The following is a 144,179-nucleotide window of genomic DNA, read 5'->3' as shown; positions in this document are numbered from 1 at the left end:
CGACTCAAGACATCAGCCACCACATTGGCCTTTTCGGGATGATAGAGAATGGTGATATCATAAACCTTAAGCAACTCTAACCACATTCGCTGCCGCAAATTAAGATCCTTCTGTTTAAACAGATGTTGTAGACTCCGGTGATCAGTATAAACCTCACAATGGACACCGTACAAGTAATGCTGCCAAATTTTCAAGGCATGAAAAATAGCTGCTAACTCAAGGTCGTGGACTGGATAATTCTTCTCATGTACCTTTAACTGTCTGGATACATAGGCAATTACCCTACAGTCCTGCATCAGTAATGCGCCGAGACCAATACGCGACGTGTCACAATACACAGTATAAGACCATGAACTGATATGCAACACCAATACTGTAGTTGTAGTCAAATCCATCTAGAGCTTCTGAAAGCTCTCTTCACATTCATCCGTCCACCTGAACGGAGCACCTTTCTGGGTCAATTTAGTCATAGGCGATGCAATAGACGAGAAACCCTCCACGAAGCAACGATAATAACCAACCAAGTCGAGAAAACTCCGAATCTCAGTAACTAAAGATGGTTTGTGCCAACTCTGAACTGCCTCTATTTTCTTCGGATCCATCTTAATCCCTTCACTGGACACTATGTGTCCCAAGAATGCCACTGAACTAAGCCAGAACTCACACTTAGAGAATTTGGCATAAAGTTTCTCTTCCCTCAGCCTCTGTAATACAATACTCAAATGTTGTACATGTTCCTCCTGGTTACGTGAGTACACCAGGATATCATTAATAAATACCACGACAAATAAGTTAAGATACGGCTGGAATACGCTATTCATCAAGTGCATAAAGGCTGCTGGGGCATTAGTTAGCCCAAATGACATCACAAGAAATTTGTAGTGACCATAACGAGTCCTGAATGCCGTCTTTAGAATATCCGAATTCCGAATTTTCAACTGGTGATACCCTGATCTCAAATCAATTTTGGAGAACACCCTCACTCCTTGAAGTTGGTCAAATAAATTATCAATACGCGGCAAAGGATATTTATTCTTGATTGTAACTTTGTTCAGTTGTCTGAAATCAATGCACGGATGCATAGTACCATCTTTCTTTTTCACAAACAAAATCGGTGCACCCCAAGGTGACACACTAGGCCTAATAAACCCCTTTTCAAGGAGTTCTTGAAGTTTCTCTTTCAATTCTTTCAATTCAGCTGGTGCCATACGATATGGAGGAATAGAAATGGGCTGTGTGCCTGACACCAAGTCAATACCAAAATCAATATCCCTGTCGGGTGGCATACCCGGCAGGTCTGCAGGAAATACATCCGAAAAGTCTCGCACTACCGGTACTGAATCAATAGTAGGGGTATCTGCATCAACATTTCTCACAAAGGCCAAATATGACAAACACCCATTCCCCACCATACGTTGGGCCTTCAAATAAGAAATTACCCTACTAGAAACATAATCTAGAGACCCTCTCCATTTGACCTTTGGCAACCCCTGCATTGCCTATGTCACGGTTTTTGCGTGACAGTCCAGAATAGCATGACATGTGGACAACCAATCCATACCCAGGATTACATCGAAATCAACCATACTAAGCAATAAGATATCAACTCTAGTCTCCAGTCCCCCAATAGTTACCACACATGGCCGATACACACGGTCTACAGTAATAGTATCTTCCACCGACGTAGATACACAAACAGGTGAAACTAAGGACTCACGGGGCATATCTATATAATGAGTAAAGTACGATGATATATACGAATAAGTAGAACCAGGGTCAAATAATATAGAAGCTTCCTTGTGGCACACTGAGACAATATATGTGATCACTGCATCTGAGGCAGCGGCATCTGGCCTGGCAGTCAAAGCATAGAATCGGGCCTGACCGCCACCTAATCGGCCTCCCCCTCTTAGGCGACCCCTAGTTGACTGACCCCCACCCCATGCTGGCTGGGCGGGTGGTAAAGCAACTGGTGCTGAAGTCGTAGTCTGACTCCTCTACTGCACTGGACCACCCGAGCAACGAGGGCACTATCTCCATATATTCCCAAATTCCCCGCACTCAAAGAAGCTTTCCGATACTGTGGTGGTGCGGACTGAATCGGGCCCCGAGAACCAGAATAATTGCTACAAACACCCGGTGCAAATGAACTCTGAACTGAAGGGGCACGGGACGAACTCTGGGCTAGCAGGGCACTAAGAGATGATTGACCCTGATGAGAACTATATGAACCCTGGCCGGATGATGCACCACGGTGAACTGGATGACTCGTCTGAGCATGTATGTAAAGACGACCCCTACCGCGGTAAAACTGACCCCCTGAGGGAACATCGCTGAAATCACCTGGTCCACGAGGCCTCTTGGCCTCCCTCTCTCCACGTTCCTGACTACGGACCATCTCTATCTACCTAGCAATGTCAACTGCCTCATCAAAAGTAGCACCAAATACTCTCTCCCGAGTCATAAGTAACCGCAGTTGATATGTGAGGCCATTAATGAACCTCCTGATCCTCTCCCTATTGGTGGGAACTAACCAAACTATATGACGAGCCAACTCAGAAAATCTCATCTCGTACTGCGTCACAGACATGCCATCCTGACGTAACTGCTCAAACTATCTGCGCAGCTCCTCTCAGCGAGACTGCGGCACGAACTTCTCCAAAAAGAGAATAGAGAATTCCTACCATGTAAGTGGTGTTGCACCAATTGTCCTACGCCTCTCGTATGCCTCCCACCATCTGAAGGCAGCCCCAGAAAACTGAAAAGTAGTGAACGAGAGTCCATTGGTCTCCAGAATGCCTGCGGTCCGAAGCATCCACTAGCACTTATCCAGAAAACCATGAGCATCCTCTGACTCAGCACCGCTAAATGATGGAGGTCGAAGCCTCCCAAACCTCTCAAGTCTCCTCTGCTCATCATCTGCCATAACGGGGACTACCGGGGCCTGAGCAGCTGCAGCCGGCTGGGCTGGTAGTGCCCCCGGTATCTGAAGTCCCTACACTACCTGCTATGGATCAGAGGCAACAGAGGTATGAGTACCTTCCCCGGCTTGAGAAGTGGCTGGTGCGGCCTGAGCCAAAACTACCTAAGCAATGCCAGTGCAACCTGTCAATATCTGAGTCAAAGCCTCCTGTAGACGTGGAATCTCAATGGGCACAGCTGGTGCCTGAGCGGGTCCCGCCCGTTCAAATACATCCGGAATCTGCTCCTGAGATGGAGCAACTAGTGGTGCAACAGGTGCTCCTCCAACTGTTGTACGAGCGACACCTCAACCTCTACCTCAACCCCGGCCTCTCGTGGCCCTAACTGGTGGCATTGGTGGTTGATCGTCCGATCCGGTAGTATGTGTCCTCACCATCTGTGAGAGAATATAATAACAAAATGTTTTGTTTTCCGGAATCAACAAGTTCACACGATAGAATACAAGAAAGTGAATTTTTCCTAAGGGTTCGGCATTCTCTCGATGACAAGTACAAACGTCTCCGTACTGATCCGCTAGACTCTACTAAACCTGCTCATGACTCGTGAGATCTATGTAACCTAGGCTCTGATACCAACTTGTCACGCCCCAAAATCTCACCCGTCGTGATGGCGCCTATCTCGATACTAGGCAAGCCGACAACATCAATAACCCGCAATTTCCTTTAAATACTTAAAACATAATAATTAAGTTTAAGAGTGATTTCCACAAACATTAGAAATAAACACAATCCCAAAACCCAGTGTCACTGAGTACATGAGCATCTATACATTACAAGTCTGGAAAAAATGGTCTATAATAGTATAAGACCAAATACAGTAAACAAGGAGATAGGGAAGGAGAGACAAGGTCTGCGAGACATGGAAGCTACTTCTGAATCTCCAAAAAATCAACTGTGTGAAAGAATAAACACCCGCTATGTCCGGGATCATCTGGATCTGCACACGAAGTGCAGGGTGTAGTATAAGTACAAACAACTCAGTAAGTAACAATAATAAATAAGAACTGAAAGTAGTACTGAGCTTCACAGGTAAGTCCAAATACAGTAATTTTCAACATAAAAGGGTAGGAATGCTCTCAGGTTCAACATTTAAAATTTCACAATAATTTCATATCAACTTTGACTAAAACAGCAGAAAATGTCTTTTAGAATTTTTTCCAAAACAGTCATATATGACAGCTGAAATGGAGCAACAATGAAATCAATGAATCCTCTCAGAGTAACAGTCACTCAGTCCTCCCATTCACTCCAACCTCACAGTCACTCTTTCCTTACAGTCATTCATTCCCCAATGTCACTCATTAGTCATAATCACTCAACACTCGACACTCGCACTCAGTAGGTACCTGCGCTCACTAGGGGTGTGTACAGACTCCGGAGGGGCTCCTTCAGCCCAAGTGCTATATCAAGCCAATCATGGCATAAATCAATAAAAACATGCTGCGGCGTGCAGCCCGATCCATAAATATCCTCACAATTAGGCCCTCAGCCTCACTCATTCATTAACCTCTACAGTCTCTCGGGCTCTCAAAAATTATGATAAGCAGCCCAACAACAATGATATGATGCATCAATAATGAACAAGAGAGACTGAGATGTAATATGCAATTAAAACTGTGACTGAGTAAAAAATAGTAATTTAACAGATAATTCAATATGTACACGACCTCTGTGGGTCCCAACAGTCTCAACAAATGGTTTAAACATTATTTATAGTTCAATTTCCCTAATACGTGGAAAAATATACGGGTAGCAACAATTTATTCAACAACACAGATCCATAGAATTGACCAAGTCACAATTCCTATGGTGCACGCCCACACGCCCGTCACCTAGCATGTGCATCACCTCAAAACCAATCACATAACACATAATCCGGGGTTTCATATCCTCAGGATCAAATTTAGAACTGTTACTTACCTCAAACCATGTAATTCTTTATTCTGTTATGCCCTTTCCACGAGAATTGGTCTCTGAAAGCCTCGTATCTAGCCACAATTAATTCGATTCAATCAATACCAATTATTGTAATTAATTCCATAAAGAAATACTAATTTTCCAATAAAAATCCGAAATTAACACAAAAATTGTTCGTGGGGCCCACATTTCAGAATCCGACAAAAGTTACAAAATATGAACGCCCATCCAACCACGAGTCCAACCGTATAAATTTCACCAAATTCCGACATCAACTCGGCCCTCAAATCTTTAATTAAAGCCTTTGAAGATTTTTACCATTTTCAACCCAATCTTTACCCATTTGAACTCAACAATCTTTCCATAAACCTTATTGATACGTATAAATAATACTCTTACACCCAATAATTATACTATTAATCACTCATCTTTACCAAACCCGAAATTGAAGACTAGAGGTTAGAACCTTACCTCTTGGGTGAAGATCTTTTGATATTTTCTTGTTGGATTTCGAAGCTTGAACAAGATCTTGATGAACAAAGTACTTGAGCTTCTTCTTCTCTCTAGAACACTCTTCCTTCTCTCTTAAAATGTTAAATTTTTTCTCCAAAATGAGTTTCAAGGGCTATAAATCAAAGTTGGGTCGGGTCAAAAATTAGAAAGAATGGAAGCCCCGGCGCAGTTATGCGATCGCATAACATGTATGCGGTCCGCATATCGGCCGCATTATTTGGCCTCTGAAACTGGGAGTGACTGACCCGGTCTGCGGTCATTATGCAACTCGCAGACCTGTTCTGCGATCGCATAATGCACCGCAAAACGAGTCTGCGGTCGCATAATGCACCGCAGATTTTCCTCAAAACTTGACTCACAACTGCTTTACTCTATAGCCATTATGCGGTCCGGAGAGTGATTCTGCGGTCGCAATGGACCGCAAAAACATATTTTTCTTCCACAAATTTCCTTTACTCTCCAGTGTATTGTTCAACCCAAAAGGTCCGAGCCGCGAGAAATTTCAATAATCTTTGTACTAATTGATCTACCTCGGCACCATAAAACCTTAATTTCCTTAGCAAAATTCTCTGGGGTCATTACACATAAGTCAATATCTGGTCAACCTTTTAACTTAAATTCTAAACCTTGGAACTAAGTGTTCCAAATCATTCCAAAACCTCACCGGACCCGAACCAATTACCCCAGCAAGTCAAATAACAATCGTAAATCATAATTTGAGAAGTAAATGGGGGAACGTAATTGTAATACTCAAAACGACCAGCCAGGTCGTTACACAGTAAGTCCTAGGTTGCCTTTAGGTGAGGTTCCCTAAGGTCTTGCATGTATTGGCTCAAGTGTTTCACTCCAAAGGCTAAATCAAGTTTTGTGTTAGTAAGGAAGTTTAATTTGCCTATCAACTTTCTGTAGGAGGTGGGATCCTCTAATGGTTTGCCTTCATTGACCTTTAACTTTTCATTAGGATCAAGTGGAGAACTCAAAGCACTATACTCCAAATAGTTGTACTCTTTTAGTAAATCTAAAACAAACTTCCTTTGAGAGATAATCACACCATCATGCTTGTATAGGACTTCCAAACCTAAGAAGCAATGCAAGTTGCCTAAGTCCTTTATCTTCAACTTATCATGAATGAAAGCTTTCAAATGACTTATTCTTCCTGATCTGTCCTTATGACTAAGACATCATCTACATACACTGCCACATAAACCACTGAATCTCGTTGTTGCTTGTAAAATAATGAATAGTCATTCATGGAGTGGTTGAAACCTTTGGAGCATAAAGCCTCAGTTAACTTCTCATACCACTACCTACTTGCTTGTTTCAAACCATTTATGAATTTGTTTAACTTGCAAACTAGAGATTGGTCTTTCACTATGAGACCTGATGGAATCTTTCTATAGTACCATCACACTTGTGCTTTACTTTATAGACATATCTACAACCTATTACCTTCTTATCATGAGTGAGTGGTACTAGATTCCAGGTGTTGTTAGCATAGAGTGCCTCAAATTCCTGGACCGTGGATGCTTGCCAAGCAGGGCTAATAGCAGCTTCCTCAAAAGAAGATGGTTTACTATCATTACAAATACTACTTAACAAAGCCTGACTGTTAGGAGTTATTGATCCAGGGGCTATGTGGTGATGATTAGAAAACAAAGTGTTAAGAGAGAATGGGTGCTTATCAGGATTGCTAACATTATCTACATAGTCTTTTAGATAGGTAGGAGTTTGTTCCCTTTGTGATCTTCTTAAAGTTTCTGAAGAGTGATGTACTGGAGGAGAGCTAAGAGAGAGAGATGAGCATGGAGGAGAAGGTGCAGAAGTATCAAGAGGGAAAGTTGGAAAATGAGGTACAGAAGGTGAAGAGGGAGAAGAAGATACAGGATCAACATGATAAGATGATCTTATATATGAAGAGTTAGGTGATGAGTCATTAGTGGACACACTGGTAACACTATCATTACTAGCAATCACAAGTTCATCAGAAAAGACAGTATCAAAGAATGTAGGGAACAACACAGACACAGACTTAGAGCAGATGTCAAATAGAAATATAATCATAGAACATTATGTCTCTGGTAATGGGAATTCTCCTTATTGACAAATCCAGAACTTTGTAGCCTTTCACCCCCAAAAGGATAGCCCAAAAAGACATGTGGAACTGTTCTTGGCTCAAATTTGTTTATGTGAATCTTAGGTGTTGTAGGAAAACATAAACAACCAAATCTTCTTAGCTATGTATAGTTTGGTTTCTTACCATATAGGACTTCAAAGGGAAACTTGTTTTTGAGATATGTTGTAGGTAATCTGTTTATAATGTGGGTATCTGTTAGAACACATTCCCCCTAATAATTTAAGGGTAGTTTAGACTAAAAAAGTAGGGGCCTGGATGTTCAAGAAGATATGTGTATTTCCTCTCCACCACTCCATTTTGTTGTGGTGTGTAAGGATAAGTTCTTTGGTGAACAATTCCTTTTGACTAAAAGAAAACAGTTTCTTAAAGATTTTTAAATTCCAATCCATTATCAGATCTAATGGACTTGATATTGGTTTTGAACTGGTTTTCAACTAAGGAGATGAAGGCCTTGATTGCCTATAGTACACTGATTTTGCATGCCAGCAACTAAGTCCAAGTATTTCTACTATAGTCATCTACCATGGTGATGAAGTATCTATATTTGACATGTGTGTGTTCATGATAAGGTCCCCACAAGTCTACATAGAGTAATTCAAAAAATTTGGAAGAGGTACTGACTCTTTAGGGAAAGGGCAGTCTGGTTTGTCTGGCCATGGGGAAGATTGTGAATATAAAAGGTTGTTTGGAGGAGAATTCAGTAGTGGAGATACCTTTTATCTTTACAAATGGCACATGTCCAAGCCTATTGTACCATAAAAGGTTCACATCATTGTCATTAGAAACACAAAAATTAGAACCAGGACAAGAAATATCAACATTCAAAGATGAAGTATTAACAGTTGAAAGGGAAAGGTTCTGCATTTGATTCAGAGGTGACTTATTTACAAGTAATGACATTGCAGATTATTCAAAAAGGAACTATTTATATCACTGCAGTGAGAGAATTTTTGTTTCTCAAATACTTGAAGCAAAGAAGGTACAAGTCATCTCTTACACTACCTCTCCAGAGGCCTCTTCACTAAAGGGGCCTGCAGAAGACAAGTATCATCAGTAAAGGATGCCATGCCTTTAAGATGTTTGGTAACCAATAGACTAACACAAGATTGAATTTGAAAGAGGGAACCAAAAGAACTTTATACAAGACTATTTTTGATGTGATAACAACATCACCAATCTCAGATACTTTGATTTTGTAGCCATTAGGCAGGACTGCTAGGAGAGGGTAAGGTAAGATCTTGATGTTAGACAGTAAGGACCTATTAAAAGTCATATAATTGGAAGCCCTTGTATCTAGTATCCATGTATCAGTTTTGGATTCAAAGCATTTGCATGAAAGTTTGCCAAAATCAATGGAGGATGTACATACTATCCTACCTGCAAAGTTAACAGCATTGGCCTTAGAGGAATTTGAACTTCCTAGGGATCTCCCAGCATCTCCATTTCCCCCATGAAACTGTTGAAGTAGGCTCACAAGTTGTCTGTACTGTTCTTCAGTCAAGTTCACATTCCTTACATCATCATAGGCTTTGTTTTCATTTTCCTTAGTGATCAAAGTTTCATTAGAGGCTCCTTGTACACTTGCAACTACTCTTTTGCCTTTATTGTATCTAGAGTTTTGGCCATGGTTCTGGCCATTTGGAAAATGCCTGGGAGTGAAGCTTTGGCCAGAATTCTGACTATTCTGTGGGTAACCATATAACTTGTAACATCTCTCCTTACCATGCTCTGGCTTCTTGCAGAAATCACATATGAGTCGAGCTTTAGGAATGCTATTGTAATTGTTATTTGCCGAGAAACTTGTCTTGAATGAACCCTGTCCTGATGCATTCACATTCAGTGAGGTTGGCTCAGTGGACAATTGGTTGGTTGGCCTAATCTCTCTTTGTTTCTCATCGTGAACCAGGAGTGAAAGGCAGTTGAATCGAGCATAGCTCCGGAATTGTTAGATAGATGAAGATACAGAGGATCACTTGGATCAATCCATGTACTTGGCATAGTAACAGTGGAAGTAGTTTCCACTCCAGACAAATTCTCTTTGTCGGCAACAGCCATGATTAAGTGAAATTAATGAAGAAAAACAAAGGAATTTCGAAATCTAACATATAAACGAAAAAACCCAAAATTAGGGCAAAGTTCGAAATCTAACAGAATCGACCATACTTGCAATGGTTGTAAGATGAAGCTTCTAGAACTCAGCGTGAGAAGGGAAGAAGAGAGAGTGAAATTGGTGAAATGAATCTTAAGCTTTCATTGATATCAGTACACAGTATATATACATGCGCTGCTAGTTAGCACTAAAATTATTACACTAACTACTAACTAACCGACATAACCAACTATAACAGTGCCTAACTAATTATTAAATAATATATCTCAATACTAAATAAAGGTTGTCGAGCAAATAATTGCAGTGAAATTGAAGGATTTTCCTTTAGTCTACTAACTAACTTCATATTTTGATGTGATTTTTTTTCTTTTGAACTAACTTTTCGCTTTTAATTTATATATTTTCCCCCGTTACTAATTATATAATTCACTACAAGAAAATCAGGTATTACATGGGGATTTTCCTGGGGATTATCAAGGAAAATCCGTAGGAAGTTTTCTGTGGATTTTCCTTCTAAAAATATTCGATGGAAAAACCTTCGTAGGTAATTATTACCTGAAATTTTAAATCCGCATATAAATTACTTGCAGATTGTTTTGTTGGAAATTCTAAAAATTCGCATGAAATTTTGGTAAAAAATTTATAAAAGTTAAGAGTTTCTTTTAGACAAAAAATTAAAATTACTTGCCATTATATTTTTTATTAAGAAAAATCCCTGCCATTATTATATTTTTTTATTTGGATATGCTCCCCACACATACTGATATTATGAAACCAGAACATTATTTTTCTTTTAGTAATTACTAATTAATTAGTATTATTATTCTAACCTCTCCATATTTTATATATTTGTAACTTTCTTTAAGTTAAGAAGCTTACTAACATGGGAGAAGATGTCCTCACTGTTTTCTCTCCCAACTTAGTACTATATTAATGTTTTCCTCTTATTATTTCTTTTTTTTTTTCTTTTGGTTTTATTTTGAAAAAGAATACATTAATTAAGGATTTCATAAATTAGATGAAAAATTCTTTTTAGAAGTAAAAGAAAGTGAATTAAATTACAATTATATTACTTTTAATTTAATAATATTCTTAGTTATTTTTTCAAAGTTTCATTTATATTCCTGGTATACCACATAAATTTCTTTTTATACAAATAAATATATTAATTAAAAAGAATTATTGTACATCATAATTGGTAAGAATTATTTCGTTAATCCTAACATCATATACAAGATAAATTTATTTTAATATGCTAGAAGTTAATGAAGATATAATGTTAGAAAGTAAAATCATATGATCACTTGAAATTAAGTTTCAATACTAACATTTACAAACTAATATCATTTTATACATATGACAATTAAACTTTATCATTTTAAATACATGTGAAAAAATAACATACATAAGATAAAAAGTTAATAAAAGTTAGTTACATTTTTATAAATGTAACATAATTTTTCTTTGCTTAGAAATTAAACTTAAATTGTACACCTATGCACAATTTAGAATATGTTCTGACGATACTAACTGAAATGTGCTAGATGTAGTCGTACCTTAGTTTTGTTATATCCTTTTATAACAACCATATTTAAATTTTAGTTCTTAAAATAACTAGATTTATGATAATTATTTTGTTATTGAATTTGTTCAAAAAAAGTAATGACTGACTATATTATACTTAATGGCTTGTAATGTTAAATCCGAATATATATACATCATTAAGTTTATATAGAGTCGGCATTTTAACTATATTTACCTACACAATCGATAAAATATATAAAAGATAAAATTAACACAGAAGGATGTGTTTGACATATCAAGTTTTTGTAGCTTTTAGAAAATATACTTTTTAAATTAAAACTAATATTTTCTTAAAATGTTAAATAATATTTATTAAGTATTTATAGAAATTCAAACTTAAATATTGTCACGACACAAAACTAGCATGTCGTGATGGCGCCTAACGTGGTGCTAGGCAAGCCTATACTTTAAAAATACCTCCAATGTTGTTAAATGAAATAAGTAACACAGGTTTTAAGCATCAAAACTCTAAAAAAAAAAAAAAATTCCCAACACCAGGGTGTCACTGAGTACATAAACATCTATACAATACAAGTCTAGAAATACTGTCTATGAAAGACTAAAACTAAATACATGAAGCTGAAAGATAGGGAGGGAGAGACAAGGTCTGCGAACGCCAGACATCTACCTTGGAATCTCCAAACGATCAAGCTGTGCAAAGAAATTAACACCACCGTGTCTGAAAATACCTGGATATACACACGAAGTGCAGGGTGTAGCGTGAGTACAACCAACTCAGTAAGTAAAAATACTAAATAATGGACTGAAAGTAGTGACGAGCTTCACGGATATAGTTCAATTACATAAACTACAACATAGAGAGATAGGCATACTTTCAAATTCGAATATTAAGGCCAAAACAGTTAATCATGTCAAGTTTAATTGAAAGGGGATATAATATCTCTCAGAAATTACATGACAATGATATATGCCAGCGGAAGTACAACAGTAATGAAATCAAGTGCAAAATCTTAAAGCAGTTGTCACTCGGTCCTCCTATGCACTCCAATATCATAGTCACTAATTCCTCCCAGTCTCTTATTCCTCTCAATCGCTCGTCACTCGGCACTCGGCACTCGCACTCGGTAGGTACCTGTGCTAATTGGGGTGTGTACATACTCCAGAGGGGCTCCTTCAGCCCAAGCGCTATAACAAGAAAATCATAGCATAAATCAATAAAACTTATTGCGGCATGCAGCCTGATCCCATAAATATTTTCAGAATCAGGCCCTCGGCCTCACTCAGTCATAAACCTCTCCAGTCTCTCGGGCTCTCAGTAATGATGATAATCATCCCAAACAACAATGATATAATGTATCAATAATGAACAATAGAGACTGAGATATAATATGCAAGTAAAACTGTGATTGAGTGCAAAATAATAATTTAGGAGATAATTCAACATGTACATGACCTATGTGGGTCCCTACAGTGCCAACACATAGTCTAAACATGATTTCTAACATGATTTGCAGTTTAATTTCTTCAACACATGGAGAATATACGGATAACAACAGATTATTTAACTATACAGTTCGTAGGAATTGACCAAGTCACAATTCCTACGGTGCACACCCACACACCCGTCACCTAGCATGTGCGTCACCACAAAACCAATCACATGACACATAATACGGGGTTTTATACCCTCGGGATCATATTTAGGACTGTTACCTATCTCAAGCCGTGCAAATCCCTACTCCAACACATCCTTGTCTCGCGAACCGGCCTCCAAATGCCTCGAATCTAGCCACAAACAGTTCGATACAATTAACACGGGCTAAAGAAATCATATCCATAAGAAAATACTAAGTTATTAATCAAAAGTCAAAAGTCGACTCAAAAGATAGCCCACCGGGTTAACGTCTCGAAATCTGACAAAAGTCACAAAACCCGAAATCCCATCCAACCACGAGTCCAACCATACCAAATTTACCAAAATCTGACAGCAAATCGCCACCAAAAACCCCCAAATCAAACTCTCCAAATCCCTAGCCTAAAATTCCCAAATTTTATCTTAAATAAACACAAACTAGATGAAAAAGTTAATGGGGAAACAAGATTATTGATTGAAAATGAACACAAGTGACATACCTCAAGAAACCCCCCGAAAATCCTCTCAAAAATCACCTAATCCCGAGTTTGAAATATTCAAAATGAAGAAAAATCGTGAACCCTTGAATTTAAATGTTCTGCCCAGCCTTTTCGCTTCTGCGGTTCATTTAGCCACTTCTGCGGCACCGATTATACGGTCAACCATTCGCATCTATGGAAGTCACTAATGCCGACCAACCGCTTCTGCGGATGCAAATCCCACTTCTGCGGACCAGCCTCCCAAGCTCTCTTCCGCTTCTGCGATCGTCCATTCACAGGTGTGAGTCCGTACCTATGGAATTATTTCCGCATTTGCGATACACCCAAGGCCATACCAAATCTTGCTTCTGCGCCACTCCATCCGCACATGCGGCATCGCACATGTGGCCAACACCTCGCAGGTGCGATCACACCAGAGAACTCCCAGTTTCAGCAATGGACTAAGTCCTATTTAATGCGTTAATAATCCAAAATCAACCCGAGGCAGGCCCCCGAGACCTCAACCAAACATACGATCAAGTCCTAAAATATGATACGAACTTAGTCGAGCCCTCAAATCATCGCAAACAACATCAAAAATACTAATCGCGCCCCAATTCAAGCCTATTGAAACTAAGGAAATTTCAACTTCTACAAACGACATCGAAACCTATCAAATCACGCCCGATTGACCCCAAATTTTGCACACAAGTCGAAATTGACACCACGTACCTACTCCAACTCCCAAAACCCCAATCCGAGCCCGGTAACCACAAAGTCCACTCTCGATCAAACTTTTAAATTTCTAACTTTCGCCATTTTAAGCCTAATTCAACTATATACCTCCAAATCATAATCCGGACACGCTCCTAAGTTCAAAATCACCCAACGGAGCTAAAAAGCCATTAAAACTCCATTCCGGAGTTGTTTACATACAAGTCAATATCCAGTCAACCTATCCAACTTAAGCTTTCAACCTTGAGACTAAGTGACTCAATTCATTCTGAAATCCCCCCCCCCCCAGACCCGAACCTACTACCCCGGCAAGTTATGTAGCAATAGTAAAACATAAAATGAGCATTAAATGGTGGAACGGGGCTACATCTCTCAAAATGACCGGTCGGGCCCTTACATCATCCCCCTCTTAAATAAACGTTCGTCCTCGAACGGGATCTAGAAATGTTACAAAACAAATTCGCGTACCTTAGATCACACTGTAAGTTAGTCAACATAAATTCGAGAAGATATTATCTTTGAGATAATAAGAAGTTAATCCTTTTGGTCTTAAACGATACAAGGGGGTATAAGAGTGGTTAACAAGTATTAAAATTTAACCGAATCAAGGATGTTGTAACCCGTATTTTCAGATACAACTAGAGGTGCTTAATTGTCCCAAGAGGTCATGTTTTAATGTATTTGAATCATATAATATCCATATCATAAGTCTTGAAGTCAAGCGAGTTATGAAACAAAAGTCGACAAAAGTTGTAGCAACTAACGTTTATAATTTTACTTAAACTTTAGGTCAAATATTACTACTTTTTTTTCCTAATGTACTTGTAATTACGGGTTATCTACCCATAAATTTGAAGATCTATGAGTCTAGTTTCCAACACATTAAACCGTTCATCGATACGATCTCGAAATACTCTCTCAAGGTTCTCTTATAACCCTAAAAATACACTCTCAGTATATTCAGACCTTATAACCCTAAAAATACTCTCTCAAGGTTCTCTCATGATCCAAGACCCAAACAAAGGGCAAACAACACAAATCAAGTATCGGGAATCCCGTGGCGCTAGTAAGTTTCTTGTTCTTCTTGTTGTTGCTGATTTTTGTGTTGTTCCAGCTTGTGTGGGAGGTTGTTTTTAGTGTTTTATGTTCTGTAAATACTCCCTCAAATTTTTAATATCAACCCTAGGTGATTTCAAGTCTTCTAAAGTAATTCTAGTGCTGAAAACCCCAAATTGATTGCTAGTTTCGCTTCCTTGTTCTTGTGGCAGTATTGTAGGGATATTTCGTGGACAATTAATATCAAATTGGAGTTTTTGTTTCTGTTTAAAGGTAATTAACCTCTTGCTCTACATGTATTTAAGATTATCCAATTTGCGGATAAGTCGTTGAAGCTAGAACTTGTGAAATATATATCGAAAGGCTTAGTAGTAATGTTGTTGGTTGGTGGACTATTTTTGGAGGATCAATATGATTATTGTTGATATTGTTTGGGCTGTTTGGTGATTGTTTTGACTTGTGGGAATTCATATAAATAGGGGAGGTGCTATCCGTTTCATTGTAAAATAGGTTGCGATCGATACATAATAGTTACGACGCTTAAACGACAACGATAGTGTCATGTCTCTTATTGTAAACTAAGGAGTCGTGACATTTGCATAGATTGAGGTTGGGAAGTATATACAAGGTATGTGAGGCTATCCCCTTCATTCTTTAGCATGACTCCGGTTGTACATAATGTAATGAATGAGCTTCCAAAGATACTCTACTCTTAGAAGCTAGCAGTACTTACATTGTTGCCCTTCTTATGAAACGATTGATGTTACTTCTCTTATTCTTATGTTATCAATGTTGTTGGTACTTCCTGATTCTTATAAGATTCTAGATGAAAGGTTAATCCTAATAACGTGTACGGAGGATACCAGCCTTACATCACTCCGAAAGGTTCAAAATGTGATTCCAATGAGTCCAGCACGCATCATATATATGTATCTATTTTACTCTACCGAGCCACGCTATAGTCGGCTGGGTACGGCACATATTGTGCAACCACTAATCAGTTGGGTTTTACCGAGCTCCACGTGGCTGGGTACGATTCTACCGAGCCTTATGATGGTCGGGTACGTTTTATCGAGCCTATTACAGCTGGGTACGATATGATGATGATGATGATGATACCCACAGAGGCGTATGTTTTAAAAGTTTATGTATATATATATATGTATGTATCATGCATTTCATGTCAGTAGCCCTCAGAGGTACCCAGATATCATAGGTTGTATATTCTCTATCCCTGTTTACATTACTGTTCTTACTTATGCTTTCTTGCCTTACATACTCAGTACTTTATTCGTAATGACGTCCTTTTTATTTGTGGATACTGCATGTAGTGCTGCAGGGCCTGATAGACGGGTAGACGCGGCTCCCCCACCACAGTAGGCTACTTAGTTCAGCAGTTATTGGCGAGATCACTTCTCCGGACTTGCCGTGGTCTTGGTATGCATTTTTGTTATAGACATTATGGGTATGTCGGAGCCATGTTCCGGCAATGTTACAGCACTTATGTTCCTTTAGAGACTCATAGACAGGTGTCGACTCATGTATGGTTTGGAATGCCTTATCGGCTGATTTTTATTGTATAGTCTTTCATGGCAGCGTGATTGCTCGTACCTTATATATAGTGTCTTGATAGTCTTGTCATCCCATGTTATGTATGTTCATGCCATTATCTTTCATTGTTGGCTGTTCATGATCCATGTCTACCATTTATATTGTTCTTGTCGACCCTTAAAGATAATAAGGAAGGTTAGATAAAATGTATGTTGGTGCTCCAAAAGTATGGCCCGGGTGCTAGTCATGACCCTCCAGTTGGGTCATAACAAACTAGGTATCAGAGCATGTCTGTCCTAGGGGTTGTCTATGAGTCGTGTCTAGTAGAGTCTTGATTATGGATGTGTAGCGCGCCACATTTTTAATCAGGAGGCTATATGACATCTAGGGTTGTTACCTTCTTCCTTAATCTAGATTGTGCGCAGAGTTGAGTCGTAAGTATTCATATCTAATATTCACCTTGTTTTCTTTCATCGATGCCTTCGACTAGAAAGCAAGTAATTAGTAAACGGCTTGATACAGCTGCGGGAGAGGGTACCAGTCAGGTGCCTCCAACCAGAGCAGGCGAAAGTAAGGCTCAGAGTGAGATTCCATCTCATACCTCTTCGTCTCCTCCAGAGGATATTAGGAGGCACCCAGTACCTCCAGTTCCTCCGTCTGGCACTACAGGCCATGATATGTGCAGTGCGGTGCAGTTGTTGACTAGCTTGGTAGCTGCTCAAGCTCAAGGGCAGAATACCGGTGCTGCTGATAAACCGGTTAGTGCGAGAGTTCGTGATTTTATTAATCTAAACCCTCTAATGTTTAGCAAATCAGACCCAAGGAGGACCCGCAGACTTTTATTGATCAGGTTCATCATACATTACGGGTTATGCACCCTAGTGATACGGATGCAGTAGAGTTGGATTTTTATCGGTTACAGGATTTAGCAGTTTTCTAGTATGATAGTTGGGAGAGATCTAGAGGTCCGAACGCTCCTCCAACTGTGTGGAAGGAATTTTTTGAGGCCTCTCTTCATCACTACTTGCTAGTTAAGATACAACGAGCTAGAGCTGATAAGTTCTTGAACCTTCGACAGGGTAATATGAGTGTACGAGAGTATAGTATGCAATTTGATTCTTTAGGAAGGTATGCTCCCCATATGGTGGCCGAGATGAGCGATAGGGTGCACATGTTCGTGAACGGGTTGGGATCACATCTGATAAATGAGTGCACGACAACCTCCTTGGTAGAGGGCATGGATATTTACCGTATTCAGGCTTATGCCCAGACCCTAGAGGATCATAAGGGCCAGCAAAGGGCAGATAGGGAGCAGGATAGGGGCCAGCATAAGAGGGCAAGATTTGTAGGGTATTCTGATGACTTAAGAGGAAGTATCAGGCCCCAGTCTTCAAGGAGTTCGGCGCCACTTGTAGCTAGTGCTCCTCCACAGTTTTAGAGGCCTCGGTATGATCGATTTACCTATTCTAGTACAGGTCAGAGTTCAAGGGCATCAGGCTCATAATATCATAGGGATACTAGTCAGACGAGACCCCCAACACCTCGTTGTGATCAGTGCGGCAAGGCCCACTTTGGACTGTGCCGTCGAGGCTCCGATGCATGCTATTCTTGTGGACAGCCTGGCCATATGATGTGGTATTGTCCTAACTATTGAGTTGGTGGTATGGCTCAGCCGACTGTTTCTATGTCTGGTTCTTCCTCATCAGTTTGACCTCCAGCACAGGGTTTTCAATAGTCGACAGGTCATGGTAGAGGTAGAGGTGCAGTGTCGAGTTCGAGTGGTGCTCAAAATCGAACCTATGCTCTTGTAGGTCGACAAGATCTCAAGTTGTCTCCGAATGTTATTACAGGTATATTGTCTGTGTTTTCTTATGATGTATATGCATTGATTGATCTGGGATCTCCATTATCATATGTTACACCTTTTGTGGATTATAAGTTTGGCATTGAACCTGAATTGATAAGTAAACCACTTGCGGTATCCACTCCGACAGGAGATTCTGTGATTTCTAGAAGGGTATATAGAGGTTGCACTATGATGATTTGTAGTCGTCAGACCTCGGCAAATTTATTTGAGTTAGAAATAGTTGATTTCGATATGATAATGGGAATGGACTGGTTAGTCTCATGCTATGCAAATGTTGACCGTCGTACGAAGATAGTTAGGTTTCAGTTTCCTGGTGAACCATCATTGAATGGAAGGGGAGCATTGCTACGCCAAAAGGTAGGTTTATTTCCAATCTTAAGGCAAGGAAGATGATCTCAAAAGGTTACATTTATCATCTTGTTCGCGTTAGGGATATGGAGGCGAAGCCGCCTACTCTACAATCAATCCCTGTGGTCAATGAATTTTTAGATGTTTTCCTAAATGAACTCCCAGGACTTCCTCCTGAAAGGGAGATTGAGTTTAGCATTGATGCGTTGCGTGACACTCAACCGATCTCTATCCCTCCATATATGATGTCCCCGCCAGAGTTGCGAGAGTTAAAGGCGCAGTTGAAGGACTTGCTGGATAAGGGTTTCATTAGGCCTGGAACTTCACCTTGGGGTGCGCCAGTCTTGTTCGTGAGGAAGAAAGATGGGTCGTTAAGGATGTGTATCGATTAGCGATAGTTGAATAAGTTTACTATAAAGAACAAGTATCCACTTCCAAGGATTGACGGCCTGTTTGACCAACTCTAGGGTGCCAAGTATTTCTCCAAGATTGACTTACGTTCAAGGTATCATCAGGTGTGGGTTAAGGAGAAGGATATTCCAAACATGGCCTTCCGGACAAGATATGGGCACTTTGAGTTCTTGGTGATGTCGTTTGGGCTAACAAATGCCCCAGTAGCTTTTATGGATCTCATGAATAGTGTATTCAGGCTCTATCTTGATGTGTTCATGATTGTATTCATTGATGACATTCTTGAGCATTCTCGTTCGGAGGCGGAACATGCGAGCCACTTGCGGTTAGTATTACAGACCCTTCAGGATCATAAGTTATATGCTAAACTCTCCAGATGTGAATTCTGGATGAACTCAATAGCGTTCCTTGGCCATGTGATATCTGATGAGGGTATTAATGTCGACACTCAGAAGATCGATGCAGTGAAGAATTGGTCGAGACCTACAACACTGTTAGAAGTCCGCAGCTTCCTAGGGCTAGCAGGATATTATAAGCTGTTTGTAGAAGGGATTTCCTCTATATCAGCACCATTGACTAAGTTAACACAGAAAGCTACCAAGTTCCAGTAGTCTGACGCTTGTGAACGTTATTTTCAGGAGCTAAAGAATAGATTGACATCCGCGCCAGTGCTCACTCTCCCAAAAGGAACAGAAGGTTATGTGGTATATTGTGATGCCTCGGGTATAGGTTTGGGGTGTGTATTGATGCAACGTGGGAAGGTGATTTCTTATGCATCAAGACAATTGAAGAAGCATGAAAAGAATTACCCGACTCATGATTTGGAATTGGCTGTAGTAATAGATGCTTTAAAGATATGGCGGCACTACTTATACGGCATCCATGTTGACATCTACACAGATCACAAGAGTTTACAATACATCTTCAAGAAGAAGGAGTTGAATTTGAGGCAGCGTAGGTGGCTTGAATTACTGAAAGACTACGACGTCGAGATATTGTACCATCCCGGTAAAGCCAATGTTGTGGCAGACACTCTCATCCGTAAGTCAATGGGAAGCTTAATACACATTGAGGCAGATAGACAAGGGTTGACCAAAGAGCTTCTCCAGCTAGCCAATATGAGAATCAGATTGTTAGACTCTGATGACGGAGGTGTTACTATACAGAATACAGCAGAATCATCTTTGGTAGCTGAGGTAAAAGCACGGCAATATGAAAATCCTACCTTGGTAAAAATGAGAGAGGGAATTCAGCAGTGTAAGATTACAGCTTTCGAGATCAGAGGAGATGGGGCACTGAGATACCAGGGCCGATTATGTGTGCCTAGTGTGGCAGGGTTGTGAGAGAAGATTATGATTGAGATTCATCAGTCCCAATATTCTATCCATCCCACCTCGACAAAGATGTATCATGACGTTAAGGAGCAGTATTGGTGGGATAACATGAAGAAGTCTATTGCGGAATTTGTAGCCCAGTGTCCTAATTGTCAACAAGCAAAGATCAAGCATCAGAAACCAGATAGATTGATTCGGAATATAGAGATTCCGACCGGGAAATGGGAGGTGATTATTATGGACTTCATTATTGGATTACCTCGCTCTTATCATAAGTTTGACTCCATCTAGGTGATAGTTGATCGACTTACAAAATCTGCCCATTTTCTGCCAGTTAAAACAACTTACACGACTGAAGATTATGCGAAGTTGTATATCAAGGAGATTGTTAGGCTTCATGGTGTGCTGGTATCTATTATATCAGACCGAGGAGTTCAATTTACGGCTAACTTTTGGAGGTCTTTTCAGAAGGGTTTAAGCACACAAGTGAATCTCAGCACCGCATTCCATCTGCAGACTGACGAACAGGCTAAACGTACCATTCAGACGCTTGAAGATATGCTACGAGCATGTGTTCTAGATTTCAAGGGGAATTGGGATGACCATCTAGAACTCATAGAATTTGCGTACAATAATAGCTACCATTCCAGTATTAAAATGGCCCCGTACGAGGCACTGTACGGGAGGAGATGTAGATCACCAGTTGGATGGTTCGAAGTCGGTGAGATAGAATTATATGAGCCAGATTTGATTCACCAAGCCATTGAGAAGGTGAAAGTGATACAAGAGCGACTGAAGACGGCACAAAGAAGGCAAAAGTCTTATTCCGATGTCCGACGTTGTGATCTGGAATTTGAGGTTGGTGATTAGGTTTTTCTGAGGATCTCGCCGATGAAGGGTGTTATGCGTTTTGGGAAGAAGGGTAAGCTGAGTCCGCGGTATATTGGGTCGTACAAAATTCTTCGACGAATTGGACAGGTTGCTTATGAGTTAGAATTGCCATCCGAATTGGAATTTGTCCACCCGGTATTCCATGTATCTATGTTGAGGAAAAGTATTGGAGACCCTTCTCGGGTCATCCCTATCAAAGATGTACAAGTTACAGAGGATCTATAATATGAAGAAGTGCCAGTGTCTATATTATATCGACAAGTCCGCAAGCTGAGAACAAAGGATATAGCTTCCATCAAAGTATTGTAAAGGAATAAGAATACAGAAGAAATGAAATGGGAAGCAGAAGAGGAGATGAAGTCTAAATACCCTTACCTATTCTAGATTGAAGATAACGATGATGTCGGGGGAAAGCAGGACACATTAGAAGGTGAAACGGCTTTATGAGGTAAGCAATAGCTTGTGCATACTCTTTTTTAATACAAAATGGTGATATGAAGATAATGTACATATCCATAATTCTTTGTATAGTCTTGTAAGGCCATATGTTGGGTTTAACTGCTTGCAAGTTTGGCTAGTGTCCATTTTATAGAGGAAACTCAGCCGGAAATTTCCGTCGGAATCTACGATGAGTTAGACTCCCCATAAACCCTTACATTCGAGGACGAATGTTCCTGGGGGGAGGGTGTTACAACCCAAATTTACATACCTTAGATCACGCTGTAAGTTAGTCGACGTAAATCCGAGAAGCTATTATCTTTGAGATGATAAGAAGTTAATCCTATTGGTCTTAAACGCTACAAGGGGGTATAAGAGTGGTTAACAAGTATTAGAAGTTAAACGAATCAAGGATGTTGTAACCTGTATTTTCGGGTAAAACTAGAGGTGCTTTATTGTCTCAAGAGGTCATGTTTTAATGTATTTGAATCATATAATATCCATATCATAAGTCTTGAAGTCAAGCGAGTTATGAAACAAAAGTTGACAAAAGCTGTAGCAACTTACGTTTATAATTTTACTTAAACTTTAGGTCAAATGTTACTATATTTTTATCCTAATGTACTTAGAATTACGGGGTCATCTACCCACCAAATTAAATATCTATGAGTCTAGTTTTCAATGCATTAAACCGTTCGTTGATACGATCTCGGAATAGAGAGATATTCGCGTTTATGCGAGGCTGCGTCAAGCAACTCTCTATGGGGTCCACATAGGCGGTTTAAGAAATAAAGATATATATAAGATGCCTCAACCCCGTTTTAAGTCATTCATTTTCAGTATATTCAGACCTTAGAACCCTAAAAATACTCTCTCAATGTTCTCTCATGATCCAAGACCCAAACAAAGGGCAAACAACACAATTCAAGTGTTGGGAATCCCGTGGCGCTAGTAAGTTTCTTGTTCTTCTTGTTGTTGCTGATTTTTGTGTTGTTCCAGCTCGTGTGGGAGGTTGTTTTAAGTGTTTTATGTTCTGTAAATACTCCCTCAAGTTTTTAATATCAACCCTAGGTGATTTCAAGTCTTCTAAAGTAATTCTAATGCTAAAAAATCCAAATTGATTGCTAGTTTCGCTTCCTTGTTCTTGTGGCAGAATTGGAGGGATATTTCGGGACAATTAAGGTAAAATTGGAGTTTTTCTTTCTGTTTAAAGGTAATTAACCTCTTAATCTACATGTATTTAAGATTATCTAAGTTGCGGCTAAGTCGTTGAAGCTAGAACTTGTGAAATATATATCGAAAGGCTTGGTAGTAATGTTGTTGGTTGGTGGACTATTTTGGGAGGCTCAATATGATTACTGTTGATATTGTTTGGTCTGTTTGGTGATTGTTTTGACTTGTGGGAATTCATATAAATAGGGGAGGTGCTGTCCGTTTCATCGTAAAATAGGTTGCGGTCGATACATAATAGTTACGACGCTTAAACGATAATGATAGTGTCATGTCTCTTATTGTAGACTAAGGAGTCGTGACATTTGCATAGATTGAGGTTGGGAAGTATATACAAGGTATGTGGGGCTATCCCCTTCATTCTTTTGCACGACTCCGATTGTACATAATGTAATGAATGAGCTTCCAAAGATACTCTACTCTTAGAAGCTAGCAGTACTTACATTGTTGCCCTTCTTATGGAACGATTGATGTTACTTCTCTTATTCTTATGTTATCAATGTTGTTGGTACTTCTTGATTCTTATAAGATTCTTGATGAAGAGTTAATCCTAATAACGTGTACGGAGGATACCGACCTTACGTCACTCCAAAAGGTTCAAAATATGATTCGAATGAGTCCAGCACGCATCATATATATGTATCTATTTTACTCTGTCGAGCCACACTATAGTCGGCCGGGTACGGCACTTATTGTGCAACCACTAATTAGTTGGGTTTTACAGAGCTCCACGTGGCCGGGTACGATTTTACAGAGCCTTATGATGGCCGGGTATGTTTTATCGAGCCTATTACAGTTGGGTATGATATGATGATGATGATGCCCACAGAGGCGTATGTTTTAAAAGTTTATGTATATATATGTATGTATCATGTATTTCATGTCAGTAGCCCTCAGAGGTACCCAGATGTTATAAGTTGTATATTCTCTATCCCTGTTTACATTACTGTTCTTACTTATGCTTTCCTGTCTTACATACTCAGTACTTTATTCATAATGACGTCCTTTTTATTTGTGGACGCTGCATGTCGTGCTGCAGGTCCTGATAGATGGGTAGACGCGGCTCCCCCACCATAGTAGGCTGCCCAGTTCAGCGGTTATTGGCGAGATCCCTTCTCCGGACTTGCCATGGTCTTGGTATGCATTTTTGTTATAGACATTATGGGTATGTCGAGGACCTGTTCCGGCAATGTTGCAGCACTTATGTTCCTTTAGAGGCTCATAGATAAGTGTGGACTCATGTATGGTTTGGAATGCCTTGTCTTCTGATTTTTATTGTATAGTCTTTCATGGCAACGTGGTAGCTCATACTATATATATAGTTTCTTGACAGTCTTATCATCCCATGTTATGTATGTTCATGCCATTATCTTTCATTGTTGGTTGTTCATGATCCATGTCTACCATTTATATTGATCTCATCAGCTCTTAAAGATAATAAGGAAGGTTAGATAAAATGTACATTGGTGCTCGGCAAGTATGGCCTGGGTGCTAGTCATGACCCTCCAGTTGGGTCGTGACAAGAAACATACCTTGAGTCTCAAATATGTGTGGATAACTACTCTGCATCTCCCGCTCATTCTCCCAAGTAGCCTCCTCAACTGGCTGACCTCTCCATTGCACCTTCACTGAAGCTATGTTCATTGACCTTAACTTTTGAACCTGTCAATCCAAAATGGCCACCGGCTCCACATCATAAGTCAAATCACCATCCAACTGAATCGTACTGAAATCCAACACATGAGACGGATAGCCGACATACTTCCGGAACATAGAAACATGAAACACTGGATGCACATTCGACAAACTAGGTGGAAAGGTAAGCTTGTAAGCCACCTCTCCAATACTCAGAAGTACCTCAAACGGCTCAACGTACTGAGGGATCAACTTGCCCGTCTTTCTGAATCTCATAACACCATTCATGGGTGAAATCTTGAGCAATACCTTCTCCCCAACCATGAAAGCAACATCATGAACCTTCCTATCGATGTAACTCTTCTGTCTAGACTGCACTGACCGAAGCCGATCCTGAATTAATTTAACCTTGTCCAAAGCATCTTGAACCAAGTCAGTACCCAATAGTCTAGCCTCTCCCGGCTCAAACCAACCCACTGGAGATCGACACCGTCTCTCATACAAAGCCTTATATGGAGCCATCTGAATGCTCGACTGGTAGTTGTTGTTATACGCAAACTCCGCGACCAGTAGAAACTGATCCCATGAACCCCCGAAATCAATGACACAAGCGCGTAACATGTCCTCCAATATCTGAATAGTGCGCTCGGACTGTCCGTCCGTCTGGGGGTGAAATGTTGTACTCAACTCAACCTAGGTGCCCAACTCTCGTTGTAATGCTCTTCAAAATTATGATGTAAATTGCGTGCCCCGATCTGAAATGATGGGCACTGGCACACCGTGAAGGTGAACAATTTCGCGGATGTAAATCTCAGCCAACCGCTCTGAAGAATAAGTAGTCCCAACTGAAATGAAATGCGCGAACTTGGTCAGCCGATCCACAATCACCCAAATGGCATCAAACTTCCTCGAAGTACGTGGGAGCCCAACTATAAAATCCATGGTGATCCGCTCCCATTTCCACTCTGGAATCTCTAGCCTCTAAAGCAATCCACCCGGTCTCTGATTCTCATACTTTACATGCTGACAGTTAAGGCACCGAGCTACAAACCACACTATATCCTTATTCATTCTTCTCCACCAATAGTGTTGCCTCAAGTCTTGGTACATCTTCGCGGCACATAGAATACCGCGAACTGTGGGCCTCCTCAAGAATCAACTCACGTAGCCCATCTACATCAGGCACACAAATCCGACCCTGCATCCTCAACACCCCATCATCCCAAATAGTAACATCTCTGGCATCACCGTGCTGAACCGTGTCTTTAAGGACAAGAAAATGAGGATCATCATACTGGCACTCTCTGATGCGATCATATAAGGAAGATCGAGAAACCACACAAGCCAGAACCCGATTGGGCTCCAGAATATCTAATCTCATGAACTGGTTGGCCAATGCCTGAACATCAACTGTAAGAGGTCTCTCACCAACCGGAATGAATGCAAGGCTACCTATACTCAACGCCTTTTTACTCAAGGCATCGGCCACCACATTGTCCTTCCCGAGATGATACAGAATAGTAATATCATAGTCCTTTAGCAGCTCCAACCATCTCCGTTGCCTCAAATTTAGATCCTTTTGTTTGAACAAGTGTTGGAGACTCCGGTGATTCGTAAATACCTCACAAGACACATCGTAGAGATAATGCCTCCAAATCATCAATGCATGAATGATGGCAGCCAACTCCAAATCATAAACATGATAGTTCCTCTCATGGGGCTTCAACTGGCGCGAAGCATAAGCAATTACTCTACCCTCCTGCATCAATACACACCCAATACCAATCTGAGAAGCATCACAATACACTGTATAAGAGCTCGATATTGAAGGCAAAACTAGAACTGGAGTTGTGGTCAAGGCAGTTTTGAGCTTCTGAAAGCCCTCCTCAGACTTATCCGACCACCTGAAAATAGCACCCTTTTGGGTCAATTTGGTCAAAGGCGACGCAATAGACGAGAAACCCTCCACGAAGCGACGATAATAACCGGCTAAGCTGAGAAAGCTCCGAATCTCCATAGTTGAGGACGGTCTGGGCACACTCTGAACCGCCTCTATCTTCTTTGGATCCACTTGAATCCCCTCACTAGACACCATGTGCCCCAAGAACGCCACTAAGCAAATCCAAAACTCACATTTTGAGAACTTGTCATAAATCTTCTCCTCCCTCAACCGCTTCAACACAATCCTCAAATGCTAGGAATGCTCCTCTTGGCTACGAGAGTACACCAAGATATCATCAATGAATACTATGACAAACGAATCGAGATAAGGTAGAAATACATTGTCCATCAGATGCATGAATGTTGCTGGGGCGTTGGTCAGCCCAAAAGACATTACAAGGAGCTCATAATGACCATAATGGGTCATGAATGTTGTCTTTAGAATATCTGAGTCCCGAATCTTCAACTGGTGATACCCAGACCTCAAGTCAATCTTAGAGAACACCTTCGCTCCCTGAAGCTGGTCAAATAGATCATCAATGCGTGGCAAAGGATACTTGTTCTTGATCGTAACTTTGTTCAACTACTTATAATCGATGCACATCCGTATAGTACCATCCTTCTTCTTCACAAATAGGACTGGTGCACCCTAGGGTGACACACTTGGTCTAATAAACCCCTTATCAAGAAGTTTCCGAATCTGCTCCTTCAATTCCTTCAACTCAGTTGGTGCCATACGATACGGTGGAATAGAAATGGGCTGAGTGCCCGACACCAAGTCAATACCAAAGTCAATATCCCTGTCGGGCAGCATGCCCGGCAGGTCTATAGGAAACACACCCGAAAAATCTCGCACCACCAGAACAGAACCAATAGTAGGAGTATCAGCATCAACATCCCTCACAAAGGCCAAATAAGATAAACAACTCTTCCTAACCATCCGCTGGGCCTTTAAATATGAAATCACTCTATTGGGAACATAGTCTAGAGAACCTCTCCACTCGATCCTTGGCAACCCCGACATCGCCAATATCACGGTCTTAGCATGACAATCCACAACAACATAACATGAAGATAACCAATCCATACCCAAGATCACGTCGAAATCAACCATACAAATCAATAAGAGATCAACTCTAGTCTCCAATCCCCCAATAATCACTACACATGACCAATATACACGGTCCACAATAATAATATCGCCCACTGGCAAAGATACATGAACAGATGAAACTAAGGACTCACGGGGCATATCCAGATAATGAGAAAAATACGATGATACATATGAATAAGTAGAACCAGGGTCAAATAATACAGAAGCATCCCTGTGACATACTGAGACGATACATGTGATCATTGTATCTGAAGTAACAGCATCTGGCCTGGCAGGAATAGCATAGAATCAGGCCTGACCGCCACCTTATCGGCCTCCCCCTCTAGGGCGACCTCTAGCTGCCTGGGGCCCACCCCGAGCTGGCTGGGCGGGTGGTGAAGTAACTGGTGCGGAAATTGCAGCCTAACTCCTCTGCTGCACTGGACCTCCCGGGCGACGAGGACACTGCCTCCACATATGACCAAACTCCCCGCACTCGAAGCAACTCCCCGGTGCTGGGGGTGGGGACTCAAGGGGGCCCCGAGTATTGGGATAACTGCTAGAAGGACCTGGCATAGATGAACCCTGAACCGATGGAGCATGGGATAAACTCTGAGTCGGAAGGGCATTAAGGGATGACTGACCCTGGCGAGCATTGTATGAACCATGATTGGATGATATTCTACGGTGAACTGGACGAGCCATCTGAGTGGGCCTATAAGGACACCCCTGTTGTGGTAGGACTACCCCCAGAAAAAACACCTCTGAAACCACCTGAACCTTGAGGCCTCTTGGCCTCCCTCTTCTCACACTCCTGACTATGGACCATCTCTATCTGCCGAGAAATATCAACCACCTCGTCAAAAGTAGTACCAGATACCCTCTCCCGAGTCATAAGCAACCGCAACTGATATATGAGGCCATCAATGAACCTCCTAATCCTCTCCCTATCAATGTGAATCAACCAAACTGTGTGATGAGGCAACTCTAAAAACCTCATCTCGTACTGGGTCACAGACATGCCCTCCTGATATAGCTACTCAAACTATTTGTGCAGATCCTCCCTGCGAGACTGCGGCATTAACTTCTCCAAGAAGAGAACGGTGAACTTCTGCCATGAAATTCGTGTTGCACCGACCGACTTGCACCTCTCATAAGCCTCCCACCATCTGAAGGCAGTCCCAGTAAATTGAAAAGTAGTGAACGATACCGACTGGTCTCTAAAATACCCGTCGTGCAAAGAATCTATTGGCATTTATCCAAGAAGCCCTGGGCATCCTCTGACTCATCCCTTCTGAATGATGGAGTCTGAAGCCTCCCAAATCTCTCTAGCCTCCTCTGCTCATCATCAGTAATAACGGGACCCACCTAGACCTGAGCAGTTGCAACCGGCTGGGCTGGTGGTACCCCCGATGTCTGGAGTCCCTACATCACCTGCTCTGGAGTACGGGCGGCGGGAGTCTAAGTACCTCCCCCGGCCTGAGAAGTGGTTGTTGCGGCCGAAACAGAGACCACCTGAGCAAGGCTGGTGCACACTGTCAAAATCTGAGCCAAGGCCTCCTGAAGGCCTGAAATCATAATGGGCACACCTGGTGCCTGTGCTGGCCCCACTGGCTCACCTATATCTGGTACCTACTCCTGAGCTGGAGCAACTGGTGGACCTATAGGTGCTACTCTAGCTATTGTACGAGATGCACCTATGCCCCTACCACGATCCCTACCATGACCTCGGCCTCTCACGGCCCTAGCCGGTGGTACTGGTGGTTGTCTATCTTGTCCAGTAGCACGTGTCATCGCCATCTGTGAGAGAATAGAACAATAAAAATTTAGTTCCCAAAAACAACAAATCTGCACGACAAGAATACAAGAATATGAAATTTTCTAAGGGTTCGGTAGCCTCTCAAAGATAAGTACAGACGTCTTCGTACCGATCCGCAAGACCCTACTAAACTTGTTCATGACTCGTGAGACCTATGTAACCTAGGCTCTGATACCAACTTGTCACGACCCAAAACTAACCTATCGTAATGGCGCCTAACGTGGTACTAGGCAAGCTGACACATTTAAAATGCCTCCAACACTTTTAAATGAAATAAGTAACACAAGCTTTAAGCATCAAAACTCTCCCAAAAAAAAAAAATAATTCCCAACATCGGGGTGTCACTAAGTACTTGAGCGTCTATACAACGCAAGTCTAGAAATACTATTAATGAAAGACTAAAACTAAATACATAAAGTTGAAAGATAGGGAAGGAGAGACAAGGTGTGCGAATGCCAGGCAGCTACCTTGAAATCTCAAAACGATCAAGCTGTGCAAAGAAATCAACACCCACTGTATCCAAAAATACTTGGATCTGCACACGAAGTGCAAGGTGTAGTGTGAGTACAACCAAATCAGTAAGTAACAAGACTAAATAATGGACTGAAAGTAGTGACGAGCTTCACGGATATAGTTCAATTACAGAAATTACAATATCTGATCAACCTATCCAACTTAAGCTTTCAACCTTGAGACTAAGTATCTCAATTCATTCTGAAACCCCTCCGGACCCGAACCTACTACCCCGGCAAGTCATATAGCAACAGTAAAGTATAAAATGAATAGTAAATGAGGGAACGGAGCTACAACTCTTAAAATGACCGATCGGGTCGTTACAAATATGTAGCAATAAAATTCTCTTTCAATATTTTATATTCAACTAAAGCAGCAATAGTATCTAAATCCGTAGATCAAATCCCTAACCAAAATTTCAGATAAATTTTCAGGTAAGAAAAATTCTAGCTATATCATCAAGAACAAGTTTCTAGCAAAATTTATAATAATCCCCAAATAAGCAAATCCCCGAGAATTGTTTTTAATTAAATTTAGAACAACGAAATCTTTAGGTAATTTTTCAAGTAAGAAAATTTTCAAGAAAATATTCTCAGCTTCATCCGTAGTGACAACATCCATAGGTAGTTCCCCAGCTAAGAAAATTCCCAAGTAAATCCCCCAGAAAAAATTTCAAGTTAAATCCGCAGCAACAATATCCCCAGGTAATTTTTCAAATAAGCAAATCCCTGGGTAAATCCCCAAAAGAATATCCGCAAGTAAATTCGCATGTAGCACTACTTGGGGATTTTTCTACGGAATATCATATGATTTTTTTTTTCATTTTTTTCTTTAAATTACCTGCAAATTTTTCTGGAAAAATATACTTGCCGATTAGTTTCCCCAGGTAATTTTGTAGAAAATATGTTGGCACTTATTGGCGCCAAAGTTACCTATAGATTTTCCTAGGAAAATATTTTTCGCAGGTAAAATATTCTAAATTTTTCCGATGTAGTAGTTATTCAAACTTTGTACTAAGGGGGACGAAGTCTTATATACTTGGATAGCTGGAGGATGTGGAATATAGGGTTGTGCATAATTTGGTAAATATCGAATTACTGTACCGAAATCGAAAATTTTGGTATTTGGCATTCGATATTTTGATATTCGATATGGTATTTGGTTTACGTTTTAAAAAGAATTAGTATTAGGTATGGTATTTGATATTTTAAAATAAAATATCGAAACATCGATACCGTACCGAAATGTATATTATATTATACAATACACATATTATTAATTATAATATAAATATAAAAAATCTAAAATTTTACTTTTCGTTATTCTCCAAGTTCATCAATTAACTCTAAGCAAGTAACAAGACATTTCTATTGATCAAATGTATTCCTTTATGTACAATTTTATCTCTCTGGGTTGATATTTGCTGGTTTTGGACAAAACTTTTGTCAACAAACGTTTTTACTTTTGTACTTTTGAGTACTTTAATTAAGAATATTACAGTCTATGACTCTATGCGCTAATTAATATTCAAACCGAAGTTACCGAACCGAATAAACCGAAACCGAAAGGAGAAAAATCGAACCATACCGAATTTAATTAGGTACGGTATTGATATAGTATTTTAAGAAATCGAATACCAAAAATACTGAACCGAAAATTTAAATACTGTACCGTACCAACCGACGAACAGCCCTGGTGGAATACATCATTTGGTATGTGAAATTGTGAACTTGTGAAAGTTGACTTAGCAGTCTTAGCAAATGGAACCAAAATTGTTGAAATGACATCTAAAAAAGACAAAATGCACATAATAGAATAGCCGTAACGTAACTATCGTAGCTAACTTGGTGGATCTAACTAATTTCTTCATTTGTATGATGCAACTTTTTATATTAATCAGCTCATTAGAACAGAATTGGTAGAAGTTGGTTATAGAAAGGTCGTTAGACCTACTTGTTTGGATCGGGATCTCGAGTAATGCGAAATTTAGCCAAACAATGTTATAATGACAATAACAAAGACAATACAAATTGATAACAACGACACTTAAAGCATATAAAGAAGACATCAATTTAACGTGGTTCGGTCAGTGTGACCTACGTCCACAAACGGAGAGAAGCAAATTCACTATAGCAACAAGGGTACAAAAGAGCATACAAAATTAGAGTAAATACTCTAATTAATCTCAAATACCCCCGAGACAATAACCTCACAAGATCACTCCAAAGAAAGGGGATTACACAAATATTTCCCAACACTCAACTCTCTTGCAAAATACTTTCAATTACTAAAGGATGAGAAAAAACAAGAAATGAAGATTCAAGTTTTGTTGGTGTGTTTAAAATGAACTAATGTCCTTTCCTTTTATAGGCAAAAAAATCTTGGCCTCTTAGTTGTAAAAGAAAAGATACAACTTGTGCAAATGATATCCACCACACAATGCAATATTTTTGGGTCCCAAAGAATATTACCAATAAAGTCTACTTTGCAAATAGGCTTATGCTTATGTGAGATGGACTTCACTAGCCAAAATATTGGTCATAATTACAATCTCCATATTGGCCTAATTTTGGCTGATATAGTAAATTTATTTCACCTTCTCCGCAAAAGCCCCAATGGGTATATGTCAAAATTTAATGCCATCAAAATCAGACAAGTTGTCTGATACCAAAACTATAGTAGGGCCTATAATAGTGGATCCCAATAAAGTATACAACGAACCAGATCTGTGTGCTTTCATGATCACAAGAGCACCTTGAAAAATTGTTAGAACTCCACCTTCACCGGTGAATTTGCACCCAAGTGATTCTAAAGTGCCCAAAGAGATGAGATTTTTCTTCAACTCGGGAACATATCTAATATCGGTGAGAGTTTTCACCATACCATCGTGCATTCTGATCCGAATTGTACCTTTACCAATAACGTTATAAGTAACATTGTTACCCACTTGAACAACTCCACCTTCAACTGAATCATATGTATAAAACAAGTCCCTGCTAGGACACATATGATATGAACAACCGGAATCTAAAATCCGCTCATTGTCTGATCTGAAACTAGTTTCAGTTGCTAAAAATATAGTTCCCTCAATCTCATCAGTTACTACACTAGCTTCGGCGGTGTCAGTATTTTTGTGCTCATTTTTTCTTTCTTTATGCTTTTCTTTATTTTTCAGTTTATACATTCAAAGTTAATGTGACATTTTTTATAACAATAGCGATACTATAAATTATTGTATCTGAATATGGAGTCGGATTTTCCCCTAACAAACAAGCCAACTTCCGCTTAAGTTACATTAGTTTCCCTAGTAATATCACTGTCACCATCCAATTTCTCCTATAGGCCGTGATGGCGCCCAACGTCGCTGCTAGGCAAGCCAACAGTGAACTAAATATGTGACTACTCTTTTACTAAGTTTTCAAGTAATTAAATTCAATTTATTAAGAGATTAAGGAGTAGAAACTTTAATAAAATAAAACGAAGGCAACTGAGTGGGTAAATATAATGACATAAATACTCCAAAACCATAAAGTCTAATAGTATGTGTGTCAAGACCTGGTATCACAAGTGTATGAGCAACTAGTAGAATATACAAAACTCTAACTACTGTATGAAATAAAGTAGACAGAAAATAGATACAAAAGAGAGACTCTAGGTGCTACAGAACGGCTCAGGAAGCAGCTCACCACTAGGTCTCGGGATAAAGGGGGTATGCGCTGATATGATCGCCAAATGCACCTGCCTCAGATCCTGCGCGATTAGTGCAGAAGTGGAGCGTGAGTACATAAACAACATATACCAGTAAGTATCTAGTCTAACCTCGAAAAAGTAGTGATGGGGGGTCGACTTCGACACTTACTATGGGCTAACAATAAAATACATAAATTCTAAATTAGCATGGGTTATATAAACAGTAATAATAACTCAATAACAAGCAGTAAATACATATTCTTTTCACTAATCATAAATTCCAGGTCAAATTCTGTCATTAATAATTACAACCTCTCAAGCCATAAAATAATATCAAGTATAATTAGGCTCCGAGTATTATTACGCACGATATATGCCGAGGTCGTACGGCCCGATCCAGAATAATGTATACACTGCCGAGGGTCGAGTGGAACGAACCATAGATGCATCTATCTACTGCCAAGGCATTCGGACCGCTCCACAAGAAGAGAGGATACTTTATGAACAACCGATTTAGAAGCTAATACAAGGCTAATGCACAAGGAAGCACAATTTCTATTAACGGTCAAGTAACCCGCCAAAAATTCACGTAAGTGAAATTAGGTCCTTACAAATTTCTTAACAAGTTTCAATATAATTCAAGCACTTTAATTAACAAGTAAGGTACAAATATTACAAGTATTTCATAATTTGGGTCCTAAGTCACCCGGACAATTAGTATCTACGCACGGACTCTCATCACCTCGTGCGTACGTTATCCCCACAATTAGCAGCAAATAGTAATTTAAATCACATATGGGGTAAATTTTCTCTTACAAGGTTAGGCAAGAGACTTACCTCGTCTCGAAGCTCACTTTTCGGCCCATAAATTCATTCTAAAGCCTCAACTCGGTGCCGAATAATCCGAAATTAATCAAATATTATATAAATTAATCAATACATATTCAAAAGTTCATAATTTAACTATTAGAGTAATTACCCAACCCAAATTGGAAGATTCCTAAAATTCACTCCCAGGCCCACGTGCCCGGATTCCAAAAATGTTCAAAGATAAATGTTACCCATAACCTCACGAACTCAAATACATAATTTTTACCCAATTCCATAACCATTTTCATGGCAAAATCCCATTTTATCCAAAACCTAGGTTTTTCAACTAAACCTATAATTTTGATAAATTTTACATGTTAAAATCTACCCATACTCTATATTTTAAACTCATATTACATAGAAATCACTTACCTCAAAGTGCTAGGTGAAAATCCCTCCTCAAAGAGCTCTATATTCGACCAACAAGTGAGAGAAATGAAGAAATGAGCCTAAGTCTCGACTTAAATGCAACCCTTCTACCCAACGGTTTTTCCGCACATGCGGAAGGGTTTCCGCTTCTGCGGTCAACTATCCACATCTGTGGAACACGCACGACCCCTGACACCTCGCACCTATGTCCAAGTCACGCATCTGCGAGCCCGCTTCTGCGGCTCGCCTCGCGCACCTATGACCATGGCCATGCTGCCTCTCTCCGCATCTGTAGACCCATTCATTGCAGAAGCGAGTTCGCTTCTGCAGAGTTCGCTGACCCCTCCTCTTTCCGCTTCTACGAGAGAGGCGACGCATCTGCGGTGCTGCTTCTGTGTCCATTCCACCACAGGTGCGAACGCACCAGATGACAAGCACCAACAGCTCTTCTCCAAAGAGCAAACAAGCTCCGACGACCCTCCAAACCCTATACAGTGGCCCCGAGGCCTCGACCAAACATACTAACAAGTTCGTGAACATAAAACGGACTCGCTCACACTCTCAGAATACGAAAAACAACATTAAAACTAAGAATCATAACCCAAAACCAAATAGAATCGACTTATGAACTTCAAGTTCTTCCAACTTACTCCAAACGCGCTGAATTATACTTAAACTACTCGGAATGACACCAAATTTTGCGTACAAGTCTTAAATCACCATACGGAGCTATTACCAGGCTCGGAATTTCAAACGGACCTCGATAACTCCAAATCAAATTTAAAGAACTTTAAAACCTTCAATGTGCCAACTTTTAACTTTATGCGCCAAAACGCACCTGGGTCATCCAAAACCCGATTCGAACATACGCCCAAGTCCAAAATCGTCATACGAACCCATTGGGATCGTCAAATATCAGTTCCGAGGTTGTTTACTAGAAATATTGACCCAAGTCAAACTTAAACTTTTAAAGTCAATATTAAGGAACTAAGTGTTCTGATTTCAACCCGAACCCTTACAAACCCGAACTAACCATCCCCGCGAGTCATAAAATGGTAAAAGCACGTACGGTAAGTCTTATTTAGGAGAATTGGAATCTAGAAAGAAAAACGACCGGTCGGGTCGTTACATTCATTATCTATCTGTTCTTTTGATTTTAAGATAAATTTAATATCCTTATAAGAGATATTATCCATTGCATAAATATAATATCTCTTATATGCTTAAAAGATGGGGGTAGAGAACAAAGCAATAACACGGCTTGATCCTCATCTTTAATTTCAACATCTATATTACTCAAATTCATAAGAATGGAATCAAAGATGTCAAGATGAGAGAAAATAGAGGTACCTTCCCCCATACGAATTGTATAAAGCTTCTGCTTCAGGTAAAGTCTATTTTCCACAGTCCTCTTCATATATAAGCTTTTCAATTTTTTCCACATGCCTTTGGCTGTGGTTTCTACAGAAACTTCACGTAAAACCTCATTCGAGAGATTTAAGATGATACATGATTTTGTCTTTTTATCTATGATGGCAAATTCCTCGTCCGTCATTTTATCCGGCTTTTTCTCCTTTCTTGCAATGCCAAGTCTAAGCCATCCTGAATTAGGATAGCTTCCATCTTTAATTGCCACATTTCGAAGTTTGCACTTCAGTCAAATTTCTCAAGATAGGTCTTTGTTAGAGTCATATTGGCTATTGAAACTAACCCGGTTAGATCCGGCTCTGATACCAATTTGTTAGGATCGAAAATTCGGATAGTGCAAAATTTAGCCAAACAATGTTATAATGACAATAACAAAGACAATGCAAGTTGATAACAATGACACTTAAAGCATATAAAAAAGACACTAATTTAACGTGGTTCGGTCAGTGTGACCTACGTCCACAAGGGGAGAAGAGCAAATTCACTATAGCAATAAGAGTACAAAAGAGCGTACAAAATTAGAGTAAATACTCTAATTAATCCCAAATACCCCCGAGAGAATAACCTCACAATATCACTTCAAAGAAAGAGGATCACACAAGTATTTTCCGACACTCAATTCTCTTACAAAATACTCTCAATTACTAAAGGAGGACAAGAAACAAGAAATGAAGACTCAAGTCTTGTTGGTGTATTTAAAATAAACTAATGGCCTTTTTCTTTTATAGGCACAAAAGTCTTGGCCTCTTAGTTGTAAAAGAAAAGATACAACTTGTGCAAATGATATCCACCACATAATGCAATATTTTTGGGTCCCAAAAAATATTACCAACAAAGTCTACTTAACAAATAGGCTTATGCTTATATGAGATAGATTCCACTAGCCAAAATATTGGCCATAATTACACTACTTCTACCAACCATGATTTCGATAGTTATTCATAGCAAGTTGAGCTTGTTAAAGTTAAGATATTTCGTAGTGCTTCTTTTATTATTGTATTTTCTTTGGAAAATCTTGTTAACTCATAAATATATATTAATCTCTTTAAAGCTAAACAACACAAAATCCTATGCAGAGGTAGAGCCAGAATTTAAAGTTTATGGATTCTGAACTTGTCACTGAACTCATAATTAGTTTTAATTACTGGGTTCGCAATTAAAAATTTATACATATTTTGTGAACTTTCTAATACAAATATAAAAATCCAAATAAAAAAGTTACTGAATTCATCCTAACCCACATACTTAAGAGTTCTAGAGAGCAAAATAGGGTAGCGAAAGAAATGTACTGCTAGAACGAAGCTTTTGCTACAAAAAACACACACACACAAAAAAAAAATAACGTACTAATGATCTCTATATTATTCTAATATATTGAACATACCACTTGAAATGGGTGATATCAGAGGCTAAGTGTAATAGGGAATGGGCAGGGAGTTGAGTAGATATATGTCAACATGTGCTATTACTCATTCCCAAAATTGATTGCACAGTTATTAAATGGCATAAATCTCCTCAATATTGGTTTAAGATTAATACCGATCATTACTAGAAAACTGTCTAAAATCGTCCACAAATACCGACCGAAATCGGTCGAAAATATGGAAAAACCAACCGATTTCCAACTTACTTTAATCAGTCAAAAATATATTGGTCGGTAAAAAATAGCGACCGAAGTCAGTCGCAATTTCCGACCAATTTCGGTCGGTAAATTAATTTTCACAAACAACCCAAAAAGAAAAAATCTGCCGAAAAAACCGACCGATGTCGATCGGTATTTTGAATTATGCAATTAAAAAATGTACCGTCTTGGACTCGAACCAGGATCTGTACTGTGGCATGATACTATTCTACCCCTAGACTATTAGTACTATTGGTACATTTTGGTTTAAGACTTTCTTTTAATTTATTTGTATTCCTTAATTTTATTTTCCCGCGAAAATAACCGACCGATTTCCGTCAGTTTTTTTAATATTAATTTTAATTTATTTTATATGAAAAATAAACCGATTTCGGTTGGTTTCTTAAAAAATAAATTGTCGCGAGATTCTAAAATAGTTTTTCGCATTTTTACGCCCAAAAAAACTGACCGAAGTCGGTCGGTTTCGTAAAAAAAAGTTTAAAAAAATATTTTGGAAAATCGACCGACTTCGGTCGGTATTTTGATCGACCGAAGTCGGTCGATTGGTCGCGATCTGTTTTGGTTGAATTTCTAGTAGTGGATGGCAGCAAATTACAAAGATGCAGAAGAAAATTCGGATGTTGGTGGCAATGTGGCATATGCAGAGATCATAGGGGTAAGCTAACTATGGTGTTTGCTTCTTCAATTGGCTGAACAAATAGCAACCTGGCTGAAGCTAGAGCAGCGTTAGCGGGTGTAGTCGCAATGGTTACAACAAACATTATACTGGAGTGTGATTCCCAGCTTGTGATTGATGCAGGGCATTATAAGACATATTCAATACATTGCCAGTCAACTCAATTGTGTTATTCGCCATTGCTATATTGAAGCTAATCAAGTTGCGGATACATTAGCAAAATGGAACATTGACATTAAAAAACTTCTTATTTTCTTCCATCATACTCTACCTTCTTCTGCAGTTGAACCGTACATATTGAATTACATCCAGATGGTGTCACTAAGGCATAAACATAATAAAAATACTTTTTTTGTGAAGAGCTTTTTTGGGTTGATTGGTAGGTTATTGTATATGCAATGGTGAATAAATATAATGCTGAATTGCATAGGGCACTTTTGTTTTTGTATGTAATGCATAAGGGTAGAAAGTAGTTAGTAAATAGGTGTAGTCATTGCTCCTTGATGTGCCAGGTAACAACATAGCTCTCCTACATATTTTTATACTCTTTGTTGGTTGAATGATAGGGCCATTCCACTATACGGCGTAATTTATTTTAAAAAAAAAAATAAAAAAAATTGAACATACCAAAATAGAAAGAAGTGTCGACCGATGTAATAAAGCTGATTGGAGTTGGCATATATTTCCTTGGTATTCTGTTTCCCCTTTTCTTTTTCTTTGACATTTAAGAATTTTTTCGAACCGATCATTCCATGCAACGTTTCACTTGTTTTTGTCAGAAAGACACGTTATAGTCACTAGTATAATGTAAATAGATTTAAACTATAGTAAAATCTCAAATGGTTAACAAATCATTTGACATTCTTTATCGCGGTGTTCTAATGTCAATTACCGTTACTAATTTGTAGCAAGTTTAATTCATACAAGCTTAAGAATAAAAGGAAGAATAATCATTTTCACAAATTATTTACTATAGATTTGGTTAGTAAATTAATACTACGTTGGATTAATCGAATATTTTCCACACATTAACGTCGTGCCAATTAGTGCATGGAGATCGATCGGCAGCCATTGATTAAACTAGGGATTGGTAACATAAATCTCAAAGTCAACCATAGTTTTATATGTTTTTTATTAATAGATTCCTTAATGTGATTGAATGGGATCTTTGGAGTAGTCATAAAGTAATTTTCGTGTGACTTATAGGCAGAAGTGGAGGCAGGATTTTTGCTAAAGAGGTTCAAAAAAAGAAAAAAGTTAAAAATAATTGTAACTAGTGTGAATTGAACCAACGGCCTTAAAGGTTTTGAGCCCCCTTGACCACTAAGTTATGTTTTTAGGCTATATCAAGAGTAGGGATGTACATGGATCGGGTTGGTTCGAATTTTCTAATTACCAAACCAAACCAATTGTATCGGATTATTAAATCTAAATACCAAACCAAATCAATAAAAGACGGGTTTTTTTAATCTCGGTTTTTTCGGATTTTTTCGGGTTTTTTCGGGGGGGTTTTTATAAGTCTTCATAGCACAAAACGTAAAATTTGTGCTCCAAATATTTCTTTAATCCTAGTAAGACAGAACTATATAAGGTATTTTTCAATAAAATAACATAAATATGAGATGAGCCATGGCATTGTACTAAAATATTCAACAATAAAGATAAAAAAATCATATAAAATAAATATTATTAATAAGCCATAATGAAAACAAACATAATTTAAAATTATGACTAATAAGTACTATTATTTACATGACTAACCACTAGAAGAAAAATAAGTTATACATTTTATCTAAACCATGGAAAAACTAAAAAATAGATATCCAACACTATTTTCATTCGTAGTACAATTGAATTGAATGTCTTTTATTAGTATTAGTTTTGATTTGATTTTGGTTTAGGATTTATTTAAGTTACTAACATTTATGGACTATAAAACTTATTGGAGCATCCAAAAATTATAAACTCAAGCTTGAAATAATACGTTAAAAGATAAAATTATGAAAAAGTTTAAGAAATATTTATAAACTATACTACCATAAATATTTTTATGTACTAAATATATTTAAAACTTTTATACATATAATGTCGGGTTGGTTTGGTTTCGATTTGACTTTATTTAGTTAAAATCAAACCAAACCAAATATGGTCAGGATTTTTTTTCCAACACCAAACCAAATCAAACCAAATTATAGTCGGATTTTTTTTCTCGGTTTGACTCGAATTATCGAGTTGATGCGGTTTGTCGGTTTCGTTTGTATACTCCTAATCAAGAGGATTCAAAATATAATATATAAAGATAAAAAATAAATTTTATCTTATATATACAATATAATTTTTCGGCGAACCCTCCCCTCCTAAATCTCAGGCGAATGTGAGATACTTTGTGGTGATACTTTTTTATTCCTTAATGTGACCATAGATTCCTTAAAGTGACCCCAAACACGTAAGCATATATGTTAACAACCATGTTTTGAGGTACGACTTTTGTTTTCAATAAAGATTCCATTATCATTTGTTTTATACAGAAAGATTCTGTTATCAAATGGACTGACGACCCCGTAACTTCGGGAGAAGCAATGCCTTCTCACAAGAGAGAGCGTAAATCGTATATTAATGCATCATACTTAAATGACGCATAAAAGTTAAAATTTAAATTAATTAATTGTGATTTAGTGATAACAGTAAATACGATAACATTTTATGTTTTTGTTGGGCTTGTTTAAACACGAAAAAAACTTAACAGACATCCATTAAATGTATTATAAGCTTAATTATATATCTACATATTTTTGTATCAGTAATTAACCAATACACTAGTAGTTCATGTAGGGAAATGACGCCGAAAAATAACAACAATACTGCAATCTAAGAAACTATTTCAGCAATGTGAAATGTTTTCTCAGGATTAAACAAGTTTACCTTTATTTATTTAGAGAATATAAGAATCAGCAAAATTAAATAATACTAGCAAGTTTTGGAATAAAACAGAGGGAAGAAATAATAACAAGCGATAATGATTTGGTCAATGGGAATAATAATAATTGTAGTAATAATTAGCTAAAGAAGAAAGCAATGATTAGCTAAGGAAAGAGTAAAAGACTAATTTTGTTGATGTCCCTTGAGGATGAATCAAGAAGACTATGTATAGAGATGCTAGGAGTTTCTTAAATTGCCAAGTGTTTAATTGCATGACTTGTTTATGGCTTAGTCATTTGGTCACATATCTTCATTCAAAAGGTCACATGGTAAATATTCATAGCCACTTGGAAATAGATAGGACACTTGTAAAATAAAAAAGACACATGGCTTTTTAAAATTTTGAAAATACTCCCAGAGTTCCATCTGTGATTCAATAGAAATGGTTTTGTTTATGTTTTTCTTTGTGTATAATTGGTCTCTAGACTATATAGACTTATAGCCTGTTTGGCCAAGCTTTTTTTTGGCCAAAAGTATTTTTTTGTCAAAAATACTTTTTTCTTCAAAGTTAAGGTGTTTGGCCAAGCTTTTTGAAGGAAAAAAGTGAGTTTGAGTAGAGCAGTTTTTGAGAAGCAGAAAAATGTAGCTTCTCCCCAGAAGCACTTTTTAAAAAAATACTTTTGAGAAAAATACACTTACAAGCACCTTTTAACAGTTTGGTCAAACACTAATTGCTGCTCAAAAGTGTTTTTCAAATTGATTAGCCAAACACAAACTGTTTCTCACAAAAAATACTTTTTTTAAAAACACTTCTCAAAATAAGTAGATTTTTCCAACTTGGCCAAAGAGGCTATTAGCTTGATTTTCAACCGATTGTTTGGGAATACAACTTAGATACAGTTTCTGCACAATTACAGTTGAAGTTTACTTTTTCCCCTCAACTGAACCAACAATTTGTATGCAAAATTATGTACTTTAATTTCATCCTCTTTTAGCTGGTTTACATTTTTACCTCCCCTTTATCACTAACAGCATCTACAGTTTTTCATCCACAATCCAAATCGTTAAGTATGCTTAAATATCTATAATTATGTTTACTTTTGTAATTATACATACCTTTATAAATAATTAAGAAGGCACACAAAAATGAATAGTTTTACCTCCCCAATTTTTCTTTTGCTAGAACTAGTTTGGTTTTTAGACTTATAATATAAAAATTTGTCCACGTCCGATGTTTATACTAAATCAATAAATGCATAATATGTGTTTTTTTCATGAATTTCAAGGGCTTAACCATAGTTAAATATATACATTTTTGCATCATTATATCACTTAATTATAATAAGTTAACATGATTTGGTGTGTACGCCGGATGTTATTCATCCTCAGCTTCACCGAATCTCGAAATCTTGCGACTTGTTTATACTCCTTCAATTAGATGTAATTCAACTCATCATTTTGATGAAACAACTCTTTTGTTTTCTTTTTAATCGGCACAACAGACTAAACCCTTAATGAGTGATGACCCACATTAACCAATTTTCGAACGAAATCTGATTTTATTCTTCTCCAACACGATCAGAGTTCGAACAAGAACTCACTGGAAATTATATGATGAAGTTGCTAATGGAGAAAAACGTTTAAAAATGATACGTGTAATTAAAAAAAATACATTAATTGATAAAGAAAAACGTTAGCAAATTCCCTTCACCCCTCTTCCCAAAGTTGTCTAAAATCAAACATTTTTCCATGTCACAATCAAAGGAACCGTACAAGAACGAGTCAATTGAATAAGCGTAACTGAAAACAGTCAATCTAACTTGCTCCTTAGTAAGTCTAGTCCATATGGAACTCGTCTATTGCTTTTAGTAAACAATTAAAAAAAAGAGGTCTATTGGTTGGATGTATTCCTCACCTGTCAACTAGCCTGGCGTGTCCCCGACATACACTTGTGTCAAGTTGAAATGATCATTGAGCGAGTTTAAATATCATTGAGGACCAAGATTGAGTGTTTATATATGTTTCTGCCTTTTTAAGTATATAACCCATATTTTCAAAAAAATTCAAAACAAAACTCATTAAGTTCGAATCTCAGATTGGCCTTGAATGGGGATGTGATTTTGGTTAAGGCTACAGAAATGCATGAACATGACTGCTACTTGTTTCTTCTAAACTTGCTAACAATGTAATTTGACGAATCCTAAACTAATAAATCGTTATATAGGTCCTGTAACCGCTAATCATGAGAAGAAAAAAAAAGGAATAACTTTAGGCACAATTTCAAACGACCAATCCAATTAAGGAGAATTGATAGAGCAATACTGACAAGAAGTCCAAGGATCCTTTTATAAGATTAAGGTACAATACATAAGAACCAGCAACTACTCATACATCAGACTCAAATACTTGATATTCTTCCTAGACTCAACTCCAGAAGCAGAAGTAATTTCTCTTCTCCACAATTATCAGGAGAACTTGATGATGTTCAGCGCTGTTACTCACTTAGAAGCCATTGTTCCTCTTGCCATTTCATCCAAAACCATAATTATCCTACGGAGAACACAGAAGATAGTCAAAGTATTTCTGGCTCGAGCAGCAAGCCTAGCTGGTAGTTGTAGCATTCATAGAAGGGGCGGCAATTCCATTGGGATTTGGCTGGTAGATTGATTGTGTGGCAGGAACAGGGGCATTGCCTGAAGTAGGTGGAGCCGCTCCACCTGGAACACCTGCAAGGGGGTGCAGTGCAGGAGGAGCGGGAAGAGAACTGGGTTGCAGCAGCAAGGATGAAACAGGTGGCACCGGTCCTGCAATTGGTGCAGTTGGAGCAACCGCGGAATAACCTAAAAAGCACATCAAGAAGTTAACATGTACATAATTCAGAATAATCTCATTCACGTTTGACTGTTTTAGTCTAGCCGCTCTTGCTTTATTCGTTGATGCGACCAGATGCCCATATCATGGAGATGAGACAAAAATAAAAATTTACTTTTTATTTTGCCACACTAATCCCAGGGCATATTAGTTCTCTTTGAAAAAGGATAAGAAAAGAGCATATTAGACAAGATAAAATAAGTCAGATCCTCGGTCCATAACCTGCAGCACGTGAAAGTTGAAACAACCTTTAAAGAACTTTTACTGGTACTGGGAAAAATCTCCCAAACTGAAGGAAGTACATCAACCTAAAAGGGAAAAGACATGCTTTATAACAGTAAGTCCATAAACTATTTAACAGAAAGATATTATCCCACTCAATTCACAAAATGGAAAACAAAGACTGCCTGATAAAAGCAAGTGCAAAAAAATACCAAGGAATCACCAAACAATTACATGGATTGGTACCTGGAGGACCAGGAACAGGAATTGGCAAAATGGGAGGTCTGGCACCTGGCACTAATTGTGGGGGCATGGCTCCTGGAACAGGCAGCATAGGAGGTGGTATCATCGGTAGGCGAGGTCGTTGACCAGGGAATGCAGCAAGATGTTGATTATAAGCTGCACCAATTTGCTGGTATGCTGCTGCCTGCCCAAGGCGCTCCTTGATTTTCTGATCTATCAGAATCTGTGTTTGCTCCTCTTCAAACTTCAGATAATAAGACCGTACATTGGCCTGAAAAACTTCCTAGTATTAGTGCCATTACAGAGAAGATGACATTCATGTTAGGAGAGAAGATTGTCATAAAAATTACAAAATAGGAAGACACACCTTGTGTTTGTAACCGGCATTATGCTGTTTTCTGACAGAAGGCTGGGAATGTGAAAGGGAAAATGTTAAGAAATCAGACCTTCAAGCAACAAGAAGCGCAGAAAGATTTAAACCATTCTAAATCATTTGTAGAACAGAATGCAGAACTCCTAGGAGTTGAAAAGATAAAGGTATTGCCATGGAATTACAGATACCATATAAAGTATGCACAATATTCGCCTCAAGACATGTTCAGAAAAATGAAAGCGGTAACAGGGATCTATTTTTTGTTAGGGTACCAGGCTCGGACTCTTGACCTAGTGGCATGAAGAGGACTCTCTCAACCACTACGAACAAGAACGGCTGGTAACAGGGATGGTGTTGACTTCCCAGTTCAGAAAAAGCAGCCTGGTGACAAGTGATATGTGCTGGGTTTTGACAATAGAAGCATCACTCAAACAGAGCAAAGATTTTCAGTCATGGAACAAGTTACTAATCGTTAAAGCTTAAAATTATGAACAATTTTTTTTTTATAACCGTAGTATCCGGGCCAGCTTGCACGCACCTTGACCAACTCCACGGGATACCTGCCACCTCCCACCAGCACAGGTACCAGGTAACTCCATTCACCAAGGCTCGGATAAATGGGAAGAAATCACCTAGTGTTTTCTGCCTCCGCAGGAATTTGAACCTGATACCTCATGGTTCTCACCCACTTCATTGACCACTAGGCCAAACCCTTGGGTGCTAAATTATGACAATTCAAAATCAATCAGATTTTATGGATTAACTTTCCTCTACATATATTATTTTGTCCCTCCTACAACTGTTCCAAAATGCTGGTCCTATCTCATTTAGTTTCACCCCTACATATATTATTTTGTCCCTCCTACAACTGTTCCAAAATGCTGGTCCTATCTCATTTAGTTTCACCCCTACAGTCATCAAACTATAGCTTCCAGCCAGTGTGCAGTCCACATCAGATGAGTTCTATTTTTTATTATCTGCAAGTGTCGAGAGTCCGACTTGAACCCATGCCCTTTCTCCATATCAAATGAGTTCTTCTACATATTTTCTTTTTTTAGATTTGCAATTTTATTTTTCACAAGGTTTATACTTCCTAATTTTTTAATGACCTGGTGTCCAGGACTACTTGCACGTACCTCGACTAATTCACGGGGTATGTGCTACCTCCTACCAACACAGATACCGAGAAACTGTCAACCAAGGCTTTGACATATGGGAAGAACTCCTTCCTAATTCAATAGTCGGTATCTTCTTTTTTCAACAAGAGATAAGTTCAATAATGGGCATATTCCTGTCTTTCCAAAAGACTTTCTAAACCAGCTATCAATCTTATTCCTTTTTCGTTTTTTTTTCCTAGGATGAATTAAACCAGCTACCAATCTTTTCCTAAGTCCTTTCCTATATGAAAATATGAATTGCCTCACAATTATTGATTCTCTTGTGCAACAGCAAAATAACACTTTCCTATACGCTTGTGATTCACAGCCTTGAATCACCCATATTAAAAAGTCAATGGGATTTTACACATGACTCAAGAAAATTGTATAGGTGATCTTCCATTTCATCTAATAAACAATATGTAGCCTCACTGTTCCAACTCCTAGTTCTGTGATGTCATCCATTCTTTACATTCAATTTTCTAAACCAGTGATTTTTAGGATTCTTCTCTGGATATTTTTAACTCAGTTCAATAACTTCAGTTTTTCCATCCAAATAGTTAAAGGAACACTGATTGAGAAAGTACTAAAATGAATTAGGGCCTATGCTGTAAGCATCACTTTAATTAGAATCTTGCAATTCTAATCTTCAGCTTTAGTACCAGATTAGTACATCAGTTCTGATTAAAAGGCAGCCCCAGAATTACAAGGATCAAAGAGTAACCGCTTCTCGAATGCCAATATCCGTCTTGTTCTGCACCAAAATGGTTAATCCAAACCCTTGCCTTAACTGGTTTAACAGCATATTCCCAGTATGAAGTCAAAATCAGTTCGGTGTTTTAGTATACATAATCTAAAGTAGTAAGAGTAACAACTTTGCTAGCATGTTTACTTGACTTTGACATGACAAAAGCTCCCAAAGAAACTTGACGGAAAAATCCTTTGGCACATCATACCAAGAGAAACAGAATGCCGCATCAAGATTTAAAAGCTTCATACCCTTTGATCCTACATTGCCACATTACTTCCGAGTTGGAGTAAGAGGCCCACTCAACAGGGGCATAACTGTAAACTAATTTAGGAAGCAACGATATGTATTATTAAGAAGAATTATGACACGGAATGATGTTGTATCATGTGCAAGTTGATACTACTCAGATCCATGGGTATGAACCATAGTAATACAGCATTAATTGTAAAGGAGCATGATGGCCTCAGACTTCCAGGAAATGATCTACATGTCCACTGAAATGAATACGGCAAGAGGTTAATCAATTACCAATCACTTTCTTTTACAGGCAATCCAAATAATCCCAATGTTCGTAATGATATTTCAAGTTCTCTGTTCTCATCTAAAATAATATTCTGCTCTTCTATATAGGAATCCATTTTCTTTCCTCTCCAACATATAACTTGAAAGTCAGTGTTGCAGATCTCATTTACGTCCAAGTGATACAAATTTTAGCTTTCCTTAACATTGTTATAGATAACACACATGCAATGGTAATTCAAGACAAAACCTCAGAGAGTGTCTGCATGTCTAAACTACAATAAAATTTTAACATGTCACTATTCTTTTCTGCCTTTCTAGAAGAATTCCCTAATAAAAAATAAAAGAGTTGCATCAGACCTCCTAAATTGTTTCTCAACAAGGTATTTCTCTTTTTACATATGCGAAGGTGCTTATAACAATCCATAAATATAGCTCTCAAGTTTCAACAGACTATGTCAAATCAGATACAAACATTCAGTTTAAAATGAAAAGTGTAATTAACTGGATGATGCCCCAGTAGTTATTAAACATAACAGACTTTGATATTTTTCGCACAATGTACGTTAAATGAATAACATAAGTACACGTTTTACCAATTTGATATTCTAATGAGATAGAGTATCATATTATAGAGTAAAATGGTTTGAAAGTTAAATCAACATATATCCAATATTCCAACCTTATAAAAAATTCACATTGGCATTATAACAGAAATAGAAATTATCATAAACTTAATTCAAATTGAAGCATACTAATACATAGGGAAACGCACACAAAGAAAAAAGAATCATAAAACTCACGGAATCATGGGTCAAGTAAGTGTCGCAGTAGTCACAGTAATACCTGAAAAAACACATAAATGATCAATAATTAAACAAAAGCGAAAAAATGAGCATAAAACCGAAAATAATTGGAAAAAAAAGTCTGCATACCGAGGCATTGGATTAAAGAAAGGACAGAACTTTGTAACTCAAGAAATTACTTTGACAATGTAAATTCGAATTTTGCGTACAAAAATTTCGCCGGAAGTATCGTCGGAGAATTGTTACCGGATTTGAACTCCGACTAATCGGACGGCAGCAGTATTGTATAGAAACTTCGGAATGCCTAATTGAATACGCTCTAAATTCAGACGAAGATGAAAGCTCGAAAAATACTACTGGATTGAAGACTAGAAGGTTCTAGTAGAGACCATCCTTCGCCTGTTTAAGGCCAGCACAAGAAAGAAAAATGTTAGCCCATTTAGTGAAGAAAAAAGGGATATTTACATAAATAGCCAGTTGAATATATTGTTTACTTTTTTAGTTGGTATATATAAATTATTTACTAACTATATATAATTATACATATATTATATAAATTATATATATTATAAATATTATATATTTATCGATTATATTTAGTTTAAGCGATTGAACGGATGATTTAAGTTAATTCTTCACTTGGGAATTTGATAGGTGTATGTCAACCGTGCTCAACATTTTGGGTCCCTTATTCTCCTGGGCCTCCTCCTAACTGTCGCTCTACACTTCGGTTGCTACGGATGATTTGCGGGTAATTGATAGGAGTAACCCTATAAGGGCTGATTTTTAAATATTATCTATGTTTTCTAACATATTTAATAAATGACCTCTGGACTCACATATACTTATGCTTGTCAGGTATTTTACTACCGGATTGATTGATTTTATATTATATTTATTCTACTTATATGGTTAATTGTTTAGAAACTTTACCCCGTTGCATGACTTTGTGATTATTCAATTGTGCACCAACCTCTATCATATTGGCATGACTGTGTGTTATCTGTGTTTAGGGGTGTTAAATGGACGGGTTGAGTAGATTTTAGGCATGTCAAATCGGGTTGAGCCAATAATTGAGCGGGTCAAAAGTTACTTGGGCTAAGGTGAGCTAAAATTTGGATCATAACCCAACCAGTGCAACTCTTATTAAGCTTTACGTAGTATGTGTTATTTTCTTGTTAAATGTATAATTACTAAATAAGACTTTTTTCTGTTATGGTCAAATATAACATACCAAACAAAAAAAATTATTTTAAAAATACTTTGGCAAAGTTACGCATGGATCAATTTAGGCTAAAACCCCAACTTTAAATGGGTTGAGATTGATTGGGTCAAGATGGGCTGGGTTCAATAAATGGGCGGGTCAATAACCAGCTCAACCTTGGGCAGGTTCATCGGGTCATTTAGGCTTTGGCCAAATTTGACACCCCTATTTGTATTTCACCTATTTGCGAAATTGTTCATAAACTCTATTCAATTAGCATGATTTTGTGCTTGTTCAATTTTTCATCAAACTCTAGTGGAAAGGCGTGAATTTGTATTATCTGCAATCGACCTATCTATTAAATTATCAATCAAAATCTATATGTTAATGTGCATAATTTTATCTATATTGTTGAACAAGTATTCTTCGAATTGCAATTTTAATTTTTAGATTAAACAACCCCAAATCTGCTCCAAAAATCTCCAAATTGATACCAACACAAACAATCCTCAATTATCAATTTTATCAAATAACACCAAATGAAGAAGACTTGTTTTCTCTTCTTCAACACTTTCTAAGGATCACAATGAAGTTTTAAATTTTTTAAAGCAAATCACTAAATGATTTAGGTATAAATTATCAACATTAAAATAATTTTAATAATAACAAATTATTAACTTACAATTTCCTCCCCAAACAAGAATTTCAAGCTCCATAGTTCTTGGTGAAGGAAAAACATATTATAAATAAAAAAGGGAGACAATTTTAAAGGCCAGTCCCGAGACAACCGGCGCAATTTTGTTGTGATTTGCACAAGGTAAAATATCTGGACCGGAATTCTTTTTAGGTAAAGCGGTAGATAACAAGGAACAGATGGACTTCAAATTTACGTGTTGATAATGTAATGCTTTCGCAAGTCACAACCATAACCTAGTCAAGCTTAAGAATGACGTGTCCATAAAAAGTGGATAAAACCGTTCCAATTTAACCTTTAAGTGCAACCCAAAGCATGTGATATGTTTCTATAGACAAAAGAGTCCAACTACTGCTTCACAAAAACCCTCGAAAAAGTAAGTGGATGAGTGAAATGAATGAATCCCACTTAAAAGATAAGATCGAGCACTTAACCGAAAAATCCCACCATCTATGCAGTAATCATTATATTAATTATCTTAAGTAAAGGATTAAAGTATTAACCATCTATATATTAGCTTAAGCAAAGGATCAAGTATTAACCATCTATATATTATAATAGAGCACTAAAATTCCAATTTGTCAATTAAATAAACATGGAATTTTTTGGAGATAGAAGCGAAAAGTGTAGTAATATTTTCCTATTAGAAGCCAGTGGTGACTCTCAATCTGATTCCAAGATTCATCTAGGCAACTCTCAAGAAAATCTTGATGAAGCCAATAATATTGTTGAGGATGATGATGCAGAATCTTGCAGTCATGAATCCAAGGACATTCTTGGAAATTCACAAGAAGTGATTAGTGCTTTTGAAGAACAAGATGAAGAACATAGCTTAAATGATGAAAAACAAGAAAATGAAGGATACCATTGTTGCAGAAAAGAAGAGAGTTTCCAATTTTTTGGAGAGTCAATGGAAGAGAAAGAAGAAGATATATCAAGTAATAATATTATTGCTAAGAGTACAATGGTCCCAAATGTAGAAGAAGAGGTGGAAAGAAACAGGCTATTCTGGGAGACTTGCTTTGAAGAAGGTTATCCTTAAACTAGATGTATTTTTAATTTGTTTTCCTTCTTTTTTAACATTTTTTGTTTGCTGGTGGTAAAATTATTGTGTGTTATACTCCTCCTTTTTGGCTATTAGTTGAGGGAAGGGTAAAAAGGATTGAGAGAATGGTGTGTTGAGTTTTTCTTTAATTTGAAAATCATTGCTTTTGTCCATAAAAGAAATGACATATTACTTTTGTAAGACATGAGAGAAAAAAAAAACCTTGTGATATGTTTCTCTTCTCTCTCTAACTATGTCTCTCCAGACCAGTAAAGTTTTACTATTACTAATTATAGGGCAAATGTTGAACTTTGCTCTTGAACCTATTCAAGAACCCCGCTCAACACATTATCAAGAGCTCTCAAAAGCTTTTCGTGTGATGTTTACCTGGTCAATAAGAGGAGAGGATACATTGAAAAGAACCGGGAGTGAAATCAGAAATCGAACTAAATGATTTAACGTTACTACATTAATAATAGGGGTCAAATGGATCCATGTTGTTAGTAAAGTGACTCGCGTATGCCCGTATTGTCTAACGATTAAACCATTGTATATAAGCCTGCCAGACGAGGCTGTGCCTAACACATATTGGTGTCAAGTTGAAGTGTCTACTTGCTTATTGCGAAATATCTTGAGGAAACCTCATAGAACTACCTCAACCATTGCAAGGCAAAATCAAGGACCCAACGTAAAATCAAGGACCCAACGTAAATTCAATAGTTAGATCAAAGGATCGTTCATTAGCCCTACTAGTCAAATACAGGAAAAGGAGGGATGGATTTCGTCCTTACTTTTTTAGGTCTCAGGCTAGCTTTTGACTTATATGGTGCTTAGGCTTAGCTCATCAAACAAGTGCGCCAAAAGTGGGGATGGTATCATATTCTCTTATAAGAGAGGCACGCCTGCTTTTAGCTCGTAGTTTCACTCTTGCTTTTGCCTTACCTTCTATTATATTAGTAAAGGGCGAATGGGGGGCGTGTACAATAGTTTTCTTACTTTCTCTCAATCGCTTCAATGCCTATAATTTGAAAGATAAGAGGAAAGCCTTCTCTCGAATTCGAAGATGTAACACAAATAATGACTCTCTTCGCCGGGATGTCAGCAGGTCACAAATAAGGGTCTGAAAGAGTTCACGATCTGATTTATGGGGTGTTAACCCTCGGAGGACAGCTAAGAATGTCCATTAAAAGGAGCGATGTGGTCGTTTTTCATTCACGAATAGAGAGATCTAAAGGGGTTGTGCAACCTAGAGAGATGGCCATATCTTTTTGATGAATGTGGTATCGAGGTTCGGTTTATTTAGAAAAGAGGTCAATCTTAGGCTCCACTGATGGTATGCAGCGGAGACCTGAGTGGATCAAGTATTACCGCAAGGAGCGCTATGCCAAGACTAGACGACAGCCAAGCAAAAAAGGATGATTTTTTCGCTATGTTCATAAAAATTCAGAGCAACAAAGGTGCGTTATTCAATTAAGCAAAGAATTCAGAAGGAGGATTAAGTTTACCAACTCTAATGTCATTAAGGTTATAACACGAGAGGACCAAAGGTGTAAAATAACCCTCCACTCCACTCCACTTCCACCCATCCTCAGACTTCCACACACAAAAGGGAAACAAAAAACCATTTGTGGAATAAATGTGTATTGTCAAATGGGTATCTAGTCTACTTTTCCCAGAGGTGCAACTGATTGCTTCATTTACACATACAGATCCAAGAAACCAAAGTATTAAATGTCTATAGAGAGAAGAAAAACAAGAAGTAGGGTTCCCCAAGTATTACATTTTGATATATGCCCAAATTCACTTCATAGAATTTTTTCATCACATGCCAAGTGAAGTAACAAACAAGCTGGTGAAACAATCAGTTATGACACACTCTTCAACCATTCCATAAGAGATATGAATAGGAGCAAGCTCGAAAAAGCAGGCCATGTTCCTTCAAAGCCAATTCCTCAGTTGCTGTAAAGAGACGAGCAATTCATGAATATAACAATGAGAATGATCCCAAAGCGTGAGATAATCTTTTACAACATGTCAAATGTGTGCTAAACAATCTATAAAACATCTCTTCCTTTCATCATTATCTATGAGTAAGTTTCATCAGGGACTGCTAAACGGCAGGGGCGGCTCAATAAATATGGAGACCTAAAGCAAAAATTCAATGAGGTCCTTTTTTTATATAAAAGAAAAAATTCATATATAATTTCATTTAAATTCTGTATTTCTAGTTTTTCATATGCAAAGTTATTAATAATTTTATCTAATCCATTTAATTTCTCTTGAGATATACACGTTGTGGGACTGTATTAAAGTTTTAACCTTTTTTGAGTTATGAATTAATAATCGAATCCTTTCTCAATTTATGGTGTAGAGAGTGATTCCCAAAAAGACATTTTTTCTCAATTTATGATCAACAATTTAATCCTACTTTTTTACCATGAAAATTTGTACTTTCTCATTTAAAACACTAAATATTCTTCTAAAAATAAATTAATATATAACCTATTAAAAAATTTTGGGGCCCCAAAAATTATGAGGCCTAAAGCAGCTGCTTTAGCAGCCTTATCCTTGGGTCGGCACTACTAAACGGTTGCTTGACTTTTTAATTACAGCAGCTCGAACACAACTGTTATTCCCGGTCAATATTGCTGTATTTGTAAATATTAATTCTGCAAAATATAAGTTAACGTAATGAAACAATAATAATAAATTCGAGCCCACTGAATTCACAGTGTTTCCTTAAGGAATTTAATCCCCTCCTAGTACCCAAGGTAATGGATTATTTCCTCCCAGGATAGAACGAATAACACACTGGTGTAGCGGTACTTCAAACCCCAGTGTTTCGGCGAACACAAAGTTCGGTAGCAAATCACACTTACAGTTGCTTTGTTTGAAGTTAAAAAAAACAATGCAGAACGAAGGAGTATATACTCAGAAAAACGTATGGAAGTTCTGAGAGGAAGGAGTGCAATGTATAGCCAATTTGTTGAGCGAATTGTATGTTGAGTTGAGTATTTCTTCAACATTTGCTGCTCATATATATATAGCAGCCAAGAAGGAGTGCAAGACCAAACGTCCACCCTTCATGGTGGATCAAGCATTACATATTTGTGGAGCAAGCACTTCATATTTGTGGAGCAAGCACTTCATGGTGGGAAGACCATTATCCGGCTGCCAAATTATCAATACACGGATTGGAAAATATCCGTTTACAAATACGGATAATCTTACGTTAATATTTACTATTAACAAATAAATTTGGTCCAAAAAATTAATCAATCAATCGATCATTTGACCAAATCCAAATCCAAATCCGAATCCGAATCCGAAGCCGAAGCCGAAGCCGAAGCCGAGCCGAGCGAGCGACGACGACGGCGCGAGGCTTGCTTTCTTCTTAACTCTTTAAGAGCTACAAGAAGAGCAATTATATATATACCCACCAAAAATGTCTTCCACTTCCAATATGGGACAATGTCTCATTGTTAAGAGGGGGAAACTTAAAATTTTACTCAAAATTTCATTTTCCCTCCATTTCCCATTCACCCTCATTTTAAGAATATTACATCTTAAAAAATAAAACCTCAACAATCCCCCACATGAATGGGGAATGGCTATATCACGGAAGTATGCATGAAAAAACTGTGTGATTTACAAGCAAGGATTAATTGCATCTGGATAAGTAGGTTTCCCTTTGAACTTTCCGTAGTAAACTTATGTCGGATATACTCGGTCAATCGGTAGATTTGATATCTTTGAACCGTCGATCTTTGGTGTATACCTAGACAACCATAAGTCACACAATCAACCCTTAACCGTCTTTGGTTCTCATTGTTGTGTTCGTTTCAGCCATGAACACCGCCTGGTTTCATAAGTGCGTAGAGAACTGGCCTTACAAAGTTCTCCTTGAAGCGGCTCACACTTCACACTTAAATAGGTGATTCCTAAACGTGTCATCCTGTAGATACACTATTTGATATACCCCGTATCAAATTTAGAAATCATTAAAAAGCCTTAATGCTTTATCCTTGGTACTGAACATTGTCTCATCACGAGAATGGACTAAAATTTTATTTGACAATGTTGAACCGTCATTAATGACTTTGTTTGATCTCTTTGAACCTAGATCTTGGGATCTCCAGTCTTCTAGGTAGAGTTACCGCCACAATGACTTGTTCTCGGCCATAGCCCCATTCCCCTTGATGATTTCTCAACTACCTCTCTAGTTAGGCCTTTTGTAAGTGGATCCGACACATTATCACTTGACTTTACATAGTCAATTGTGATAATTCCTCTAGAGAGTAATTGCCTAACGGTTTTATGTCTTCGTCGTATATGACGAGATTTACCGTTATACATGACGCTCCCAGCCCTTCCAATTGCCGCTTGACTATCACAATGTATGCATATTGGTGCCAACGGTTTGGGCCAAAATGGAATGTCTTCCAAGAAATTCCGGAGCCATTCAGCTTCTTCACCGGCTTTATCTAAGGCTATGAATTCAGCCTCCATTGTAGAGCGGGCAATACATGTTTGTTTGGACGACTTCCAAGATACCGCTCCTCCACCAATAGTGAATACATATCCACTCGTGGACTTAGAATCAGTTGAACCGGTGATCCAATTTGCATCACAGTATCCCTCAATCACCGCAGGGAAATTACTGTAGTGCAATTCAAAGTTCTGGGTATGTTCTAAATATCCCAAAACTCGTTTCATTGCCATCCAATGAGATTGGCCTGGATTGCTCGTATATCGACTCAGTTTACTTATAGCACAAGCTATGTCTGGTCGTGTACAATTCATGATATACATTAAGCATCCCAATACACGAGCATAATCCAATTGTGATATGCTTTGGCCTTTGTTCTTTGCTAATGCAAGATTCACGTCAATTGGAGTCTTTGCAACTTTAAAGCCCAAGTGCTTGAATTTTTCAAGTACTGTCTTAATATAATAAGATTGTGACAATGCCAGACCTTGAGGAGTCTTATTGATCTTAATTCCCAGAATTAAATCAGCAACTCCCAAGTCTTTCATATCAAACTTGCTATTGAGCATACGCTTAGTAGCATTTATGTTGGCAATGTCATTACTCATTATCAACATATCATCCACATATAGGCAAACAATGACTATGTGATTTGGAACATTTTTAATGTACACGCATTTATCACATTCATTTATCTTAAAACCATTTGACAACATTGTTTGGTCAAATTTCGCATGCCATTGTTTGGGTGCTTGTTTTAGTCCGTAAAGAGACTTAACAAGTCTACATACCTTCTTTTCTTTACCTGGAACCACAAACCCTTCAGGTTGTTCCATGTAAATTTCTTCCTCCAACTCTCCATTTAAGAAGGCCGTCTTAACATCCATTTGATGAATTTCAAGACCATACACTGCAGCTAATGCTACTAACATCCGTATGGACGTAATTCTTGTAACTGGAGAGTATGTATCAAAGTAGTCTAGACCTTCTCGTTGTCTATACCCTTTGACTACGAGCCTTGCCTTGAATTTATCAATAGTGCCATCATCTTTGATTTTTCTCTTAAAAATCCATTTAGAACCCAAAGGTTTATTTCCAGGAGGAAGATCAACCAATTCCCATGTATGGTTGTTCAATATGGATTCTATTTCACTATTGACTGCCTCTTTCCAAAACAATGATTCCGAAGAAGTCATAGCTTCTTTAAATGTTTGAGGCTCATTCTCCAATAAGAAAGTCACAAAATCTGGTCCAAATGAAGTAGACGTTCTTTGACGTTTACTACGTCTTGGATTCTCCTGATTACATGTACTTTCTTTTGTTTCTTCCCGAGGTCGTTTAGATCCTTCACCAAACGACTCACATTCCTTTTTATACGGATATATATTTTCAAAAAACTCAGCATTATCTGATTCTATAACCGTATTATTATGAATGTCGGGATTTTCTGATTTATGAACCAGAAATCGATATGCTTTACTATTTGTCGCATATCCTATGAAAACACAATCAACGGTTTTCGGTCCTATCTTTACCCTTTTGGGTTTAGGAACTTGCACTTTTGCCAAACACCCCCACACTTTAAAATAATTCAAGTTGGGCTTCCTTCCTTTCCATTGTTCATAAGGAATGGATTGTGTTTTGCTATGGGGCACTCGATTTAATATTCGATTAGCCGTAAGAATGGCTTCCCCCCACAAGTTCTGTGGCAAACCAGAACTTATCAACAACGCATTCATCATCTCCTTTAATGTGCGATTCTTTCTTTCCGCAATCCCATTAGATTGGGGCGTGTAAAGGGCTGTTGTTTGATGAATAATTCCATATTCTAAACATATTTCTTCAAAAGGAGATTCATATTCACCACCCCTATCACTTCTTATCATTTTTACTTTCTTGTTAAGTTGCGTTTCAACTTCATTTTTGTATTGCCTGAATGCGTCTATTGCTTCATCTTTACTATTCAGTAAGTAAACATAGCAATATCGAGTACCATCGTCAATAAAAGTTATGAAATACTTCTTTCCACCGCGAGATGGTATTGACTTCATGTCACAAATATCTGCGTGAATTAAGTCTAAAGGATTTGAATTCCTTTCAACTGACTTATAAGGATGTTTAACATACTTAGATTCCACACATGTTTGACATTTTGATTTTTCGCATTCAAACTTGGGCAGTACTTCCAAGTTAATCATTTTCCGCAAGGTTTTATAATTGACATGACCCAAACGTACATGCCATAAATCATTTGACTCAAGTAAGTAAGAAGAAGCTGAAATATTATTATTATTTTCAACAACCATTACATTTAGGTTGAAAAGGCCCTCGGTGAGGTAACCTTTTCCCACAAATATTTCATTCTTACTAATTACAACCTTGTTGGATACAAAAACGCACTTAAAACCGTGCTTAACAAGAAGTCCAGTAGAGACTAAATTCTTTCTCATTTCGGGAACATGAAGGACATTGTTCAAAGTCATGACCTTGCCAGAAGTCATTTTTAGAAATACCTTCCCATATCCTTCAACTTTTGCTGTTGAAGCATTTCCCATATAAACTGTCTCTCCGGGTTCAGCAAGAGCATAGGTAGCAAAAGCCTCTCTAACTGCACAAACATGGCGAGTGGCTCCTGAATCAAACCACCACAGTTTAGGATTTCCCACCAAGTTACATTCAGAGAGCATGGCACACAAGTTATCAACATCATCATGGTTTACTACCATGTTTGCTTGACCCCTTTTCTTGTCTTTCTTCGGAGCACGACACTCCGTAGATTTGTGTCCGGTTTTCCCACAGTTGTAGCAGTTTCCACTGAACCGCTTCTTGCTTGGGTTGTATTTCGGACCAGAAGCCTTCTTCCTCTTTTTGTTAGCTTCAACAATATTTGCTCCCATTATTGTTGAATTTCCACGGCCTCTCCTTTCAGCAGCTTTATTGTCCTCTTCGATTCTCAACCGAACAATGAGATCTTCAAGGGACATTTCCTTTCGTTTGTGTTTCAAATAATTTTTGAAGTCCTTCCACAACGGAGGCAACTTCTCAATCATTGCTGCTACTTGGAATGCTTCGTTGATTACAAGACCTTCAGCAAGTAGATCATGAATAATCACTTGCAATTCCTGGACTTGAGTAATAACAGACTTGCTATCTATCATTTTGTAGTCCAGAAATTTTGCGGCAACGAATTTCTTCATCCCGGCATCTTCAGTCTTATATTTCTTTTCAAGCGCATTCCACAATTCTTTGGATGTCTCCATGCTACTGTATACATTATACAGATTATCATCCAGTCCGCTAAGAATATAATTCTTGCATAAAAAATCAGAATGCTTCCACGCTTCAATCACGAGAAAGCGTTCATTATCTGGAGTTTTATCCGGCAGATCAGGAACATCTTCCTTGATGAACTTCTGTAGACATAACGTAGTTAAGTAGAAGAACATCTTCTGCTGCCAGCGTTTGAAATCAATCCCGGAAAATTTTCCGGGTTTTTCTGCCGGTGCCAACGCCGGTGTTCGGCTTGTCGTTGCGTTGGCAGTCGCCATCGGAACAGCTTGGTTTTCGTTTTCAGTCATCATCTTTTTCAGAAAAGAATGACACAAACAAACGTTTAATACACGTTTTCAAACTGGAGTAAAAATCACGTAGATTTTAATATCCAACAAAACGCCACGAAGGCTTAACTCTCCAAAACGGGAGTACACAAACCACAAAGGTTTTAGTTTGCAGAATAATAAGAATAACACAAGTACAGAAATAAATATTAAATTCCTTAAGATTGTTATTCCCGGTCAATATTGCTGTATTTGTAAATATTAATTCTGCAAAATATAAGTTAACGTAATGAAACAATAATAATAAATTCGAGCCCACTGAATTCACAGTGTTTCCTTAAGGAATTTAATCCCCTCCTAGTACCCAAGGTAATGGATTATTTCCTCCCAGGATAGAACGAATAACACACTGGTGTAGCGGTACTTCAAATCCCAGTGTTTCGGCGAACACAAAGTTCGGTAGCAAATCACACTTACAGTTGCTTTGTTTGAAGTTAAAAAAACAATGCAGAACGAAGGAGTATATACTCAGAAAAACGTATGGAAGTTCTGAGAGGAAGGAGTGCAATGTATAGCCAATTTGTTGAGCGAATTGTATGTTGAGTTGAGTATTTCTTCAACATTTGTTGCTCATATATATATATATAGCAGCCAAGGTGGAGCAAGCACTTCATGTTTGTGGAGCAAGCACTTCATGGTGGGAAGACCATTATCCGGCTGCCAAATTATCAATACACGGATTGGAAAATATCCGTTTACAAATACGGATAATCTTACGTTAATATTTACTATTAACAAATAAATTTGGTCCAAAAAATTAATCAATCAATCGATCATTTGACCAAATCCAAATCCAAATCCGAATCCGAATCCGAAGACGGCGCGAGGCTTGCTTTCTTCTTAACTCTTTAAGAGCTACAAGAAGAGCAATTATATATATACCCACCAAAAATGTCTTCCACTTCCAATATGGGACAATGTCTCATTGTTAAGAGGGGGAAACTTAAAATTTTACTCAAAATTTCATTTTCCCTCCATTTCCCATTCACCCTCATTTTAAGAATATTACATCTTAAAAAATAAAACCTCAACAACAACATGTATGGTTACTGTTTTACGGAACTGTCAACATTTATGAAGCGAGCCAAAAACCAATTAAAGACATACACATTCAAATATCCTGTTATTTTGGTGGTGAAACCCCTCAAAAGTGGTGGTGAGAGACCGAGTTTCATTGACTAGATTGTTGCAATGTGTTCTTGTTTGAAAAAGGTTTACAGACTTAATACATATTTAGCAGGCAATTTCCCTGTCTTCTATGATGGATCTCATTATTTTCAGGAATTGTTTTACAATTCACTAATAGAAAGGACTTCCTTTCCTTTTGAAATTCACACCAACATTTCGCAAGTAGCAATTACCTTATAATTCTCTAAACAGAAGCGACAGAGCTAAGAATCTTTTGTTGCTTCTGCGTCCTGATGTCTCCATGGATTGAGAGCATCTCTGACAGCCTTGGCTTCAGGAGAATTTTCCCAGGCTCTCTTTTCTGCCTCTAGAACAGTCACCTTATCATCTGATACAAAATTGTTATCAAGATAAGCAGCACACTTTTTTCTTCACATTAAAAGGAGCGGTGACACTTGAGCAAACTTGTAAAATACTGATATACTGTAGTAAGATTAAACCGCAATCATTGGCAAGGATTCAAAGAATAGGAGAAAGTATGAGCAAATTAGGTTTCTAGTGTCAGTGACAGTGATCCCTACAAATCTCTAGTACAAATTATGATATCAATCAATAACTACTTCAATCCAAAATGAGTTAGGTAGGCTATATGAATCATCTTCATTTGTTCAATTCAATTTATGTCCATTTTATAATCCTAAATCTCTAGAATAAATACATCAGGATGAATAATCTAAATATTTCCAGAAATGACTATCACTGCAAAATTCACAAGCTTATAAATCTTTCTTTATCTCTTCTTTCTTTTCTCTAGTGAAATAAAGCTCAAATATTTCTTTATATTTGAGAAATGAAGAACGGTTAATGCATAAATTATAACACAAAGAAGTAGAAAAAGGAAGAATGACATACAAAAGCCAGTTTTGATCATGAAAAACTCCATGGAACCTCCAATCATGGCGGAAACAACAGCAATTTTCAGATACCAATCCCAGAATTTCATTTCAAACCTTCTAAAACTGCTTCAGTTCCTACAAAGCAAAGAGAATTTGAAGAACCCAATTAGGGGAAGTTAATAGTGGACTTAAATGTACCATATGTAAATAAATTCGAAAATAACAAGCAATAGAAATTAAACAAAACTGGTTGATAAACGCCCGATTAACTCTGCCAATAAATCAATCAGCTAATCTTAATAGTATCAAATTAGTTCCTTATAATTCATTCTGCTCGTTCGTAATTTAACTGATTCGTCAAGTTAAAGACTATTTTTACCTAAGTGGCCAAAGCAATCCTCTTCCTTTACGAACTTGAGACAGTAGATGCTATTGAGGATACTGAATCTTCTACTACTCCTCTAATAACAAGCGATGCAACAACTCTGCTTCTGGCTTTCTCCGTTTTTCTTGATTTCTCCAGTTCAATTAATTGCAGTTCACAACAATGGGGCGGGTCGTGACCGATTCCAGCCCAATATCAATGGTGATCGGGGGGGAGTGCACAAATAGCCAGTTTTAGGACCCCCATTTAAAGAAGGGCCCTTTAAAGAAAATAGCCAAACTTCACAAAAATTTTAAAGTTTAACCGCCGTATAGTCAACTTCTGACATGCATGCGTGAAGTTGTAAATCACGAGTCATAAGTTGAGAGCTGCCAAAGTCAAATTCCATACCTCATATTTGAGTAAAAATTGCACTGGTTGCCCCTTTTTAACTTGCACCCATTTTATTTTTCTATTTATATTCATATCCGATTTTTTGTTAAAAATATTTTAAAAAGACAATTTTTTCCTTCTTTAATAAAAGACTACTTTCTCTCCAAGTATACGGCATATTGTCTCTTGTTTCTATCTCTCTCCTTCTTCGCGATTTTTTATTATTCTCTTAAATCAAACGGTTTTCGCCATTGCATTCTGCATGATTTTGCAACTGTTTCTTCTCCAACTAAATTAAGTATAATCACATATATAATTTTAATGGTTGCTTTTGTACATTGCATTAACTGTGTATGGGGTTTTAATTTAGAATTAGTTTTATGATTTAATTTTTGAGTTTTTTTTGGTTGATAGTAATCTTAGTTGAATCATTTTCCGTTTTATTTGTGCTAAAATAGTTTCCTAGGTTTTACTTTGATCAGTGCATTAGTTTTGTAGGTTTTACTTTTACGATTAGTGTTTTTACATTTTTTGAAATTGTGTTTGTGTTTTTGATGAGAATTCTATATATTCTTCAGTGATTGTTGGAGACGATTTTTAAAAATTTTGAGACTCAAATAGATGGTGCTATTAAAGTCTGAAATTTATAATACTTCAAGGATAATTTAAGTCTGTAAAGTCTGAAGTTAGAAGGATTTAAAATATAACTTAAGCCAAATTGTTCTGAAGTTTTTAATGATTCTTTTGATCTGGTATGAAGTTATAAAAGCTGTAAAACATAAATTATGCCATAATGTTCTGAAGTTATTTTTCCCACATGTAATATTTTTCAACATATGGCATCTAAGAAATCCAAAGCACCAAAGCACCTAAAGCACCTAGAATACGTAAAGCTTCTTCAGTCCATGTTGCTCTACCTACAAAATCAGGGGACAAATATTATGAGTTTCGAGATTGGTTTAATTGTCCTGCTTACTGGAAGGGGAACCACGATTTGAAAGGTTTAATTGCATCTTTCTTGACTCCCGCACAACAGGAGAAGCTGAATAATGATACATTTCAGTATATCATGGCTATGAAGAATTTCCATTACAACATGAAATTGGTTCATTGTTTGATTCTTTCTCGCGTATTCACTAATGATCGAGATTCCATTAGTTTCAAAATTTTTGGCCGTGATGTGTTGTTCAGCCTTGAAGAGTTTCACATTATGAGCGGTTTGAGGTTCACGACACATAATGCTGAAAAACCAATTAAACGAGAGAGTAAGATTCTGAAATGCTATTTTGGGAAGTTTAAGGGTGTGACCTTGAAGTACATTCGAGAGTATATGATATGGAATGAAATTAAAAAGGATGATATGAATTTCAAACACGTATGCGAGAGTGATGAAGATGTTGTGAAGCTTATAGAAATCTTATTGTGGAGTCTATTTTGTTCGGAAGAAAATATGAGTCAACTGTGTTGGAGGAGTATGCAGCTATTGTTGAAGATGATGAGGCTTGTATTAATTATCCTTGAGGTAATGCGTCTTATGAGAAGCTTATTACCTCAATGAAACATGCTTTGGACAATAAGGACAAAACCTATGCAACTGAGTATGTTGTAGGTGGATTTCCATATCCATTATGTGTTTGGTTCAATGAGCGCTTCTCAGATATTCGGGACAAGTATTTAAAAGATGACAACTACCTTGATGCCCCTCAGGTTTCCAGGATGTTACATTATCCATGTTTGGGAGAGCATAAATTTAAGGAACTTTATGCGGATTACTTCAATAATCATGGTGTAAGTTAATGTTCTTTATTTTTTCTTTTTTCTATAATTTTTTTTAATATGTTGACGTATCAGTTTTATTTTATTTTTCCTAATATACTTTTTTCTATTAAACATAAATATCAGACATTTAGGGTGACGAGCGCAAAACACACACTTAAATTCTGCTCGCTAGTCAAATATAGTATTCTAGTCAAATATAGTATAATATAATATCGTATCCACATGGATTGGATTTAAACAATATTCTTGTAGTTTCTACCTTGATTGATATTCAAGATGATCAACAATTGAGATTTATATGATTTCTAAATAAAATTAACTAAAAATCTAAAGCTATTGCTAATGACAATCGAACAAAGATAAGCAAGGAAGTTATCAGTGGGAGGAAATAGGGGTTGATAGGATAGGCACAAAATAATTATTTGGGATCTAACTCTAGATAATTCACTTCTAATGTTCAAGCGAGTCTATCGAATTCATTCAATTATTAGTTCAAGCGTTCAAGAAAAAATTCTCTCTCGATTAAGTCTTAACCTCACGAGATGAACCGATTTAAGCATGTGAAGATATGCAAGAATGCGTAATGGATTGGTCTTTAGGAAAACCTCTTTCGATTATTCTCCTAACTAGGTTTAATCAATGATTCAACTAGCCTCTTTCGATTACCAAGAAGAATTAATGAACTCAACCAACAATATAATGCAAAGATATCACAAATTATGCTTCTCTCGATTACATGAACTAGTGAGTATAGATGCAACAATTAAATCATCCAAAAATACTTCAATACATAAAACTAGAGTTATAATCCACAAACAATTATCAATACACCAAATCCATCAAACCCTAAAGAGAACTACTCCATAGATATGGAGCAATTCATCACAAATAAAGTTTAACATAAATTCAACCCAAACTCGGGGTTTTGAGCGAGGAAGGAATGATGAAATCCTTGTGCTCGTGTTCTTCCAACTCCTCCTTAGCCTCCTTAGGTTGAATATGTGTCAAAAGTTCATAAAATAATATTTTCCATGCATTTATACCAAGTAGGGTCGGGCTCAAACGAAATCACATTTTCCTAGCCGAAATAGGATATTTATTCTGTAAAAATACACAGGCGCACCGCATGGGGCGACGCGCCATATGGGGCATTAGTGGGGAAATCCAGAGAGCTAAGTTCTGACAGACAATAGGAAATTGCACACCCGCGGCCCCCCCACGCGCCGCAACAGTGGGAAATTCTTATAGTACAACTTTTTGCTTGATTTTTGACGTCCAGACTTGGTCCTCGACCCTCGAACACGATCCCGACTTAATCCCTTGGGCTTTTACTCAGACTTCAAAGCTCCAAACCACTCGAATCAGCTCCACAACATCTACATCACTCCTACAAGGCATAAAACACCCAGTAAGTGCAAAACACTACCAATTAAAGCTCAAAACAAGTAAAGTGCAGTGAATTAGAGGTCAATAATTGACTAAAATATGTAATTATAGCCTGCCATCATAAGGTATTGGAGATAATTCCTACCGAAAAGGAATTGAATTCAATGCCTTTAATTGGACAATTACCATGCAGCCGCAGTAGTTCGAAGGTATTGAATCCAGTTCCTTCAACTGATGAATCACCACGTAGTCGTAGTCGAGCAAAAGAAACCAATCGAACTCCTATAATTAGAGAATCATCTCGTACCCAGAGTCATTCTAAACGTTTTATAATGGCGTTTGATGATGAATTAGTTAACACAATATGTTGTGTAAGTTTTTTTTTTTTTTTTGTGTTTAGTCTGAAGTTTTTCATACTATTTTTTTTAATTATAGCATGTTCTATGTGATGTTTTTGTTCTGTATTTTGCTGAACTTCAACATTGTTTTTGAGCTGAAGTTTTTGTTCTATGTTTGTAAAACTACAATATATTTTGTCTGCAGTTTTTGTTCTATTTGTGATGAACTTCAGCATTCTAGGAATTGAAGTTTTATTTTGTGTTTTGTAAAAGTAAAGCATATTTTTTCTGCAGTTTTTGTTTTGTTTTTTATGAACTCCGGCATTCTTGGAGCTAAAATTCGGTTCTGTGTTTGTCAAACTATAACATTTTTTGTCTGAAGTTTTTTTTCTGTATTTGCTGAACTTCAGCATTCTTAGAGCTAAAGTTTTTTCTATATTTGTAAAACTACAACATGTTTCGTCTGAAATATTTGTTCTGTATTTGATGAACTTCAGCATTCTTAGAGCTTAAGTTTTGTTTAGTGTTTCTATTTCTGAAATTGTTGTGCTGTTTCTATTTCTATACTAGAGGGTAACGAGGGAGGTTAAAAACTATGCAACAGAAGAAAGGCGCATGATCGCGAAAGAAGTTGTTCAAGAGTTTTGATGGGACGAGCGATCTGTTATTGTGGACGAGGTTGTGAAAAAAGTCAAGGTGGACTTATTTATATAGAAGTCTTTTTTCCTGCTATTGTTATTCTTTTATTTAGAATAATCATTGTTAATACTTTTTTATAGGAATATTTTGATAAGAGGTTTGAAAAGTTGTTTGAGATTGTCGACAAGTCAAAAAGAAGAGATGACGGCAATGCAGATTTTGAATTCATGAACTATCGACAATATGATAGGATGAACGACTCCTTCGAACCTCAATCTGATATTAATACTGCTCATGATGGACTGCATAAAGTCGCAGCTGAAAATATAAGAGGTGAGCAAGTAGCTGTTGAAGGCCAAATTCAAGTATTCGAGCAAGTTCAATGTGTTGGACGGCAAGTTGAAGCAGATGGTTTTAGTATTGATAGACTGAGCAAAGTTGTTGGATATGATGAACATTTATCAACCGAGAATGTATGAAGCAAGAAATGTGCAGATAATGAAGTTATAGGTACTGAAGAACATGTACCAAGTTGTGATATGGATACTCCTATTTCAAAAGGCAATGCGTTTGCGGGTGCAGATGATGAACCTGTTGGTACTAAAGAACACGCACCGAGTGATGTGGGTACTCCCATTGGAAAAGGCAATGCATTTGCGGAAGCTGGAGCATTGAATGAAGCTGGAGCTGCTGAGATCGACAAAGGTATGCAGTCTGGCGATAGTGCAGTGAAAGGTAAATGTAACGATACGATCGGTCATTTTGAGATCTAGCATGTCGTTTGACGGTTTGAGTCCTTGAGTAGCTTCACTTCAGGTATTATGACTTGTACGTGTGGTCGGAATTGAATTTCGGGGAGTTAAGAGTTTATTTGGAAAGAAAATTCTAATTTCTGAAGCTTTAAGTTAGAAGAATTGACTAAGGTTTGACTTTTGAGTAAACGACCTCATAATCATAATTTGAAGGTTCCAATAGGATCGTATGATGATTTCGGACTTGGGTGTATATTCGGGTTGAGTATCAGATCACCCGGGAGCGTTTCGGCGCTCATTATGAAAGGTTGATATTTTAAAAGATTAAGAAATACCTAAATTTTGTTTGAAGTGGGATTTTGATGTATCGATGTCCGTTTGGGATTCCGAGCCAAATAACTTTGTTATGTTATTTATGACTTATGTGCAAATTTGGGGTCAATCAGACTTGATTCGATGGGTTTCGGCGTCGAATGTAGAAGTTTGAAGTTCTAAAGTTCATTAAGCTTGAATTGGGGTGCGATGCAGGATTTTAGCATTGTTTGATGTGATTCGAAGGCTCGACTAAGTTCGTATTGTATTTTGGGATGTGTTGGTATATTTGGTTAAGGTCTTAAGGGCCTCGGGTGGATTCCGGAGGATTAAATGATTGAATTTGGCCTTAAGAAATTGCTGGTGGCAACACATCTGGTGTAACCGCACCTACGAGGTTTTGGCCATAGATGCGGCACCACAGAAGTGGTAGGGAGTGAGCTGGAGGGGATTCGCAGGTGCGAGGAGTTTGCCGGTCTAGCAGATGCGGGAGAGGGGGCGCAGAAGCGGAAGTGGCCTGGGGCTGGGATTGCAGAAGCGAGCAGGTGGACCACAGAAGTGGAGACGCACCTGCGGCGGATCAATCGCAGAAGCGGGAAGTGTGAGAGGGCTATTTCGCAGAAGCGACAAGGTTGCCGCAGAAGCGAGTCCGCAAAAGAGGATCTGCGGAGCCGCAGAAGCGGCTAATGGACCGCAGATGCGAGAGGTTGCTGGGCTATGAAATTTTGTTTTAATAAAAATGGGGTTTGGTCCCTTTTCTTCCATATTTCACTTGGTTGGGGCGATTTTGGAGAGCTTCAAGGGGAGATTTTCATCAAGCAATACAAGGTAAGTGATTCCCACCTATTACAAGTTAAATACATGATTTGTATAAGGATTTAAACATGGAAATTAGTATAAATTGTGGGGGTTTTGGTAGAAAGCTTAAGAATTTGGTATTTTTAGATTTTGACCACGAAATTGGATGTGGAATTGAGAATAAATTATATATTTGAGTTCGTAATGTTACGGTCAAGATTTATCGTCATTAAATTTCGGAATCAGGGCACGTGGGCCCGAAGGTGGATTTTATAGACTTTTCGAGCGGAGTTGAGAATTTGTTTAAATTGGTTAATTATGGGTATTAGAGTATCTTTTTATTGGTTTACACATTGTTTGGATAGTTTTGGATCGACGGGCTTTGTTATGTGTTACTTGTTGTGGGGGATACGTACGTACCAGGTAAAGAGAGTCCGTGCGTAGCTAGATTCATGTTATGTCCGGGTAGACTTAGGTCTCCACCATGCTATAGTTGTACTACTTGAGTTGTCTCGTGCCTATTAAATTCCTTTATTTTACATTACAACTTGAGACTAGACTTACGTAGAGTGATAGACTTGCTGTTGTAGAGATTTGACGGGCTTCATGATAAGATGCAGATTACTTGTACTCTCATTACGAAATTCTCCCGCGTTATGCGTTCTCATCGACAAGTTCCCTTAAAAATCTATAACTCACATGACTATTCGTGAGTGGGGTCGAGGACCCATCAAAGTTTCTTATTCTAATGGGATTGGGACGTTCGCCTCGACAGGATAGATACTTCTATGGTTCGTGTCGTTCGACCCTCGGCAGTGCGCACACTATAATGGGATCGGGTCGTACGCCTCGGCAGGATTATGTACCACACTCTCATGGGAGCGGGTAGTTCGCCTCGATAATAAAATATATGTATCTATGGTGCCTCGGAATTTCTATAAAATATTCTTATGAAATCGTGCGTAATAATTGGCAAGAAGCCAACATATCTTTGAGCCTTTCCCGATTGAACTGTGATGACCTATCTGGTAAGGTCCATTATATACATACTCTGATTGAGGAGGTAGCCACTAGCTGAGAGTTTGAGTTATTGCTGAGAGGAGAATCGTACCACATATTATACTTGTTATTTCACTTATTTACTCTGTCTCACACCTGTTTACTTTTACTGTATCTGTCTTATTGGACCACTAGTAAGTGGATGTCGACCCATCGTCACTACTTCTCTGGAGTTAGGCTAGATACTTACTGGGTACACGTTGATTTACGTACTCATACTACACTTGCTGCACTTTTTGTGTAGGTACACATATGTCCGGTGGTCTTTGGGCACAAAGGCGCGGCCATTTCGGGGACTTTACCGTGAGCTATATTTCATGTTACGATCCACATCCTGCAGAGTCTCCATCATAGTTATTCATATTTTCCTGTCTAACTTGTATTCCAAACATATGTTGTATTTTATTATATTTTCTAGTTGATGATCATGCACGTGTGACACCGGGTTTTGGGAGTTCCTACGGGTTGTTCACTATCGTAGTTTGTGTAGATTCTGTTTCACACCATCTCATTAATAAAAATTATGATTTTAAGGTACTAGAAAGAATAATTAAATTGACTAATCACTGTTGGCTTTCCTGACGGCGGTGTTAGGTGCCATCACGACCACTGGTGGATTTTGGGTCGTGCCATCACAACCACAGAAAAGTGATTTCATTGTGATGCGGTGTCATCGTCCTTGTTTGAACGCATTTCGATTCGCCGGTGTTATGGTCTCCTTTGATTTTTCTTTCAGGGAAGGGTGTTGTGAAATGGTACCTAGGAAGCGGTTGTCAGAGATAGCGGGGTGTAGCGGTTTCAGAACCGAATGAGTGTTTCTAATGTCGATGGCTCGAGAAAGATGATCTTCTAGGAGGCTTAGAGTTGGTAACAATCTATTAGTTGGGGTGTACATGTATGGATTTGATTTGAGGCAACAGTTGGGCAGCGAAGTATGAGGAAGGACATGGCGGGAGGTGTTTCGCGGTGGCTGAAGTACTAGCAGGTTAAATATGAAAAGCAGAGATTGAGAAGTTGCTCAAAGGAGATGGTTTAACCAAAGTAAGAGTGGCAGATTAACATATGAATTTTGTGGTAGGATAGTTGCGTGCCTTGAGAAAGTGTAGAACGGTTTGGGAATCGTGATGGAAGGTGATTTGGCCTACAGGTTTTATTTGGAATGGAGGTCACTATACGAGAAAGATTGTATATGGCAGAAAAGTGTTTGCTTGAAATGAAGAGGGGTTTGAAGATTTGATTATCGTTTCGGAAGGTATTGTTGAACTTTCAGTTGATGCCAATAGGGAAGGATCGGACTTATACAACTTGTAGGCGAGCATGAGCTCAGGAGGATTTACTGATTACATGGCAGTTGTACCCAGTGCAGCGTCGTTGGATGACGTCGGTAAGGAATTCCACAGGTGGGTTATCTCCTGTGAGTAGGTTAGCGATTGCGTGATGTCGATGAAGCTTCTGCGAAAAATACTACTTGCCACCCGGTAAGAGGTCGAATATGTGATTGTGACTGGTAATTCAGAATGTTCATGAAAAGCTTAGCAAAAGACTTCGAGGAATTTGGCGGGTTAACGGTACGGGATCATAGTAAATGAGAAGGAAGAATCCTCGCGGGTTCCGGGTTTATGTAATGGTAGCTTAAAGCTAAGTGGGGAATCCCCACCGTCTACGATTGTATCGCGTGGTTATCTGCTTGTGCATTTTCTGGTTATCAATGCATTGGTGGATAATTTGTGACTAAGAAAGGGAAATATCAAGAGTAATTCGAGCAGAGAAATTGATAAATGTGTGCTATATTTTGCCTTATCGATTCATGTGCAACTTTTGGGAAGACTCAGAGAGTATGCTTTGTGGATGTGATGTACAAGGAAAAGAATTCAGCCGGTTGCTTCTTTGAGAGGGTGTTCATGTGCTCGAAGAGCGTTGGAGTTGGTTAGATTCGGGATCAGGTTAGAGTGGGTGACTCTCAACAACGGTCCTAGTGGGTTCAAGAATTAAGGTGCAGTGCCTAAGGATTTCAGGTCTATTATGTGGTTAAGGATCGAGTTTTTGCAGTGTATTATGAACGAGTCTTGGATTTTTCTATGTTATCAGCGGGTATGCGGTGCTGTATTGGAATAAAGGAAGAAATAGCTTCGGATTCGCGGAAGGTTTTGCAAAATGGGTGTACCAGTTGGAGATGCTTCGGTATTTCTATAAAATATTCTTATGAAATCGTGCGTAATAATTGGCAAGAAGCCAACATATCTTTGAGCGTTTCCCGATTGAACTGTGATGACCTATCTGGTAAGGTCCATTATATACATACTCAGATTGAGGAGGTAGACACTAGCTGAGAGTTTGAGTTATTGCTGAGAGGAGAATCGTACCACATATTATACTTGTTATTTCACTTATTTACTCTGTCTCACACATGTTTACTTCTATTGTATCTGTCTTATTGGACCACTAGTAAGTGTCGATGTCGACTCCTCATCTCTACTTCTTTGGGGTTAGGCTAGATACTTACTGTGTACGTGTTGATTTACGTACTCATACTACACTTGCTGCACTTTTTTGTGCAGGTACACATATGTCCGGTGGTCTTTGGGCGCAAAGGCGCGACCATTTCAGGGACTTTACCGTGAGCTGCATTTCATGTTACGATCCGCAGCCTGCAGCGTATCCATCAGAGTTATTTATATTTTCCTCTCTAACTTGTATTCTAGATAGATGTTGTATTTTATTATATTTCCTAGTTGATACTTATGCACTTGTGACACCGGGTTTTGGGGGTTTCTATGGGTTGTTCACTATCGTAGTTCGTGTAGATTCTATTTCACACCATCTCATTAATAAAAAATATGATTTTAAGGTACTAGAAAGAGTAATTAAATTGACTAATCATTGTTGGCTTGCTTGACGACGGTGTTAGGTGCCATCACGACCACTAGTGGATTTTGGGTCGTGACAGTAAACGTCAAGGTATTCTATACATCACGAACTTATTACATTTGATCCAAGTTTTTATTTTCAGTTTGAAATTACATACTTTCTTTTCTTTTTTGTGATTTTTGATGATTATTCAGAAAGACTCGATGCAGCCGGAAAAAAAAAATTGTGAGCTCATTCGGCTATATGAAAAAGGAGTAATACATCTCTTCACACATGTTGGCTCACAGACATGTGTGAAGTGTCTTTGTAGTATTTTCAAAATTTAGTTAGTATTATTTAATATTTTTGCCTTTTTTTTGCATGAAGATATAGGCATATATGAGGGTAATGCAAGCGGATCCATTGGTATGCAAACACCATCTGTGTCGCAACACTTAGACCAGGTAGTTATCTGTTGCAATTCAATTACAAGGCTTTTTTTTGACTAATGTGTGTTTGTATCAGTTACATTTATGTATATATTTTCCTTATTTTTGCAGATCTCATTTGATGCATCACAACTTCTTCCAAATCCTAAGAGAAGGAAGCTGTCCAGTTCTCCTAACATTTTGCGTGACACCAGTGATATCCCCAACTTCAATTTATGTTCATTTTCACTGGGTAGTACACAAAAGACTGGTTCATAAGGTAATTCTGCTACTGTTGTTGTTGGTGAAGAGAGATAAGAAGATCATGAACAATAGGGAGTTGGAGAAGTATCTGTCCCTATGGCTGTGGATTTTGCTCCTGCTGCTGAACCGCAACAGTTAGTTGCGACTGAGCAGCAGGAGCAACAAGCAAAAAAGAAAACCAACTAAAGTAGGGAAAAATATTCGCATGGAGATTATTTGGTTGAAATCTTCTAACGTCATTCCTAAACAAAAGGCAAGGGGGCAATATTGGAAAGCAGGAAAGACTACACGAAGATGTCCCTTCCATTATGTCAATTAAGACATCGGATTGATGCAGCGATTTACAGACTGGTTGAAGACGGATGCCGGGGAATATGATTCCATGTCATTCAGATTAGCTGAAATTGATATTCCAAAGTCATTCTTTACCGAGCTTGTGGTCCCTTACTCTGATCTTGTGGATGGTGTAAGTTATTAAGTTTGTTTTTGAATTGCTTTTGAACTGTAGTTTCTAAAACTTCAAGCTTATGTTTGTTTTATTGTTTTTGTACTGTAATTTGGTAAACTTCAGACTTATGCATGCTTAAGTTTTTTAGTTCATTTGCTAAAACTTCATACTAAAAGATACTTTTGTCCTGCAGTCTCTAGTTTTTTTATAAGTTTTTTCTAAACTTCAGACTTATACATGCTGAAGTTTTTTAGTTCATTCCCTAACACTTCATACTAAACATGCTAAAGTGTTTGTCCTTCAGTCTCTAGTTTTGTAATGAGTTTTTTCTAAACTTTAAATTAAACATGCTGAAGTTTTTTAGTTTATTTCCTAACACTTCGTACTGAACATGCTTAAGTTTTTGTCATGGAATTTGTAGTTTTGTAATGAGTTTCTTCTAAGCTTTATACTTATGCATGCTGAAGTTTTTTAGTTCATTTCCTTACACTTCATACTAAACATGCTTAAGTTTTTATTTTGTAGCCTGTAGTTTTGTAATGATTTTTTTTCTAAACTTCATACTTATGCATGCTGAAGTTTTTTATTTCATTCCCTAATACTTAATACTAAACATGTTTAAGTTTTGTCCTACAGTCTGTAGTTTTATAATGAGTTATTTTTCTAAACTTCAGACTTATACATTCTGTCCCGACCCAATTCTGGTTTAGGCCGTGATGGCGCCCAACACCGTTGCTAGGCAAGCCAACAATGGACAATCTAGTGATTTCCATTTTTAATAAGTTTTTCACACATCTAACTTTCCTTAAATTTTTAAAAAAATTAACAAATAACGGAATTTAAAGTGAGCAAAACGAAAGCAACTAAATGAAATCATAACCGTATAAATACAACCCAAAAATCATAAGTCTACTAGTGTGTTCCAAGACCCGATGTCACAAGTATATGGGATAGTAGTAGAATATACAAAATAACTCTAATCTACTGCCTGAAATGGAATAGACAGAACAAATAAACAAAATAAAGACCCCGACTGCTGCAAAACGGCTCGGAAGCGCAACTCACCGTATAGTCTCGTAGCGGGGATCAAATATGCGCACCGAACTGGTAACCAGATGTACCTGCCTCAGATCCTGCACAGTCAAGTGCATAAGTGTAGCGTGAGTACATAAACAACATATACCTAGTAAGTATCCAGTCTAACCTCGGATAAGTAGTGACGAGGGGCCGACTTTGATACTTACTATGGGCCAACAATGATATATCAAATTTTATACTAAGCATGGATTTCATGAACAATACTGAAAGCTTAAATATCCGCAAATATTAAATCCCAAGTTTAGTTTCATTATTTAAGAGGTCCTATTTCAAGGAATTTTAAGAAATATAAATCATGAATAGTTCCAAAGATTTTCATGCGCATATTATACCGAGGTTGTATGGCCAAATCCAACTTAATATTTAAACTGTGCACTGCTGAGGGTCGAACGGCACTAACCATAGATACATCTATCTACTATCGAGGTGTTCGGCCCACTCCACAAATAGAAAACATTTCAAATAACACACAAATTCTCATTTATAATCAAGTGTTCCATTCGCAACTTTAAGTAAATGAATTTAACCTTTTACAATTCTTTTATCAACTTCCAATATGACTTAAGCAATTAACTCAACAAGTAGAAGTGCAAACATTTCAAGTATAGCATGGTATGGGTCCTAGACTACACGTACAATAGCATAATTAGTAGCTATGTACGGACTCTTGTCACCTCGTACGTACGTAGCCCCCATACGTAGGAGCACATATTAGTTATAATTTACCTATGGGGTTAATTCCCTCTTATAAGGTTAGAAAAGAGACTTACCTCATCTCAAGGCCTACTTTTCGGTCCAAGATTTGTGCCCCACCCTCAATTTGGCACCAAACGACTCGAAACTAGTCAAATGTTATATGAAATAATTAATACATGCTTAAAAGTTCATACCCTAACTATCAAAATAATTTCCCAAGCCTATTTGCAAAAATCCTACCACATGCCTGAATTCCGAAAATGTTTGAAGAAAGTTGTTACCCATAACCTTATGAACTCAAATATATAATTTTTACTAAATTCCATAGCAAATTTCGTGGTTAAATCTCATTTTATCAAAAACCTAGGTTTTCACTTAAACCCATAATTGTTTTTCACTAATTTACATGTTATTAGCTACCCTGAATCTATGTATTTAACTCAAGATTGGTAGAACTCACTTACCTCCAAGTGCTAGGTGAAATTCCCTCCTTAAAAGCTCTCAAATCGCCAAAGAGTGAAAGGAAAATGTGATAAAAATGGCCTAAGTCCCGTATTAAATGAACCCTCACTGCCCAGTGATTTTCGCACCTGCGGTGCCTTGGCCGCATCTGCGGTCTCGCACCTGTGATAATTGCCTTGCAGGTGCGTTTTTCCCTCACCTGACCTTACTCCGCATCTGCGGACATAAGGGCCCGCTTCTGCGAGCCTAGCCGCACCTGCGACCACAACTCTCGCACCTGCGGTCACGCAGGTGCGCCCAATCTTCCGCATCTACGGTTCCGGGGTTTCCCTCGATATTTCACTTCTGTGGCTCGTAGATCGCATCTGCAAGCCCGAACCTGTGGCTGGACAAGCGCAAATGTGATTATGATAGATCTGGGAGCTTTAGTTGATGCTCTAAGCTCCCAACTTGGCCCGAGCCTCGTCCGATCGGCACTCGGGGCCCCCGGGGCCCCGCCCGAACATACCATCAATTTTGAAATCATAAAACGGACTTTCTCGAACTCTCGGAATGCCTGAAACAACATTAAAACTAAGAATCGCACCCCAAAACTCATTGAATCAAACTTATAAACTTTAAGTTCTTCAATTTACTCCAAATGCGCCGAAACGTACTTAAACTACCCGTATTGACACCAAAATTTGTGTGCAAGTCTTAAATGACATTACGGAACTATTCCCAATCTCGAAATTCTATTTGGACCTCGATATCACCAAAACCCGCTCCAGACCAAATTTAAAGAACTTTTAAAACCTTCAAAGAACCAACCTTCACTATTAGGCGCCAAAACGCTCCCGGATCATCCAAAACCCGATCCGAACATACGCCGAAGTTCGAAATCATCATACGTACCTATTGGAACCTTCAAATCCTGATTTCAAGATCGTTTTCTCAAAATGTTGACCTTAGCCAACCTTAAGGAACCAAGTGTCCCGATTTCAACCCGAACCCTTCCAAATCCCGAACTAACCATCCCGCAAGTCATAAAACAGTAAAAGCAGGTACGTGAAGTCTTATTTAGGGGGAACAGGGTTCTAAAAACCAAAACGACCGCACAGGTCGTTACATTCTCCATCTCTTAAACAAACTTTCGTCCTCGAACTGGTTTAGATTCATACCTGGAGTGCTAAATAAGTAGGAATATCTGCTCCGCATGTCCTCCTCGACTGGTTGGCCCCTCCACTGAACCTTTACCGCTAAAATCCTCTTGGATCTCAACTGGCTATCCTCCCTATTAACAATGGCAATTGGCTCCTCTTCATAACCCAAACTCTCATCTAACTGAATCGTGCTGAAGTCTAACACATGCGACAAATCGGGATGATACCCCTGGAGCATCGACACGTGGAAAACCGGGTGAACTCCCGATAGGCTGGGAGGCAAAGCAAGCTCATAAGCAACCTCCCCAACTCTCCTCAACACCTCAAATGGGCCTATAAACCTTGGGCTCAACTTGACCTTCTTTCCGAATCTCATAATCCCTTTCATCGGCGAGACTTTCAAGAGAACCTTCTCGCCCTCCATAAACGATAAATCACACTCCTTCTGATTCGCGTAAATCTTCTGTTCGGACTGAGCTGTGCGAAGCCGCTCCTGAATCAACTTTACCTTTTCCAAGGCATCCTTCACCAAATCAGTCTCATACAACCTAGCCTCACCGGGCTCAAACCACCCAATATGAGAACGGCACCGCCGACCATATAAAGCCTCGAATGGAGCCATCTCGATGCTGGACTGATAGCTGTTGTTGTAAGAAAACTCAGCCAAAGGCAAGAATCGATCCCACTACCCTCCAAAGTTAATCACACATGCTCTGAGCATGTCCTCTAATATCTGAACTGTCCGCTCTGACTAATCGTCGGTCTGCGGATGAAATGATGTGCTGAGCTCTACGCGAGTCCCTAACTCACTTTGTACCGCTCTTCAGAAATGTGATGTAAACCGAGGACCTCTGTCTAAAATGATGGAAATGGGAATACCATGCAGCCGAACTATCTCCTGGATATAAATCTGAGCCAATCTCTCTGAGGTATATGTAGTCATCATAGGAATAAAGTGTGCTGACTTGGTCAATCTGTCTACAATGACCCAAACTGCATCAAACCTCCGCAAAGTCTGCGGCAACCCAACTACGAAGTCCATAGTGATGCGCTCCGACTTCCACTCGGGTATAGTCATCTGCTGGAGTAGGCCTCCTGGCCTCTGGTGCTCATACTTAACCTGCTGACAATTTAAGCATCTTGCTACATACTCAACTATGTATTTCTTCATCCGCCGCCACCAATAATGCTGCTTCAGGTCACGATACATCTTCGTAGCACCTGGGTGAATGGAATATGGGGAATTGTGTGCCTCCTCTAGGATCCTCTCCCTCAAGCCATCGACATTAGGAACACATAGATGACCCTGGAGTCGCAGAACACCATCTTCACCAATAGAAACCTCCTTGGCACCACCCTATAGTACCGTCTCTCTGAGAACCGCCAAGTGCGGATCATCAAACTGTCGAGCCTTGATCTGCTAAAATAGTGAAGACTGTGCAATGACGCATGCAAGAACTTGGCTGGGCTCCGAAATATCCAATCTCACGAGTCTGTTAGCCAAGGACCAAATGTCCAAGGCTAGTGGCCTCTCCTCTACTGAAATGAATGCCAAGCTACCCATACTCTCTACCTTTCGGCTCAAGGAATCAACGACCACATTCGCCTTGCCCGGATGATAAAGAATAGTGATGTCATAATCCTTCAGTAACTCAAGCCATCTGCGCTGCCTCAAATTGAGATCCCTTTGCTTGAACAAATGCTGCAAGCTGCGATGATTAGTGTAAACCTCACAGGACACCCCATAAAGGTAATGCCTCCAGATCTTAAGAGCATGAACAATCGCGGCTAACTCTAGGTCATGCACAGGGTAATTCCTCTCATAAATCTTCAGCTGACGTGAAGCATATGTAATAACTCGCCCCTCCTGCATCAATACACAACCCAAACCAATGCGTGAAGCGTCGCAATAAACTGTATACATCCCCGAACTAGAAGGCAATACTAGAACCGATGTTGTAGTCAAAGCTGTCTTGAGCTTCTGAAAGCTCGCCTCACAATCCTCGGACCAACGGAACTGAGCACCCTTCTGGGTCAATCTAGTAAAAGGTGCTGCAATAGATGAAAAGCCCTCCACAAACCAGCGATAATAACCTGCTAATCCCAACAAACTCCTGATCTCAGTCGCCGAAGTGGGATGAGGCCAACTCTGAACTGCCTCAATATTCTTGGGATCCACCTTGATACCCTCGCCTGATACCACATACCGCAAGAATGCCACGAAATCTAACCAAAACTCACACTTGGAGAACTTAGCATATAACTTCTGTTCCCGCAAGGTCTGAAGCTCTACTCTCAAATGTTGTTCATGCTCCTCCATGCTACGTGAGTAAATCAAGATATCATCAATGAAGACAATAACAAAGTAATCAATATAAGGCCTGAACACCCTGTTCATCAGGTCCATAAACGTCGTTGGGGCATTGGTCAAGCCGAAGGACATCACTAGAAACTCATAATGGCCATATCTAGTATAGGAGGCGGTCTTCGGAACATCTGAGTCTCGAATCTTCAACTGATGGTACCCCGATCTCAAGTCAATCTTAGAAAACACCCTAGCACCCTACAACTGGTCAAACAAATCATAAATACGTGGCAACAAGTACTTGTTCTTAATGGTGACTTTGTTCAACTAGCGGTAATCAATGCACATCTGCATAGTCCTATCTTTTTTCTTCACAAATAATACTGGTGCACCCTAAGGTGATACACTCGGCTTGACAAACCCCTTTGCTAGCAACTCCTCTAGTTGTTCTTTCAACTCCTTCAATTCTTTCAGAGCCATACAGTATGGTGGGATAGATATAGGCTGAGTGCCTGGAGCCAAGTCAATACAGAAATCAATATCACGATCTGGTGGCATGCCTGGAAGGTCCGAAGGAAATACATCGGCTAACTCCCAAACTACTGGCACTGAATCAATCGTCAGAGACTCTGCGGTAGTATCCCGAACATAGGCTAGATAAGCGAAGCAACCCTTCTCGACCATATGTCGAGCCTTCATAAAAGATATAACTCGACTATATGTACTGACAGATGAACCCTTCCACTCCAACCTCGGCAGCTCTGGCATCGCTAAGGTGACAGTCTTGGCATGACAGTCAAGAATGGAGTGATATGGAGATAGCCAGTCCATGCCCAGGATGACCTTAAAATCAGTCATATCAAGCAACAGAAGATCTGCCCTAGTCTCATATCCACAAAATGTAACCACGCAGGACCGATAGATCTGATCCACAACAACAAAATCGTCCACATGAGTGGACACATAAACATGAGTACCCAAGGACTCAGGAGGAATATCCAGAAATATGAGCTAACAGGGATGACACATACGAATAGGTAGATCCTGGATCAAATAATACTGAAGCATCCCTACTACAGACAGAGATAATACCTATGATCACGATATCTGAGGTACTGCATCTGGTCTAGCCGAAAAAGCATAAAATTTGGCTGGAGCGCCACTTGGTTGGCCTTCGCCTACCTGACCTCCACCTCTGGGACAACCTCTACCCACCTGCCCTCTGCTTCTGGGCAGCCGGACGGCTGGTGCGGCTATTGGAGCTGTAATCATGGGCTGCTGGCCCTGCTACACCGCCTTGCCCCGAAGCTTGGGGCAAAATCTTTGCACATGACTAAGATCCCCGCACTCAAAACAGCCTCTCGGCACGGTGATCTGCTGCCCTGAAGTCTGATCCCGATGGCCTGAATACCCACCAGAAGAACCCTGAATAGCTGGTGGGCGATATGAACTCTCTGGCATGGCACTGAAGTAAGCACTAGAAGAACCCTGATGACCGGAGTACCCATTGGAAGGACCTTGAATAGCTGGCGGTCGGTAAGAACTCTCTGGCATAGCGCTGAAATAGGGTCACGCTGGAGCACCCCGTGGAGGTGGCGGTACTGGATATGAGGACCTACTGAGCTGACCCCTCCTGAACTGACCTCTGCTCCCAGCTGGGGCACCTCAAAACTCCCCAGAGTAACGGACCCTCTTGTCCTACTGCATCTGCTCCCTACCCCTCTGGCGATAGCCCTCGATCCTCCGAGCAATCTCCACTACTAGCTGGTAGGAAGTCCCCATCTCTACCTCTCGGGCCATACTAGCCTAAATACCTAAGTGCAACCCTACAACAAACCTCTACACCCGCTCCGCCTCAGTAGGGAGTATTATGAGTGCATGTCGAGACAGCTCAGAGAACCTCGCCTCATAATATTTCACGGACATTTGACCCTGCTGGAGCTGCTCAAACTGGAATAACAACTCTTCCCTCTGAGAGGGTGGAATATACCTATCCAAAAATAGGCGTGTGAACTGTTCCCAAGTCATGGGAGGAGAATCTGCTGGTCTACCAAGAAGATAAGAGTTCCACCACCTATGTGCTCGACCCTCCAACTAAAAGGTAGTGAAATCCACCCCATGAGACTCCAATATCCTCATGTTGTGCAGTCTGTCCCTGCACCTATCAATAAAGTCTCGAGGATCCTCGTGTCACTCACCTACAAAGACCGGAGGGTGAAGCCTAGTCCATCTGTCTAAAAGCTTCTGTGGCTCGCCGACCGCAGCTAGTCTAGGCTCAGGTACAACTGCTGCGACTGGCTGGGCTCCGCCCACGAGGAGAGTGCCCGGGGTATGATAAACAGCGGCTGCATGCCTAGGAGCCTGAGCGGTAGGGGTCTGTTCTCCCCTTCTCGCCTGAGAGGTGGCGTGGTCCGCTGGAAATAAACCAGCCTGAGTCATAGTGTCCATGAACCGCAGCATACGACCCATGACCTCCTGAAAGCCCGGTGCTAACATGAAATCTACCGGGGCTGGCTCTGCTGCGGGCACCTCGCCCTTCTCCTCAATGATGGGATCCACCACTGGATTCGCTGGTGGTGCAACTGGGGCAGCTCTGGGACGTCCTTGTCCCCTACTTCGGGACGGTTCCCTCCCCCAGCCTCTGGTTTGACCTCTAGCAATGGGGGGAGCAGCTCCTCCCGGGTCTGGAACGTCCGCCGTACGCGTTCTCACCATATGTGAGAGAATGAGAGAAAGGAACTTAGTATACCATCAACTACATGATAGGAGATGAATAAAGAGTAGTTTTCTAACACCCTATAGCCTCTCGAAGATAAGCACGAATGTCTCTGCACCGATCCGCAAGACTCTATTAGGTCTGCCCATAACTTGTGAGACCTACGTGAACCTAGTCCTCTGATACCATGTTGTCACGACCCAATTCTGGTTTAGGCCGTGATGGCGCCCAACACCGTTGCTAGGCAAGCTGATAGTGGACAGTCTAGTTCCATTTTTAATAAGTTTTTCAAACAGCTAACTTTCATTAAATTTTAAAAAATTTAACAAATAACGGAATTTAAAGTGAATAAAACGAAAGAAGCTAAATGAAATCATAACCATAGAAATACAACCCAAAAATCATAAGTCTACTAGTATATTCCAAGACCCGATGTCACAAGTATATGGGCTACTAGTAGAATATACAAAAGAATTCTAATCTGCTGCCTGAAATGGAATAGACAGAACAAATAAACAAAAGAAAGACCCCGGCTGTTGCAGAACGACTCGTAGTCTCATAGCGAGGATCAAATATGAGCACCAAACTGGTGACCAGATATACCTACCTCAGTTCCTACACAGTCAAGTGCAGAAGTGTAGCATGAGTACATAAACAATATGTACCCAGTAAGTATCCAGTCTAACCTCGAAGAAGTAGTGACGAGGGGTCGACTTTGACACTTACTCTGGGCCAACAATGATATATCAAATTTTATACTAAGCATGGATTTCATAAACAATACTGAAAGCTCAAATATCAAGAAATGGTAAATTCTTCTTTCGCAAATATTAAATCCCAAGTTTAGTTTCACTATTTAACAACTCTTATTTCAAGGTATTTTAAGCAATATAAATCATGATTAGTTCCAAAGATTTTCATGCGCATATTATGTCGAGGTTGTACGGCCCAATCCAACTTAATATTTAAACTGTGCACTGCCGAGGGTTGAACAACACGAACCATAGATGCATCTATCTACTACCGAGGCATTCGGCCCGCTCCACAAGTAGAAAATATTTCAAATAACACACAAATTCTCATTTATAGTTAAGTGTTCCATTCACAACTTTAAGTAATTGAATTTAACCTTCTACAATTCTTTAATCAACTTCCAATATGACTTAAGCAATTAACTCAACAAGGAGTGTAAACATTTCAAGTATAGCATGGTATGGGTCCTAGACTACCCGAACAATAGCATAATTAGTAACTACGTACGAACTCTCGTCACCTCGTACGTATGTAGCCCCCACACATTGGAGCATATATTAGTTATAATTTACCTATGGGGTTAATTCCCTCTTGTAATTTAGAAAAGAAACTTACCTCATCTCAAGGCCTACATTTCGGTCCAAGATTTGTACCCTACCCTCAATTTGGCACCAAACGACTCGAAACTAGTCAAATGTTATATGAAATAAGTAATACATGCTTAAAAGTTCATACCCTAACTATCAAAATGATTTCCCAAGCCTATTTGCAAAAATCCTAAAACTCACCCCGGGCCCACGTGCCCGGATTCTGAAAATGTTTGAAGAAAGTTGTTACCCATAACCTTATGAATTCAAATATATGATTTTTACTAAATTCCATAACAAATTTCGTGGTTAAATCTCATTTTATCAAAAACCTAGGTTTTCACTTAAACCTATGATTTGTTTTCACTAATTTACATGTTATTAGCTACCCTTAATCTATGTATTTAACTCAAGATTGGTAGAAATCACTTACCTCCACGTGCTAGGTGAAATCCCCTCCGTAAAAGCTCTCAAATCGCCTAAGAGTGAATGAAAAATGTGATAAAAATGGCCTAAGTCCTGTATTAAATGAACCCTCACTGCCCAGCAATTTTCGCACCTGCGGTCTCGCACCTGCGCCAATTGCCTCATAGGTGCGTTTTTCCCTCACCTGGCCATACTCTGCATCTGCGGATAGAAGGGGCCGCTTCTGCGAGCCTAGCCGCACCTGCGACCACAGCTCTCGCACCTGCGGTCACGCCGGTGCACCCAATCTTCTGCATCTGCGATTCCGAGGATGCCCTCGATATTTCTCTTCTGCAACTTGTGGCTCGCAGATGCGAGCCCGTACCTGCGGTTGGCCAAGCACATGTGCGATTATGACAGATCTGGGAGCTTCAGTTGTTGCTCTAAGCTCCCAACTTGGCCCGAGCCTCGTCCGATCGGCACTCGGGGCCCAGCCCGAACATACCATCAAGTTTGAAATCATAAATCGGACTCGCTCGAACTATTGGAACGCCCGAAACAACATTAAAATGAAGAATCACACCCCAAAACTCGTTGAATCAAACTTATAAACTTCAAGTTCTTCAATTTACTCCAAATGCGCCGAAACGTACTTAAACTATCCGAAAGAGAATCCAGTACTTCTTGGTCGTGAATATCTGAACTGGTTGTTTGCTGCTCAAGAATTCTTGTTTAGGCAGTTCATACCATCCATACATAGTGTTTTGATCTAAGATTTCAATTCTTCCGTGTTTCAGCAGTAACATATTCTTCCATGGAGCTAAGGTCCAAAATATGGAAGAAACAAGCGTTTCCACGACTCTACCACCCAGTCAATTCTGTTCCACTTAATCCCTCTTTCATGGCCACATATCTTTCCGGCTAAGGAATGGGAAATCTTTCTCCTGTTACATGAATCCAATTTTCATTTCATCCGGGAAAAGCCATCTTTTTCTCAACAATGTCTTTGTCATTTGATCCAATAGCGTTCCGTTAGATAGGAACAGATTTGATAAATACTGATAACTCTCGGATAGAGTATTAGAACGGAAAGATCCATTAGATAATGAACTGTTGGTTCTAAGCCATCTCTGACGATTAATCAACAATTCGAAGTGCTTTTCTTGCGTATTCTTGATAAACCAGCGTTTATATATAGATGTAGGAGGATCTGTTTGGGAAGTAAGAAGCCCCTTTGACATCTCTTCATCTGCAAATAATTCTCGATGTGAAAACACAGAGCCAGGGGGCTGATCTTTGAATAGGAAAAAGAGTGGATCTGCAGGGTCCCAAATGAATTGGCTTATTCGAAAAAGGCCTTGTTCTTTGGAAGATCTATCTCGTGTCTGGTACTGCATGGTTCCACTCTGCAAGAACTCCGAATCATTCTCTTGAAGCTCATCCTCTTCATCATAAATGATCCGCTTGCCCCGAAATGACTTGGACCAATAGGGAAATCCCAAACGTTTTTTAGTTCATTTCCTAAACTTATTTTTACTTTGAATATATTGTGGTTAAGTTCACATATTTTCTTTTGTTATCATTCATTTGTAGCATATTGATGTGGGCGTATATTTCTTGCGCAAAAAATATTGCTATCATCTTCCAAGCTATCCAGAATCAAAATGTGCACTAATAAATTTACTTTTTGATCAGTATATGACTAAGTTAGCTCTTGTTCATCCTTCAAATAAATAGAAGGAGAAAATTAGAATAAGGAAGGAAAAGAGAATGGAGGATAAAAGAAAAATAGAAGAGAAAAAGAGCAAATCAAAGAGAAAGCGGGCTGTCAAAAAACAGGTGATTGAGGAAGCTGTGGATTGTGAAAAAGAAATGGAGATTGAGGAACTTACCGAGTTTACCTGGTTTATTGAAGAATCAACTGGTGAAAAGGTGGCCAACTACGTAAGAGGCATTGACCTTTCATGTGGTATATCATGGGCATCTGTCGAAAAAGTATTCTTTCCATTTCGACTTAAGCCAAGACTTGACCAGTTATTTACGCTCTATTTTCTTGGAATTCTGCACTTTCAAACCAAAACTATATATGTGTACGATTCCTTGAGTGATTTACCATATGACAGTGTGTTGGAACATGTTCAAAATTATGTCCGGTTGATTCCACACTTGCTCGAATGCTTGAAGTTTGGCACACAAAATAAATCTTATGGGGAAAATGCTACGAAAATCTTTACGATTAAGTGGATGAACACACCCCTACAACAAAATAAGTACGTGTTTGGCATATGTTTAACATGCATCTTATCTTTATGGGTTTTCTTTATTTTTAGAGTTGTGTTATTGTGTTAATTAATCTTCAATTTTTTTTATATTTTCTTTGTAGTGTTGATTGTGGTATATTTGCTCTTACGTTCCTTCAGATGCGGTTGACGCAACATGATGTCTTCAAATTCAAACAAAGTGATGTGTTAACATTCAGGAGAGAATTGGCTGCGAATCTTTGGGCTCATGGAAAGTGAAAAGAAGAAAGTGGTTATGAAACTCCAGAAGAGCAACTAGGACATGACTATGGAGAATATGAAGACACTCTATATGAATATTTTCGATAGAGAATGAATTGTAAATGAAAAATAATGTTTTTTGTTATTTTTCAATGATGTAAGTGAAAACAAAATTGGGTTTGAGAATATAGATTATTTTTTGTGAACTATGTGATGTCTATCTTTTAAATTTTTGTTCTCTTCGCATTAATTAGTCTGAAGTTGTCTTGGATTGTATCAAATACCTTTGTATCTTTTATCATGAACTTAAGTATGTTTTATGAAACTTCAGCATGTTTAGTGTGAAGTGTTAGGAAATGAACAAAAACACTTTAGCATGGATAAGTCTGAAGTTAAGCAAAAACTCATTTGAAAATTACATACTGCAGGAGAAAACTTCAGCATGTTTAGTCTTAAGTTTTAGCAAATGAACAAAAAAACTTCAGCATGTTTAGTTTGAAGTTTAGGAAAAAACTCATTTCAAAACTACAAACTGCAGGACAAAATTTCAGCATGTTTTAGTATGAAGTTTTAGCAAATGAACTAAAAACTTTCAGCATGCATAAGTCTGAAATTTTGCAAAAACTCATTAGCAAATTATAGATTGCATAACAAAACTTCAACATGTTTAGTCTAAAGTTTTAGTAAATGAACATACAAACTTCAACATGTTTAGTCTGAAGTTTAGGAAAAAACTCATTACAAAATTACAGACTGCATGGCAAAACTTCAACATGTTTAGTATGAAGTTTTAGGTCATATATCTTTAAAGCCTCAGACTTTTTATGCCGTAGTTTTGAGTAAAACACTAAAAACTATTTTTTCGTAATTTTTATAGTCCGAAGTTATTTTTTTATATATGTATGAAGTTCTCTTTCTATATCCTTGAAGCTTCAGATCTTTTGAGATGAAGTTTTTTTGGAAAACACTAATCATCTAATCTGAATTTTCATGTGAGTCTATATCAACGTGAAGTTCTAGCTTATGTATCCTTGAAACTTCAGACTCTGAAGGTTACTCCAAGTCTATATCAACGTGAAACAACTTCATGCTAAATTAGTATGAATATTTAGCTTATACTTTCATAACTATGGACTTATTAGTCTGAAGTTACATTCCTTTGTATTTTGAAACTTCAAACTTATTTTTTTTTTGTATTTACCAGCTACTTTTTATCTTTTACCACCTACTTTATATTACATTTAATTTATCCGACCATATGGTAAATGACTTGAAAAGTTACTTTTGCATTTATAAATAGTAAATGAAGTCTTTCAATTGATTAGGTGCAAACTTTGGCTTTTCAGCCTGATGTTATTCTTTTACTATTGAAAAACTGTGGACTTATTAGGCCGAACTTACATTTCTTTTTTCATTTACCACCTACTTGTTGTCTTTTACCACCTACTTATCTTGTTACATTCAATTTCTCTTAACGTAAAATAGTAAACAGACCTGATACCTTTGCATTTATAGATAATAAATTGATTAGGTGCACACTTTGGCTATATTAACAACCTCTTCACTTGAAATTTTCATAGTTATCCGTAGCCTTCTATCATATTTCTGTAAATTTATATTCATCCATAGCCTTTTTAAAGAAACAATGTCTGATACTAGCAGAAGCAGGAAGCTTACAATGGATGAACTTATGCAGAAGTGGGAGAGTTTAAAGTCTTATTAGAATAGTAACGTACCAATAGCTAATCTTATGCAGAAGTGGGAGCAAATAAAGGCTGATTGGGAAAGAATCAGACTATAGTCTTTTGCCGATGAATCATTCCAGAATAGGCTGAACCTTGAACATAGTTGTGAAGGTTATTCCACCTCGTTCAACAAGGTTGTGCAACAGTTTGATTCTTTTAAATTTCCCATCAGGGACGACTATGCCATGATGCAAAATAGCTTGAAGAGTCTTCCTTATCTTATGGACAGAGTAAAAATTGAATAAAATCAGTTGTGTGATCAATTCAACAAGTTGAAGTGCGATCTCATGAGACTTTGTGGTCTTTTGCCCGAGTATACTATTAGTATCTCTGATTCGGATGATGATGAGATATATCGAGAAATTGAGGAGTACTGTTCTGATGATTCTCACGACCCAAAATCCCCTAAAGGTCGTGATGGCGCCCAACGTCGCCGTCAGGCAAGCCAACGGTGAATTATCTACTTAATTACTCATTTTAAAATTTTTGAAATCATAAATCCCATTAAATAAATAAAATAAACATCGGGTACTCGTAGGAACCCGCGAATTCTCTTTATAAATTTCCGTATAAAGTATAAATTACAAGGTAAAATGATAATAATCACGTGAACTACAATAATGAACATCCAGTAGGAACCCTTAAAACCCGGTGTCACAAGTGCATGAGCATCTACCGAGAAATATAATAAAATACAACATATGTATGGAATACAAGTTAGACAAGAGAATGTAAATAACTCTGATGGAGACTCTGTATGCTGCAAATCGTAACATGGAATGCAGCTCACCATAATTCCCCGCAATAGTCGCGCCTCTGGGCCCAAGTGACCGCAAGAAATATATATATACCTGCACAGAAAGTGCAGCAAGTGTAGCATGAGTATGTAAATCAACGCGTACCCAGTAAGTATCTAGCCTAACCCCGGAGAAGTAGTGACGAGGGGTCGACATCGGCACTTACTAGTGGTCCAATAAATCAAGTACAATAGAAAGTAAACAAGTATGAGGCATGGTAAAAACAGTGTAAACAAATTTTAGCACGTGGTACGATCCTCCTCTGAACAGTAAACGCAAGCCCTTAATTATCGGTCACCTCCTCAACCGGAGTGGATATGGAAAATGGTCCCCACCAGATAGATCGTCATAACTCAAATCAGGAAAACTCACAGATACGATGGCTTCTTGCCAAATATTACGCACGATGCTGCCGAGGTGAACGACCCGATCCCATAAAAGTATTTATATAAATTCCTAAGCGTACGACCCAATCCCATAATAATGTGTGCACTGCCGAGAGTCGAACAACACGAACGATAGATGCATATATTTTACTGCCGAGGCGAACGGCCCGCTCTCATGAGAATATAAAGCTTTAGCGGGTCCTTGACCCCACTCACGAAGATACGTGTGAGTTATGAAATGTAAAGAAGCTTTTCAATGAAAACGCACAACGCGCGAGAATTTCGTAAGGGAAAACACAATTATTCCACGTCTAATCAAGTAGCTCATCAAATCTTTACAATAGCGAGTCCATCACTCTACACAAGCCTAGTCTCAGGTCGCAATGAGAAATAAGGGAATTATACAGGCCAGGTTAACTCAAATAATACAATTAAAGCATGGCGTGAACCTAAGTCTATACGAACATAATCAGAAAATCTTGCACATGCACGGACACTCGTCACCTCATACATGCGCAACTCCCACAACATGTAGCATACAACAAGAATAGCACCTAAGAGGTAAATTCCCCCTCACACGGTTAGACAAGAGACTTACCTTGCTCCGAAGTTCCATAACCGGCTCCAACGCCTCTCTAGCTCCTCAAACCAATGTCCATCGGTCTGAAACTAGCCAAATAATGTGCAAATCAATCAAAAATGTAATCCAATGCTTATAATTAATCAATTCATAACAATTTCCAACTCCGCTCGAAATGTCAATAAAGTCAACTATCGGTCCCACGTGCCCGGATTCCAAAAATTTTTGAAGAAAATCATTACCCATAACATTACGAACTCAAGTACATATTTTATTCCTAACTTCACTTCTAAAATCGTGGTCAAAATCCGAAATACCAAGTTTTAGGTTTTTCTCTTAAAATCCCAAAATTCCCACAATTTCCATGTATTTACAAGCCCAAATTCATATATTTAGCTCACAACTTGAAGAAATTACTTACCTCATGATAGACGATGAAAATGGCGCTATAAAATCACTCCAAGGCTGGCTCCCATGGAAGAAATGGAATGAAAATGAGCCAAACCCACGTACTTAACAAGGCCCTCTGCCCAGCGATCATCGCACTTGCAGACAAATTTTCGCGACTGCGAGCTTGCTTCTGCGAGAAAAATCTCTCTCCTGCGGAAGTCCACTGCCAACAGCCCATAGCACCTGCAGAAATTCCTCCGCTCCTGCGCAATCGCAGGTGCGACACTGCCTCGTGCATCTGCGCATTTTCCCTCTCCCGCGGCAGTGGCATCGCTTCTACACATGCACAGGAGCGCTGCTCCTCTTCTCTTCTGCGACCACACGCCTAGCTCGCCCAATTCGCTTCTACGAGCTTCATCTCGCTTCTGCGACCAAGGCTTCGTAGAAGAGGTTGCACCAGCAAAACAAAAATTCCAGCAACTTCAACAAGGCTCAAATCCATCTGAACCCCATCCGAAACTCACCCGAGCCACTCGGGGCCTTAATCAAATATACCAACATGTCCCAAAATACTATACAAACTTAGTCGAAGCCTCAAATCATGCCAAACAACATCAAAACTACGAATCAACGATCGAAACCTTTCTTTAGACTTTCAAACATTCAAACTTCGTCGAACACGTCCGAATAACACTTAAATATTCCGGAATGATGCTAAATTTTGCGTGCAAGTCACACATCACGATACGAACCTATTCCAAGGCTCGGAACCCCAAACGAACATCGATATCACCAAAGTCCACCTCAAACCAAACTTAGAAAATTCTAAAACCTTCAAAATGCCAACTTTCCATAATAAGCGTCGAAATGCTCCCGGGCGACCTGATACGTAACCCGAATATACGTCCAAGTCTAAAATAATCATACGAACCTATTGGAACCTTCAAATCCTGATTCTTCGAGGTCGTTTACTCAAAAGTAAAACCTTAGTCAATTCTTCCAACTTAAAGCTTCCGAAATTAGAATTTTCCATCTGAATCAACTCCGAACTTCCTGAAATTCAATTCTGACTACGCGTACAAGTCATAATACATGAAGTGTAACTACTCAAGGCCTCAAACCACCGAACGATGCACTAGAGCTCAAAACTACCGGTCGGTTCGTTACATTCTCCCCCAATTAAACATACGTTCTTCCTCGAATGTGCCAATAATTATTCCGGAGTTGTCCAATATCACTGTTTGACACCTCCTGCACCTACTCATGCCACTAACCCATGTTAGCACATTAGCTCAGGCCAGACTGAAGATCCTCCCTATAACCTTAGTTAACAAACCTTAGAACTAAATTCCAACATCTGGAATTCTCCATGAGACCCGATTCTAACATACGAACACTGCTTCAATCCTTACACACTGTACCAAAACCTGATCATTCACCTATGCTGAAATCACACCATGCAGCGCGTAAATTGTCTTCCCATAATAACATCCTCCGGCCATAATAGCTATAATTTCATGAATCTAATGCCCGCAATACACCTCATAACACATATAAGCCTTGTTATAACTCTCGCAATACTGCCACAATGAAAGATATGCGTAAAAACTCATAACCACCCGTTAAATCAATAACTCACAGAGTTCCTCTGCTCGACCAGAACTATTACCTCATTCTGAACTGAATTGTGCAATTTTCCCTTTAATATACCTTTACATAAATTCGATCGCACCGACTTTAGGTCCAATAACCTCGTATCACCCAGTACAAGCTGCCCAGGAAATAAGCCACCTCAACCACTGACCAAGATCTCATATGACACCATCAATGCGCCAACAAGGTGAAACCCAAATACGACATATAAGGGAGAACGAACTCTGGAAAAAGAACTACCCGGTCCGCGTAAATAATAAAATAGACGAAGAGATGCTATGAACCTTTCTCAGAGAATGAGAAACAAATACACAAAAAATAAGTATAGGGAACCGTACTCAACATCTCACTGTTGCGGCATGTAACCCAATCCACACATGATACCGTTGCGGCCTGCAACTCGATCCAAAAAACATACTCGTGGCAGCGTGCCACCCGATCCACTCATAACAATCAATAAGTAAATACTCATCGAACTATAATGCTCATACCTACGGAATGCCCGAATATCGACCACAAGTACGCCAAGTGCATAATACAACCCTGGGGAGACGGGTAGCGCCATGAGCTACAAAAACCAAGTACGACTAAGGTGCAATAAATGACCTGCATCTTGAGAGCCATCCTGCTCATATAACACCACAAACTACACGTGATCACAACATATGTGCGAATAATCAAGCCGTCTCATAACCCACCTGGCAAAATAGAGTATTACATGGAATAGCTGACGACGGGAATAACAACCAACACTCGAGGACTCCTCCATAAACAGTACTATGCTGAATGAACACAGCCGATCTGATGTAAATCTAGTAGCGGACCTCAAGACGATTCCGCTTATCCCATACTGGGCTAATAACCTTCCAAGGATCCATAATAACCCTATTCATGACACACACAAACAACCGTCCAATCCGGAACAAACTCCCACAGCCCACAACTAAAGGAATAAAGTGTCTTTTAGGCATAAACTCTCACATTAGCGATAATACCAGAATCTCCATACTTGGTTTCAATCCTTAACAATCAAGTGAATAACATGTCACACTTATACAAATTTCCCTGTGGGACACGCTCCCACAACCTTCTGCACCAGGTAGAAAAGTCTGCACCTCCATACCACCAACCGTACTAATTCTGTAAAGAAAATTAGGAATTCGCAAATCAATACACAAAGCCTCTCACACATGACACCGTTCTCAGGTGACACTAAAGAAAATGCCAGCTCACTCTGAACCTCTGAAGTCTTCCCCCGCTCCTCCGAGTTCATCACATTCTTATCAATACCAAACCTCGACCTTGGTCCTCAACTTCCAAATTTTCAAATCGCTCACTACACCTATCATGCCGCTATGTGAGAGTACAAGAATACATCATAACCTATGAACTACTAGTAGAATGAACACTTCACTGGTTAGGAACCTTTCACTTAACTCATTTCAGAAGAACCATTGCAACACGTAGCTAAATTCCCATAACCGCATAAAATACAAACCCCAAATCGTGGTCTAAACTGCCATAACTCTTCCGAGATCAATTTACACATAACAAGGCCATTTTAATCAAATAACTCCCAAATCAATCAAATTATGGTGGTTGTCGAGCCCGCGAATACAACCACAAACCACATGCATAACTTAACACGTCGAAGGAACTGATCATTGCCATAATCATGCTGATTCAAACCATTACTAACCGACCCCACTTCTTCCAATTTACTCTTGATTTGCCTTAGAAATAATAATAGCTCCATTAAAAACGTACGAAACTCAACAACACTCATCCCGAGTCACCCAATTCACGAGACCACATCATCTCAATACCCATGAACTATCTCATACCCCCCTCACACGCACAATAACATCTCCAACTGGTACACCCATTCTGAAAGACCTTCCGTGAATCCAAAATTGTTTCTCCCATTCCTCCAATACTACCCCGCATGCCCGATGATAACATAGGAAATTCCCCAAGTATTCTTCACACTCTGCTGCAAAATCCTGGTCTTCAGCCACACAACGAATCCAAAATCCTTAGACACCGCACTTACATCCTCGAACTCACTAGAACCACTATTGAGAGTCACCCACTTTGACCTAGTCCCTAAGATAATCAAACTCCATCGCTCTGCTAGCACATGAACACCTCCAAAGAAGTAATCGGATGAATTCCTTTGCTTGTACAACCCATCCACAAGAAGCATAAACTCTGAATCTTTCTAAAACCTGCACATGAATCGATAAGGAGAAATATAGCACACATTCATCAAGTTCTTTGCTCGAACTACCCCTGGTGTTTTCTTTTCTTAGTCATAAATAATCTACCAATGCATTGACAACCATAAACCGCACAAGCAGACAATCACACGATCCAATCGTAGACGGTGGGCTCCCTCACTTAGCTTTAAGCTACAATCACATAAATGTAGAACCCACAAGGATTCCTCCTTCTCAATTACCATGATCTCGCACCATCAACCCGCCAAATTTCTCATGGTCTCTTGTTAAATTTTTTCATGAAAATTCCGAATTATTAGCCACAATCGCATATTCGACCTTCTACTGGGTAGTAAGTAGAACTCTTCATAGAAACTTTATCAAAATCACGCAACCGCTAACCTGCTCACAAGAGATAACCCACAATGTGGAATTCCTTACCGATATTTTCCAACGACGTTGCACTTGGTATAACTACTACGAAATCTGTAAACCCTCTTGAGCCCATGCTCGTCCACCAGATGTACAAGTCTGTTCATTCCCCATTGACATCTACTGAAAGTCAGACAATACATTCCAAACTCGAAGTCATGTTGCATCCAGAAACGATAATCAAGTTTTCACACCCCTCTTCATTTCAAGCAAACTCCTTTCAGTCATATTAAACCTTCCTCAATATAATAGCCACCATCCCAAATAAATTTTATAGACTTAGTCATTGTCCATCATGATTCCCAAATCGCTCTAAACGTTTCTCAAGGCATGTGGCTACCCTACCATAGAATCCATATACTACTCTGCCACTCCCACTTCAGTTAAACTATCTCCTTTAAGCAACTTCTCGACCTCTGCTTTTCATACTTTACCTGCTAGAAATTCAACCACTGCGAGACACCTCCCGCCATGTCCTTCCTTATCCTTCGCTACCCAAATGTTGCATCAAATCAAAATCCATCTCTATAGCACCTGAACTAATAAATTACTTCCAATTTTAAGCCTCCTCGAAGGTCATCTTTCTCAAGCCATCAACATTCGAAACACCGATTTGATTTTGAAACTGCTACATACTGCCATCTCTGACAACCGCTTCTTAGACACTATTTCACCACACCCTGCCCCGAAGGCAAATCAAGAAGACCATAACACCGGCGAGCCTTAATGAGTTCAGCAAGGACGACGACACCACATAACAATCGATAATTCCACCACGCTCGAAATTATCAAGTCTCGTTACTCCATCAACCAATGCCTGAACATCCATAGTCCGATTACCTCTTCTCCGCTGGAATTAAATGTTGAACCTCTAAACCATACACTGAAAAATCCTCCTTTCGAGTCATTCACTGCCTCGACACATAAACAAGCACCCTACCATCACACCAACACTGCGCGATAACCACTCATTAACATTATAATAATCCGTGCATAGCCTCAAAACCATAGGCAATACTAATACATGGCTGAAATGACATAACAACCTCCCATAGGATGACGATAATAGTTCGTTCGAATATGCAGGGAGATACATCATGCACTACATATGTAGTACCACTGCAACTTTTTGATGGCCCATTGATAATAAATACTCAACATCGTGTAAGAGTGAGTGGGAAGGAAATGAAGGCATAAGCCTCAATGAAATCAAATCGCACGACAAGGAATCAAGAAGGGAAGTGCTTCTAACAACCATGTAGCCTCTCAAAGAAAAGTACAGACATCTTCGTACCGATCTGCAAGACTTTACTAGACTTGCTCATGACTCGTGAGACCCAAGTGAACCTAGAGCTCTGATACCAAGCTGGCACAACCCAAAATCCCCTAAAGGCCGTGATGGCGCCCAACGTCACCGTCAGGCAAGCCAACGGTGAATTATCGACTTAATTACTCTGTTTAAAAATTATGAAATCATAAATCCTATTAAATAAATAAAATAAACATCGGGTACTCGTAGGAGTCCACGAATTCGCTTTATAAATTTCCGTATAAAGTATAAATTACAAGGTAAAATGATAATAATTACGTGAACTACAATAATGAACATCCAGTAGGAACCATCAAAACCCAGTGTCACAATTGCATGAGCATCTACTGAGAAATATAATAAAATACAACATATGTCTGGAATACAAGTTAGACATGAGAATGTAAATAACTCTGATGGAGACTCTGTATGTTGTGGCTCGTAACATGGAATGCAGCTCACCATAAAGTCCCCGCAATAGATGTGCCTTTGCGCTCAAAAGACGACCAGAAATATATGTATATATATATATATATATATATATATATATATATATATACCTGCACAAAAAGTACATCAAGTGTAGCATGAGTACGTAAATTAACGCGTACCTAGTAAGTATCTAGCCTAACCCCAGAGAAGTAGTGATGAGGGGTCGACATCAACACTTACTAGTGATCCAATAAATCAAGTACAACAGAAAGTAAACAAGTATGAGGCATGGTGAAAATAGTGTAAACAAATTTTAGCATGTGGTACGATCCTCCTCTGAACAGTAAATGCAAGCCCTCAATTATCAGTCACCTCCTCAACCGGAGTGGATATGGAAAATGGTCCCCGCCAGATAGATCGTGACAACTCAAATCAGGAAAACTCACGAATACGATGGCATCTTGCCAAATATTACGCACGACACTACCGAGGCGATTGACCCGATCCCATAAGAGTATTTATAGAAATGACGAGGCGTACGACTCGATCCCATAATAATGTGTGCATTGACGAGGGTCGCACGACACGAACTATAGATGCATCTATTTTACTGTCGAGGCGAATGGCCCGCTCCTATGAGAATATGAAGCTTTAACGGGTCCTTGACCCCACTCACAAAGATACGTGTGAGTTATGAAATGTAAAGAAGCTTTTCAATGAAAACGCACAACGCGCGAGAATTTCGTAAGAGAAAACACAATTATTTCGCGTCTAATCAAGTAGCTCATCAAATCTTTACAATAGTGAGTCTATCACTCTATGCAAGCCTAGTCTCAGGTCGCAATGTGAAATAAGGGAATTATACAGGCCATGATAACTCAAATAATACAATTAAAGCCTAGCGTGAACCTATGTCTACCCGAACATAATCAGGAACTCTAGCATACGCACGGACACTCGTCACCTCATACGTGCGCAACTCCCACAACATGTAGCATACAACCAGAATAGCACATACGGGGTAAATTCCCCCTCACAGGGTTAGACAAGAGACTTACCTCGCTCCGAAATTCCATAACCGGCTCCAACGCCTCTCTAACTCTTCAAACCAATGCCCATCGGTCCAAAACTAGCCAAATAATGTGCAAGTAAATCAAAAATATATTGCAATGCTTATAATTAATCAATTCATAACAATTCTCAACTCCTCTCGAAAAGTCAATAAAGTCAACCCTCGAGCCCACGTGCCCGAATTCCAAAAATTCTTGAAGAAAATCATTACCCATAACATTACAAACTCAAATACATATTTTATTCCTAACTTCACTTCCAAAATCGTGGTCAAAATTCGAAATACCAAGTTCTAGTTTTTTCTCTTAAAATCCCAAAATTCCCACAATTTTCCATGTATTTACGAGCCCAAATTCGTATATTTAACTCACAACTTGTAGAAATTACTTCCATCATGATAGATGATGAAAATGACACTCCAAAATCGCTCCAAGGCCGGCTCCCATGGAAGAAATGTAATGAAAATGAGCCCAACCCACGTACTTAACACGTCCCTTTGCCCAGCGATCATCGCACCTGCGGATGAATTTACGTGCCTGAGAGCTCGCTTCTGCGAGAAAAATCTCGATCCTATGGAAGTCCACTGCCAGCAGCCCACCGCACATGCGAAATTTCCTTCGCTCCTGCACAATCGCAGGTGCGACACTGCCTCACGCATCTGCGCATTTCCCCGCACCCGCAGTAGTGGCGTCGTTTCTGTGCATGAGCAGGTCAGCTGCTCCTCTTCGCTTCTGCGACCACATGCCCACCTCACCCAAGTCGCTTCCACGAGCTTCATCTCACTTATGTGAAGTCACTTATGCAACCAATGCATCACAGAAGTGGTTGCACCATCATAACAAAAATTCCATCAACTTCAATAAGGCTCAAATCGATCTGAACCCCGTCTGTAACTCACCCGAGCCACTTGGGGCCTTAACCAATATACCAACACGTCCCAAAATACGATACGAAGCCTCAAATCATGCAAAACAACATCAAAACTACGAATCCATGATCGAAACCTTTCTTTAAACTTTCAATCATTCAAACTTCGTCAAACACGTCCGAATTACACTTAAACATTCCGTAATGATGCCAATTTTGCGTGCAAGTCACAAATCACGATACAAACGTATTCCAAGGCTCGAAACTCAAAATGGACATCGATATCACCATAGTCCACCTCAAACCAAACATAGGAAATTCTAAAACTTTGAAAATGCCAACTTTCCACAATAAGCGTCGAAATGCTCCAGGGCGACCCGATACTCAACCCGAACATACGCCTAAGTGCAAATTCATCATACGAACCTATTGGAACCTTTAAATCCCGATTCCGAAGTCGTTTACTCAAAAGTCAAACCTTAGTCAATTCTTCCAACTTAAAGCTTCCGATATTAGAATTTTCCATCTGAATCAACTCCGATCTTCCCGAAATTCAATTCCGATTACGCGTACAAGTCGTAATACATGAACTGAAACTACTCAAGGTCTCAAACCGCTGAATGACACGCTAGTACTCAAAACGACCGGTCGGGTCGTTACAAGTCATAATATGTTATATAAATGAAAATCATGTTTCGTTTTTGTTTATAATATTTTTTAATTTTGAAGGCTATATTCTCATTTTAATATAATAATATAATACATGTCAACCTAAAACTTCATGCCTTATAAGTTGAAGTTAGCATATATAAGTTAGAAACTTCAAACTTTTTGGTTCGAAGTTATCATCTATATCTTTTGACAGTTAGACTTTATAGGCTGAATTGTTTTTGCAAACATTACCCGTTAATAGGCATATATATATATATATATATATATATATATATATATATATATATATATATATATATATATATATATATATATATATATATAAAGGCTGTAACTCTTATCTTTTCAGAGTCAGACTTATCCATGCTGAAGTTTGTTTGTTCAATTCCTAAAACTTCATACTAAATATACTAAAGTTTTTTCCAGCAATCTGTAATTTTGTAATGAGTTTTTTCGAAACTTCAAACTAAACATGCTGAAGTTTTTTAGTTCATTTGATCCAAGAGCTTATTTTTTTATTTATATGAAAACAATCACATATATCAATCAATAATGAAAGTCTAAATTCAGAATATCTATCTTCCTTTAGAATGAATTTTTTTCCCAAGGATTATTGAACGTTGGAGTATTTTTCAGCGTGTTTCTTGGAATATGAATGGGGCGGTGGAGAAGACAAGCAAGTTGTTCTATTTTGCCCAATTTGTTTACAACAACTACATTTGAGAATTCATGGTTGTTATGAAATTTTATCACCCTAAAAAGTGTGGAATCTTTTATTCTGGTAGAACGTACATTCCAACAACATTTCTCCACGATGCATTTTAGCTCGTATCTCTTTTAACATGATCTAACAGCAATGAATTCAACTATTTGGTTTATCTCTAAGCTGCAGAAAAATTTAGTCATGTTCTTCTTGTTCTCAAAAATTGATCCTACTTTTATTTCCTCAGGCAATGCATCGTGCCTAAGTATTTTACATGGTGGAGATTCTTTCAGCTTTCTCCTTACTTTTTTTCTTGATTTCTTAGAAGCAGTAGAAGATTCAGTAATTTCTTCAATTGTATCTGATGTTATCGGTATAATTTCTGTATTTTCTTGATCTTGGTTGTTGCTTATCATTACAAGAGATATCAAAAAACTTTGTTTGATTGTGTGTTGGTTGTCTACTTGCATTATTAGCTGTCCTTCTTCTTTTTGGGCCTCACCAAACCGATCTGAATTTATTGTAGCAGTAGGTAATTCTTGCAACTTTCCAGTTTCTGAATCAGCTGTAATGTTAGAAGGTTGTTGCTCTTTGTCTACTTCCATCATTGGTTGTTCTACTTCTGTCACGACCCAAAATCCAAACCGTCATGATGACACCTAACCTAACCCGCTAGGTAAGCCAATTAACAAAATAACATAATATAATAACATTGATGTGAATCAAAGATGAGATAATTGAATTTTATATAACTCCCCAAGGACTGGTAGTACAAATCATAAGCTTATAAGATTTAGAGTTTACTAAGCTAGTATGAAATAAATACATCATCTGTCCGAATGTACATAAATAGATTTTCATAAGTCTAGAGCTACCATGAACAAGAGACAGCTGTAACTGGAACGCAGGTACATCTTCAATGCTAGCTTCCTTCATACATATCAACATCAATGTCTGAAATTTGCACGCAAGGTGCAGAAGTGTAGTATGAGTACAATCGACCCCATGTACTCAATAAGTAACAAACCTAACCTTAGGTTGAAAGTAGTGACGAGCTGGGACAAAGGTCAGCGTCTAACTCTAAAGAAACCAGCAACAGTTCATGACAATATAATAAAGATGCAACAAGAAATAACTCAATAAATAAATGCTCAGCTTGTATACAATTCCGGAAAATACACATTTTCTTTTCAAGTATAACATTGCAACTTAAATCTTTTGCCGAAATCATCGAAAATATGAGTAAGTCTGAAATATGTGATTTTTCTCAAAAACTTTAACAACATATAAGAAATTCTATTATCAGATGGCATGAAGAAAAATACTTCTCTATGCCTATATATCAAGTATGCATGTCTAATGCAATGCAGCACAGTGATGAACTAATGTACTCACACTCTCAGAGTACCCAATCTCACTATCTCGCATTTCCACTCATCACGCTCAATATTTCGCACGCTCAGTCACTTGGCACTGTACATGGTAGATTCAGCCCAAATATAAATGACAACTCGCGTACAGTCACTCAGTACTGTATATGGCCAATCCAGCCCAGGGAAGATCCATCCCTCAGTATAAATAATTAGGCAAGATCCATGCCCAGGGAAGTTCCATCCCTCAATATAATATCAATTGCGCTCATTGTGGGTGTGCAGACTCCGGAGGGGCTCCTTCAGCCCAAATGCTATAATAAGCCAAATGCAAGCATAAATCAATAAAACATTCTGCGACGTACAGCCCGATCCCATAAATATCACTGACAATCAGGCCCTCGGCCTCACTCGGTCATCAATCTCTCTAGTCTCTCAGGCTCACAATGTCACGAAACTAGCTCAAAATGATGATATGATGTATCAATAAGTAGCAACAGAGACTGAGATATGATATGCAATGAATGAACATGATTGAGTATGAAATTACAATTTAAACATATAATTTGATAGCAGGAATGACCGTAGTGGGTCCCAATAATACCAGCATTTGCCTAAGCATAATTTCTAGCATGAGTCACAACTCAGTTTCTCTAACACATGAAAAATACAAGTCAATTGGCTACACTGCTCTACAGAATCGACCGAGTCTCAATTTCTACGGTGCACGCCCACACGCCCGTCACCTAGCATGCGCTTCACCTCCAAACAAATCACATAACATGTATAATCAGGGTCCATACCCTCAGCTCCAAGTTTAGAAGTGTTACTTACCTTGAACAAGCCAAGCGATGCTCAAAAAATGCCATCTCGCGTGTACCGACCTCCGAACAACTTGAAACTATCCAAAAGCAACTCAAATACATCAAATAATGCCAAAGGAAACAAACCCAATCAATAAAGGTCGAATCTTTAATCAAAAGCCTAAAGTCAACCTAAAATTCCAACCCAAGATCGCACATCGGAACTCGACGAAACTTATCAAATCCGATAACCTATTCAATTACAAGTCCAACCATACTAGTTTCACTCAAATTCGACTCCGAATTGATATTCAAAACTCAAAAGTTCGTTTTATGAAACTTTAGGCTAAAATCCAAAACGAAGATAGAATCACAAAATATAATCCAAACCGAGTATAAAACACTCACCCCAATCCTTGTGATGAAGTTCCTCTCCAAAGTCGCCCAAAACCGAGCTCCAAGTCTCAAAATGAGAATAAAATGACCAACCCTCGAAAATATAGCTTCTACCCAGCAATTTTCGCTTTTTGCAAACAAAGGGCCATTTTTGCGAAAAAACTCCCTCTTCTGAGGAACACACTGTAGATCTACTCTTCTGCACCTACGCAATAGGCACGCTTCTGCGCAAGCACAGGTGCGAGACAAAGCATGCTTATGAGCACATGCCCGCTTCTGCGATCATAACTTGTGCTTCTGCGCACACGTAGGTGTGCCTCTTCCTCCGCATCTGTGATGATCCCCAGCCAAGCCTTCCTTCGCTTCTGCGACCAACTGTCCGTATCTGTAGACTCGCATCTACGTCCCATTCTTCCACAGATGCGAAAACACCAGAACCAACATCCTTAGCCAAATGCAACGTGCGACAAAATGGTCTAAACCACGTTTGAAACTCACCCGAGCCACAAGTCCCATAATGTAACACGGACCTACTCGAGGCCTCAAATCACACATAACAACATCAAAACAACGAATCGCACCTCAAATTGACTTAAATGAACTTTCAACTTCCAAAACTCACGTCGAAACATATCAAATCAACCCGGAATGAACCCAAATTTTGCACACAAGTCCCAAATAACATAAGGAAGCAATTCCAATTACCAGAACCACAATTAGAATCTGATATCATCAAAGTCAACTCTCGATCAAACTTATGAACTTTCCAAACCTTCAAATTTCCAACTTTTGCCAATTAGCGCTGAATCCTTTTAGAAATATCCAAATGCAAATCCAGGCATACACCCAAGTCCAAAATCACCATTCGGACTTAATGGAGCCCTCAAAACTTCATTCCGGGGTCAAATTCACAAAAGTCAAACTTAATCAACTCTTCCACTTAAAGCTTCAAACATGATATTCATTCTTCCAAATCACTTACGGATCACCTGAAAAACCAAGACCGATGATTCACACAAGTCATAATACATCATACGAAGCTACTCAAGAGTTAAAATAGTTGAACATAATGCAAATGCTCAAAACAACCGGTCGGATCATTACAACTTCATGTTGATAATCAACATATTGTTCTAAATCTATTGTATGTGCAAGAGATGGTTTGAACGTTGCAGATTCTAAAGTATCTATACTGTCAGAAAGTAGTTGTATTTTTTCGACGATAAAATGGCAATTCTTAAAAGCTAAATCAGTTGTTAGCAAATGTATACAGGTTCTGAGTTCTTCATCTAAAGTTACAAGCATCACTTTGCTTGTATTTAGTTTGATATCAAACCATATTTTTAGTGCATATTTGGTTGCATCAAAATCTATGACTTCACTAATTTTCTTCAGGAAAGTGTTGAATGATACTTTTTTATTAACCAGAACAAGTTTTCCATACAAGTTTTGCATTATACATAATCAAAAGTCCATCTCCCATTGAAAGTAATAACAAGGCAAATCGAACTCATCCTGCAGTATGGAAACTTCAGCATGTTTAGTGTGAAGTGTTAGGAAATGAACAAAACAACTTTAGCATGTATAAGTAAGAAGTTTAGCAAAAACTCATTAGAAAATTACATACTGCAGGACAAAAAATTTAGCATGTTTAGTTTGAAGTTTTAGCAAATGAACTAAAAAACTTCAGGATGTTTAGTCTGAAGTTTCAGAAAAAAACTCATTACAAAACTTCAGCATGTTTTGGTATGAAGTTTTAGAAAATGAACTAAATAACTCCAGCATGCATAAGCCAGAAGTTTGAGAGGCCGGATTATTTTCTTAATCGCACATAGTTTTGTTTTTAGATTTGTGATCTGCTATGGGATATTTGCAGGTTATATTTGAGATATTGAAGTTGGATAAGGAAGAAAGTAGATGTCACGACCCAATTTCTCCTATAGGTCGTGATGACGCCCAACGTCGCCGCTAGGCAAGCCAACGGTGAACTAGCCATGTGTTCATTCTTTTTAACAATTTCGAAATAGTTGATTTTTATTTATTAAGTAAGTAAGAGGTGAAAGATTTAATAAAATAAAGCATAGACAAATATAAGAATAAGTGTGGTGAAATAAATGCTCAAAAACCATTGAATATCTACTAGTATATTTTTCAAGACCTCGTATCACAAGTGTATGAGCTACTAGTAGAATATACAAAACACTAACTACTATCTGAAGTAGAGTAGATAGAAAGTAAATTCAAAAGAGAGACTTCAGGTGTTGCATAACGGACTCAGAAGCAGCTCACCACTAAGTCTCTGAGTATCAGGGGTGCACGCCGGGATGAATACCAGATGCACCTGCCTCAGGTCCTGCACAGTTAGTGCAGAAGTGTAGCGTGAGTACATAAACAACATGTACCCAGTAAGTATCTAGTCTAACCTCGAAGAAGTAGTGACGAGAGGTCAACATCGACACTTACTATGGGCCAATAATAAAATTCAAGAATTATAAACAGGTATGGAATATGGAAATAATAATAATAATAATAATAATAACACAACAATGAATAAATGGTTCCTTAACTGATGATAAAATTCCAAGAATTCCTATAGCCAACACCTACTAATCCCAATTCAATTTCTGGCATTAAATGAATTATATCCTCACAAGCTAGGAGATAATATTAAGTGTAATCAGGTTCCGAGTATTATCACGCACAATTTATGATTAGGTCATATGACCCGATCCAAAAATAAGAAATCTAAATTGGAGAGTTTCAAACTTAAAATCCCAAATCTCAGCTTTAATTAAGACAATTAATATGCATAACAAATATGACAGTACAATCAAGGCATGGTATAAATCTAAGACTACCCGGACATCTCATGGAATATAGCTACGCACAGACTCTTGTCACCTAGTGCTTACGTAGATCCCCACACAAGTAATTCACAATAAGGAATACACCTAAGGGGATGAGTTCCCTCTTACAAGGTTAGGCAAGAGACTTATCTCGTTCTAAAGCTCACTTTCGATCCACAAATATGCTTTAAATCCTCAACTCGGTGCCAAACAACCTGAAACTAGTCAAATGTTATATAAATTAATCAATACATGTTCAAAAGTTCATAATTTAACTATTAGAGTAATTACCCAATCCAAATTGGAAGATTCCTAAAATTCACCCCGGGCCCACGTGCCCGGATTTCGAATTTTTTCAAAGATAGTTGTTACCCATAACCTCACGAACTCAAATATATAATTTTTATCCCATTCCATAATCATTTTCGTGGTTAAATCCCATTTTTATCAAAACCTAAGTTTTTCACCTAAACCCATAATTTTCACAATTTTACATGTTAAAATCTACCCATAATCTATGTATTTAACTTACATTGGGTGAGAATTACTTACTTTAAATAGCTAGGTGGAAATACCCCTCTAAGAAGCTCCAAAAATCGCCCAAGAAGTGAAATAAATGAACCAAAATGGCCTAAGTCCCGTATTAAATGGACCTCACTGCCTCCAGGCCTGGCCAGCCTCTTCTTGCACCTGTGGACTTCTTATCGTAGAAGCGAGGCCACTTCTGCAGACCACTGGCCACACGCCCAAACCCGTTTCTGCGATCAAGAGCTCGCACCTGCGGCCAAACTCGAGGCATCATCCAAACATACCACCAAGTTTTTAAACATAAGAAGGACTCTCTTGAACCCTTGGAATGCAGAAAACAACATCAAAACTAATAATCGCACCCCAAATTAAATCGAATCAACTTATGAACTTCAAGTTCTTCCAACTTGCTCCGAATGTACCGAATCATACTTAAAATACTCGGAATGATATCAAATTTTACGTGCAAGTCTTAAATCACCATACGGAACTATTTTTGGGCTTGAAATCCCAAATGGACCTCGATAACACCAAAACTTACTCCAAACCAAATTTAAAGAACTTTTAAACCTTCAATAAGCCAACTTTCAACTTTAGGTGCCGAAACGCACCCGGGTCATCCAAAACCTGGTCCAGACACACGCCCAAGTCCAAAATCATCATACGAACCTATTGGCACCATCAAATCCTGGTTTCGAGATCGTTTACTAGAAATGTTGACCTAAGTCAAACTTAACTCTTTAAAGCCAATACTAAGGAACTAAGTGTTCTGATTTCAACCCGAACCCTTCCAAAACCGAACTAACCATCCCCGCAAGTCACAAAACAGCAAAAGCACATATAAGGAGTCTTATTAGGGGGACAAGGATCTAGAAAGCAAAATGACGAGTCGGATCATTACATTCTCCACATCTTAAACAAACATTCGTCCTCAAACGGGTATAGAATTATACCTAGAGTGCCGAATAAGTGTGGATATCTTCTCCGCATGCCCTCCTCGGTCACCCAAGTCACCTTCTCGACTGGTTGACCTCTCCACTGAATGTTTACCGCAGAAATCTTCTTGGATCTCAACTGGCGAACCTCCTGTCAACAATGGCAACTGGCTCCTCCTCATAACCCAGGCTCTCATCTAGCTGAACCGTGCTGAAGTCTAACACATGCGACATGTCGGCATGATACCTCCGGAGCATAGATACGTGGAAAATCGGATGAACTCCTGATAGACTGGGGGGCAAAGAAAGCTCCTAAGAAACCTCCCTAACTCGTCTCAACACCTCAAATAGACCTATAAACCTTGGGCTCAACTTGCCCTTCTTCCCAAACCTCACGATCCCTTTCATCGGCGAGACTTTCAAGAGAACCTTCTCGTCCACCATAAATGACAAGTCACGCGCCTTCTAATCCGCGTAACTTATCTGTCTGGACTGTGCTGTGCAAAGTCGCTCCTGAATCAACTTTACTTTTTGCAAGGCATCCTTCACCAAATCAGTACCATAAAACTTAGCCTCGTTGTAAGAAAACTCGGCCAAAGGCAAGAATCGATCCCACTGCCCTCCGAAGTCAATCACGCATGCTCTGAGCATATCCTCCAAGATCTGAACCGTCCACTCTGACTGCCCGTCGGTTTGTGAATGAAAGGATGTGCTGAGCTCTACTCAGATCCCAAACTCACTCTGTACTGCCCTCTAGAAATACGAAGTAAACTGAGGGCCTCTATCTGATATGATGGAAACAGGCACACCATGGAACCAAACAATCTCCTAAATGTAAATCTGGGCCAATCTCTCTGAAGAATACATGGTCACAACCGGAATGAAGTGTGTTGACTTAGTCAGCCTGTCAACAATGACCCAAACTTCATCAAACTTCCTCAAGGTCCGCGGCAACCCAACTACGAATTCCATAATAATGTGCTCTCATTTACACTCAGGTATAACCATCTGCTGGAGTAGGCCACCTGGCCTCTGATGCTCATACTTAACCTGCTGGCAATTTAGGTACCTCGATACATACTCGAATATGTCCTTGTTTATACGCCACCACCAATAATGCTGCCTCAGGTCGTGATACATCTTCGTAGCACCTGGGTGAATAGAATACCGAGAACTGTGTGCCTCCTCTAGAATCCTTTCCCTTAACATATCAACATTAGGGACACATAGACGACCCTGGAGTCGCAGAACACCATCCTTACCGATAGTAACCTCCTTGGCACCACCCTATAGTACCATCTCTCTGAGAACCAATAAGTGTGGATCATCGTACTAGAGAGCCTTGATCTGCTCGAATAGTGAGGACTAGGCAACGATGCATGCAAGAACTCGGCCGGGCTCTGAAATGTCCATCCTCACAAGTCTGTTAGCCAATGAATGAATGTCCAAAGATAATGGCCTATCGTCTACTGAAATGAATGCCAAACTACCCATACTCTCTGCCTTTCTGCGCAAGGTATCTGCAACCATATTCTCCTTGCCCGGATGATAAAGGATGGTAATATCATAATCTTTTAGTAACTCAAGCCACTTGCGATGCCTCAAATTGAGATCCCTCTGTTTGAACAAATGCTGCAAGCTGCGATGATCGGAGTAAACCTCAAAAGACACCTCATAAAGATAATGACTCAAGCTCTTAAGAGCATGAACTATCGCAGCCAACTCCAAATCGTGCACGGGGTAATTATTCTCGTGGGGCTTCAACTGATGTGAAGAATATCCAATAACTCTCCCCTCTTGCATCAATACACAACCCAGGCCAACGCGTAAAGCGTCGCAATACACAGTATACATGTAAGGCCCCGAACATTTTTCCAAGGAATTTATGGTTTCGTGGTGTCGAGGTAGGCTTACATGTTTGAGGGTTGTAGAAATTCTTTGAAGCGAGCTTGGGTTGAAGAATGCATCGAGGTGTTGGTGGAAGAAGTATTGTTGAATGGCCAATTATGCGGTTAGATTCGCGACCGCAGATCCATTTTGTGGGCCACATAAACATCACAGAGTTGAGCAGGGATTTGTTGAATTTTGAGGATTGTTTCACGGTCCATTGTGTGATTGCATAAGTGTTTTGCGGTCTGAACTTCTGTCGTAGAGTTAGCATGAGAAAAAATTGTTGTTTGATTCTACGACCCATTCTGCGGCCGCATAAGTGGTCTGCGGACCGCATACCTATCGCAAACCGGTCTAGAGCAACCTAGTTTTAGGGCATCAATTTTGCGGTCCATTTTGTGGACCGCATACATGTTATGCGGTCCATTCTGCGACCGCAGACCTGAGTTCGGAGGATCCATTTTCTTATTTTTATAACCCTATCCCATTTTGATAAATAGCCTTTGGGGATTATTTTGGGGCGATTACTTGATGATTTTAGAGAGAGGAAAGAGCATTTTAGAGAGAGAAGGAGGAAACCTAGCATTCTAATCATCCAATCTTGCACCAACCTTCAAGAATCAAGGAAACCAATCACTAGATTATCATCTATCTGGGTAAGTCCTACTTCTAAGCTTTCATGCAAGAGGTTATGAGTTTTAGTATATTGTGGGGGTTGGAAATAGGCCATACATGTGACCATAGGTTGTAGTGTGTGGGATTAAGGAACCATTTTGGTTAGTTTCTTGTTGAAATTGGTTGAGGGGGGAAAGGATTACCAATGTAGAGCTCTGTAGTCTATTTTGCATACTAGGTGTTTGACAAAATTCCTAAGAGAGTGACACCATGTGAATCCTTCTAATTATTATCTGATATTTACTATCTTCCTATAGATTGTTATTGCTAGAAGTGTTGGAACGAAGTAGTAACTTAAGGAAATCTCAAACAAGGTATGTTGGCTAAACTCCTCTTTTAGAATTGAACCCCACAATGACCTTGTAAGTCCCGTGTTGCTCATTAGAAATTGATTATTCCGAACAAGCCTCGCGTCAAAAGATATATGCGTTCAAATTGTATTCCAAACGTCCTTCTTTGTTGAGTTACTATTTGAGGAGGTGATTAAACATGGGTTGTGTGTTAATATGTTATGATTTGAAGCATGATTCTAATGAAAACTAGCATGTAAAATTATGTAAGAAATCACATGTGTCTAAGACCCTTAATTTGGTTAGTTGATCAAATGTTTATCTAAAGTCTTGAATTAAAATGCCTTGTTGTTGATAATCTATAAGGATGCTTGAAAGTGAAAGAAGGGGGTTGGATATGGAAAGTGTGGCCACCGTGCTAATAATGAGAGTTATACTTGTGCCCAAACGTGGCTGTTTTAACTAATGTTATGCTTTGTAAGTGCTTCCAATATGTCTTTAGCTCTTATATATATTCATGAGTTGAAATTGTGTATTGCCCCTATTGGGAATAGTATTTCAATATTAAATGATGTGTTACTCGTTTATGCTTCTAACTTGTGCTTTGATTGTCAACCATTTTACTCCATTTCTTGGAAAGGAATTCATTGTGTTTAAAGTCTTCATTGCTAATAAAATTAGAGTTGTGATTTCCGTAATATTATACATGTTTATGTTTGATGGTGATCCTCGAAAGTAAATAAAAGAAAGTGTGGAATATGAAATACGGTCGTCGTGCCATGAATAAAGAATTTTGTGAATGGCCAAAAGAGCCAAGAAAATATTGTTGTTGTGAATGGTTGAAAATACTAATGAACGTTTATACAGTGGAAAAAATGATGAGGTGAATACATTTGTAATTATACTACCTTTGTGTGCAAAAACAAAATAAATATTTTTGGGAGTATCATTAGCAAACCGAGGAAGGGTGGGTCATAAGGCCCACACCCGAAACTACGCGTGCCGGTGTAGGGGTGGATTGTGATGGATTGTGATTATTCCCCTTATTTGAGATGAGATTGATATTAGCTGTGAATTGGAAAGTTAACCCACACGGCATATGTGGGAAGGCGACCTAGCCGATCGGGTGGAGATCGGACGCCATGTTGCGTACATGGTAGTACTACTCTTGGTAACACCTTTTTTTCGCATCACATGTCAATCCACATTGTCCATGGGGAGATGTCCTTGCCGATCGAGCGTGATCGGAATCCGTACTAAAAATACGGTGGTATATCGGTGCTAATGATCTCCCAACCAAAAATATATATTATCTTTGTATTTTGAAAATTGGTATGTTTTAACTAGGCATTTGGATATTCTTGATTATGACTTGTTGTTTCTATGGTTTTCCCTTTCTTATAATGGCATTCTATTTTGAAAGTGGACATTTAGCTTTACATACTAGTACTACTCCATATGTACTAACGTCCCTTTTTCCGGAGGCGCTACATCTTCAATGGATGCAGGTGATTCGTCAGTAGGTGGTTTTGACCCTTGTTAGCAGTTACTCTCTATTCAGAGATTTTGGTGAGCCCTACTCTGTTCCGGGCTTCATGTCATTTGACGTTGTACGTTACATTTTGAGGTATAGCTAGGGCCTTGCCTCCAGCACATCCATACTACTCTTCTGTTGTACTTAGAGGCTCCGTAGACAGATTGTGGGTGGTATATGATGTTGGGAATTAAACTAGTAAGTGTTGGTATTTGGGAGAACATGTTTTCATTATATTAGTAAACTTGTTATATTTTGAAAATCATAAATGAATATCCTTTGGTAATGGAAAATATTGTGGAACACTTGGCTTTTCTCATGTTTATCACCTGTACTAGTTCTTATATTATTAATGGGCAAGGTTGGGTAGAAGTCATCTAATAAGCCTTCTTAACCGGGGTTCTTGGTTGAGCATCGGTTGTGCTCCCCGAGGTCGGGGGGTGACAAACTTGGTATCGGAACCTAAGGTTTTAAAGTGTCTTAGTATGTCTCAGAGCAGTGTCTAGTAGAGTCCTTCTTATCGGTCTGTTGTCGACCACATCTATAATGAGGAGGCTACTTGCACATTTAGGGAGATACTCCAGATAGTGCGATAAAACTCAAGATAGTAAGCTAATTTCCTTGTTATGCCTCATTTTCCAGATGAGTAATATACGAGTTCGAAGCAGCGAGGAGGGAATGACCCCACCATTGAATCTGGGGGAGATTACACAAAAGTTTGTTGGGAGAATGCGTCGAGCCATGGAGCGATTGGAAGAACTTATTGCTAAGGGAAGTGTCCTTGTTCCTACCAATGTCACCACACCACCGGATCGTGTGATGAGAGAATCTAAGAAACAAAAGAGGGTTGTTGGTGCTAATGAACCAGATTATTTGATTTGCAAGAAGCGTCACTTGGGAACATGTTGGATGACTCTTGAAATATGTTATGGCTATGGAAAGAGGGGGCACAAAAAGAGCAAATGCCCTAGGTTTGGTACACGCATCCCAGTCTGCCCGATGTGCGGGAATGAACATTTGGCATCGTATTATAAGTATGCTCAACAGCATGTTAGGGGTGGCAGGTTTGGAAAATTCCAAAGGCCCACACAGCAAACCAGTACAGGGTGTTTTACTCCTGAAATTGGAGGCCTAGAGGAATGATAAGGGGGATACTTATGATGTATGCAAAAAGGGTGAATATTAGGTCAGTGGGGCGAGTCAGTTTAGCGGACCTCATCCCCATTGTGTGAAGTGTAGGAGATGTCATTCGGGAGTATGTCACTATGGTAACAATATATGCTACAAGTGTGGTATGAGGGGTCACATTCAGAGAGATTGTCATTCATCTCGCCAGAGCATGGCGGGGGTGCAACACAACCATCCAGTTCTACAGTTACTACATCCACAACGCCTCCCCCAGCTCAAGGCACTATAGCGCCCGCAGGGCGTGGAGCAACTAGGGGTGGTATCAAGAGCTCAGAAGGGCCCAGCAGGTTTTATGCTATAAGGATGTGTGAAAAGTCGGAGTCTTCTCCATATGTGGTTACAGGTATATTGACTGTCCAATTGCATGATGTATATGCCCTTATTGATCCCGGTCAAGTTTTATGCTATGAGGAGGCGTCAAAGGTCGGAGGCTTCTCCAGATGTGGTTACAGGTATATCGACTGTCCAATCTCATGACTTATATGCCCTTATTGATCCCAGTTCCACTTTGTCATAAGTCATTCCTTATGTTGCTATGGAAATTGGGATAGAATCCGAACAGCTTTATGAGCCATTCTCTATATCTACTCTTTGAACGAGACGTATCATTTGTGAAGCCTCTTTATCACAATTATCTTACTTACAACCTCTTGAGGAATTGGGTTCTATAATTATGTCCTTGGATTGAGTTATAACCCTAGGCTAATACTTCCCACTTGCTTCCCTAAATGCTCAACAATAGACTATACCTGATGAATGTCTTACAGAACCTTCTAATTCAAATGGATAACACCTGCTCACTTGTACTTGTGCACGCACTACCATAATGTTTATCCATAGAGAAACCGAATCTAATGTAAGATAGCCTAGTGCCGATATCTTTCTTGAGCCAGTCTCTTTCTCCTGTGCACGTGACTCATATGGTTTGAACAATCACTCAACTCCCTTTTTGTGAGCATTATCATAAACCCTTTCCACTGTCTAGTAACGTAAGAGCATATCTCAGCACCCATCATATGTATACATGTCAATTGAAATGGTCACTTGTTCGCATAAAGTTTCTCAGAAATTTGGTATTTCTCACAATTTCTCCATAGGAATTTCTATTGTTCGCCCTTCTCAGTATGACTTTCATGTCTATTTAGATAATTCCGCAGTAAGTAGCTCACCTTGTTCCTAGTATTGTAGTTGCCCATGAAGTGGCCTGGTATGGCAGCTAGAGAGTTATTATGGCAGAAACATGTCTAGCTCATAGAAAAATATTTGTTCTCTATAACCAATACATGATTTCATCCCAATATTAAGTTGTCCTGGCTACATGGCTTCACTCGGGAGAGGTTGAAAGTTAAGTAGCCTTATCACGACCTTTTCCTCCCCACTTCAGGTAGATGTTTCATATTATAACACATATCATGAGCATATTGATTTGAAAGACAAGTTTTTTGTATCTCTAGTCCTCTCATATAGGATCAATTACTGGTGAGGGTTAAGTTGTCAGAATGATAATAATCTTACAGGTGTTCAACTTCTTTTTTCAACCTCGTGGGCTTGTGGCAGAGATTCCTTGTGTTAGTTAATGTTGAGGGCATAATGCAACTTCATGTATTTTTGAAATCTCTATCATATTCATGGTGCAAGAATCTTCTCATTTTGAATTAAAACTGATCTTCCCTACACTCAAGGAGGCAACTGGTGTCATGTACTTTACTATTTCTCTTTAAGGCTTACAATTGCCGAACAAGGCACATATGGAGTGAAACAATTGTTACTATCACTTTCGTGACTCATCATCTTCCCAGAATAAATGATGCTAATGTTTTATCCTCCCGATCATGCCTCTCATATATCCCATGTCTAAAATGACTCACTAGTTATACATATTAGGATCATGTACATGGTTCCCACATTATTAATCTGTACTAGTAACTCTATGCCTCGTTTGTTGAACTGATAATTTCATCACAATGATTAACCCTGGCAGCACTATTGGTGGTCACCCTCATGTCTCTTAGAATATGACTTCTTAAAATACCCTTCTCAGTACAATGATGGATTCTTGAACAATTCCAGCCCAATCTCGAACCTCGTTATTCCTATTTATGGTAAATCTATCGAGAGTTGTAGGTTCAAACATGCCAGAGAAGAAGCATCATTCCATGATCGAACATATTGGGTAGGAACTCTATAATCATATTCATTCTAGCACATCATAGAATAATGGTTGAAGGTTGCCAAGGTTTTAATTTGGATGTCTGATGTAGAGATTTAAAGTTGAAGAGAGTGAATGGGTTATTCTCTAGACATTCTCCATGAAGATACTATGTGAATTGTTAATAAAGGTAAGATAGGTGTAGTTTACATTTGGGCCTTATGGAATCTTGAAATAAATAGGCTAATCTATGAGTATGATGTGTCCCCCATCGTTGTTCTCCATGCACCCAGTGTTTCATGTGTCTACGCCCGAAAGGGTAGTTGGGAGTCGTTTGTCTATCATTCTGGTGGAAGCTATGAAAGGTGAAGTTAATGGGTAATTGGCTTATGAGAGGTACCTAATTGTCATGTGTTATCCTTGATAGATAAGTTCGGAAATTGAGATTGCCTCCGTTAAGTGCTATGGCTAAGTCTGTGAGTCGAGGAGGTTGCCTCGATGGCCGAAAGCGTTGAGGAAAGGAAATATTCTCACTTGTTTGTAGAGCCAAATGGTTGTGGTTCAAAGGGTACTTTCTTTGTGTTATGATTTAAATGTGTATAGTTCACGTCAAGATACCAATTCTGTTAATGTAATGCCCTAATATTGGGATCAGTGTTGTTGATATATACTGTGATGCGTTGTTGAGTTATGGATATGTTGTTAGGGTGGTTTTGGTGATTCTCTGGCAGGTGGATAGGCCCAATTACAGAGGAGACTCTGCCGAAAGGTTTGGAAAATTTGGGAATTAGTCAAATTTGGGGGATTGCGATGTATGAAAGGAGGAGATGAATTATGTTGGGTGTTTTAGGCGGACTCTACTTCTCATTCGAGCACGAATGATCCTAAGTGGGGGAGGATCTTAGGCCTCGAAAATTTTGCCAAGGAATTTAAGGTTTCATGGTGTCGAGGTAGGCTTACGTGTTTGAGGGTTGTAGAAATTCTTCGCGGCGATCTTGGGTTGAAGAATGCATCGAGGTGTTGGTGGAAAATTATTTGTTGAAGGGCCAATTATGTGGTTAGATTCGCGATCGTAGATCCATTCTGCGGGCTGCATAAGCGTCGCAGAGTTGAGCAGGGAGTTGTTGAATTTTGAGGATTGTTTCGCGGTCCATTGTGCGATCGCATAACTGTTTCGCGGTACGTACTTCTGTCGTAGAGTTAGCATGAGAAAAATTCGTAGGGCGATTCTACAACCTATTCTGCGGCTGCATAAGTGGTTTGTGGACCGCAGATCTGTCATAGACGGGTCTAGAGCATCGCAGTTTTTGGGCATGAGTTTCATTGTCCATTGTGCGGACCGCATACCTGTTATGCGGTCCAATCTGCGACCGCAAACCTGAGTTTGGAGGGTCCGTTTTTCTATTTTTATAACCCGACTCTATTTTAAAAAATAGCCCTTGGGGCTTATTTTGGGGCATTTACCTGATGATTTTAGAGAGAGGTAACAACATTTTAGAGAGAGAAGGAGGAAACCTAACACTATAATCATCCAATCTGGCACCAACCTTAAAGAATGAAGGAAACCAATCACTAGATTATGATCTATCCGGGTACGTCCTACTTCTAAGCTTTCATGCAAGAGGTTATGAGTTCTAGTATATCGTGGGAGTTGGAAATAGGCCATGCATGTGACCATAGGTTGTAGTGTGTGGGATTATTTATCCATTTTGGTTAGTTTCTTGTTGAAATTGGTTGAGGAAGGAAGGGATTACCATTGTAGAGTTTTGTAGTCTATTTTGCATCCTAGGTGTTTGACAAAATTCCTAAGAGAGTTACACCATGTGAATCCTCCTAATTATTATTCGTTTTTCACTATCTTCATATTGATTGTTATTTCTAGAAGTATTGGGACGTTGTAGTAACTTAATGAAAGCTCAAACAAGGTATGTTGGCTAAACTCCTCTTTTAGAATTGAACCCCACAATGGCCTTGTAATCCCCGTGTTACTTATTAAAAATTGATTGTTCCGAACAAGCCTTGTGTCAAAAGATATATGCGTTCCAATTGTATTCCAAACGTCCTTATTTGTCGAGTTACTATTTGAGAAGGTGATTAAACATGGGTTGTGTGTTAATATGATATGATTTGAAGCGTGATTTTAATGAAAACTAGCATGTCGAATTGTGTAAGAAATCACATGTATCGAATTGTGTTTCCAATGTGTCTTTAGCTCTTATATATATTCATGAGTTTAAATTGTGTATTGCCCTTTTTGGAAAAGTATTTCAAAATTAAATGATGTGTTACTCGTTTATGCTTCTAACTTGTGCTTTGATTGCCATTTTACTCATTTCTTGGAAAAGAATTCATTGTGTTTCAAGTCTTCATTGCTAATAAAATTAGAGTTGTGATTTCCGTAATATTCTACATGTTGATGTTTGATGGAAATCCTCGAAAGTAAAGAAAAGAAAGTGTGGAATATGAAATACGACCGTCGTGCCATGAATAAAGAATCTTGTGAATGGCCAAAAAGGCCAAGAAAATATTGTTGTTGTGAGTGGTTGAAAATAGTAATGAAGGTTTATACAATGGGAAAGATGATAAGGTGAATACATTTGTAATTATACTATCTTTGTATACAAAAACAAAAAAATGTTTTTGGAGGTATCATTAGCAAATCGAGGAAGGGTGGGTCATAAGGCCCACACCCGAAACTACGTGTGCCGTTGTAGGGGTGGATTGCGATGGATTGTGATTATTCCCCTTATTTGGGATGAGATTCATATTAGCTGTGAATTTGAAAGTCAACCCACACGGCATATGTGGGAAGGTGGCCTAACCGATCGGGTGGAGATCGGACGCCATGTTGCGCACATGGTGGTACTACTCTTGGTAACACCTTTTTTCGCATCACATGTCAAACCACATTGTTCGTGGGGAGATGGCCTAGACTATCGGGCGTGATATGACTCCGTGCTAAAAACACGATGGTATATCGGTGCTAATGATCTCCCAACCAAAAATATATATTATTTTCGTATTTTGAAAATTAGTATGTTTTAATTGGGCATTTAGATATTGTTGATTGTGATTTGTTGTTTCTATGGTTTTCCCTTTCTTATAATGGCTTTCTATTTTGAAAGTGGACATTTATCTTTACATACTAGTACTATTCCATATATACTAACGTCCATTTTTCTGGGGGCGTTGCATCTTCAATGGATGAATGTGATTCGTCAGCAGGTGGTTTTGACCCTCGTTAGCAGTTACTCTCTATTCAGCAGATTTTGGTAAGCCCTACTCTGTTCTGGGCTTCATGTTATTTGACGTTGTACGTTACATTTTGAGGTATAGTCGGGGTCTTGTCGCCGGCACATCCATACTACTCTTTTGTTGTATTTAGAGGCTCCGTAGACAGGTTGTGGGTATTATATGATGTTGGGAATTAAACTAGTAAGTGTTGATATTTGGGATAACATGATTTCATCATATCAGTAAACTTGTTATATTTTGGAAATCATAAATGAATATCCTTTGGTAATGGAAAATATTGTGGAACACTTGGCTCCTCTCATGTTTATCACTTGTACTGGTTCTTATATTGTTAATGGGCAAGGTTGGGTAGAAGGCATCTAACGGGCTTGCTTAACCGGGGTGTCTCAGTTGAGCGCCGGTCGCGCTCCCTGAGGTCAGGGCGTGACAATACATCCCTGAACCGGAAGGAACCACTAACACCGGTGCTGAAGTCAAGGCGGTCTTGAGCTTGTGAAAGCTCGCCTCACAATCGCCCGACCATCGGAATGGAGCACCCTTCTGGGCCAATCTAGTCAAAGGTGTTGCAGTAGATGAGAAGCCCTCCACAAACCGACGATAATAACCTACTAACCCCAAGAAGCTCCTAATCTCGGTCGTTGTGGTAGAACGAGGCCAACTCTAAACTGCCTCAATCTTCTTGGTATCTACCTTAATACCCTCGCCTGATATAACATGCCCAAAGAATGCCACTAAATCTAACCAAAACTCACACTTGGAGAACTTAGCATATAGCTTATGTTCCCGCAAGGTCTAAAGCACCACTCTCAAATGATGCTCGTGCTCCTCCATGCTACGCGAGTAGATCAAAATGTCATCAATGAAGACAATGAAAAATGAATCAATATATGGCCTGAACACCCGGTTCATAAAATCCATAAATGTCGCCAGGGCGTTAGTCAAACCGAAGGACATCACTAGATACTCATAGTGGCCATATCTAGTTTGGAAAGCCATCTTCGGAATGTTCGAATCACGAATCTTCAAATGATGGTACCACGATCTCAAGTCAATCTTAGAGAACACCCTGACACCCTGCAACTGGTCAAATAAATTATCAATACGCGACAACGGGATTTTGTTCTTAATGGTAACCTTGTTCAACTGGCGGTAATCAATGCACATCCGCATAGTCCCATCTTTCTTATTCACAAATAACACTGATGCACCCTAAGGAGATACACTCGGTCTGACGAACCCCTTTCCTAGCAACTCCTCAAGTTGTTCTTTCAACTCCCTCAGCTCCTTCGGAGCCATGCGGTACAGTGGAATAGAGATAGGCTGGGTACCTGGAGAAAAATTAATACAGAAATCGATATCACGATCTGGCGGCATGCCTGGAAGATTCGAAGGAAACACATCATAGAACTCTCGAACTACGGGCACTGAATCAAACGTCGGAGTCTCTGAGGTAGTATCTCGAACATAAGCTAGATAAGACAAACAACCCTTCTCGACCATGTGCCGAGACTTCAAAAGAGAGATAACCCGACAAGATGCACTGATAGACGAACCCTTCCACTCCAATCTAGGCAACTTTGGCATCACCAAGGTAACAGTCTTGGCATAGCAATCAAGGATGGTGTGATACGAAGACAACCAATACATGCACAGGATGACCTCAAAGTAGGTCATATCAAGCAATAGGATATCCGCTCTAGTCTTATAACCACAGAAAGTAACAATGCAGGACCGGTAGATCCGATCCACAACAACAGAATCGCCCACTAGAGTGGACACATAAATAGGAGCACCCAAGGGCTCACGAGGAACACCCAGGAAATGAGCAAACAGAGATGAAACATATGAATATGTAAACCCTGGATAAAATAGTACTGAAGCATCCATACCGCAGACAGAAATAATACTTGTGATCACAACATCTGAGGTCACTATATCTCGTCTGGCCGGAAAGGCATAGAACCTGGCTAGAGCGCCACCTATCTCGCCTCCACATGTCTGGCCTCCACCTTTAGGATGACCCCTACCCACATGCCCTCCACCTTTGGGTGGCCAAACTACTGGTGCGGCAACTGGTGTTGTAATCATAGGCTGATGACCCTGTTGTACTGCCTTGCCCCGAAGTCTGGGGAAAAACCTCTTCATGTGGCCAAGATCCTCGCACTCATAACAACCCCTCAGAACGGTGGACTGCTGACCTGAAGTCTGACCTTAATGGCCTGAATACCCACTGGAGGAACCCTGAATAGCTGGTGGGCGGTAGGAGCTCTCTGGCATGGCGTTGAAATAGGGCTGCACTGGGCACCTCGAGAAAGTGGTGGTGCTAGATATGTGGGCCTGCTAGACTGACCTTTCACAAACTGACCTCTGCTCCCAGCCGGGGCACTACTGAACTCTCCAGAATATGGAAACCGCTTATCCCTCATCACCTGCTGTAGGCTCCACTAACGAACACCCTCAATCCTCCGAGCTATCTCCACAACTAGCTAGTACGAAGTCCCCATCTCAACTTCCCGGGCCATAGTGGCCTGGATGCCAAAGTGCAAACCGGTAACAAACCTCCTCACTCTCTCTGCATCGGTGGGAAGTATCATAAGTGCATGGCGAGACAACTCATAGAATCTCGCCTCATAGTCGGTCACTGACATCTGACCCTATTGGAGCTTCCGAACTGAAATCGCAACACTTCCCTCTGAGAGGGTGGAATATATTTGTCCAGGAAGAGGCGTGTGAACTGGTCCCAAGTCATGGGAGGAGAACCTTATGGTCTGCCGAGAGGATAGGACTGCCACCATCTATGGGCCCTGCCCTCTAGCTGAAAGGTGGTAAAGTCCACCCTGTGAGACTCCAATATCCTCATGTTGTGCAGTTTGTCGATGCACCGATCAATAAAGTCCTGGGGGTCCTCATGTCGCTCACCTCCAAAGACAGGAGGATGTAACATGGTCCATCTGTCCAATAGCTTCTGTAGATCGCCAGCCGTAACTGGTCTGGGCTCAGGTATAGCTGCTGTAACTGAGTGAGCTTCGCCCACGGGTAGTGCGCCCGGGGTCTGATAATGGCAGTTGCATGCCCTGGAGTCTGAGCGGTAGGGGTCTGTGCTCCTCTTCCCGCCTTAGATGTGGTTGGGTCTATTCGAAATAAACCAGCCTGAGTCATAGAATCCATGAACTGCAACATACGGCCCATGACCTCCTAAAATCCTAGTGCGGACATGAAATCTGTTGGGGCTGGCTCTACTGCAGGAACCTCGCCCTACTCCTCAATAGCAAGATCCTCCACAGGACCCACTGGTGGCACAACTGGAGCAACTCTGGGACGTCCTTGTCCTCAACCATAAGCTGGAGCCCTCCTTCGGCCTCTAGTAGCAGGCGTAGCAGTTCCTTCATGATCGGGTACATTTGCCGCGCGCGTCCTCACTATCTGTGAGAGAATAGGAGAAAGATACCTAGCACAACATCAACTGCACGATAGGAGATGAAGAAAGAGTAGTTTCCTAACACCCTATAACCTCTCGAAGATAAGTATGGACGTCTTCGCACCGATACGCAAGACTCTATTAGGTCTGCTCATAACTTGTGAGACCTACGTGAACCTAGTGCTCTGATATCTTGTTGTCATGACCCAATTTCTCCTACAGGTCGTGATGGCGCCCAACGTCGCCACTAGACAAGCCAACAGTGAACTAGCCATGTGTTCATTCTTTTTAACAATTTTGAAATGGTTGATTTTTATTTATTAAGTAAGTAAGAGGTGAAAAAATTAATAAAATAAAGCATAGACAAATATAAGAACAAGTGTGGTGAAATAAATGCTCAAAAACCATTGAATGTCTACTAGCATACTTTTTAAGACCTGGTATCACAAGTGTATGAGCTACTAGTAGAATATACAAAACACTAACTACTATTTGAAGTAGAGTAGACAGAAAGTAAATACAAAAGAGAGACTTCAGGTGTTGCAGAACGGACTCAGAAGCAGCTCACCACTAAGTCTCTGAGTATCAGGGGTGCGCACCGGGATGAATACCAGATGCACCTACCTCAGGTCCTGCATGGTTAGTACAGAAGTGTAGTGTGAGTACACAAATAACATGTACCCAGTAAGTATCCAGTCTAACCTCGAAGAAGTAGTGACGAGGGGTCGACATCGACACTTACTTTGGGCCAATAATAAAATGCAAGAATTATAAATAGGTATGGAACATGAAAATAATAATAATAATAATAATAATAATAATAATAATAATAATAATAATAATAATAACACAACAACAAACAGTGAATAAATGGTTCCTTAACTGGTGATAAAATACCAAGAATTCCTCTAGCCAACACCTAATTGTCACGCCCCGAACATGGGGAGCATGACCGGCGCTCATCCGAGTGAACCCAGTCGAGCAAGCCTACGTTACACCAACCTCTCATCATAAATCATGCATGATTTATCAAAACATAATTAGATCTTGACTTTCATATTGAATACATTTGGCTCAATGGCCCATAATTATTTTTTTCTTTTTCTCTCGTGATGGGTACATAGCTTCATAAATATATGTGAACATAAATACATGACGAAACTCAAAAATTAAGTACATGATCCACAGTGTACATGGAGCTTCTATGACAATAGATACCTAAGTACATAAAACCAACTAGACTCGAATACCCACTGGAATTATAGCGGGCTCACCATAATCTATTGCGCAGAAGATCCCTATCAAAGATCCATATCATCTTGTAGAAGTATACCTGCATCCATTAAAAGATGCAGCGCCCCGGAAAAGGGGACGTGAGTATATGTGGAATAGTACTCGCATATAAGGCAAACCGAACAACATATGAAGTCATGGTAATTTAAATAAGAGGCATACGAAGTACAACAAGAACTACGAAATATCCCATAGATTCACATTTCAAGTCTCGTTATGCTTACCTCATTTTAAAATTTGTTTAGGATTAACTGAGCCATATGAACTATGCGTGGAATACATAATATAAATTAATTGAAACATCATGTACAAACAAGGACAATGAAAGTGGCACATAATATCTGCGTTAACAATGCGTCTCACTAGACCGTCCATATCCCTCTCTTATCTTACACCTATACATTTCACCTGTGCATTTCATAGACCGTTTACATTTGTTTACTTACACAATACACCTATGCATTTCATAGACCGTTCACAGTGTTTACTTACACAATACACATGTGCGTTTCATAGACCGTTCACAGTATCACCTATACAATACACTTGTGCGTTTCATAGACCGTTCACAGTGTTCACATATCATACACCTATATGTTTCATAGTCCGTACATAGGGTCACATACTACATTATATACCTATGCATTTCATAGCCCGTCCATAGGGTTCACCTATACCATTATACACTTATGTGATTCATAGCCCGTCCATAGGGTCACATATCATATTATACACTTATGCGTCTCATAGACTGTCCATAGGATTCATTCATATTATACACCTATGTGTTTCATAGACCATCCATAGGATCATAACACATCATTATTCATATGACCATATATAAACCAAAGCGACATGACTAGCGCTACTTTTAAGATCGTAAGTTCCCGGATCATTGGAACACTTTATGTTCAAGTTCATGCTCATCATGGAGGAATACAACTCATTACATTAGCACACGTATGGTAAATCAATAAGTCAATTTCAATGGCACATGGCCCAAATACATTTTCCATAAGATTTATCGTCACTTAGCATAGGACATCCCTCTTCCACTTCTTTATATACTCTCTTGTCATCTTAAGGTCATTATCTAAGTTCATGATTCTTGGAGACTTAACATCGAAGTCATTTACATTAATTATTTTAGTAGCATACATACTATGATTGAAACCATAGGGACATATAACACCACATAATTCTCATTTTGGCAAACGGCCACATTTTATGTTCATACCATCACTTACTTGTACTTGCCATGGGTGATCATAGGACATCAAGAACACTTAAAATATTTAGGAACATCATATGCTCTCCTCATGAGGGCGTAGGAGCTTATAACACATTGGAAACATAAGTACAAGTACGTTCATCTCATAACCTTTCACACCATATCTCACTTCACAATTACTTTCAACTACTTACAACATCATTATTTCATTTGCTCCCTTGGCCATACATATTATTCTTCATTCATGGAACTATGGCCGTATATCATATTTTGAACTTTCATTTCTTTACTTTCAAGAATTATCATCATAAACATCATATAGAATACTCTTGAAATACCTTTCCCTAAAAAGGTCAATACACAACTTCAACTCATAAATATGTAAGAACTCAAAACATATTGGAAATACCTACCAAGCATAGCATTAGTTAGAACAACGACATTTGGGCATGACTTGAGTACATAAGCTTTTGGATAATTCTATTTTCGGAGTCAATTTGGAATAGTTGAATCAAGGCTTATTTCATAATATTTCACACATCATTTCATTTTATTGGCGCTATTGGCCACAAGTATAACTTTCATTCTTGGCACGGTGTCCACACTTTATATCCCCAACTCACTACTTTCACTTTCAAGCATCTTTATAGATTATCGACAACAAAGAATCTCTAATCACGACTTTTAGTACACATATGAGCAATTAAGAGTCTTAAGCACATTGAGACTTCTTACACAATTTGGCATAATAGCTTTCACTTGAAACACTACTTGGAGTCATAATATTTTTATACCCAATTCATGCTTTGAACACATTTCCGAAGGATAACATCATATGATAAGAGCATCCGGAATACATTTTGAACATATACCTTTTAACACAAAGCTTATTCGGAATAGTTAATTTATAATGGATAACTTGGGACATACAAGAACATCATGTTATTCAATTCTAAGAGAGAAGTTTATCCAACATACCTCGCTTTTAGCTTTCCTTAAATTACTACAATGTTCCGTAAATCTCAGCAACTTCAATCTCTTAGATGAAGATCTTGTGATTGGCTTCCTTGATTCTTGAAGATTGTGGAAAGAATGGATGATTAGAATGTTAGGTTTCCTCCTTCTCTATCTAAAATTCTCTTACCTCTCTCTAAAATCATCAGATGGTCACCCCAAAATAAGCCCCAAAGGCTATTTATCAAAATGGGATCGGGTTATAAAAATCAGAAAATGGACCCTCCGAACTCAGGTCTGCGGTCGCAGAATGGACCGCAAAACTGATGCCCAGAACTGGGCTGCACTTGTCAGGCCTGCGACCGTTCTGCGGTTCGCAGACCACTTATGCGGCCGCAGAATGAATTATGCGACCGCAGAATGGGCGCAAAATAACTTTCAAAATTCAACAACTCTCTGCTCAACTATGCGATGGTTATGCAGCCTGCAAACCTGTTCTGCGGTCACAAACTTGACCGCATAATCGCCTTCTCTTGCAAAAAATTTCCATCAACTCTCACTGCATTCTTTAACCCAAAAAGTCCGTACCTACAATCCTCAAATACGTAAGCCTACCTCGGCACCAAGAAACCTTAAATTACTTTACGAAATTTTTGGGGCCTTACACTAATAATCCCAATTCAATTTCTGTAATTAAATGTATTATATCCTCACAAGCCAGGAAATAATATTAAGTATAATCAAGTTCCGAGTATTATCATGCACGATTTATGCTGAGGTCGTACGGCCCGATCCAAAAATATATTGTGTGCATTGCCGAAGGTCAAATGGCATGAACCGTAGATGCATCTATTAACCTGCCAAAGCGAACGACCCGCTCCCATGAGAGTAAAGAAGTTTACCTCACTCGCGAAAGTACTTGCGACGCGAGTGGACATGTATTTCTCAGAGTTATTATATATTCCTCAATTATTCCCAAAAATAAGAAATCTAAATTGGAGAGTTTCAACCTTAAAATCCCAAATCTCAGCTTTAATTAAGACAATTAATATGCATAACAAATATGACAGTACAATCAAGGCATTGTGTAAATCTAAGACTACCCGAACATCTCATGGAATATAGCTACGCACAGACTCTCGTTACCTAGTGCGTACGTAGCTTCCACACAAGTAATTCACAACAAGGAATATACCTAAGGGGATGAGTTCCCTCTTACAAGGTTAGGCAAGAGACTTACCTCGTTCACAAGCTCACTTTCGATCCACAAATATGCTTTAAATCCTCAACTCAGTGTCAAACAACCCGAAACTAGTCGAATGTTATATAAATTAATCAATACATGTTCAAAAGTTCATAATTTAACTATTAGACTAATTACCCAACCCAAATTGGAAGATTCCTAAAATTCACCCTCGGACCCACGTGCCCGGATTACGAATTTTTTCAAAGATAGCTGTTACCCATAACCTCATAAACTCAAATATATAATTTTCATCCCATTCCATAATCATTTTCGTGGTTAAATCTCATTTTTATCAAAACCTAGGTTTTTCACCGAAACCCATAATTTTCGCGATTTTACATGTTAAAATCTACCCATAATCTATGTATTTAACTTACAGTGGGTAGGAATTACTTACCTTCAATAGCTAGGTGGAAATCCCCCTCTAAGAAGCTCCAAATAGAGCCCAAGAAGTGAAATAAATGAACCAAAATAGCCACCTAAGTCCTGTATTAAATGGACCTTACTGCCTCCAACATTTTTGCTTCTACGGACCTGGGGCCGCACCTGCGGAAAATCCCGCAGGTGCGGTCCTAGCCCAGGCTAGATGACTCCGCTTATGCGGACATGCTCCTGCTTCTGCGGTCTTGCTTCTGCGGAGAGAGGAACGCATCTGCGGTCCAAGCCTAGCCAGCCTCTTCTCACACCTGCGGACTTCTCATCGCAGAAGAGAGGCCGCTTCTGCGGACCACTGGCACACGCCCAAAGCTACTTCTATGTCCAAGAGCTCGAACCTACAGCCACAAGCTCGCAGGTGCGACCACACCAGAACTGGTGCACCAGCAGCCCTTTTCAAGCTTTAACTCGATACGTGCATCGTCCGAGTAGCACTCGAGGCCTCCGAGGCCTCGTCCAAACATAACAAAAAGTTTGTAAACATGATATGGACTCACTAGAACCCTTAGATCGTGTAATACAACACCAAAACTAAGAATCACACCTCAAACCAAATCGAATCAACTTATGAACTTCAAGTTCTTCCAACTTGCTCTGAACGCGCCGAATCATACTTAAACTACTCAGAATAATACCAAATTTTGTGTGCAAGTCTTAAATCACCATACGGAACTATTCCTAAGCTCAGAATTCCAAACGGACCTCAATAACACCAAAACCTACTCCAAACCAAATTTAAAGAACTTTTAAACCTTCAATAAGCCAACTTTCAACTTTAGGCGTCGAAACGCTCTCGGGTCATCCAAAACCCGATATGGACACACGCCCAAGTCCAAAATTATCATACGAACCTCTTAGGACTGTCAAATCCTGATTTCGAGGTCGTTTACTAGAAATATTGGCCCAAGTCAAACTTATCTCTTTAAAGCCAATACTAAGGAACTAGGTGTTCCGATTTCAACCCGAACCCTTCCAAACCCGAACTAACCATCCCCGCAAGTTACAAAATAGAAAAGGCATATACAGGGTGTTTTATTTAAGGGGACGGGGATCTATAAAGTAAAATGACCGGTCGGGTCATTACAGTAGAGGTAAAGACATATTTAACGTTGAACTAAGTAGTAGAGAAGTAGATTCAGTATTGGATCCTACAGGCGAAAAGACAACTAATCAGACGATGACAACGACAACAATTAGGGAATCTACAGAAAATTCTCCAGAAGTAGAAGCAGCGGTGAAGCCTCAAGTGGTCAGATTGAGTTAGAAACTAAAGAAGTTGAATTCGTATTCCTCTTTTCTTAATGTGCTGACAGTAATGGCTCTCAATCATCATCTTTTCCACCTTACTCATTTAGTCGATGTCAGAAGCTGAAGTTTTTGATCTCATCTAGTATTAGTATTAGTAATACATGCTGATCAGATGGTTTATACTATTTTCTTTGTTACTATTTTGGTAGGGGTGATTGCCAGTGTGTAGGTGCTAGTAGTACTTTTTTCCTATGACTTCTATCTAGATACAGTGTCATTAGAAAATTACATATTGCTAGTAGCATTTTTTTTCTGAAATTTAGCAAATGAACTAAAAAACTTTAGTATGTTTAGTCTGAAGTTTTAGGAAAAATCTCATTGCAAAACTGCAGAGTGCAGGACAAAACTTCAGGATGTTTTGGTATGAAATTTTAGCAAATGAATTAAAAAACTTCAGCATGCATAAGTCTGAAGTTCTGCAAATACTCATTAGAAAATTACAGACTGCATGACAAAACTTCAGCATGATTAGTATGAAGTGTTAGCAAATGAACATAAAAACTTCAACATGTTTAGTCTAAACTTTAGGAAAAAACTCATTACAAAATTAGAGACTGCATGATAAAATTTCAGCATGTTTAGTATGAAATTTTATCAAATTAACTAAATAGCTTCGGCATGTTTTAGTATGAAGTTTAAGAAAACGTCATTTACAAAATTACGTATTGTAAGACAAAACTTCAGCATGTTTAGTTTGAAATTTTATGTTATATATCTTTGAAACAACTTCATGCTATATTAGCATGAAGTTTTTAGCTTTATATTTCATTTGAAACTTCAGACTTCAACTTGAAACAACTTCATGCTACATTAGCATGAAGTTTTAGCTTATGTTTGATTGATATTTCAGACTTCAACATGAAAATACTTCATGCTACATTATCATGAAGTTTTATCTTGTATTTGATTAAAACTTCAGACTTCAACAGGAAACAACTTTATTCTATATCCTTCGCGCATTAAATTTAAAGTTTTGAATTTTTTTTTGAAGATCTATAGGCGAAAACTTCATGCTATATACAACTTCATGCAAGTGTGATTTGTAAATGACCATAAGTAAAAATATCTATAGGCGTTAATTGAATTCAGATTTTGTTTTTAAAGTTCAAAACTGAAAAAGCATGACGAGTTACCAAAATAATTACAGAAATATATATGATGAAGCTCAATCAGTTTCACAAACTAATGCGTTCTGAAGATGAATTGCAATACTTACAATGTATTTTGTAATTTTGAATTCTGAAGATGAATCTGGATCAAGTTTTTGGTTTTTTAATAAAGCTGCTGAGAGGAGAGGAGATCTTCGACCAACTTTGAAGGAGATCTTTTGAGGAGGGATGGAGTGATAGAGGAGATCTTTTTTCACGAATGAGGTTGCAGATCACGCAATTAATGCATGATGCAGGTTTCATATCTTTTGTTAGGGGTATAATTATCATATTATTACGTATTTTTGTTAGTTGGTTACCAAATCAATTTTTTTTTTTAAATAGGGTACATGTTAAAAGGTGGCACATATATAGGGTACAGCTGCAAATCCCCCCATATTTGAAGGTTGAATGAAATTAAATTCAATTAGAGATTAATTTCATACCCTAAGGTCTGAATTGAACTTTAGTTTTTAAAACTTCAAACTTTTGCTATGAAGTTAGACTTTGACAAAGCCCAACTTCAGACACGAAGCTAAACAATTAGGTTCAGTCAATTTTGAATAGTTTTTAAAAATTAAGTATATTTTAAGTATGGATACTACAAGTAACTATCTGGTATCATTTCTATACAATAATAGACCTAAAGACAACCCAGTTATAAGGCCAAGCTCAAATGTGTGCTTGGCGTGAAATAGAATATTTCTTACCAAAAATATTTTTCTAAATAATATTTTGCAGAAAAATAGTAAATGAGTTATTTTAACTTATTTTTCAGTGTTTTGTTTGTGAGCATATCCATCATCCATAGTGCCATTAGGGATAGTATAAACCATCATTCATCTTCTTCAATCTTCCTTAAATACCAATCATGTGGTCTCGACATTGTTGAGCTCTCCCATATTTAATATATAGATGAGTAAAATATTTCTCATTCATTACTTGTAAGGAGACAAACAGTTAAAAACAATATTACAAAAGTAGTTTCTTGTGCCTTTACCCACCTTATACAAGTCTGATGATGTGTTGAATATCAAATTAAGAGAGGTTAGTGTAGATTTATAAAAAGGCATTCTTCAATGGTTGACAATTTCAATCATTCAATAGTGAAAAAAGAAGGAGCTATAAGCCTTATGCGAGTATATTTGGTCATATAATATGAGGAATAAAATGCTAGTTGCATGAAATAAAGAGAAAAAGGACAGTCCAGGTGCACAAAACGTTCAACGTTTATGCAAGGTGCGGGGTAGGGCTACACCCTAGGGGGTGTAATGTAAGTAACCTATTGTTAGGGGTCCGTCTCTTTGATCTTGGCTTGACAACAAGAGTATTGTCACGAGGCAGCAAGAGTGTTGCAAAGCTAAGGTGAGTGAGCTAATACCAAGGCAAAAGGGAAAATATGCAAGTGATAGACAAGGTTTTGAAGGAGACAAGGCAGCTTGGCAAGGCTTGACAATCGAGATGCGGTCTGAGGGTGATATTATGGCATGTCAAAACCAACAAGGCATGAGGAAATGATGCTAAGACAAGGCAAAATCTAAGTGGGAAAGGGAAGGCTAAGTGCAACGAAAGCATGAGCGCAAGGCACACTTATCATGACATTGGGGTATAGCAAAAGGCAGTGTGTGTGGGCATTGGCTAAGGCTTAATGTGGCTGCAATGCACCTGAGAGCAAGTAATTAGCCCCCGATTCAAGCTAAGGCACTCACATGGGCAACAAGTTTCAGCATTGACAAAGTCAAATGCGGTTACAAGGCATATGTTGTACACATGGCAGTAGTTGGTTTTTGTTCAAATCTAGCAGGTGATTACCAGAACATTTTTGGAGCCTTATTCTCACTATTTTAGCATGATCCTAGTAGTTGGGGGATGTCAACTACATTAGGATAAAATAGTGTATTATGTGGGATGAGTGTCTAAGCCTAAGAGTGACAAGTGTAAAGGCAAAGGGCTGTCATATGATCTATAAATATGCAACACACTTATGCTTGTAAAAACGTGTGAGAGTACATATTAGAGTTAGGAAAGAGTTCCTAAATCTGTTTTCAAGAGTGAAAACGCCCAAGGCTAAGAGTAGTTTTTGAGAGAAAATCTGAAGGTCAAGAGTGATCTTTTGTACACAGCATTATACTTTGAGTTTGAGTTTCTTTGTATGCTCGAGCTAACTACAAAGTTGGGAACATAGTTTTCTATATAAAGTGCGTTGTGTTCTATTTTTATTTTGTTTCCTTTACTTAAATTCGTTGTCTAAATCAGTCATAAACCTACTACGTTGAAAGCTGCCTAAAAATATTCTAAGTGTAAAGTTGCAGAATTTTGCCTAAGTGTTGTTAGGAAGGCTGAAGTTGGGTGTGAGGCCTGGCTGTTGCGCAGGCTAGTTTTGGTGGATAGAAATCAAGCCTGTGACAACTGATATCATAGTGGAGCAGGTTCACAATGGAGGTACGATGAGCAGTGGCAGATTTCGTGGTCTTGTTTGAAAACATGGCCGGTGGTAAAAATGAACTGTGGGAAAGGCTAGCGAAACTGGAGGCATTGATTGGAAATATCCCTGAAGGTGGCAGAAATTCAGACCCTTGTGATAAGGCTTGCCTACCTTGATACATAATTGTCTATGCTAAACCAAAAGAATGTAGATCTGAAGAACGAAACATTGGTGTTGCAACGGGTTGTGGGCGAGGATGCTCCTCAACATGGTGATGATCGTCTCAAGGTAAATATTCCTGAACCTAAGGCATTTGGTGGTACAAAGAGTGCACGTGAGTTGGAGAATTTGCTTTGGGATATGGAGCAGTACTTTCATGCTATTCATGTGCAAGATGAGAAGCAAAAAGTAACCTTGACTAGCATGTATTTGAGTGAAGATGCTGATGTAACGATCTGGCCGGTCGTTTCGGGAGTTGTAGCCCCATTCCCCTATTTACTACTCCATTTGTGCTTTATAGTGGTTATATGACTTATCGGGTTAGTTGGTTCGGGTATAGAGAGATTTCGGAATGAATTGAGACACTTAGTCTCATAATGGAAAGCTTAAGTTGGAAAAGTTGACCGGATGTTGACTTATGTGTAAACGATCTCTGTTTTGAATTTTGATTGTTTCGTTAGCTCCGTTAGGTGATTTTGGACTTATGGGCGCGTCTGGATTGTGATTTGGAGGTCCGTAGTAGAAGAATGACGAAAGTTGAAATTTTGGAAAGTTTGACCAGGAGTGGACTTTTGATATTGGGGTCGGATTCTGATTCTGAAAGTTGTGTGCAAAATTTGAGGTCAATCGGACGTGATTTGATAGGTTTTGACGTCGTTTGTAGAATTTGGAAATTTCAAAGTTCATTAGGCTTGAATCCATGTGCAACTCGTGTTCTTGATGTTGTTTGAGGGGATTTGAGGGTTCGACTAAGTTCGTATCGTGTTTTGGGACTTGATGGTATGTTTGGTTGAGGTCCCGTGTCACGCCCCGAGCCTGGGGACGAGACTTGCACCCGGTGCCTCACCTATCCTTGCGTACCACTTGCGACTAAGAGACTCTGAACATGTAATGTCATGCTTTGGCCATGGGCCACATTACAAGATAATGTGTAAAGCAAAATATAAAACTGAATAGAGACTAACGCTGACTAAATGTCAACATAAAGTTGGGCCGGTAAGGCCGTCATAATTACTACAACTGGTAAGCCAACAAAATATACGTACAGGGCCTATAAGCACACATACAGCACTAGCTGACAGGATATGTCTACAAGCCTCTACTGATGGATGTACTGTGATCGGAACAGGGTCCCGACCTACCCATAACCTATCTACATATATACACAAGATGTACACAAAACTTCTAGACCCGGCAACTCCGAAGGATGGGGAGCTTACGGATAAAGCTGAACTCGGGCAACACCTACTGAGGAGGTCTACCCGTCTGTCAGTCTGAACCTGCATGTATGAAATGCAGTTCCCCCAGAAAGGAACGTCAGTACGAAATAATGTACCGAGTATGTAAGGCAATATACAAAAAGCTGAAACTGAACTGATAATCTAAACATATGCTTACCTGCGGATACTGATTCAACTCTCTCAATATAGTAAGTGAAATAGTTGTCCGACCATATAAGGGTCGGTATATATATATAACTGCTCTGTCATAGTAGGATCGCTCATAGGCGCTCGGCCATACTAGGCTCTGTATCTCGACCAACTGGGCTCGCTCATAGGCGCTCGACCACAGTAGGCTCGGTATATAACTTTCCATCTGATCAGAGGTTGCCCAATAGGGGCCTGCCCATTAATTATCACTCGATGGTAATGAAAATACTGTAATACTGTATATATAGGCTCTCTGCTCTCTTGACTGGAAAAAAGGAAATACTCAAATGAATATGAAGTCCCGATAAAGAGAATATTGTAACTTACAAAACTAGAAAAATATACGTAAATTCCGGGATATGAATTTTTCTTTATGCTTCGCTATCAAACTCGTGTAATTACGAGATCATGCAAAAATGAAAGAAGGGCTTAGCCTTAACATACCTGGATTAGGGAAAAAACCCGTATGAAATTCTTGAAAAAGGTTGCACCGTACTCCCTTAGAATCGCAAAATCTCACGTTGCTAATACTAATAATTCTTGTTGGAATTTCTAACGTTCTGATATAAAGTGTTGTATTCCAAATATGAAGTTTTGCTATTTGGAAAATAAATTCACGTTCCTATGCTCCTTGGATTAGAATGTGATCGTATTGTAATGTTCTTGGCAGAATCTTTCTAAGAGATTAGAAAAATAAATTGAGTTAGGGAATTATCCTTAACTTTAAGTGGCTCCCTTTAATTAATGCTTGGTGTCACATTTCTTCCAAAGTGTGACACCTTGCATTCTTTAGTGCTTAGTCATTAAAAGGAAAGGGGTTGCTTGCCACGTTGGGGCGGGGGGTAAATCTTTATCCCACTCTTTAATTAATTACCTACATAATTAAAAATTATCTCAAATTACTTAAAATACTACTCACTTTATACATCCTACTATCACGGTCATATGGTACCTTGTATGGTACTAGTCCATAAGTATCAGGTATTATAGCTCGGACTCTATTTTATTCCAAATCGACAACCTTCAACGAAACTCATTTTCTTTAATTCGTGTACCCTTTCCTTTATGGAACTTACTTATTGCTTGTTATAAATAACATAAATATGCTAACCTCAAGATAATCTCATCCCCAAGTCTATGTCAATTAACTGAAGACGAAACTTTAACGTACGAGAAACGCGAGATGTAACTTCCTTCCCCCCTTAGAAACATTCGTACTCGAATGTCTACTCTTAGACACTTTGGGAAACTTTTGCCAGAGTCTCTTCCGTAAACTAGACTAAAACCAACTTGTACGCAGCCAGAAAACATACTATACATGCCACACATGGCCACTGTCTATAAATAGCAACACTTGGCTTCACACAACTGTCCATTATAAATTCTGAGAGTCAAAAATGAGAGCTTACCTGATGACCTACTGGCCTGAATAGAGCTGTGCTGAGGTATCCCACCTCGAGCCATATCTTCAGTTTGAAATAGGTGGGGGTATTTAGACTTCATTTCTTCCTCCTCTTCCCACGTCATCTCTTCCACAGTCTTGCTTCTCCATAAGACCTTCAAGGAGGCTACCTCCTTATTCCGTAGCTTGCGGATTTATCGGTCTAGGATGGCAACCGAAATTTCCTTGTATGACAAGTCCTCTATGATCTGTACATCATCCGTGGGCACCACTCGGGTAGATCGCCAATGCACTTCCGTAGCATTGATACGTGAAAAATCGGATGGACAGACTCCAATTCTGAGGGCAATTCTAACTCATAAGCTACTTGGCCAACTTTCCGAATGATCTTATAAGGTCCAATATGCCGTGGGCTAAGTTTGCATTTCTTGCCAAACCTCATCACACCCTTCATAGGTGACACCTTTAAGAATACCCAGTCATTAACCTCGAACTCTAAATCTCGTTGTCGCACGTCAGAATATGACTTCTGATGACTCTGAGCTGTCAACAGTCGCTCCCAGATGAGTTTTACTTTTTCTATGGCCTGCTGAACCAGGTCTAGCCCATGTAACCCAGATTCTCCAACATCAAACCACCCTATAGAAGATCTGCACATACGCCCATACAAAGCCTCGTACGGAGCCATCTGGATACTGGAGTGGTAACTATTATTATATGCAAACTCGATAAGAGGTAGATGTTCATCCCAACTTCTTTTAAAATCCAACACACATGCTCGTAACATATCCTCGAGAGTCTGAATTGTGCGCTCGCATTGCCCATCAATTTGTGAATGAAAAGTTATGCTGAGATTCACGTGAGTTCCTAGACCTCTCTGAAATGACCTCCAAAAATGTGTTGTAAACTGGGCCCCACAGTCAGATATAATAGATACTGGTATTCTGTGTAGTCGCACTATCTCCTTAATATATAATTTTGCATAATATTTTGTTGTATATGTAGATCTGACTGGTAGGAAATGAGTTGATTTCATGAGATTATCGACTATCACCCATATGGAATCGAACTTACGATAAGAACGAAGTAAACCCATGATAAAGTCCATGTTAATCGCCTCCCATTTCCATGTTGGGATCTTTATAGTCTATATTAGCCCTCCGGGCTTCTGCTGCTCTATCTTCACCTGCTGGCAACTAGTGCATTGAGCGACATACTCAGCAATGTTCTTCTTCATATCATTCCACCAATACACATCCTTAATGTCATGATTAGGGGTGTTCAAAACCGAACCGAAACCGAAAACCGAACCGAAACCGAAGCTTAATGGCTTATTGGTATCGGGTTAATGGTTTAACGAACGGGGAACGGATTGAAATTTTTTTATTAACGGCTTATCGGTTTGGGGGCGGATTATTCAATTTTCTTAATGGATAATCCGTTAACCCATTAAGAATATATATATATATATATATATATATATATATATATATATATATATATATATATATATATATATATATATAAAATTTATTTTTATCCATATATATATTAAATATCAAAAACTCTTCCACTTCTTCCAACTATTTGCTTAGCTTATTCTCCCACCCTACTCTAAGATTGTTTAAGCTGTTGTCTATGGTTCACCTCTGCTTTTGTTTTTTAAAACTAATGCCTGCTGTCTATGTTTAATAGAATAACAATAGTATTGTTGCCACAACTTTTAACCCACAATATTGACGATAGTACTGTCTTGAATTATGTTCTGGGGAAATAGCGCATCTGCGTTTCCTGTAAATTGTTTACTACTTATAATCCATCCCTATTTCTATACATAACTGCCTTTTGCTCGGTGTTGTTTGTATGGTTAATGATATAGCGTGAAATGCCTGGTTGAGAGTTTAAGTTAGAAATTTGAAGTTGTTGTTTGAACTTTGAAGCTGCATAAATTCAAGCTTTGTTAGGCGTTCTGTAGGCCAAACGTTTCTGTGTATTCTGCTCACTTATGGATTAATCATTTTGAAATATGTATCCTGGACTCACTTTGAATATAGACTGGAATTTCCTATTCTGAATTTGTATGCTAGGCGTTAACAGACATATCTATGTCTGGACTCATGTAATGTAGTCTGTTTTGGGATTTAATGGTAGGCGTTAACATACATGTATGTCTGGACTCATATGTAGTCTGCTTTGGGATGTAATCTAGCCTACAATGTGTTCTACTTTTTTCACTCTACAACACATGACACACTACATCATTCTTATGTAGGCGTTAGCATGCATGTTTGTCGGGACTCAATGTGTAATTTCCTATTATGAATTTGTATGCTAGGCGGTTAACAAACAATTAATGCACGCAATATAGATTTAATTAGGCCGATAAACCGCCCGATAAGAGCTAAACCGATACCAATCCGCCCGATATCTTATCGGGTGGCTAGCGGATTAATACATTTAAAAGCCGATAACCGTTAAGCCAAACCGTTAAGAGTAATTAACCGCCCAATCCGCCCGATAAGCAGCCCTAGTCATGATACATCTTCGTCGACCCAGGGTGAATGGAGTACCACGAATAATATGCCTCTGACATAATCCTGTCTCGTAGCCCTGCTACATCTGGAACACACAAACGACCCTTGTATCTAAGAACCCCATCTCCCTTGAGTTCTAACAACGGCTTCTTCTACTACGGAACTCTCTCTCTCTCAACTCTAAGTCCTCGTACTGCTTCTCCTTTACTTCAGCTATGAGAGATGATTTTACAGTATTTTGGAGTACAACTCCACCATTTCCAGAGTCTACTAACCGAACCCCTAAATAATCCAATTGATGAATCTCTCTATTTAATTGTCTTTTTTCGGCCTCTACATGTGCCAAGCTACCCATAGATCGGCGACTTAAGGCATCTGCTACAACATTAGCTTTCCCTGGATGGTAGAGAATGTTAACATCGTAATCTTTCAATAACTCAAGCCATCGCCTATGTCGCAAATTCAACTCTTTTTGCTTGAAGATATATTGCAGGCTTTTATGATCTGTGAACACATCAACATGAACACCATATAAATAATGTCACCATATCTTAAGTGCATGGACAACTACAGCTAATTTGAGGTCGTGGGTCGGATAATTCCGCTCATGTTTCCTTAACTGCCTTGAAGCATATGCAATTACTTCCCATGTTGCATCATGACACATCCTAACCCGACACCTGAGGCATCACAATACATGGCATAACCATTTGGACCCTTTGCAAGTGCTAGAACTGGCGATGAGGTCACCCTATTCTTAAGCTCTTGGAAACTCTACTCACATGCCTCTGTCCACTGAAACTTAGTCGCTTTTTGCGTCAACTTCGTTAATGGTGTTGAAAGAGAAGAAAAACCCTCTACGAACCTCCGCTAGTATCCTGCTAAGCCTAAAAAACTACGAATCTTTGTCGGAGTGGTAGGTCTAGGCCAGGATTTCACAGCCTCAATCTTCTAAGTGTCTACCTTTATACCTCCATCGGATACAATTTTCCCCAAAAATGTTATAGACTTCAACCAGAACTCACATTTAGAAAACTTAGCATATAATTTATTATCACGGAGGGTTTGGAGTACCGCTCATAGGTGGTCCATATGCTCATCCTTTGAACGTGAATAAACAGAATATCATCAATAAAGACTATCACAAACAGATCTAAATATGGCCGAAATAGGCTATTCATCAAGTCCATAAATATGGCAGGTGCGTTCGTCAACCCGAAGGACATGACAAGGAACTCGAAGTGGCCATATCGGGTCTTGAAGGCTGTCTTGGGAATATCTTTCTCCCGAACTCTGACCTCAAATCTATCTTTGAAAAGCATCTAGCTCCATGCAACTGATCAAACAAGTCGTCTATCCTTGGAAGTGGATACTTATTCTTAATAGTTACATTGTTCAGTTGCCTATAATCAATACACATCCTCAGCGAGCCGTCTTTCTTCGGCACAAACAGTACCGGTGCACCCCAAGGTGAAGTACTGGGACTGATGAAACCTTTCTCCAGTAAATCTTTTAACTGCTCCTTCAACTCCTTCAATTCGGCAGGTGCCATTCTATACGGAGGAATGGATATTGGTTGAGTCTCCGGAAGCAAATTGATGCCAAAATCAATATCTCGCTCGGGAGGAATACCTGGAAGTTCATCTAGAAATACATCTGCGTACTCTTTGACTACTGGAATAGACTGAAGTGTAGGTATCTCAGTATCTATATCTCTAACTCGCACAATATGATAAATGCACCCTTTTGCGATCATATTCCTCGCCTTCATATAGGAAATAAACCTACCTCTGGGTGTCGCTGTATTACCTACCCACTCACGGACTGGCTCACCCGGAAAATGAAATATAGCTATATTTACTCGACAATCAACTGTGTCATAGCAAGCTGCCAACCAGTACATGCCCATGATAGCATCAAAATCCAACATCTCTAGCTCAACTATGTCGGTTGAGGTCTGACGACCACAAACCGATACCGTACAACCTCGGTAAACTCGTCTAGCAATAATCGATTCTTCGACCAGTGTAGATACCGCAAAAGGATCACTTAGTATTTCATGCACTATACCAAACTTCCCTGTGACAAATGGGGTAATACACGTTAAAGTATATCCTGGGTCTATCAAGGTATAAGCATCGCGAGAGCAAATGGTCAACATACCTGTCACAACGTCTGGTGAGGATTCCTGGTCCTGTCAACCCGCTAACGCATAGCTACGATTCTGGTTACCACCTGAACTGAAACCTCTACCTCTGCCTCAACCTCTACCATCAGAATACTGAGACTCGCGCCCTGAAGGATGCACGGTCATAGATGATCCTATTGCGGAATTCGCTGGTTGAGATATACCCCTAGAATCTCTATTTGGGAAATCTCGCATCATATGCCCTGGACGTCCACATGTATAACAAGCATCAGAACCGGCTCATCATTGGCCTAAGTGTCCTCTACCGCAGATGGCACACCGCGGTGAAAATGGCCATGTCTGCCCCGAACCTCGCTGTCGCTGCAAACTTGATACTTGGGAGCTTTCACCTGGTCCTGACTGAGTATAGCGATCATCCCTGTAACCCTGTAGCTGAGGTGGCGGAGGTCTAGGTGGCCGTTCGAAGTACTGGGGCATGTAACTACCCTGAGACTGCTCCTGAGACTTAGCAAATCTCATCCTCTTACGCTACCCTGAGTCAGTCCTCTCTGTACCATTCTGCCTATGCCTACCCCTTTCTATATTCTGGGCAAATGCCTGAATCCGGGAGATATCCATACTATCCTGTAATGCAGCAGTGGCACATGCCTCGGTCAACTCTGGGGCCAACTCTGCTATACACCTGTGGATTCTATCCCGCATAGTAGCAACTATGGATGGTTCATATCTGGACAATGAGTCAAAATGGAGACTATACTCTCGAACACTTATATTGCCCAACTTGAGGGCTAGAAACTGATTGACTCGGGCATGTCGGATCTCTCGCGGTAAGTACTGGTCAAGGAAAGCATCCAAAAAATTCTCCCAAATAGCAGGAGGTGCATCACGTCCCCTGGACCTTTCCCATCCCTCGTGCCAAAGGATGGCTATATCTCGGTGTCAAAAAGCTGCTAGATCAACTGCCGCTTTCTCCGTGGTATGCATAACCCGAAAGATCCTGTGAAGCTGATCTATGAAATCCTGCGGGTCCTCCCTCTATTATGTCCCCGTGAACTCTGGGGGACTCAAAGCAATAAACTCTCGGACCTTTGAACTCCCAGATCCCTCAGAAGGTCCTGCACTAGCTGATGCCCTAGCCTGTTGTTGGGTAGCTACCAATTATGCCAACAAATGCATCGCATTCCTCAGGTCCTGATCTGATGGAAGCGTAGGGGGAACTGGATGTGCGGTCTCCCTAGGAATCTCCTCAGGTGGCGGAGGAGCCGGTAATGGCTGAGTAGGGGTCTCTCCCTGGGCCTCCGATTGGTCCCCATCTACTGGGGGTACTCTGCTAGTCCCCTAACCTACTGATGTTTCTCTCCTAAGGCTAGCTGTAGTCTTCCTAGTTACCGTCATCTGTGCATGCAAACAACAACACTTAAGTTTAACTCAAATTTCCTATAACTCAGTTCTACAGCACGATTTAGATTTGAAATAAGGGTAACCAACTCCTAGATGCCCTGTAGTCCCATGCTTATATAATGTGGTGCACCACACACCTATAAACAACACCTTACTAGACACGACTTATAGACTCCCTAGGACAGAACTGCTCTGATACCACTTTTGTCACGCCCCGATCCTGGGGACGATACCGGCACCCGGTGCCTCACCGATCCTTGCGTACCACTTACGACTAAGAGACTCTGAACATGTAATGTCATGCTTTGGCCATGGGACACATTACAAGATAATGTGTGAAGCAAAATATAAAACTGAATATAGACTAACGCTGACTAAATGTCAACATAAAGCTGGGCCTGTAAGGCCGTCATAATTACTACAACTGGCAAGCCAAAAAACTATACATACAGGGCCTTTAAGCCCACATATTGCACTAACTGATAGGATATGTCTACAAGCCTCTACTAATGGATGTACTGTGATTGGAACAGGGGCCCGACCTACCGATAACTTAACTACATATATACACAAGATGTACACAAAACTTCTAGACCCAGCAACTCCGAAGGACGGGGAGCTTACTGATAAAGCTGAACTCGGGCAACACCTACTGAGGAGGTCTACCCGTCTGTCTGTCTGAACCTGTACGCATGAAATGCAGTGCCCCCAGAAAGGGATGTCAGTACGAAATAAGGTACCGAGTATGTAAGGCAATATACAAAAAGCTGAAACTGAACTGATAATCTGAACATATGCTTACCTGTTGATACTGACCCAACTCTCTCAATATAGTAAGTAAAATAGCTGTCTGGCCCTATAAGGCTCGGTATATATATATATATATATATATATATATATATATATATATATATATATATATATAACTGCTCTGTCGTAGTAGGATCGCTCATAGTCGCTCGGCCATACTAGGCTCTGTATCTCGACCAACTGGGCTCGCTCATAGGCTTTTGGCCATAATAGGCTCAGTATATAACTTACCATATGTTCAGAGGTTGCCCAATAGGGGCCTTCCCATCAATTATCGCTCGATGGTAATGAAAATACTGTAATACTGTATATATAGGCTCTCTGCTCTCTTGACTTGAAAAAGGAAATACTCAAATGAATATGAAGTCCCGATAAAGAGAATATTGTAACTTACAAAACTAGAAAATATACGTAAATTCCGGGAGATGAATTTTTCTTTATGCTTCGTTATCAAACTCGTGTAATTACGAGATCGTGCAAAAATAAAAGAAGGGCTTAGCCTTAACATACCTGGAGTAGGGGGAAAACCCTTATGATATTCTTGGAAAAGGTTGCACCGTACTCCCTTAGAATCGCAAAATCTCACGTTGTTAATGCTAATAATTCTTGTTGGAATTTCTAACGTTCTGATATAAAGTGTTGTATTCCAAATATGAAGTGTTGCTATTTGGAAAATAAATTCACGTTCCTATGCTCCTTGGATTAGAATGTGATTGTATTATAATGTTCTTGGCAGAATCTTTCTCAGAGATTAGAAAAAATAAATTGAGTTAGGGAATTATCCTTAACTTTAAGTGGCTCCCTTTAATTAATGCTTGGTGTCACATTTCTTCCAAAGTGTGATACCTTGCATTCTTTAGTGCTTAGTCATTAAAAGGAAAGGGGTTGCTTTCCACGTGGGGGTTTGGGGGGGTAAATCTTTATCCCACGCTTTAATTAATTACCCACATAATTAAGAATTATCTCAAATTACTTAAAATACTACTCACTTTAACACACTTTATACATCCTACTATCACGGTCATATGGTACCTTGTATGGTACTAGTCCATAAGTATCGGGTATTATAGCTCGGACCGTATTATATCCCAAATCGACAACCTTCAACGAAACTCATTTTCTTTAATTCGTGTACCCTTTCCTTTATGGCACTTACTTATTGCTTGTTATAAATAGCATAAATATGCTAACCTCAAGATAATCTCATCCCCGAGTCTATGTCAATTAACTGAAGACGAAACTTTAACGTACGAGAAATGCGAGATGTAACATCCTGAGGGCCTCGGGTGAGTTTCGGATGGTTGGCAGATCATTTTTGGACTTGGCTTGATGGCTGAAGACTGCTGGTGTAATTATTCAGGCTTTCTTTTACGTGTTCATGAGAGTGGTATCGCGTTAGCGAAGGGCATCTGGTAGCTGAGGAAGATTTGTGCTTCGCATTTGCGAAGAAGAGGATGCATTCGCAAAGGTTTGGACTGAGAGTGCATCGCGAACGTGAGATAGGGGACGCGTTCGCAAATAAGGAAAGAGGAAACTGGGGGGTGGGGGGGCGTGCTATTAGTCTACGCGTTCGCGAGGGTGAGGCTGCGTTTGCGATTAGAGGGGTTAGTAAAGGTTCGCATTTGCGAGTGGTTGATCGCGTTCGCGAGTGGTTGATCGCGTTCGCGTAGAGGGGTTTTTGGTCGGAGTCAACTTGTGCTTCTCGAACGCGAGGGTGCTTCCGCGTTCGCGAAGGAGGCGTACCTGGGCAGAATAAAAGATTCAAAATTGAGGGTTTCGAGTTCATATCACAAAATGGATTTGGGAGCTAGGTAGAAGGCAATTTTTGGAGGGATTCTCACGTGGGTGTTTAGGGTAAGTGGTTTCTATCTAGTTTTGGTTAATTTCCATGATTATGACTTTAATTATACCATTAAATTTGTGATTTGGGGTGGATAATTGGGGACAATGAGGAAGAGTTCTTGGGTTAGATTTTTGAGGTTTTGAATGGGATATTATGATTGGATTTAAGTAAGTTTTGTATGGTTAAACTCGTGGTTGAATGGCCTTTTGGATTTTGTGACTTGTGTCGGATTTCGAGACGTGGGACCGGGGGAGGTTTTGAGCCAATTTCGGATTTTTGAGTGATAACTTTGTAATTTCTTGTAGAATTGATTCCTTTATCCCGTATTGATTGTATTGTACTGCTTGTGGCTAGATTCAGGTCATTTGGAAGATGACTTGCAAGGCAAAGGCATATTGTAGTAGGTATTTGGTCGGATTGAAGTAAGTATCACTTTTAAACTTGGTTCTGAGGGTTCGAAACCCCGAACTTATGTGTTATGCGATTGGTATTAAGGTGACGCACATGCCGAGTAATGGGCGTGCGGGCGTGCACCGTGAGAATTGTGACCTGGTAGATTCCATGACACTGTATAGTGGTTCTATCTTGTGGATATCCGTGTTTTCATCATGTGATAAAGTAATTGAGCTATCACTCATGCTAGATATCATGTTTTAGGCTTTATGCCGGTACTGTTGGGACCATAGTGTTCATTTCTTGTTGTTGTCTTACTGATTTCACTGATATTTCGTACTCAGTCATATTCATTCATTTCATATCATATCTCAGTATTTGTTGTTATTTATTGATACATCATATCATTATTTCAAGGCTAGTATCATGATATTATGAGCCTGTGAGAGATAGAGACTGGAGAGATTGATAATTGAGTGAGGTCGAGGGACTGATTATGAGTGATATTTATGGGATCGGGCTACACGCCACAGCAGTTATACTAATTTATGATAGCGCTTGGGCTGAAGGAGCCCCTTCCGGAGTTTGCACACAGCCCTAGTGAGCGCGGTTGATTATATTGAGGGATGGATCTTCCCTGGACATGGATCTTGTCCGAAGCATTATACACCTGGAGATGGATCTTCTCCGTGGGCTGGATTGGCCCTACTCAGTACTGGGTGACTGATGGTCAGTGATGTATATATTCTGGGATGGATCTTCCCTGGGTCGTATGGTCCATATACAGTACTGAGTGATTGAGCATTTGAGAGTGTGAGCACATGAGGCTGTCAGCATGGTGTGTTACATATAGCATATGCATTGGCATATATAAATAGAGGAGTTATATTCTTCATATCATTCAGATTTGATCTATTTTTACTGTTTTGAGATATCTATCGAACTTAAAAGCATGTCTACATTTCTGCAATGTTATTTTCTATATTGAACTGTGCCGGTTGGGTTCGTCACTACTTTCAGTCCAATGTTTGGTCTTGTTACTTACTGAGTTAGTTGTTCTCCACTACACCCTACACTTCGTATGCAGATCCAGGTGCTTTCGGTTACGGCGGCTACTGAGTGAGGAGACGAGATCTCGAAGACTATCGAGGTAGCTGCATGGCGTTCACA

General features: G+C 39.2%; 3 protein-coding genes and 1 long non-coding RNA gene across 5 annotated transcripts; all 4 read right to left on the bottom strand.

The window, feature by feature from the left end:
• Positions 1-44,046: 44,046 nt before the first annotated feature.
• On the bottom strand, positions 44,047-49,142 carry LOC104095537 (U1 small nuclear ribonucleoprotein C-like). Of its 2 annotated transcripts, none has more exons than XM_009601684.4 (5): positions 48,840-49,142; positions 48,708-48,750; positions 45,472-45,513; positions 45,108-45,375; positions 44,047-44,608 (listed from the first exon to the last, which is right to left on the bottom strand). In XM_009601684.4, the coding sequence occupies exons 1-5, from the start codon at positions 48,845-48,847 to the stop codon at positions 44,370-44,372; spliced, it is 600 nt and encodes a 199-aa protein (XP_009599979.1). In that variant the 5' UTR covers positions 48,848-49,142; the 3' UTR covers positions 44,047-44,369. The 2 variants fall into 2 exon arrangements, with proteins under 2 accessions (XP_009599979.1, XP_070042222.1); XM_070186121.1 differs by lacking the exon at positions 44,047-44,608 and adding an exon at positions 44,867-44,947 and having other exon boundaries at positions 48,840-49,132.
• On the bottom strand, positions 45,547-48,701 carry LOC138899563 (uncharacterized). The gene is made up of 2 exons (XR_011411273.1): positions 46,315-48,701; positions 45,547-46,245 (listed from the first exon to the last, which is right to left on the bottom strand). It is a non-coding gene; the product is annotated as an uncharacterized lncRNA (long non-coding RNA).
• Positions 49,143-53,363: 4,221 nt separating the features above from the next.
• Positions 53,364-62,378, bottom strand: LOC104117642 (uncharacterized). Its single transcript, XM_070186120.1, has 4 exons — positions 62,163-62,378; positions 61,800-61,918; positions 61,121-61,275; positions 53,364-53,612 (listed from the first exon to the last, which is right to left on the bottom strand). Exons 2-3 carry the CDS (start codon positions 61,888-61,890, stop codon positions 61,151-61,153), a joined length of 216 nt encoding a protein of 71 aa, XP_070042221.1. The 5' UTR covers positions 61,891-61,918; positions 62,163-62,378; the 3' UTR covers positions 53,364-53,612; positions 61,121-61,150.
• Positions 62,379-77,811: 15,433 nt separating this feature from the next.
• LOC138898583 (uncharacterized) lies at positions 77,812-80,847 on the bottom strand. Its single transcript, XM_070184660.1, has 4 exons — positions 80,623-80,847; positions 79,824-80,304; positions 78,718-79,040; positions 77,812-78,108 (listed from the first exon to the last, which is right to left on the bottom strand). The coding sequence occupies exons 1-4, from the start codon at positions 80,845-80,847 to the stop codon at positions 77,812-77,814; spliced, it is 1,326 nt and encodes a 441-aa protein (XP_070040761.1).
• Between the last annotated feature and the right edge of the window lie 63,332 nt (positions 80,848-144,179).

The sequence above is a fragment of the Nicotiana tomentosiformis genome, chromosome 9 (assembly GCF_000390325.3).
Source record: "Nicotiana tomentosiformis chromosome 9, ASM39032v3, whole genome shotgun sequence".
NCBI lineage: Eukaryota > Viridiplantae > Streptophyta > Magnoliopsida > Solanales > Solanaceae > Nicotiana > Nicotiana tomentosiformis.
The sequence above is the reverse complement of the archived record's forward strand: the minus strand, read 5'-3'. Positions and strand labels throughout refer to the sequence as shown.

Excerpts from the sequence above, each read along its gene's own strand:
- LOC138898583 (XM_070184660.1), bottom strand. The coding sequence starts at position 80,847 with ATGCCAGAGAGTTCTTACCGACCGCCAGCTATTCAAGGTCCTTCCAAT. Across the intron at positions 79,041-79,823 it reads AGATCGTGATATTGATTTCT|CACCTTTTACTAGATTGACC; the intron begins GTATTGACTTGG and ends CATCTATTGCAG. Across the intron at positions 78,109-78,717 it reads TTTATGGGGTGTCCTGTGAG|GTTAAGTATGAGCACCAGAG; the intron begins GTTTACACTAAT and ends AATTGTCAGCAG.
- LOC104117642 (XM_070186120.1), bottom strand. The coding sequence starts at position 61,890 with ATGAAATTCTGGGATTGGTATCTGAAAATTGCTGTTGTTTCCGCCATG. Across the intron at positions 61,276-61,799 it reads CATGATCAAAACTGGCTTTT|ATGATAAGGTGACTGTTCTA; the intron begins GTATGTCATTCT and ends ATTTTGTATCAG.
- LOC104095537 (XM_009601684.4), bottom strand. Across the intron at positions 45,514-48,707 it reads CTTACTTGACCCATGATTCC|CCTTCTGTCAGAAAACAGCA; the intron begins GTGAGTTTTATG and ends TCACATTCCCAG. Across the intron at positions 45,376-45,471 it reads ATGCCGGTTACAAACACAAG|GCCAATGTACGGTCTTATTA; the intron begins GTGTGTCTTCCT and ends GAAGTTTTTCAG.